At 46.7% G+C, this 139,368-nt stretch overlaps 6 protein-coding genes across 28 annotated transcripts; 4 read left to right on the plus strand and 2 right to left on the minus strand.

The window, feature by feature from the left end:
* Positions 1–6,255: 6,255 nt before the first annotated feature.
* RND2 (Rho family GTPase 2) lies at positions 6,256–21,700 on the plus strand. The gene is made up of 5 exons (XM_035568413.2): positions 6,256–6,424; positions 6,522–6,609; positions 18,517–18,626; positions 21,020–21,154; positions 21,429–21,700. The coding sequence occupies exons 1-5, from the start codon at positions 6,323–6,325 to the stop codon at positions 21,675–21,677; spliced, it is 684 nt and encodes a 227-aa protein (XP_035424306.1). The 5' UTR covers positions 6,256–6,322; the 3' UTR covers positions 21,678–21,700.
* A 22,426-nt stretch (positions 21,701–44,126) lies between these two features.
* BRCA1 (BRCA1 DNA repair associated) lies at positions 44,127–68,026 on the minus strand. Of its 10 annotated transcripts, none has more exons than XM_050715521.1 (23): positions 67,964–68,026; positions 67,412–67,510; positions 66,359–66,412; positions 65,994–66,074; positions 65,408–65,496; positions 64,457–64,599; positions 63,616–63,721; positions 62,985–63,030; positions 62,354–62,493; positions 58,597–61,968; positions 57,821–57,906; positions 56,038–56,173; positions 54,142–54,274; positions 53,820–53,977; positions 53,002–53,324; positions 51,429–51,516; positions 50,485–50,562; positions 49,900–49,940; positions 48,903–48,986; positions 48,427–48,481; positions 46,878–46,951; positions 46,308–46,368; positions 44,127–45,367 (listed from the first exon to the last, which is right to left on the minus strand). In XM_050715521.1, exons 2-23 carry the CDS (start codon positions 67,489–67,491, stop codon positions 45,264–45,266), a joined length of 5,532 nt encoding a protein of 1,843 aa, XP_050571478.1. In that variant the 5' UTR covers positions 67,492–67,510; positions 67,964–68,026; the 3' UTR covers positions 44,127–45,263. The 10 variants fall into 10 exon arrangements, with proteins under 10 accessions (XP_050571478.1, XP_050571477.1, XP_050571476.1 ...); XM_050715520.1 differs by having other exon boundaries at positions 63,616–63,724; positions 67,964–68,023; XM_050715519.1 differs by having other exon boundaries at positions 44,127–45,364; positions 67,968–68,013.
* A 475-nt stretch (positions 68,027–68,501) lies between these two features.
* On the plus strand, positions 68,502–88,045 carry NBR1 (NBR1 autophagy cargo receptor). Of its 3 annotated transcripts, none has more exons than XM_035568372.2 (21): positions 68,502–68,690; positions 71,108–71,170; positions 72,512–72,530; positions 72,916–72,938; positions 73,792–74,007; positions 74,514–74,582; positions 75,840–76,057; positions 77,107–77,271; positions 77,741–77,947; positions 79,180–79,339; positions 79,836–80,123; positions 80,571–80,723; positions 81,206–81,281; positions 81,727–81,837; positions 82,346–82,507; positions 82,631–82,765; positions 83,321–83,681; positions 83,979–84,073; positions 84,630–84,708; positions 85,123–85,228; positions 85,633–87,915. In XM_035568372.2, the coding sequence occupies exons 1-21, from the start codon at positions 68,589–68,591 to the stop codon at positions 85,804–85,806; spliced, it is 2,982 nt and encodes a 993-aa protein (XP_035424265.1). In that variant the 5' UTR covers positions 68,502–68,588; the 3' UTR covers positions 85,807–87,915. The 3 variants fall into 3 exon arrangements, with proteins under 3 accessions (XP_035424265.1, XP_035424264.1, XP_050571481.1); XM_035568371.2 differs by having other exon boundaries at positions 68,503–68,690; positions 74,508–74,582; positions 85,633–88,045; XM_050715524.1 differs by lacking the exons at positions 68,502–68,690; positions 71,108–71,170; positions 72,916–72,938 and having other exon boundaries at positions 72,510–72,530; positions 74,508–74,582.
* Positions 88,046–88,203: 158 nt separating this feature from the next.
* On the plus strand, positions 88,204–95,249 carry TMEM106A (transmembrane protein 106A). The gene is made up of 9 exons (XM_035568411.2): positions 88,204–88,276; positions 90,069–90,304; positions 90,704–90,767; positions 91,156–91,315; positions 91,811–91,951; positions 92,447–92,490; positions 93,124–93,177; positions 93,868–94,037; positions 94,194–95,249. Exons 2-8 carry the CDS (start codon positions 90,085–90,087, stop codon positions 93,986–93,988), a joined length of 804 nt encoding a protein of 267 aa, XP_035424304.1. The 5' UTR covers positions 88,204–88,276; positions 90,069–90,084; the 3' UTR covers positions 93,989–94,037; positions 94,194–95,249.
* A 1,163-nt stretch (positions 95,250–96,412) lies between these two features.
* DHX8 (DEAH-box helicase 8) lies at positions 96,413–111,989 on the plus strand. Of its 3 annotated transcripts, none has more exons than XM_035568368.2 (23): positions 96,413–96,708; positions 97,928–98,013; positions 98,440–98,512; positions 98,954–99,039; positions 99,200–99,309; positions 99,407–99,718; positions 100,017–100,161; positions 100,713–100,916; positions 101,417–101,504; positions 101,823–101,920; positions 102,473–102,620; positions 103,037–103,218; positions 103,636–103,830; positions 104,064–104,249; positions 104,793–105,003; positions 105,276–105,457; positions 105,969–106,109; positions 106,367–106,522; positions 107,249–107,386; positions 107,719–107,847; positions 108,786–108,982; positions 109,133–109,312; positions 109,849–111,989. In XM_035568368.2, the coding sequence occupies exons 1-23, from the start codon at positions 96,597–96,599 to the stop codon at positions 110,066–110,068; spliced, it is 3,579 nt and encodes a 1,192-aa protein (XP_035424261.1). In that variant the 5' UTR covers positions 96,413–96,596; the 3' UTR covers positions 110,069–111,989. The 3 variants fall into 3 exon arrangements, with proteins under 3 accessions (XP_035424261.1, XP_050571479.1, XP_050571480.1); XM_050715522.1 differs by having other exon boundaries at positions 96,592–96,659; XM_050715523.1 differs by lacking the exons at positions 96,413–96,708; positions 97,928–98,013; positions 98,440–98,512; ... (3 more) ...; positions 100,017–100,161; positions 100,713–100,916 and adding an exon at positions 101,235–101,330.
* A 5,596-nt stretch (positions 111,990–117,585) lies between these two features.
* On the minus strand, positions 117,586–135,588 carry ETV4 (ETS variant transcription factor 4). Of its 10 annotated transcripts, none has more exons than XM_035568381.2 (12): positions 135,460–135,588; positions 135,152–135,246; positions 134,952–135,045; positions 134,729–134,811; positions 129,524–129,577; positions 126,529–126,655; positions 126,080–126,238; positions 125,480–125,724; positions 121,632–121,700; positions 121,106–121,275; positions 119,948–120,049; positions 117,586–119,828 (listed from the first exon to the last, which is right to left on the minus strand). In XM_035568381.2, the coding sequence occupies exons 1-12, from the start codon at positions 135,546–135,548 to the stop codon at positions 119,607–119,609; spliced, it is 1,509 nt and encodes a 502-aa protein (XP_035424274.1). In that variant the 5' UTR covers positions 135,549–135,588; the 3' UTR covers positions 117,586–119,606. The 10 variants fall into 10 exon arrangements, with proteins under 10 accessions (XP_035424274.1, XP_035424273.1, XP_035424272.1 ...); XM_035568380.2 differs by having other exon boundaries at positions 121,106–121,278; XM_035568379.2 differs by having other exon boundaries at positions 134,952–135,048.
* Between the last annotated feature and the right edge of the window lie 3,780 nt (positions 135,589–139,368).

The raw sequence follows: 139,368 nt of genomic DNA on the forward strand, positions 1-139,368 counted from the left end.
CGGAGACGAGGCACGGGCTGGCTCCCGGACGAGGAGGAGGAGGAGGAGGAGGAGGAGGAGGAGAAGGAGGAGGAGGAGGAGGAGGAGGAGGAGGAGGAGGAGTGCAGCTCCAGTCCTGCGACTCCAGGCGGATAAATGAGGCCGGGAGCGAAGCTGGATCCATGGCTCCTGCCTCTCCTCCTGCTCATGGAGCAGCTGCCAGCAGGCAGCCACCCTCTGCATGAATTCGCTGCCTGGGTGTGCATGTCCAGCTCCTGGGGTTGCCATCGGTGGCTGCTGCAGTGCAGGGCTGCGTGTGCAGCGCGTGGCCAGACCCGGTCGGATGTGCCAGGCGAGCACGTCCTTGTCCCCCTGACCCGTCACCACTCTGGGGTGATGGTTTGAGCCTGCACAAAGAGGAACATCCACCCCCAAAAAGAAAACAAAGAGCATCTCGCGGGGGACTGAAACACGCACGTGGGAGGTTTCTGTGCTGCTCCAGAATTTCCCCAGCCAAGGCAATTTGGGCGCACCGCCCGCTTTGGGCAGGGCGCTCCCAGCACCGCTGACAGATTTGATGGAAGGCTTTGGCCTGGCGGCGGATGAGCAAACCCCGGTGCTTCCAGGGGCTTTGTTTGCGACAATAATCCCGCTCTTCGGCGGCTGAGGACAGAGGCCAGCGGTGGTTCTGCGTGGCCGTGGCCCCGTCCTGCAGCGCTGGGTGGCCGCGGGGCAGCGCGGGGCCGGGGGGTGGCTGGGACCCGGGACGGGGCTGCTCAGGAAGCCGAGCACAAAGGCAGGAAAAGAGCCAGAGGCCTGGAGCAGGCTGCAAATCATCTGGTCCTGCCGTGTGGCATATTTACTGGTATTTGGGCGGCCGCAGTGAGAGCGAGGAAGAGGCTCACGTCCCGTCGCATGACAAGAGCTCAGGGCAGCTTGGAAAGTTACTTTACTCTTTTATGCGCCCTGTCTTGGCTCGGAGAAATGCAGATGTGACCGAATTCATGATGTCTGGGCATCTCTCGGGCCCAAAGTTAGGAAGAAGCGGTCAAAGCCCAACCCTGTCTCCCACTGGGAGCTTTCCCAGCCTTTCTCCTGTCGGTGATTTATTTTCGCTGTTGTCAGGATGAGACCAGCTGGCCAGGAGGGAGTCCCTGCCAGGCCCTTCGGAGGCACGTGAGATGAGGGGATGACCCCCAAAAGCCCGGTGCTGGATGAAGTCAGTGGGATTTGGGAATCAGGTTCCCCTCCTGCTCAGCTGCTCCAGCTGCACGCAGCTGTAAAGCAGACAAAGAGATTTTTTGCAGATGGGCAAGTCTGCTCGGGCAGGCTGCTCTCATTGCCTTTGTCTCTTTTGTGCTCCCAGGCCAATCTTTCCTTATCAGCTCGGTTCAATCACATTTTCCCTGCAAATCTTACTTCATTCGGTAAACTTTGTGTTCTGCTGCGGCAGCCTTCCCCCTGCATGCAAGCTGCAGGCGTGGGGGGCACAGCTCTGGTTGCTCTGCGACTGCGACTGCAGCTGCAGAGCTCAAATCTTGCAGAGCTGTGGGACGGGACGCTTGCGTGGGCTGCTGAGGGGATGCATTAGCCAGAAAACCTACAAGTTTTCCCGGTGGAATTGGTGCTCCCTCCTCCTCCACCCCGTTTTCCAGCAAGCTCTCCACATGCAGGCCCTTCCGAACGGCGTCGGTTTGGGATTTACGGCCGGAGACAGGCACTGGGCACCTGGGAAGCTGCTCCCATCACCTCCCTCCCGAGTGCTGAGGGTTTCAGCAGCCCTGTGCCTCACCCTGAGCTTTCCAACAGCCCCCTGCTGCCTCCCCCAGCCCCTCTCAGCCAGCGAGGATCAGGATGCCCCTGCAGCCTGAGCCCGCCCGCCTGCCTCTTTGTTCCACCTCCCTTTCTTTTCACGCAGGGCTCTAACAATCCCTCTCCTTTGCTCTCAAGGACACAGGAACCACAGCGGGCAGGAGATAAGGCAGCCTGGCAGAGGGATGCTAGCGTGTAGGGCTCCCCACAGCCGTGGTCTTGGCACCAGAAAGGCCCCCAGTGGGGGCAGATCCCCCAAAACCATTCCTCTCCCAGCAAGGGTGCTGGAGACCCCGTGCGGGTCAGCTCCAAAGCCAGCCATAGGTGAAGGGCTCAGAGCAGAGCTGGAAATGGGGCTGGGGGCTGCAGCCAGACCCAAAAGGGCACTGGGGCCCGGAGGGATGCCTGCAGGGCCGTACGCTTTGGCACACCAGAGCTACAGCACGTGTTGACCCCACGCGCATTTCTCGGGGTGCGTAGGGCCCTCCAGAGGCTCCTCTTGCCTCTGCTCTGCCTTCTGCTCACCGGTGCCCGCCGTGGGTTGGGACGCACAAAGCAGCAGCCACAGAGGAGATCCCCTGGCTTCATCATCGGTGGCGGGAGCGCTGTGCCACGGCAGGCGGTGACACGGAGTGACACGGAGACGTGGCGGGCGGTGACACGGAGATGCGACAGGCAGCGCGGCAGGTGGAGCAGATCCGCCACAAGCCCCCAGACGAAGCTGCCACTCACCGGCGCCGCTCCCACGCTGCTGTTTTGATCACGGAGACAATGGAGGCAATTGTGGAGCGCTGAGCGACGCTGGGCGGGTGTCACTTCGCTCGGCAGTGACAGCAGGCTGAGGGAATCCTCCCAGCGCCGCGCCACCGCTCCCTTCGCTGGGGCTGCTCCAGCACCTTGCCATGCACCAGCAGAGGCCTGGGAAGCAGCAGGTTCCTCTCCCCTGGGGTGCGCAGAGCAATCTCCCCTCTTGTCCCCTTCTCCTACAGCCCCTGGAGACAGCCAGTGGCGTGAGGATCCTCCTGCAACCCCAACCTTCCGATACCTTACTGCCGATTACAGTCCTAAAAATTACAGGCTTCGAGCCTCCGGCACGCTGCGCACCCATCAGCGGGAGATTCCTTGGCCAGCACGCCCCACCTCGCTGCGAACGGGGCTGCTCACGTCCAGGGGGGCGTGCTGGGGGCTCCAGGTCACTTCCTTGATCCAGAAAAAAAAAAATCGCAGCAGTAATTGAGGTATTGTGTCTCCTCCGACTGCACCACACATGCTCCGACTGCAGTCTCTCCAGCGGCAGCCTTGTCGGTTGAATGGCTCCTTGCTTTAGTCCCTGAGATAGCTGAAGGATGCTGCTTTCATCTGATAGCATTTATGGACTGTTATAATGAGCTTTGGCTTGCTGAGATAAATTAAATTGCTCACCCAGAGGTGCAAACTTCATTAATGCCAGCCGTGAGTCAGATCAGCATTATTCTAGCACAGAACGTAAACAGGCTGGACACATGAAAGGGGATTTGGCTGGCACTTTTTTTTTTTCCTTTCTCTTAACCTCTCTAATTGCTGTTGATTTGTATCTTTTGCTGTGTGCGTTCAAACTCTTTGCTTCTCCACCTCTTCACCTTCCAGGGGAAGCCATCCAGTAACACACCATTCAGGACCGGCTGATTTAGCTGCCGAGCGCTAACAGTTAGCGGTAAGCTGCAGTTTTGCCTGGCAAGTTCCTCATTCTTTCACATATTTCACAGGACCAAAAAGACACTTAAGAATAGAGCTCATGAGAAATTAAAGCTCAAGCGTGTCCCTTGTTTCTGTCCCGGTTTAGAGTCTCACCAGGGAAAATTCCACCGTGGAAATAAGACGGCGCGGCATAAGAATGGCACAGAAGTGGTTATTTATGAAACCCCATAACAATGCAGAGAAAGCGTTAATGAATAATGTGACGGGCACGAGCTCTGCCTGTGCCCTCAGTGGTGACACTCATGCACCTCTCAGGTACGTGCGTGCATCCTCCAGGGGTCACGGCCATATGCCAGCGTACGGGGGATTCCTCGCTTGTTCCATTCACCTGCTACCCCACGGCTCAAATCAGGGGCAGAGTTTGGAGAGCTGCGTAACGCCAGGTTCTGAGGCAGGCACAAGGCCAAGCTGTCACAGGCTGCGGGTGAAGGATGGCTTCTCCCAGCGCCCTTTTCCAGTCCTGGTGCTGAGGAGGTCACTGGTTTCCTCGTCCAGGAAACAACACGAACACAACGCAATCGATTTAATTCGGAACAGCCATTCACCCCCCCCCCCCCCAAGAGCACGGAGCAGCAAGGCAGGATGCAGCCACTGGAGGAGCATTTTCAGGAGCAAATGTGTCGGAGCCATCTGTCGCCTCCCCAGCCGTGGTGACAGTCACAGCACGTCTCTCTTTCCGTAGCCTGCTCTGAAAGCTGACACCGGCACTGGAGGTTGCCCCAACAGATATTTTGCAAGCGTTTCCTGCCAAAAGGTGCATGGCACCAAATGGGACAGCAGTGACCCTGCCCCAAGGGGCTCCGAGCAAAAGGTGCTCTCAGCTGTTTGCCCTCCCCAGGGGAAGGCAAATGTGGCTGGGGGTTTGCAAAAGTCCGAATATTCAGGGCAGGGGAAGTTTTCCGGTTCCTCCGAAGCAGGGCCACAGTAATCTGTGGGCTGGAAGCAAAAAATGAATTCCTACTGAGAAATGTGGTGAAAAGCTTTCAGATGAAAGGGTATTGGCCTGGGGACTACACACACCTGCGGTCACAAGCACAGTGAACTTTTTATTTCCATTCCTCCAGGTAAAAGCTGAGCACCACGCACACACACAAAGACCAAAAAAGAAAAACAAAAACAAACAAACCTATACAGGGCTTACAAACCGTGACACAGACCCGCACGGTCTCCTCTCCCTGGGGAGGGTGGAAGGAAGCACGCATTTGACAGTCATCCATCACAGCGCCGAGGGCTCGGAGGCACCGAGATGCTGCAGGATGAGGAACGGAGGGCGAGCAATCCTGCAGGAGGCAGCACCGTGGGGAGCTGAACCAAGCGAGTCCGGGTCCAGGACGGACTCACCCAGCTCGCTCTGGGATGGGATGATACGGGGGGGGACCCACTGACCGCACTAAGACCCCATCTTCAGCCCCGCTCTGCTCTTGGCCCCTGTCCTGGGGGTGCACCCCAAGGCGCAGACCTGCGAAGGGGCGCAGGCAGCGGCTCTCCAAAGCACACAGCAACCCACGCTGACGTTTCCCTGGGCCTGGCAGGCCCAGCAGAGAGCAGAGCAGTGCTCAGAAGCACAGGGTACCTGCATGGCACGAAGCCCCGTACCACATCCCCCTCCTGTGCTCATCCCCACTTCGTGCACAGCATCACTATTTATACATGAAAAATGACTGCGATTTCCGCAAAAACAAACTGCCCCCTCAGTCCTTTCATCAACCCGGTTTCGCTGCCAAAACATTTTAATTTCCACTTCTCCAGACTTGCTTTGTCTTCATTGTCCCTATTTTTACTGCATTTTGTGACAGACGGCTCGTCTCTGACAAATGCAACTTTGCCATTGTGGTAAATCTTCCTGCAGTACGGCCAGCGAAATATTCGCAGGGAAGGAACCTTGCCTTTTTTTTCTTTTTTTTTTTTTTCAATCGTTCCGCTAATTCAAAACACTGCCTGCAATTTATAGATGGACTGGCCATACCCGGGGAGAAACGGAAAGCAGGACTGACCGCCTGCTTTGCAGGCAGCCTGGACAGACCTCCAGCCTCCTGTCCCGGCAGCCTTAAGACTCGTGCAGAGCTGGCTGACGTGCCGGGGGCTCCCATTTTTGCTGAAATTCCCCCCAAAAAAACAGGCATTATCGGTGCAAGGGGCTGTCGGTGGTGCTTGGAACCCCCCCCGGACTGAAGCGATGCCCACCCCTCGCTGCTCGGGAGCGTGATGGTCAAGGCTCGTGGCGTCCAGCACCAGCTTGGTGCAGGATATGTCCCCCCCCCACACTCCGAGCCCACCACCCCTTATGGGGAGCCCCCTTTTAAAATTTTTATTTTAATTTATTATTATTTTTTTTTTATTATTTAAATTTTTTGTTTTTTGGCTGGGGGAGGCGGGGGGGGGGGGAGAGCTGCGCAGCGGCAGGGAGGGGGCTCAGAGGAACCTCGGGGGAGGCGGTCCCGGGGTCCCGGGTTGGGGGGGGGGGGTCCCACCGGCAGCCCCGGAGGGAGGCACTGCTCCGGGGGAGGGGGGGGGGGGGGACACCGGGGCCGGTTCCCACGCTGCATCCCGGGGTAGCCGCATCCCGGCCAGGACCCGGCGGAGCGGGGGGGTGGGGGGGGGGGGCGGGGGGCGGGTGGGGGGGGCCGTTCCCGGGGCCGGCACCGACGGGAGGCGGCCGGGGGCGGCGGTGCCAGCTCGGGCCCTGCCCAGCTCCAGCTCCGGTTGGTGCCGTCGGGCCCGGGGGGGCGCGGCCACGGCGGGGCCGGTGCCGGTAAAGCGGCGGAGCGGCCGCGGGGGGGGGACACCCCGCACGATGGAGGGCCACCTGGCGCGTTGCAAGATCGTGGTGGTGGGGGACACGCAGTGCGGCAAGACGGCGCTGCTGCACGTCTTCGCCAAGGATTGCTACCCCGAGGTGCGCCGGGGGGCGGCGGGGGGCTGGGGGGGGGGGGGCGGCCGGGGCTCGGCACGGCACGGCTCGGCTCGGCTCACCCTCCCTTCTCCCCCCCTAGAGCTACGTGCCCACCGTTTTCGAGAACTACACGGCCAGCTTCGAGATCGACAAGCAGCGCACCGAGCTCAACATGTGGGACACCTCAGGTGGGTTGCCCCCCGGGGGAGGCCGGGGGGGGGGGGGTGTCTCCAGTTGGGGGGTGATGCCGCCGGGTCCTTGTGAAGGGTTTTTTGGGTGTCCTCTGTCCCCCTGCTCCGTGCTGGTGCAGCCCCCCCCCCCCGGGATGTTTCGGGGTTGGGTTCGCATCCGTGCATCCCCGGCAGCGGTTGTGTAGGGCCACCGGTGAGCAGCAGCGAAACCAGTTTTTGGGGTGGGAAGGAATGGGGAAGCCAAGCGAGGTGCAGCCGAGAGGGGAGACCTCGCCTCGGAGAGGAATGTGCTGCGGGAACGCGCCGGCCTTTCATCACTCGCTCCCCAACAGAGCTTCTGGGCTGCTTTTGTTTTTCTCCTCTTGTTTTGGCTTTGCCTCTTCGTCTGCATCCGCAGCTGCGATGCCGCGGGGAGCCCTAGGCACGGCTGTCCCAGCCCTCCGAGACCCTTCCCAAACTTCACGCTGCCTTTCTGGGGAGGCGTGAACTGCTTGGTGCAGAGCTAATAAAAATATTGGCCTTTTAATTTACCTCTGGCAACCTCCTCGGAGTGCTGTGTACACACGGCGCGGCTCAGTGCTGGGCTCTGCCAGCGTGGATACGTCGCAGGCTTGCTGATGCTCTTTCCCCATAATTTGTGAAGTCTTTATAACAAATGAAGTCTTCTCGGTGCTCAAGAGCAACAGTAAATTAAAGCCTGACCTCTGACTTTCTTTGCTCGTGTACACTCAAATTCCTCGCTATAATTTTGCATCCATCGAATTACAGCTGTAGGATCAGCAGAGGTCTACCTAGAGCAGTGGCTTTGCTGAGGCTTGGACTAGCTCTATCATGTAAAATGTGTTTATCGAGTCAGCTCTGGAGGCTTCCTGACCTGGGAGACCTCACTTTTGCTGCTTTTATGCCCCGAGACAAAAAGGGATCTTTTGCTTTGCCTGCTGTGCTGCGAGCCCTGGCGATGCTGCCTCTCGGGGCGGCTCAGGGTGCTGGAGCAGAGGATGCGCCTCGGCTCCTGGAGCTTGGCAGGGTGCTGTGCGTGGAGCTCAGGATGGTGGCTGTGCAGTCATTGCCTGCTGGATGGATCCTGCTGGGCTGGCGTGTCTGCGTCAAGCCCCTCGGGTGCGATACCCTCGATGCTGTCCTGCTCCGACCCGGAGCATCCGACTCCCAGCACAGCGGGAGTGACCGGGGTGCATCTGTGCCCAACCCCGGGGCTGGGACATCCTAGGGGGGTTCCAAACTGGGGGCTTCTGGGGCTGCTGGGAAGGGTCTGGGTGGGGTATCTTTGTTCGACGCTGGGCCGCTCTGCTCCGAGTGCCTGCCTTTCACGTGAGAAACTTCACCTTTGGAGAGTGCGGAAGCACACTTGAGGCATTGTGTGTTTTTTTAGGAATTCTCCGGAATATTTGGCTTTGATCTTACAAATCTTAAAAGAAAAGGACACGATAAAATGGCTTTAAAGCTGTGTATCAGCATCTGATGGTGTTGTGCATTCATTTTTACCCTTTTCAACAAAAGATACGAGTTTGGTGTTGATCTCTATAGCCAAGAGGACACGGACTATGATTCCTTCTCCCTTCCTCTCATGGAAAATGTAAGCCCTTTTTAAAAGCTTCGCTGTGGATAGAGCTCAGTAGATAGTTTTCCAGATCAATTCCTTTCTTTTGCAGCTTTAATTTGAAATACACAGGAACTGGTTCTTCAATAATCAGTCCTTCAAAGCAGTGCACAACAATTTTCTCCAGTAATCAAACTGACATTTTTAGCTGCAGACTGCAGTCTGCTGCTGAATTTCCTCCCTTCGGAGACGCTTGTAAACAGAAGCTTTTTGGTAAAAGAAGTTTTTGTGCAATAGCAAATTGAACCAGCTGAGCCGAAGGGATTCTGCGTGGCTTAATTGCCCTCCTCGTGCGGGATGACAGGCGCTGGGGTGCGCTTTCCCTTGTCTCCGTGCTACCTGCTGTCTCTTCTTAGCAGCTTCGCGGCCAGGGGCTTATTGTTTGTGCTAAATTCTACCCCAGCAGGAGCGGGAAGGGAGGCGCTGGGAATCCGCTCCCCTCCTTCTGTCAGGATCACCCTTTACATCTTAAACACTTGCCACCTCTTAGATAAGTAATTGGAACTGCAGGTCTCCAGGAATCAGCAGGCAGATCTGGACAGGGGAGCTGAGTGTTGATTCCTTGCCTCTGCAGCCTCTGTGGCAGCGATTAGCGGCTCTGGAAGCTGCACGGGGTGAGCTGAGCATTGCCCAGGCATGGGCATGGGGGCAAGGGCAGGTGCCCTGGAAAACTGCCGTGCTGCTCCCGGGTCCTCTTAGTACTCCACGCAAACTGGGATGTTGTCTCCTCCTGGGATGTGTAGTACTGGCTGGTGTTGGGAAATGCAGCCTTTCAGCCTGAATTTGCCCCTCCTGTGACGTTAGCAGATGGCAGGCGGGCTGGAAACCTAGTTAGAGAAACATTGCCATTGGGAGGGTAGGAGTGATGGGGAACCAAATGGCTCCCACGTAGTATTGGGACCCTGGATTTCCTCTAAGTGTCTTGTAACCATTTGCCTGTTGATTAGTTTTTCCAAGGCCGGAGGGTGACTCTGGAGACTTCCCAGCACTGGGACTCCTCCTTGATAAGGATGCCCTGCTCAGAGAGGGCAAGTGCAGGCTCTCTGTGCCTGCTGAAGTGCCTCGCATCCAGGTGCCTGTCAGGGAGAAAAGAGCCGAGCATGAGCCTGACCCCTCAGCCTTCCCCTGCAGGTGCTGCTTGCACTTTGGATTTCTCCCTCTGGAAGTCAGTCCCACCTCCAGGCCCAGTGGGAGAGTGCAATTGCTCCAAGTGCCATTTTCCAGTGGGGATGTCCCATCCATCCCCTCCTCCTGAAAGCCCGCTCTCCCTGCCATTTCCTAAAGCCTCAGTTAAAAAGCAATTTGACATCTCGGTGTGTGAGAGTGGGGTGCGGAGGAGACGGGGTTTGGGCTCTGATGGGCTCCTCTCATCGGCCACGCAGAGGACGCGGTGCTTCGCTGCCCTGCATATCCCCGTTCTGGCAAATTCTTTTCTGTTGACCCAAAAGCGCTTGGCAGAGAAACAACTTCTCTGCACGGCTCTCGTGGAGGTGTGGGGAAGCACCAGTCCAACCAGATGCCTGCTGGCTGGGGAGCGCTGCTCCCAGGGGGCCGGGTGCATGCTGGACGCTGGGTGCCGCTGCCTGGCACCTTGTAAGGAAGAGCTTCCAGCCCGTGCAGGCAGCTGGTGGGGGCACGGCTGGGTTTGTGACCACGGATAATGGTTCGTACAGAGCAGGCGAGCTGCATTGCTGTGCTTTGGCAGCGGGGAGGGCGTGCGGTCACCGCGAGGTGCGGGATGGGCAGGCTGGCTTCTCAGCGATGCACCAGCTAATTCCCCGTGTGAGCAGCACCTTTTGCTGGTGCACCTTTATTTAATTTTTTCCTTGGTGCACTTTTTGCTAGTGCACCGTTATTCATTTTTCTGCATGATGCACCTTTTGCTGATGCACCATTATTTATTTTTTTTGCATGGTGCACCTTTTGCTGGTGCAGGACCTGGCGCAGAGCAGAGGTGTCTGTGCCAGTGGCTTACGGGGCTGGCGCTGTGCGTGTGCTCATTGCCATCTTCCAAAGCTGTTGGAGAGGACTTTTCTCCCCTCTGAGCACTGCCATTCACCTCAGCCTGCCCCGGTTCAGCAGTGCCTCTCTGCCCACTCCGTGCTGCAGGTCACAGCAGGGGACGCACACGGCTGCCAGTCTTTCGCTGGGACTTGTCTCTTAAGCAGATGCGCTTTCAAGACAAGAATAACACTGGGAGTCTCTAATCCCTCCCCGCCTCCCTCTTTGCCTGCACTCAGCAAACAGTCTGCCTTGGTAGGGCTGTGTGGGAACCGCCAGGCTCTGATAACAGCCCCTTCGTTAGGGGAACTACCCAGGAATGTTGATGAGATTAGAGAGCTGAAAGGGGCTGACTTCAGCAATGGCATCTCCATGGATGCTGGGACCGGATTCCCAGCGCGCGGCTCCGGGATTGCCATGGCTGCCTCTTCCCAAGTGCAAGAGCAAGCTCGGCTTTGGGAAGAGTTCAATGCCACGGGCACTCTGAGGCAGAGAAAAATGTGGAGCTGCCCTTTCCCTACCAAAATAGCTCCTCCCATGCTCCCCGTTGAGGCTGGGAGCCTCAAACCGGCATACTTGTCTTCTGCCTCAGCACAAAGACATAGTTAAGCCTAAAAATATGTGCAGCTGGGTCACATTCTCAGGCAGGTCAGGAACCAGTCGGACAGAAGTTGAAAGAGTTGCAGCAGAAATGCTTACGCCGGAGTGGGTGGAGGCTGGAGCTGAGGAGACGTGACATGATGGGACAGGACAGGACAGGACAAGACATGAGAGTCCCTAGGGGACCGTTGGGCCGGGCTGGGCATGGTGTGGGTGCTGCGGTGCTGCGTGGCACAGAGATTAAGGCTGCTGCTCCTGTGTTTCCCTGCAGCGAGGCAGCATCTATCCCTTGTCCCCCAGACCATTTTGGGGTCCTGGGGGGATCCTGGGGCTGTTTTAACACCCATCAAGCAGCAGCTCCTTAGCCAGGTGGTCACATAACCCAATTTGCAGAAGATCCCCGGAGGAGGGACTCTTGCCCTGTCCTTGGCACATGGTGGCTTGCCTTTCCGATAGCTGTCACCCACCTGGCACCCGGGTGCCCCTCATTCAGCCTCGGGGAGGCTGCTGGGGACACTTCGTGGCAGGGAGAGCACCGGAGGAGCCGGTCGGTGCTGTGCCCCCGGCCCTGTGCCTGCGGTGGGGACCTGGGTGCAGCTTTCCTCCTGCCCCAGATCCCGAAGATAAGATCAACACCCGATTAAACGTCACAAGTGTACAGGCCCAGCCTTCCCTGTGGGGAGAAACCTTATCTGGTAGACGAGCAGCCGGGGAGGGATCTGCTGCTTGTGCACAGCAAACTGGAAATGTGCAGCATTGCATAAAGATAATTGTGCTCGCTCAACCCTCGGCTGCGTTCCCCAAAGCATGTGGTGGCTGGGCTGTGGGAATCAGTTGCCACTCCTAGTCCTTGTTGTATCCTGTAGAAGGGGTTACAGGCAGCCTGTGGCAATGCCAGCCACCCTTGTGACGTGGCAAAAGGGCCAGGAAGGAACTTCTGGTTCCCGTTTGCCTCTCGTGTTGGCTGCTGATTCCCAGCGTGATCCCCAGCAGCCTTGTGTGGAGCCAGGGCTGGGCACTGGGGCTGTGCTCCCATCCCAGGACTTGGTGGTGCTGCCCTGGAGAGGCCACCGGGGACTTCAACAGGGAGCCTCCACCGCAGCTTCCAGATCACCGGTGTGAGGGTCTGCAGAGGGGCCCAGAAATGCCACCTCAGCCCCTCCAAACACCGTTCCCTTCAACCTGACCACATCCATCCTGAAGAAACGCCAGCTGGGCTGCTTAGCAATCTACTATTGTTGTTTTTTTTGTGTGCGCGCATCACAAGAACGAGGTGCAGAGGTTAATTGTCCAAGCTGGTTAGCTGCTGCTGCAGTCATGCACTTTCCAGACGATTGCTTGCTCCATGTCATGGAACCGTTTCCTCCTCTCCTGGACTTAAGGGGTTTGCGGTCGCGTTGCACGAGCAAAGAAACATCGTGGTGCAGCCATCAGGAAAGCTTCCGTCAGAGTCCTGGGGTGATGGCCGTGCTGTCTGATCCGTGTCCCTCAGAGACCTGCACTGTGGGGCTCCCTCTGCTGCTTTTTGTCCCCCTCCAGCTTGGGTAGGATGCCCCATCTCCCCTTTTGGCCACCTCCCCTCTGGCAGGCAGGGCTTCGTTCCTCTGGCAAAGGGTAAATCCTTTCTGAACCCTTGCCGGTGAGGAGGGCAGAATCCCTTGTTGTGGCACAGCCCGCCCTTGGAGGGGCTTCTGAAGGGGCTGCACTGCTGAAAGCTCTTTGGATGTGATGGAAATGGCCCCTCCAGGTGAGAAACCACCTCTGGCTTTGCCTTGCTGTGCTGCTGCTGCAACACAAGAGACCTTGGTGCTGGCCAGGACACTTCATCAGCCTGGCACGTCACAGCTTCGCTGCGCAGGGGAGGCTGGCACGGTTGCAGGTGTTTGACTCTGTTTCACTCGGCCTCACGCTTCCTTCAGTCTCTAATGTCACTAATTACTTCTGCCTTTGGATCTGTGACCCCCGGGTTGTTGGGTCCTGGCTTCAGACCACTGTGCTGTCAGCGCCGCCGTTGTGTCTCAGAGTTTGTCACCAGGGCTTTAATTCCTGCCTCTTCACCTTGTCGCTGGGCTGGGCCGGACTCTAACAAGCACTGCCTTAGTGTCAGAAACGTGGGGTTTGTATCAGGGGGGTCGGCATTCCTCTCCCCTTCCTGTGGTCAGGCAGGGGCAGGAACCCTCAGGCTGTAAGCCCTGCTCGCAGGGACCTGTGGGGTGCTCAGGAGCGGTGCTGCAGCTTGCCAGGCCCCAAACAGGACCAGGCCTCAAACAGAACCAGTTGCTGGCTTGCTTGCAGGAGACAGGGTCTGGTTTCACCCTGGGAGGATGAAGCTGGCCTCTGAACTTGCCACGGTTTGGATATTGTCTCCTTGGTGTGCATCTAGTGCTGCAGCAGCTAATTTCCTGGCCGCCCGTTTATAAAGCCCATTAGCACTAACGATGTGGGGAACGAGAAGGACGTTTGCACGTTCTGGCCGGTTGTACAGCTGGCATGTGGAGCCACTGCTCTCTGAATGCTGCCCTTGTGAAGGTGCCGAGATGTTCAAGGCAAGAGCTGAGCCTGCAGAGCTCGCCGTGCTCATGGGTCCTTGGAAGCAAGTGGTGGTCCTCGAGAAACCCCTTGTTGGAGGGGCCGGGGGGGGGTCTGTGGTGGCTGAGGAGGGGGTTTTGGGGTCTGGCTGCCCTGCACAGGATCCGTGTTCTGACTTGGTCACCTCCTGAAGCTGCGTCATCCCAAATGGGTGTCCCGTCCTCTTCCGGGGAGCTCCTGCACCGAGCCCGTGACCCGCCTGGTTCTCAGCGGTGCTGGCTGGGCTTTTGTAGGGCCAGGCTGAGCTGAGTGACCATGGAATAACAATTTCTTTCATAGTCTGTCCCCAGGAGGATAAAGGGATGGGGCATGACCCTTGGGGCTGTTTAACTGTTGCTTTCAAGAGTTCCCTGAGGCTGAATTCCTCTTTTCCCCTCTACTGCAAACTCTGCCATTGTTTCCCTGGGCTTACTTCCCCTTTTCCAGCAGTGGGGAAATATTTTTGGGTGACTCCGTGCCCTCTCGTTGCATCTGCAGAGGAAATGGCAGCTCTGAAGCATCCCGGGTGTCTCGGAGAAGCAGCTGGGATTTTTGCAGGCTCACCATGGGGACTGGGCTCTTTCCTTGCCCAGGGTGTCTGGGACAGCTGCCACTTCTGTCTCTCCCATTCACTGTCAGGTTTTCAATCCAGCATTTTTATGCTTTTCCCCCGGGAGGAGACAATAGCTGGGCTGTTCCGTGGGACATGCGCCTTTCTCATGCAGATGCGCTGCCTGCACATGGGGTGGGGAGCCCAGGGATGTCCCCCCCAAGCTCAGCCTCCCTGGAGGGGCTGGGCAAGGGGCACGGGTGAGGGGCACCACTGCCCACCCGCTGCAGTCCCCATCACAGCTTCCTGCACCTGCTGCACTGGGGTTGTTCCTCCTGTGGGAATGGCGCAGATGTACCTCTTCTGTCTTAAAGGTGTGGTATAAAAAAAATATATTATTATTATTAACACCTTCATCGTCATCTGCCCTGGCAGAGGAGCAACTATTCGTGGAAGCCATCAAATTCACCTCATGTAATATTAACGTGCCTGGGGGAACTCCCATGGGGAGTGCCTGTGGGGATGGGTCGGGAGCTGCCCTGGTCCCACCCTGCCCAGCCTGAGGAGGTGGGAAAGGGGCTCGGAGCCATGCCCCTGCGTGCACAGCCCCTGCCTGCAGCAAGCAGTCACCCAGATAAATTTCCCTGCAACACAAGCCACGTGGAGATGCGAATTCCCAGCCAGAAAGCCCTGCAGAAGCTGCTGGGTTCCTGCGGATAAAGCTTTGGCTGAACCAGGGTTTGTTTCAGGGACTCCAGAAAGCCGGGCAGGATTTCTGCTTCCTTCTGCAAGGGACATTCTTGGCACTGCGGGTGGCACGGGGAGCGAGCCCTCTGAGACAAGTGAGATGCTGAAAAATTTGGCCTCGGCAGTGCCCTGGCGTGCTCAGCCCGAGCTGGCGGGGGGCTCCTTGCGGGTTTGCTCTCCTGGTTTGCGGCGTGCTATTGTGGGCTGGGGGGGTGCCCGTGTGGGGAGGCTCATTATCTCTCGGAGCAGCTAATAAGGAACAAATGAAGATTAACGCCGGGTTGGTATAGATGAAACAGCAAATTTCAGTCCTCTGCCCGAGAGCAGTGTCCCCGGGTCCCAGTGCCAGGCACTCGGAGGGGCTGCCAGCTGATAAGAAAGAGGAGCTATTCATGGCTGTACCCGCCTCTGAATTTCAGACAACAACCGTGTGGATTTTATTTTTAAGCTGTTTTTGGTGTCTGGCTCGCTCCAGTTTTCTCTCTTTAATCACGAACAGATGCACATAGGTCCTGTTTCTTGCAAACCTGGGTGCCAAGTGGGAGAATGAATCATGCAGTGCAGGAAGGCTGGATCTGCAGGCACATGAGCCTTGGGTGTCTGTGTGTTCGGAGGTGCCAGACTGCGGGGCTCTAGGGTGTCTTGCTGGAAGAGCTGAAAGGCATTGAGTGCTCGGAATCGATAAAGCCAGACACCTGGAGTTGTGGGAACTGAGGCTTTTGTGTTTGGGTTGTGTTTTTAATTGTTGTGCTTGATGACAAAGTAATAGATGCAAAAGCTAGAAAAATAATCGACCAGCGAGAATTCCCTGATTCAGCAGAGACATCTCCAAAGAAAGCTGAGGGCGGTGGGATTCTGGAGCTCAGCAGCTTCCCAGCAGTGCTGGACACACTGACCACGCTGAGCATCGGTCTCCTGGGGTGGGGAAGAGCCATGAGCACTGGTGTTTTTCAGCTCTCAGAGCTGGGTTGAGCTACCAGCGATGGTGCCGGGGCCATTCCTGCACCCCAGAGCTGGGAGCAGAAAGTTAAAGCACAGGGAGGCGATTTTGAGCTCATTAAGAAAACGATGCTCTCGAACGAGGGCAGCTTTTCCCTCCCCTCCTTCTACCAGCACCAACTGGGGGGTTTGCTTTTTGTTCCAGCAGCTGCTGGGTGATGGCCCTGCATGTCCTGGCACTGGTCTGGGGCTCATGGGACAAGTGGGGACCAGAGAGGGGCCGTGCTCCAGGCGCTGCAGGCTCTGCGAGCCAGTGACGTGCCGAAGGAAGCAGCAGGTTGCTACGATACAGTTTGCCGTAGCAATGTCTGCGCTGAAAGGAGCCAAAACCACCTCTACAAAAGGAGCATTCCTGGGCTGGGAGGGGGGGCGGATTTGTCTGCGGTGTTTATGTAAAGTGGAGGAGCCGCAGGGAGAGGATGCGCATGGGAACGCTTCCCTCCCGCCTGGGGCAGGGGCAGAGCCTGGGGCAGATACCCCGGTGTGCATGGGGAAAGGGCATGGCTCCGATAAAGGGTCCAGCAGATTTGAGCATGCAGATGCGTGCTGGATCTCGCATCCCACCCGGCAAATGTGCACTGTTAAGGAGACTGCAGGCTCGGTCTGAAGGGGAGCTCAGTCCTGCCTCGGAAAGCAGCCGCTGCTTCGCTGGGCACGGGGTCACCTCGCCCACGGGATGGGGCGGCTCACGGGTGCCAGCTCTGCCCGTCACGAGCTGAAGCATCCTGAGCCTGAAGCAAGGTCAGAGGTCTCCAGGGCCCCCCCTGCCCTAGCCTGCATCCTCCATCCCTGCTCTGGCCAAGACACTGCAGGCGCTGGCTCGTCCCCGTGCACGGAGCGTGACTTTCCCTCGAGGAAGAGGGCCGGGCTCTGCAGAGGTCACAGCCTGTTTCTGCTGTGCTGGATCCCGCTGCTTCTCCTCCCAGTGACTTTGCAGGGACAAGGAGCCAAGCTGTGGCTTCTCCCGCTGATGGGTGCCAGGGGTGCAGGCGCCCCTGCTGCAGCAGCACGGCTGGGTGCAGCTGGATGTCCCCGCAGCTGGATGTCCCCGCAGCTGGCTTTGCTGTGAATCCCAACACACATTGAGTGCTGGGTGCCTGCTCTGCGAGCAGCGTGGGGCTGCGTGGGCATGGCAGGATGGTGCTGGGGTCGTGCACCGCGGAGGTGCCATTGGTGGCTCTCCCCAGCATCCTGCTATGAGCTCGGCACAGGGAGGGCGAGCGGCCGGACCGCCCAGCAGGGAATCCACCCGTCCTCCTCTGATGCCACCCCCAGCAGATTCCCATCCTCCCCGCGACATCAGCCACCATCCCTCGTGGTTCTTCAGGTGCTGACCTCCAGCACGGGGCCGTGGGACGCGGGCTGGGTGCTGCACCCTGCGCCGGGCTGGGAAGCGCGGGGCCGGATCCTTCCCGTGGGGCCAGGGCAGGAAACGCCTCCGGTGCCCCCAGCCTGCTTCCGAGGAGGCCGATCCAACAAGGAGCCCGGTGTCTCTGCTTCCCCTTTTCATAAATAAGCAGCTGTTTCTCATCCCTGCAGGAAGTTTGAGCCATTGTAAAGCCAAATATAAAACCGAGAGAGTGTTTTTAAGCAGCGATGAGCTGATTGCTCCATTACTGTTTAGTGAGGCATTTACAATCACGCACAGAATGCGCTTCAAATAAAAACATTATGGGACAAAGGCTTTAATGCCTGAAATTCACATTGAAGGTGCGTGCGTGTGTGTGTGTGTGTGTGCATGGCAGCGCTGTGCAGGATTCAGCCCGGGCTCTCTGCCTGCTCACTGAGAAATCCTGTAGAATACAGAATCATCCCCTTCAATTTACAGCTTGTTCACCAAATCCTGGCACATCTTTTGTGCACAAAAAAAAAAAAAAGTATCTGCCTGATATTTTCCAGCATAAATCCAGAGCGAAAGGCAGTTTTTTTTTTTTTTTAACCTGTCTTAAACTCTCACAGTCTTTGTGAGCAAGCTCCCCTGTATAAAGACATCGAGAGAGGATAAAAAATAGCAGCAGCCTTCCTCGTGGCCTGCCTTCTCTCAGCTACACCTTCCTGCCGTTCCTAGAACAGCAACTGCATGACAAGTGATGGGATCGGTGTGCAAGCGGCAGAGGGAGGCATGTGCTGCTCTATGGCACCGCAGCCCTTCCAAGCTCCCTTTCCTTTCTCTTGCTTGCCAGATGCTCACACGTGCCGACGGCCCCGGTTCTAAGGGACCTGCGGGGAGCACTGGGGCTCCTCTCCTGCCCCGCCGGTGTGAGAAACAAAGTTGTGGTTTTGCAATAGAAGGTGTTTTTGCAGTGGAGAATCCCACTAACCTTGCATATTCAAAAGTGATTGTGCAGGCGTGACAGTGGCATAGCAGTGGGGAGTATGTTAAGAAGATAAGGGGAAGGTCCCGCTGTCCCAAAATAAGGAGGATAGCTAGGAAAAACAGGATGAGAAGTGCGAAATCAGTAAAAACAAAAATCATGGGCCCTCTAGGCACAAGAGAAGGAAAAAAAAAAAAAGGAAAAGGAGAAATTAACGGTTGGTCAAATAAAACTGTACGTGTATGGTATAGAAGGGCGTCGAGTAGGCTGTGAACCTGTGGTACTCAGCCAGTGAGGAAACAGGGGAGACATCAGATGTCGGGTACTAGGGGATATAAGGTTAGGATAAACTTTTACTGGGCGCTCCTGCTTGCAGGACGCCTGCCATTGCAATCGTGAATCAAACGGCTTCCCAGAAGGTCCCGTCTGAAGAAAATTACTGCGATTTTTCTCGCACCGAGCAGCCCGTGGATGGCACTTGCTGCTCACCGCTCTTCTCTCCGCAGGCTCAGCCTACTACGACAACGTCCGGCCCTTGGCGTACCCGGACTCGGACGCGGTGCTCATCTGCTTTGACATCAGCCGCCCCGAGACCCTGGACAGCGTGCTCAAGAAGGTGAGTGCCCGCTGGGTCTGGGCTGCTGGGACGGAGCCCCGGGTTTTTGCCACCAGGGCAAAAAGCTCCCTTGGCTGGAGTTCTCCTGTGGCTGCTGCCCGTGGGCTGTAGCAGAAAGCGAGGGATTTCCGTCTGCAAGGAGCCCCGTGAGCGATGCAGCCCATGGCAGCGCACTTGTGGGGTCTGCGTGCGTGCACACATGCAAATATGGGGGCAGGGAGAGATGTAGGGCATCGGTTCTGTTCCTCGTGAAGCCCCTGGGGAGCGGCGTGCATCCCTCGCCACCAGCCCACGTGCTGGGAGTGGGAAGTGGCCCCTGGTGCCAGCAGGGAGCTCGTTTTGCTGGCTGTCCCCTCAGTTCGGCCTCTGCCCGCCCAAAAAAAAGGCAGCAATCGGTTCCCTGCAGCTCGCCAACAGGAACAATGAGCTGTGGCACCGAACTTCAGGTTGTGCTGAAGCCTTGGGCTCCTACTCAGCTGCTGGCGGGGCTGGGAGATGGCTCTGGGGACCAGGGGACAAGGGGAAAGGACCCTTGGGGTGGCTCGCCCAAGGCACCCATCTCGGGGGCAGGAACCTTTCACGGGGCTGGAAGCTTTTGCTGCTCGACTTGGGAGCCAGCAGGACGAGAGCACAGGCAAATCGCCCGTCCCCTGATGAGATGCAAGCCCACCACTAATTAGCGGGGCTGGGGTTTATCGATGGCTCTTCATGCTCCTCGTGCGAGCCTGCTCTGCTCGCTGCAAGGTCTTCCCTGCGCAGCCTCGCAGCTGCTCCCAGCACTGTTAGCAATGCATTTTTGATACGGTGACTTAAATTAAGCCCTGAATCACAGGGGATTTCTTAAGTGTCTCTGAGCAGATGCCTTGTTTCCTTTGGTGCAGGCTCACAGCCTATGGAGGCGAGGTGAATTCCTAAGGCACCATGAAGTTGAAATGGGTTTTAGCTGCTGTTATCAGGCGAATAAGGAGAATAACACTCCCTATTCAAGCCGTGGGCAAACATGCTGGTTCAGCAGGGGAAATTTTTATTATTGCTGCCCTTCTGCTGCCTGGCTTGCCTGTACAGCTTGTGTGGTCGAAGGGAAGGAGCCACCCGAGAGCAAACAGCATCTCGTTTCACACAAAGCGGGTTTTCACAGGGGGGGCACCGCTGCTCTGACATGGCCGGGTGGTGCAGCAAACCTTGGCACGGCGTCAGTTGTGTGAGAAGAGGGTCACGGCTCTGTCCATAGCCTAGGGACCCCGTTACAGACAGCTTGCTGAGAACAGACCCTACAGCTCCCTACAGACCCTACAGAGCAGGGATTTTCATCCTTCTGGTGAATTAGGGTGTTTGAATTCCTGCTCCAAATGAACTGCAGCATCCTTTTCATGCGGCTCTTTTGGGGCATGCTGCTAGGCCAGTGGGGACACGTGGGATTCCTGGCAATGTCCCCAGCAGGGAAGGGGGCTGTGGGAAAGACTGGAGCCTGTCTCCTGTTGGAAAACATCATTTTTTATCATTTTGCAGTTGCTTTGGTCTGATATTGCTTGAGCGAAACCTGTCCTTCTTGGCCTTTCCTTTCCCCACCGGGTTCTGGATGCTTGCCTGTGGGTTGGGTTTTCTTCCCCTTCTAATTGCTTGGGGTATTTGCCCAGCGGTCAGGCAGCGTGGCAGGCATTGCTAGTTCCAAGTGACATCTTTAGCTGGTGACAGTCTCTATTTGACATCTGCCTGCTGCTGGAGCTCTAAAAGGTACCATCAACATGAAGGAAGTGGGTGTTTGCTCTGGCCTTCTCCTTCCCTCGCTTCAATCATTTATTCCCCTGGCTGGAGCTGTGCTCTGAATGTCTTAATGTCCTTAACATGTGGCTCCCAAGAACAAATAACGAGCGTGCTGTGCAGGCAGCTCCCCGCTGACTGGGACTCAGGAGGTCCCCCAGGGTGACCTGAGGAGTCCCAGACCTGTGCACCAGGCCGTGCAGTCGTTATTTTTCCATATTCCTACCCAGGAGGGGTCTTCAGTGGCTCAGCACAGGGGACTGCAGCTTGGATGCCACAGGTTTGCAGCAAGTGAGCACAAAGTTAGCTGAGAGCCACCCTGATGTTCCCATCCTTGCCTGGGGCAGTCATTAAGGTGCCCTGACGAGCTAATTAGCCTCTGAACAGCTGTGACCCCAGTTCGGAAAAGCCGTGCACAGCTCCAGCAAGCATTGGGGTGGCTACAGGGGGCAGCCCTGGTGAACCCCAACTGGCGGGACCCCAGGAGCTGTGCAGGGCATCAAAAGGGCTTTGGGAGCATTGAGCTGAGCCCCTGCCTTTGTCATTCCAACCTCGGCTCCTCTGCGGGCTGTCAGCACTAAGCGGAGCCCCTCGTACAGCCAAGCACCTTCTCTCTCTTGTCTCCGCTGCAGTGGCAAGGGGAGACTCAGGAGTTCTGTCCCAATGCCAAGATCGTGCTGGTGGGCTGCAAGCTGGACATGCGGACGGACCTGAACACGCTGCGGGAGCTTTCCAAGCAGCGCCTCATCCCCGTCACGCACGAGCAGGTGGGTTTCGGCGGCCACCCGTCCCCGCAGGGCTCTGCGGGTGGTGGGGACGTTCCCTGGGGACCTCCGAGGACAAGGAGGCTCAGCAGCAAAGGACCCGTTGTGGGTTTTGGGGACTGCTGTGGGGACACGGGCTCCGGAGCTGCGCCTTGGCTGTGCCAAGCAGGTGACAGTCCTGGAGAGGGGACTCCGGGAGGGAACAGAGGATGCTCCTCACAGGGTGCTGAGGTCCTTAACACCCCCTTCCGTTCCTCCCCGCCTCTCCGGGCTGCAGGGCAGCGCGCTGGCGCGGCAGATCGGGGCGGTGGCGTACGCCGAGTGCTCCTCCAAGGTGTCCGAGAACAGCGTGCGGGACGTCTTCCACGTGACCACGCTCGCCTCCGTCAACAGGGTGCACAAGAACTTGAAGCGCTCCAACTCCAAGCGGGGACTGAAGCGGGCGTCACAGATGCCCGGCAGGACGGACTTACTGAACGACACGGAGATCAGGAAAGACCGAGCCAAGAGCTGCTCCATCATGTGAAAAACAGGGCTGTAAATAACGTGTGTGTGTTGTCCATTTTGTACAGTAAGCGGCCAAGACCAGGGCACGGCGCTGGCTGCGGGAGCCAGCCTGCCTTTCCGAAGCCTTTCTCGGTCTCTGTAGGGCCAAGCAAAGGTCCCAGCTGCAAACCGGGGTGCGGGAGGCACCCCCCACCGCGGAGACCCCTGGGTCGGCTGCCACTGTGCTGATTGCTTGGGGTAAAGGAACCACTTGGCAGAGGAGCGTTCGGGTGCTGCGAGGTCCGCGGTTGGGTGGAACAGAGCAAAAGGGAGCGATGCTGCGTGCGTGCCGCCCTCCCGTCCCCACGGCCCAGCCTCCGGGTGATGATACACGGACGGCGCGGGGTGGGGGGCTCGGTGGGACCTGGGCTGGAGGCTGGGAGGGGGGAACCGTGAGCAGCAGGGGGATCAGGAGACGGTCCTCTTCCCATCTGCCTTTAGAAGAAGTGGTGTTTGAGCTGGTGCTGCCTGCAGCTGGGCTGGACGGGGAGCCCCCAAGGAAGGTGCAGGGCTGGGGGAGGCTCCTTAACCTGGCGAGGCACCACAGCAGGCCCCCTCCTGCGGAGAATGTAGGTAGGCATCTCTTCTCATGGTGCTTTAGATACTTGAACTCCCGTCAAACTGCAGCGGCATGGATCTGGCTGCAGGGTCTGTCCTCGTAGATGCATCCTGCAAATTGTGGTTCCCTTCAGCAAGCAAAAGCCGCTCGGGAGCTGGTGGCCCAGCTGCTACCAGCCTGGTTCCTCATCGGGCCGCTCCCTGCCGCGGGCAGGCGTGCCGCCAGGCACGTGGCTTCCCCAAAAGCAGACTGCAATAGCAGCCCATGTCCTGTTCCCCCGCCCGTTTCCAGCTGCAGATTGTGTTGCATGGTGCTGTGTTTGTCTGCTACAGGTACCCAAAAGGACTGTACGCGTCCCTGCACCCCGGCCCCGCCGTGGCAGCGGGAGGGCAGGTGCCCCCTGCCCCTCCTGTACAGCCTGCTGCTGCCAACACCTCTCATTGCTTCTGCTGCTGCCCTCTCTAAATGCCTTTGACTACAGTGTTAGCCTTGACCTAATGTCACATAGACACTTTATGGAAAAAAAAAAAAAAAACAAAAAAAATCTGCTCCATTGCCAGTTCCAGCTGTGTCAGTGGGCTACAGAAAACAAATAAACATCGTTGGAAAATGCACAGTGCTTGACTCTGTTCATTTTTAACAGTCAAATAGTTATCCTCTCCAAATGCCTTCCTGCCTAACTTCTGTTTGTATCCCCATGGCTCTCTCCAGCTCTTGAAATACACTTGTGCACACTTGAGCGGGAAATGCAGAGGCCTTAGCTGCATGTAGTCATTTGGGAGCGAAAACACCTGCCTCGAACAACCTCCATCTTGAATCCTCCGATACCAGGCAGCATCTGCAGCTTGTCTGTGCCTGATGCACCGATCTGAGCTGACGGGAGATGCCCCCATCCTCACTGTGTCACGAGTTGCAAGTGAAGACGGCTTTTGGCTTAATATTTTGTGTCTCTTCTCCCACCCAGGGCTCGGCCTTCAGCTGCACCACGGAGGCTGTTTGGGAAACTGGAGAGGCTGAGTTACCAGCACAAGAAAAGCTCAAGCGGTGACTGAATGCTCTTGTGCTGGGTGCGGGGTGCAGGAAAAGGGAAGGAACGGAGCAAGGCGCTACGCCAGGAACAGCCCTCAGCACCACGATTGCTTTCTCTTGCTCTGCAGTGTCCCCAGAGCCTTTGTAACCACCATCAGTGACCAAAACCGTGCCCCTGCTCCATCAGTAGCAACCGATGGCTCACAAGAGTCACCACTAAGTCCTTTACCTGCACACGTTTGTCCTCATCGTTCTCATGTGTTATAATTGCTGTCTTCCCTCTCTCCATGTAAGCACAGCTGTGTTTTGCAAGCACGTCTCCCCTTTCCTATCATCTAGCATCTTTTGGGCTCAGACCGCTTTTGAATTTAATCTGGCAGTCTCTACAAATGCGGTTTCTGCTCTGCTGATGAGTTTAAGCTCCCGGTGGCTCTGTATTAACTTGCTAGCTCACCCTATAAGCAAATCTCCGGCAGTGGGCAGCGGTCGTTGAAACCGAGCTGGGAAACTGAGGATGGAAGGAGGGCAGGATGGCAGGACGGAAGGACATCAGGACATCAGGATGGCAGGATGCTCACACCAGCCACTTGCCCTGCCTGTCCTGCTGTTGCCTGGTGGCTCCCCATCTGACCACAGCGCTCTCCCATGTTGCTGGGCCACTGGTGTGGGAACCCAGCTCAGCCCTGGTGGCCCTGCCTGTTTGTTCTGCTGCAGCCACAGCTCTGCTTCACCTGCTGCTGAAGGCAATTTTCTTTCTACGTTGAACTTCCCAGGCTCTTGCTGCTCAAAAGGCCCTCGGGGATGGATCGTGGCAGTGTAAAGACACGTCCCAACAGCAGCTCTGCAAGAACCGTCAGAATTAATGGCAGCCAAAGCCCCTCCAGAGACTAAGGCAAGTGAAGCAGCCTCCAAGACCATTTATCATCAAGTAGCTGAGTGGGATCCTTGGACGGGGTGAAGCACAGACGTTAAAACCCACAGGGGTAAGCCCCTACATCCTCACTTCCCATCAGCAGGCTCCTTTCTTGCAGGCACGTGAGCATCGCTGCTGCTGCAGGTGGCTCAGCTGCAGAACCCAGGGCAGCCAAAGGTATTTGGGGTTGCTGACCCCTAAAGGAGGTGGTTTCCAGGAGGATGGAGCTGTGTCAGTGCATTCACTACTCTGCACGATACCCAAGGGACCTCGAAGTGCTTGGGGCATTTGCCATGGTCTGCTTGGAGCATCGTGGTGTGGGACAAGGGCTTCCTTCATTCCTGCTGGAGGCTACGAGAAGAGAGCAGGCAGCACAGATATTGGGGCTGCTTTGGGGCACGAGTGGCCCCGTCCCACACCCGGCCAGCTGCCGTGTGTCCCCAGGGCTGCCCGCTTGCCCCACTGGGAGGGAGCTGAGGGCACCACGGGACCGATCCGGGCGGTGACAGATCCCAGCAGCTGGCTCCAGTTGCCGTGTCCCATGCTGGGGCTGGGGTCAGGGCACAGGACCAAAAGCAGAGCGGCATTCAGGATGGGCTCCCCAGGCGAGCTGGAGATGCACCGAGCGTGGTGGGGTCACCACGGGCAGGCAGGGCCAAAAAGCGGGAGGCGAAATGTCAGCGGCAGCAGAGCATCAGGCAAGGGAGCGTTTTGGGGGCTTTTTTCTGGGAGCCTGAGCCGCTTAACTCCCGCAGTGCTGCTGCTGACTGCAGGCACCTTGTTTCTAGAGCGCTGCAAGGGTTGGGTGGGCAAGTTAAACCTCTGGCTGTCCATACGGGGATTGGAGAGGGAGATTTATTCCCAGGTGATCTGCTGCACGATTCCTGCGATGCTTTAGCACGTGGACAGGCTGTTGGTTGGAGGCTGAGGTCGCACCCCAGGATGGGCTCCCAAATCCAGGGGGTCTCGGCTGGCAGGGGCAGAGCACCTGGTGCTGGGCAGCTGCCCTGTGCCTCCTGTCCCTAAGCCTGGAGCTGAGCCAGCAGTCAAGCAGTGCCTTCAATGAAGGATCCAAAACTTGACTTCTCTCCCTTGCCTCCTTTCACTGAGCGCACAGTGAAAAATCTGTGCCTTCGACCAGAGTGCCAGTGGTTGGAAGTGATCATAAAACCTTATTGTCACCAGTATAGATACAGTAAGTCACACGAAGGATTTTGGGGACCCAATGGCGCCCAACCCCACAACATCCTCCAAAGCGAGGGAAGGAGGACACAAACCTCGAGGTTTTTCCCTCTGCTTTCCACGAGGTTCAGCCAGGTGACGGCTCTCAGGCACGCTCAGCACCCAGCTGAAGCTGCAGCGCCTGGTTTGGGGTTACACGAAGGGGGCAGGACCTTTTGCTGAAAGCTTCTGGTTCTGTTTTTTTGGGTTTATATTCTGTACTGAAGGGAGATGCCGTTGCTGTCTCCCTGCTCTCCTCGGCGTAGCTCTAACTAGCTGGAAGCCAGTGGTATGAAAATAATGATATTGGAATGAAAGCGTTCTGTGCCCAGCTGCTTCTAGAACAGCCAAAAAAAGACTGAAATGAAAAAACGTGTAGCAGCCAAGAAATGTGCATTCTGCCAGAGTGAACGGGACCAGAGCTCGGCTGCAGATCTTGCCAGAGCTGAGCTAGACGTGGAAAAGCACAGCCTGCTGCAATCTAATGAAAACCAAAATGTAGCTGCTGCCACGGCTGAGCTGAACCCAAAACACGCATCTGCCACGCTCTCGCACAACCCAGACATCAAGTGTTTGAAGTCATCTTTGAAAGCTTGGGCTTCTGACTTCAGAGTGGGATCGATTCTGGGCAGCTGAGTGCCCCCGTCCCCTCCTGGTCCCCTCCTAAGAGGACCATGAGGGCTGCTCCGTGCGGTCCCCATTCAGCACGCAGCTTAATATTCTGGCAGTCGCTTCTCCACCGGCTCGCAGGGCTATAAAGGGTGGTTGGCCTCCCACAGTGGCTCATTTAAGCAGACAGCAGACTTTTCAAAGGAGCCTCTCTCCCTCTCTCTCCATCTCTAAAGAGGAATAAACAAGATAAAACAAGAAGCAAATTCAAAAGGAGCAGAGAAGAGGGAAAAAAAATAAGAAAGAAAAAATAAAGTGAAAGGAGGAAAGGAGATCTACAGACCCAGAAGAGACCAGATAAAGCCACAGTTGGGTTCCTACTCCACCAAACCCAACCAGCAGCCTGCCTGTGAACAGTCAGGGAGATTTCTCTTTTATATATATGGCAGTAGATGGAAAAATAGATGATGAAAGTGGTTTGTTTTTTTTTTTTTTTATTTTTTCCTTTTTAGCATGGGAACAGCTCCAAGAAAGCTGCTGGAGTTAATGGCAGGCGATTTGGGAATAAACAAAAGGCAACAATATGCCCGTGCACAGGATGTGAGCGGCACTCACCGCCTAAGGACCAGAGCTCCGAGCGCTGCGCTTCTCCTAAAAAGCACCGGCTAATTAGGTGCTGAGCACACGAGCAACGCCGTCTGCAGCGGGAGAAATCACCTCAGACCTGAGTGATGTGGCCTGTGGGGTGCAGCTTTGGGAGGCAGAGGAGCCGGAGGTGCTGCCCCCAGAGCTGGCAGCAGCCGGGCACGTTCCTGGGGGGCTGCGGATGGGCCAGCCCCAAAAAACAGAGCCGAGCAGCTGTGAGGAGTGGAACCGCCGCCTGAAAGCCAGAGCCAGCAAGCGATGGGGGACATGAGGCCTCTAATTAGTGCCTGCAGGAAAATGAATGAGCAGCGCTGCCAGTGCAGGTGTCCTGCCTGGAAAAGCGGTGCGGTAGGATGGGGAAGGGTGAGCAGGAGCTGCAGCATCTGGGGAAGGAGGCGGGTGTACCCGGCGGACTTAACTCTCTCTTTACTCATCTCATCAGGATCTTACCACAGGGAATGGGCACGTCACGGTAAGGCCAGTTAGGTCCGCTAGGGCGAGACCCTGCTTATAGGAAAGGAGAGGGTGTCTTCACCAACAAATGTCCCATGACAATTAATATCCAGTTATTAGGAACACCTGAGAGGTAAATGGATCCCTGGCTCCTCATTACGCACCGTCACCTTGTATTACTGAGCTCTAGTATTGATCACTGGGATTTGCACGGCCCCAAGCTTGTAAATAAATGACTGTCTGCTTCTGCACACGTGGCAACAGGTGCTTTCCCCACGAGCAGTCCTCTGTTATGGATGTACATATAGCTGGAGCCGTTTTAGGCGGCTTTAACTGAACCCTGAGGGTCTGCTCCTGCTTGGTGGCTGAATGTTCTCCTCTAATGAGTCCCCTTCTGCATCAGAGCAGGGACGGATTTGTTGACTTGCTCTTAGGGCTGTTGGAGTAGGGGTAAGGCACAGGTGCTAACACCCCCACGCGAAGGAGAGGCAAAGGAGGGGAGTTTCAGCACGAGCTGAGAAATGAAAATGCGGCTGCACATCTCCAGGAAGGAGGGTTGCTTCTCTCGTCTCATGGTGCAAAACCACGTAAATAAATGGTGAATAAACACCAGGTAAATAAATGGTGAACCAAGCGATGCCAAGCCTAGTGGGAAAGCTGCCAGCACGGAGCTGCTCTGCCCCCCCCCAGTATCCCTTGGTGCTGATAACGGGCTTCCAGCCAGGGAGGGGCACTCGGCTCTGGCTTTTAGAGGCTGCTGAGTTATCTCACACGCTGAGAAAAGCGCATTTGTGTGCGCTGGGCTCGTTCACAACAGCGCTTTGTCTGCAGCCGCTGAGCCCAGGCTGCCGTAGCTAATTAGCCCGGAGAAATGGGCATTCTTGCTGCAGCCCTGGTGTCACCCAGGGAAGAGGGACAGGCTGCAGAGCCACTTCCCAGAGCTGTGCCTGCCCCCCGCATGGAGCGGGGGGTCTCTTCTCTCTGCATTTGGGCAGGGTTTCGTGGATTTGCATCCCCAATACGACACAGGAGCTGCTGCTGCACACTAGCAGCAGGGTGATCAGCAAAAGTGGCTGCTGCATCCGGGCCACAAGCATCTGTCTTTCTTTCTCAGCCTAAATTCTGCTCATTTAGACCCTGCTGACCGTGAAGAGATCCCCAAAGCGTTGATAAACTGCCCATCACCTGCACAGGCTTCTTATTTGGTGCAGAAGCTGGCAAGGTCACAAGAAAAGCATATCTGTGTGTTCCCAGGGAATTTCTACTTCCCAGGCAAACTGAAAACAGGAAGGAAAGTTTTCTTTCTTGTTCAAAAGAGAGAAGCTCCTAAAACTCCACAAACCACTAAGAAGCTTGCAGCTCTCTTTAGGCTTTAGCCTTGTATTTTATCTAACTCCAGCCCTCTCCATGAACACGATATTCTTCATGTTCCCTTTACTAACCACCTCTTCCCACATGGGCCCCAAAAGAACTGGAAGAACACACACACACACACAAAAAAAAAAAAACACCAAAGGGGCTACTTAAGAGGTCAGAGCAACCGCAAGAGATTTTAATTGCAAAACTGGGCGATACTGATTTTCTTAGAAACTCAAACTGCAGTAGGGTGCCTATCAGTTCACAAACATCTCGATCATTGCCATCTGAATTCCAAACAAACCTGGGTTGAATTTTAATTTTTCTGTATAAAACTGAGTCCTTTCGGAGGAATTCCCAAATCCAGCAGCCTCCCTCTTCATTGGGAATCAATGGAAATTGTGCTTGTGCCTGTAAGGCTTCTGCATCAGCAGAGGCATCACACCCACAGGCCCTTTTCCAGGAGTACCTTTGCTGTTCACAAGCTCGCTCTCAAAATGCCTTTCCCCTACCGAAATCCCCAAGGGAATACAGACTACTACACAATTATTTTTATCTTACAGAAAAAAATAGCAAGATATTATGAACAATCACCGAAGAGGTGCCTAGACGCGTCTAGTTTGGACTAGAAATTAAAGGTCATAAGGACAATGAAAGGATATATTCCTGGCACATAAAACTACCAAACCTAATAGCTGATGTGGCAAAAAGAAACCTGTAATTCAGGCTGATATTCATAGCCCAACTGCTTATTAGGAAGCCTTAAATAAAAAATAATACATATTTTCTGCAGTACTGAAGAGCTATTATACACACTGCACATCTAAATCTGCTTCTAAGTTATAATGAAAATAGAGATTCCAAAGAGAAAGAGCTAAACCACTGGATTAAACACTAGAGATATAATTAAATTTGACACAATGTAGAAGTTGAAAACAATTATTAGATTATAAAGGCAGTGCATGAGTCACCAGGGAAGATACTATAGGAAAATGGTAATAAATGGCAGGGCGTCACTTTTTGCTGAACTACTAAAGCATTGGGAAGGAAAATACTGTATGAAATGCCATTCCATTGAAGTCCAGGAGAGAAATATCCCAATTAATCTTTTGGTTCCAGTTTTGAGTTGTGTTTTAGTGGTGCTATAAAATACGGAAGTGGTCCCAGCCTCACGGTGGCTGCATGCGGCGGTGGGAGCTGAGACAGAACATCCCCAGGCCAGGTATCGCTGCCATTAACTCTGCCTCTCGTGCTCCAGACTCTACAGCACAGGCCAAAATGCTGTATTCATTTTCAGGAATCTGCCTGAATTTGGCCATTAATGTCAGCCAGGTCTCGGACCGATCCCACGCGTCCAGGGGTGGCTTCCACCACCTCCACCCCTGCGGCAAAGGCCTGAGCTGCAGCCTGCCACCTCTTGCACACAGCTGCTTTAAAAGCTGAATATCACCGAATTAATATAGACGTATCTGCCATCGCCTGACAAGGATATGCAAAATCCAGCTTTAAAAATCATTCAGGACTGTGACTCACTAGAAATATTTGTCTCCCGTGAGTTTTTACTGTTTCTATAGACTTTGGGAAAGGCGCTATCGTCAAGACGCTGATTCAACAACTGCTGCTGGTTAAAGGAAGGGGCCTCTCCCTTTCCCAGTGGGGTCACCTATGCTTAGCACTGCTGCACACTTGTTGAAAGAAATAATAAATGTAACAGGCTCCTTGATGGAGGTTAAGCGCAGTTAATGGCTGATCGCATTCCCCAGCAGCACTGGACTTCGCGTGCAGGGCCCCAGTTGCTTGATAATTTCTTGTGCAGCCACATTTTTCTGGCTCCTGCCCGGAATGTGAAGTTCAACGCCCACCAGCTCGGGTTCGCTCCCCACCTGTGCCCCCGGTGCTCCCCCTGCGGCAGCCCCTCAGCAGCCTCAGTGACGAGGGGCATTAGTCAGGACACGTGAGGATGGCAGGAGCTCGGTTAAAACTCGATTAGGATTCCAAATTGTGTTTTAAGTGTTAATTAATGGGCACCTTCAAGGCAGGATGACACGTTACAGTGACAATTTCCTGTCACTGCAACCCCATCTTCACTAATTAATCTGGTACTCAGTGTAATAACGCTGACCGTGATGAACTTAAATTATTGAAAAGAAATATATAAACCCTTTAATAATCATTAACAGCATCTTCCTGGTGTACTACTTTATTAGAGATCTACAACCTGTAAAATTAACAATCAGGGGACCCAAGGGAAAAGGAAATCAAACAGATGATCATATAAGAATGGGTGCATGTATTGCTGTCAGTTTGCTTATTTATTAGTTCAGTTATCACAAAACCAGGACAAATCATACTCTTGTTACCTGTGGTACCATTTTTTCAATCGTGGCAGGGCAAAGGGCTATCGACGCCTCAGCAAAAGTGGAATTTGCATCAATTCCTGTACATCTGTTATAAAAGGACACTATCGTTATTTCCTTGGAACTGTATGGTCTCCAGATAAAAATAACAGCGCCTTCATCCCTCCCGCTTGGTGTGTTTAACATTTATGATTGCTGCTCTACCTCTGTTAGGCATTCTGCCTGCTTTGGAACAATAGCGCACTTTTGAATTCAACATTTTCAGTTTTTAAAGCTGCAAAGTCTCCAGGTCGCCTTAAGCTAAGACAGCTGAAAAACCAGCGCGTTCTTCCAACAGCCACTGGCCCCCTGCCTTGCAAAGCAGTTCAGCACTAATTCAGCATTAATTCAGCATTCCTCAGCGTGTGCTGCTTTACAAGGGGCTGGGAGCTGCCTTCTCTCGGGCACGTACTCTCTGCCCTGGAGACCCACCTGCATCCTCACCCACAAACCCTCCAGCACCGAAACCTCTGTGCAGCCACAGTGCCAACACAGCGCTGCTGCAGAAGCAGGAGTTAATTTGCTGCTGGTGCCATCAGTGCAGCATCCTGAGACAGGCTCATCTGCTGAGCAAAACCCACCTGGGAGCCAGCTCTCAGTCATCTCGGTGCTTTGCCCACCTACAGCATCCTTTGAAACACCCCCCTGGCCAGTGGACCATCCGTAGTACCCCATGGGGATCAATGGGGATTCCCCATCAGTGTCTGCAAGCCCGGGATGGGGATGGGGATGGGAAGGATGCTGAACTGGTCATCCCAAGCCGCAGGTGACACAGGGGTGCTGGATAGCTGGCTCTGTGCTTGATGCACCGGGATGCAAAGACAGCATCATGTGGTAAAGCCTGGTCCCTGCTGACTTCAGCAGCAGCTATCAGGTAAATCCCACAGCTCCTCAGACCATAGCTTAATAAATAGCTCATTCGTGCTCACCGAGTTCGCTGACCTCTTTCCAATAACACCCAGCGAGCGCCTGCTCTGATCCAGCCCAAACCGAGCATCCCGTTGTGCCCGTCCCCAGACTTCCCTGTGGATAAACTCCACGCAGTTCTGTTATTGAAAGCTCATGGGCAGTTAAAGTCCTGGCAGCGATATCAGGTGGAGCAGGACAGTGTGGAAGGGTGCAGAGGGGGGCACAGCCCTGCTGTTCGCTAGGAAAGGCTCTGATCACTGAGCCTGCAAGCCCTGGAAAACCCAACGACCCCGCTCTGTCTTTCATTGCAGGCACTGCTACAAGCTATTAGGCATTAAAGAGCTTTCTAGCAGCACACAAGTCCATGACCAGAATGCCACTAAAATCACAGTAAGTCTTAATAACTGCAGCAATATCCATCTACAAATTACTTTGAACATCTGAAAAAATCCTCACGACACAATTTCATAATGGCACTTTAGCAAAATTCATCTCAGGAAAACCAACAGCAGAGCATCCCATGCTGAAGAATATTTTTCGCTTCCTACTAAATCTTGTTTGGGGAGTCCAAAGGGCCAGGGAAAAGCCTGCTACATCATTTCCTCCAGATATTTTGATTTGAAATCCTAAGAAGTCACTATCCTGGCCCCAGTTTAATACAGTCAGGTATTAGCTGCCACTGTTTCTATTTAAAAATGAGATCATAAGAAGGAGAAAGGGAAAATCTGAAGCCTTCTTTCTTGCATATGCTAATTCCTGTTTCCACTGCTCTGACATAAAACCCCATTTGTAGCCTATCTGAGCCTTCTACAGGAGAACCATGATGGAAATGGCAATGCTGACCCTGCTTGAAGACATCTCATCTGCCTTTTCCTCCATTGCTAATGCTCTGTGCTGAAGGAGAAGCAACACCGCTTTGGAGATACTGCACAGAGAAGGTACCAGAAGCTGATGTAACGCAGAGCAAGCGGGAGCTCAGGGCACCCTTCCTGCACTGCTCTGCAGGCTTCTGAAAACATGTTATTGACTCCGAGGGGGAATATTTATGACTGCTCATTAACACAGCGAGGTACATGCAGCAGTGGTCAAACAGCAAAAGTCACAGATCAAGGACTCAGGATTATTTTCCTGTGATTTGTTTGCTTTCTTTCTTTGGTTTGTAACAGAGCAGCCTGCTTAGCAATTTCCAGGCATAGCACACGTCGATAGCGTGCCTTGCTGGAAATGCAAGAGAATAAAACTGCGGGCAGGCCTCCCTCTGGATCCCACTCGTACGGGCTCCTTGATACGCTTTAATTACTAATTTGACCTTGGTCTTTGCCTGAAGAAGGAATGTAAGTATGAGATGCTGTGTAATTGCTGTCAGAAGTGGTTTAACGCATTAAATGTTTACACGAGGAACCCTCTTCACTTCCCAGCATCGCCAAGCAGGCTTTAAGGAAATTAAAATCCTAGGTCTTTGTAATCAGCCTTATAGTCGGTTGGGGGATAATTAATGAGTGTATCTGACACCATTAAGCCAGCAGGTACTCCTCTGCACCACTGGTCAGCATTAACTAAAGGGGTGGCACAAAAAACAGCACTGGAGCATCGCAGGAGCTGCTGGAGCAAGGGGAGCGTGCTGAACACATCCAGATCGCAGAATTTATTCACAGGTCTCCTGTGGCCCCTGCCACTATCGCTAAACCAGGAATTTATCCTTACAAACCACCAAAAAGGTCAGGAAATGCTGTTTTCCGTGCCTTACAAGTGAGAGCAGATCCAGTATCTAGCAGGAATAACATGCTGCTTGTTTTTATACAGGAGCTTGGAACTGAGCTAAATCAAAGAGAATTCTGACATAGATTAGGTGATCCCAGAGATAATTACTGAGTATACTGAGCAGAGCAGTGTTTGCCTACATATTAATGTGTCTACCCATATATTTATCCGTGAGATTATCAGACACTCTCATGCCGCCCTCTGCTTCCTCCAGTTGTGTGCCTGGCTGTTAATGCGTGCTCATTATGCAGCTTCTCAAGCTGGGCTCTTACCTCTCCACCCCAGGACTTAATTCTGGGGTTAAGGTCTCTAATTAGCCAGCAGCAATTTAACATTTCTGTTACAAATGCCAAATTCTCTTTCGGAAGGAAAACGTTTCGATTCCATTGTGGTGGTGGCTCTCCGGGAAAAAAAAAAAAAAGCAAGCATCGTTGGGGCTCCTGCTCTTTGAGTTCACTTTGTGTGCCCTTCGGATGCTGGGGCAGTTTTCGCTGCCTGCATCCCTGACAGCCAGTGCTGTCCACTGGCAGAAAATGCCGAGAATGGAGAAAAAAAAAGCCAGCTGCCTTCCACAGGAACGCACAGGAGCTCTTGCTTTAGCCTTGCTGCCGTGATCACTGTTAGGATGGGAAGGGCAGATTGCGTCGAGTGGGCTTGGATCCTTCCCTGCTAAGGTGTTTTTGTGTGGTTGCCGGTTTTTCCCACGCTGGAGAGGTGTTTTCACTTTGGAGCTGGAACCACAGAAGAGTTTATTACCCCTGAGCAACGGAGGGAGCCAGAGACAAGAATGCAGCTGGTAAATAGGTCAAATCAATTTGTGGAAACCTCGGTGCCACCGTGGCTGGGTGAGCAGAGGGAGAGGAGCACAGTTGTGTGTTGAGTTTTGTAACATTCACTGGAAGCTCCCAGTGGGATATGGAAAAAGAAATGTGAATATTTCTATACTCATAGATTTCTGATCGGCTTGGGAATGCCTCCTTTTACCTAATGAGGTCCAGCTCCTCTGGGAGATGGAAAACATCAGATCCACAGGTTCCAGGCACTTCACCTGGACTCTTCCACTCCTTCCACCTCCGAAGCAGCCTCCTGGGTGTCTGTTCTCTTTGGTCTGGCCTTGGCTGTGCAGACTCGACCACATTGCCACACTCAGGTCGACTCTGGGCACGAAGCACCACTGCATATTGTCAGTACCGGCCATTGCAATGGGGCTGGTTGATGACATCTGGTACAGGGATAACCAAATTCTGCCTTTGAGTTTCGATGCAGTGATCTGGTCCCCTGAGATCTTCCACAAACACCCTCCCAAAGTCATCTTCTCCTCGTGCAAAGCCCTCTGAATGCAGCACACAGCCTCACAGAGGTAAGAGGTAGGAACAACTCTGTGTTTCTTGCATCCTGGCAGCACTTGGAGCCTTACCTGAAGGCTCAGCTCCTGTGAGGTTTTGTGCCTTCCCCGGGTGGGGTTTACCAGCTTCACTCACATCTCACGTGGCCCAGGCACTGTTTGGTATTTGCTAGCTCCTTGCAGCAACCCTGGTGTTCTGGCCAAAAGGCTGAGGGCAGGAAAGCAACCTGGAGCAATCCCACTTCTGGGCGTGCTGGAGAACAGGATCTTTTCCAGGAGGAACTTGACTCAAGTCCAGGATAGGTTTGCAAGTGCGTGGAGCGTTGCTTTTCTGAGATTTTTACAAACATCTTACAGAAAGGTCAGCCCCTCAGACGCCCCTGCTAGGCTGCGCATATTCTTCAGGCGATGCTGCCTCTTCCCCAGCAATGCTCTCCATCTCTTACTGGATCAGATGGTAAGCACAGGACCGGTTTCACCTATTCTGTGCTGGGAGGAAGAGGAGGGTTTGGAGAGGAGGTGCAGCGGGGAGAAAGGCAGCCTGCCAGCTGCCAACAGAAGCGCACAGGACCAGGCTGAGCACCGCTGCAGCCTGGGTGTCACAGCGTGGGGCTGCAATTTGGGTGTTTGCACAGATGGGAAGAGCTGATGTAAGAACCCAGCGTTGTTCCCAGCTCAGAGCAGACCCATTAACCTCTCACGGCTGTGGCTCACAGATCAGCTGAGAAAGAACTGCGTAGGCCAGGGTGTGCAGCTGAGGCCAAGAGGAGTGCACGGAGAAGATACCGGGGCTCCTGGCGCTGCTGCTGCTTTGCTTTTCACTGAAGAGCATCTGCCGCTCACAGATTTATGAGATTCTTACTCGTTTTAACAAAAAAACAGATCCAAGGAAGTGCTCAAAACCCCTATATCTAACACCCCTTGTTCTGAGGTGAAAATCGAATTGCAAGCGAACCACTTGTCTTTTCCATGTGTTTACTCTGACCCCAGCTGATTTCTACAACTGTCACTTAATTAATCATCCTATTTCATTTAATCAATCAGCCTATTGTAATTAATTGAAATGTATGTATGCAAAATGGCAAATGGTTCTCCCAGGAAGGGCCTTGGGGGAATGCGCTGTCAGCAGCAGTGCTCTGGGAAGCTTGTTTCATTTCTATAAATGCATAAATACAAATACTGATGACTTCATGGTCTGAATATTAATGCAGGTAATTAAAATTGCTTATTCTGGCAGGTAACAGCACGCCAGGGCCTGGCCCGGGGAGGCTCCACAAACCAAGCCCCGTGACGCTGCCTGTGCTGCACGAAGACGTTCTTGGCCTTTGATTTATCTCTGAGGAAAGGAAGGGAGGAGAGGCACAGAGGTGGTCAGATAGGAAAGATAACGTGAGAGACAGGTGAGATTTCCTCCTCTTCGAGGTATTTAATATCTAGGTAGTGGGACAGGACACAGACCAGACTGTCGTAGTGCTTTGAGATGGCGGCTGAGGCTGAAGGGGGGCTCCTGCTGCGTGGCACTGAAATATTTAAGAAGTTTACCACCTATATGAGATCTGCTCACCCACATATGCTTTTCCCACAAGTTCTCAGCTTCTCTGCTGCTCAGCTTTGGTTTACAGCAGCAGAAAGCATTGGACTTGCTGTGGGACCGGGACAGGAGAGAAACCACAGCCCCTGTCCGGTTGCCAGAATCAAATTAAGATCAAGAAGGGGTCGGCAGCTTTTAGGAAGCTGCGTGGCCATCAGCAAAGTAATGGGCTGCTACAATACACCAGAGGGTTTGCTGGGCAGGGCTGTGCCAGCAGCCCTTTGATTAGTATTGCCAGCACACACTTGCACAGATGCACGTCTGGTTGCCTGGCTAAGGGGAGAGACAGTTCAGCTTTCCTTCCCCCACCCTGTCAGCGCCCAAGAGCAGTATTAACCGCAGGACACACCACACAGACCTCCGTGTAATTCAGGGTCCACACGGAAAAGAAAAGAAGCCTTAATATGTCTGTGCTCAGCAGCTCTCAAGGACTAGGTACAGAGCTCTGTACTGAGCAGTTTGAAGTCTGGATCCTTTATAAGGTATCAGGACTGAGTTTTCTTCCTGGGATGGGGAAAAAGAGGTTTATTTCACCTGTTAAACTAAAATAAAAGCCTGGTGAGGAAAAATAGCATGGTAATAGGCTCTAGGATTTGGTGCATGGGACATAAGGACTTCATTCCTCCAGACCAGCATCCAGGATGCTGCATGGAACAGAGGGACAAGAACACCTCTAGCCTCTGGAGTTCCCTGCATGTCACAGCCCTCCGAGGAAAGGCTTTAGCTCCCTGCCACAACAAACAACCACAAGCACCAGGTGAGAAACAGGTTGTGGAAAACTCTGAAGATTTCCCCCATGCACACTCAGTTCTAGCCACAGTGACAGTCCATCGGTACTGGGCTGATGGTGAGGCTTTGGGCATTGACTCCTTTTCCCCTAAAGAATAAGATTTTGACTCATGTGTGTCTGATCCTGACCAGGTCTGAGGCTTTTCCTTCGCTACTGATGATTTTCAGAAGTCCTCCACGTGAGAAGTGTGCGACAGCACAAGCAGAGGAGGAAGCCTCCACACACCTCCTAAAAACTTTCTGGAGAGGTTCTTATGAACAAGAGAAAATGAACAAAGGAATTAAGAGCTCGTGGGAAATGGTTGACCCAGCATCCCCACAGGAGAAGTATAAATAGCTGCCCTGATTCCCTGCATTCACATCAGATCAGTCTGCCCTTTGTCCAATCCTGCCTGCTCAACGCCTCAAAGCATCACGGCAGCAGCTCTGCCAGCTTCGGGGGAAGGATCAGCCTTCCTTCAGGGTTTCTTGCTGTTCTGCACCCCTCCACCTAACGGGCTCCCACAGGCTGGCCAGGCTGGAAGAGCTAAGCCAGACCGTAATACAGCTCATGTTCTTGGCAATCCCGTCCTGTGCGAAGGAGCTAACTTCAAGCAGTAAGTGTACGTGTGCGCAGTACAGCATGGTGCACTGCCAGCAGCTGGGGCTGCACTGGCGTTTTGAGCTGGGTACAAACCTCATTGCAGCAGGATTTGTTAGCAGGATGCAGCCACACACTGATAGCTGTTCTCCCTCCGGCTCACCATGCAATTCCTCGAGGGTTTTCTGCTCAGCAAAACCTTGCATAACATGACACATCCAGCTTCCCAGCCTCACACAGAGGCACTGCAGCGTAGCAGAAAAAAAAAAATAATTAAAAAATCCAACAACTTTTTGACTTCAGTATTGGAATTGTTCCTCTGCAGGCTGCATGTCACCTTAACATTAAAAGTTTATGTCAAGCCAAACACCTATCTTGAACTGCACCCAGATTTCCTACACATCTAGGAGCTAAGTGCTAGAGTCGTTCAGCAGGCATAGCAGCAAACTATGTAGAAGGGAGAGCCTGGCTGCTGCTATTTGACCACCTTAAAGGTGTGATAGCTCTGCATCCTGCTTTAGGGGAGAAGACCTTGTATTCTGCTAAGAAAAAAAAAAAAAAACAACAAAAAAAAACCGAGCTTTGCAGTAAGTCATCTCCTGAAAGCTTTTTTTGGAATTAGATCCTGCAGCAGCAGCAAACACATAACACATGAGTAAGTCACAGCCTGCAGAATCTGCCCTCCCTCGTGTGCTGGGGGAGATAAGTACCTGTTGCTTGCCAACTGCTATCGTGCCTGCATTCTCAACATTAAAGGCTCGGAGCCCAGTGAGCTATGTCCTGCTCCACGGCAGAACAAGGAACTGCTTTGCAGAAGTGCTCTTTACATCAGAGAAAGAAGCAAACAGGAATCGATGCTTTTCAAGCCTAAGCTGAGGCTTGTAAGCTGCTGGTAGGCACATCCTGAATAGAAATTCCTTTCAAATAGAGAGGAACTTACAGAGACAAGGGTGAGTTCGGGCTCTGAAAAGTGTGTACAACTAAAAAGCAGCTGTTCCACCCTCTTCTGCTCCGTGACCTGCTGGTAATGCTCTGGTTCAAGACTGAAGCTGCTTGTCTCAGATCTCGGCGTCGGAACAGCTGAGGCTGAAGGACTGTCACTGTGCCTTGAGCAAAAGGCAAAGCAAACTTACTGCTACCCAGCACCGGGTGAAGAGAGGTGTTCACACACGTGCCTGGAAGGACTGCCAGCACCAGCCACCTCTCTGCGTTCCTGAAGTCACTCCTAAACTCAGACCATCGATCTGGGAGAGGGGCTCAGTGTCCGTCAGGCTGCCCTGAGCATTTTGCCTGCTCCCTTGCAGCAGCCCCAGGATCAGACACACAAAAAAATCTGCACGAGTGAGAAAAAAGCTTGCCTTTGCTCTGGCAGCTTTTACAGGTTACAGTCAGGCTGCCACCGCAGAAATCAACATTTCCTGACCTTTGGAAATCTTACTGCTGTGCTTCACAAGCGAATGACTCTGCAGAGCAAAGGCCTGATGTGTAGGTATATAGAAAATAAATAAAACGTCTGCACGGTGTCTTATGAGCTCACCTCCGCACTGCAGAGCAGTTTCCTGCTGCCTCCACCACCCCAGCAGAGCAGAGCCTGTTTTCTACTGTGGCCTCACCTGAAATATCCTGAGAAAAGCCCTTCTCACGTCTTTTCTTGGAAGGTGCCTGTTCTTCCTGCCTGTTCCAGACAAGCTATTACCTAGGCCCCGAACAAATGACTCATCTTCTTCAACAGATCCCACTTCAAGCCAAATACTTGCCACACATCTTAAGCTAAGCAAGGCGTGTTGGGCAACTCGCACGGAAGAGTTTTGCTGCACAAACTCTGGAGAGCGTGAAGAGCCTGTTTGCAGTCTCAGGACCAGAGCTGGATTCCAAAGAAAAGGCAGCAAATACCCAGTACAACACGAGGAGAGCACACACAAAGCCCTGACCTTCGCTGCTTGGCCTCAGCTCCCATCACCTGTCCTGTGAGCCAGGTGAATGAATCCGTGGGCATTCTCCACCAAGCTGGATCCTTGCGATTATGCAAGATTTTTTTATGCAGAATATCAGCAAAAGAAAACCGAGACCAGATCCAAGAGGAAAACAATCCAACAAATCACCAAGAATAATTATAGGAACACACTGAATATTTCTTTGATTTACCATCAACCCTAGTAATGAGTCAGACAAGTGTTCTAATTGCATCCGTGAATAAGCTGCTCTCTTATGAATGGCTTCAGATCTGCAAGGAAATAATCCTTTGTGTATGGGGCCTAATGCAGAGGGAGGGTTTTTAAGAGTAAACTAGTTCAGCAAAAAGCTCGGCGTGCAGTCATTGCTGCTCATCAGCAGTATTAGTAGGTCAGGTACTGAAATCTGGGCAACTTTACAGAATTGTGAATACGAGGCACCCACAGAAAAGCCTGTCTGGTGCAGAACAGAGGTGGTGCAGAGAAAAACCAAACATCTCAAGGCACAGTCACATCCCTGCCCATCTCCATTTGCAGGGCAGCAGCAGCTGGTCTGGCAAAGAGGCACTGTCTGGGGCTGGGATGCCTCCAGCCCCTACGCAGCAATGCTCCTCCTGATGTACCTACAGCCAGAAAAAAACTCAGAAAGCAAGTACAGTAAGATCTAGCCTCAAGGAACCAAGGAGTAGGAGAGAAGGATCAAATGTATCTGGAAAGCAGCTGCAGTATGAGCAAGCCTTGCAGGCTGGGCCGTGCCAGCACAGCGTGCCTGCCAGAGCCCACAGCCCTTGAGTCAGCTCACGCTAGCCCCAGCGTAGGAAATGCTCAGGCACTCTCTGAATTGCTGAAATCTCCTGAATTTTAGCTCCTCTATGGGGCTGTGCAGAGAAGGATCCTGGCCAGACAGCGCTGCAGCCCTAGGGAAGAGATAAGTCAATTCCAATAAATTAAAGACACGCTCTGGCATCAAAACCCCTTTCCAAGAAATCACGACAAAGTGAAACTGCAAGGCAGGGAGTGCAGGCCGAAGAGCTCCCCCTTCTTTAAAACTCCAAGCAGGGAAGAAAGGGCGAGATCTCCATAAAGCCCAGCCAGGGCTGAGCCTGCTGTGGAAATCCCAACAGAGGGCTTCTCCTTCTTTTGCTTCCTCCATACAGTAAATGGATTTGCCACTTCAATATTCTTTTAGAGCAAGCCTTAAAGCAGCTCATTTCCAATGCACAGGGACTGCAAGGCTCTGCTGGTAGAAGTATTTAAAAATCTCTGTTGTAGCAGGGAGAGCAAGTCACTCCTTCATCTCCTTTTTGGCTCCTTCACCTCCTTTTTGAGCAGAAGCTGTTGCCTGTAACCTATCGGGAGCGCAAAGAGTGGTCCCCAGCAAACAGCCACCCAACCTGCGTGCCAAGTCTACAAACCAGGCTGTGCAGAGGTAGAAAAAGCAGTAACCTGCCCTCATCCCGCACGCTGAAGTTGGAGTACAAACTGCCACAATTTGGCAGCTGGATTGAAGGGGATTCTCAGTTATATTCCCCACCCCCTGCTGCTTTAGCCTTCTCCAGGCTAAACAAACCCAGCTGGCGTTGGTGGCACTGGGACCCCCCCAGCATCTCAGCCTGCAGCAGCCACGCAGGTGCTTCCCGGGGCAGCAGCAGCTGCGGTGGCTTCTGACACGTTAAAGAGTTCTGAGCAAGAAGGAGGAAAAAAAAAAAAGTGACAATATGGCTTGGTCTCACCTCCTTACGTGCAAAACGCCTGGTACGGCGAGGAGAAAGGCATCAGAGGCACTGCACAAACATTTTAGATCTAAATGTGCTGCACCATATCGCAGGGGGAAGTCTGCTGCTTTGTTCTCTTAACGGCCAGAAACTCCCTTTGCGAAGCAGAAGAATCCTCCATCAAAATTCGATATTGCCAAATGCAAAGAGCTCCCAACTATTGAGCAATATTTTCACTTTGATGCTTAATTACCCCCTACAGTCCACAAACCTCTCCCCGTTGCTTCAGTCTGCAGCCTCGACAAAAGCTACGAAGCAAATAGCAATTACACATTTATTCCAGCAACATTAATGTAACCTGACTGGGCTCTGGCAGTGCATAACTTCGTGCTGCCTAGCAGCAAAACATAAAGGACGGTCTGAATTAGTAATAGGCTCCTTACTCTCTGCTGCTCGCCACATAAGCATGGCTGATAAGGATGCAAGACAAAGCTACACCTAATTAACATACATGAATTTTAACCATGAAGCCATTCCCATATATAAGAAAATAAGCCCTGGACGGCTTCTGCCCCCCCATGGCTTGCTAACAGTTTCTCTAGTAAGATGAGGCAACACAGCAACAACACTTGGACTCATTTGTTCCAGGGAAGAGGCAGGAACAGAGCCCCAAAACACCCTGCAGGGCCTGAGGCTTTGGGCTCTGCCCCATCCCAGGTGCTTCAGTGGACAAGATCCAGGGTAAATGTTTTTGATGAGCCCACCTGGTGCTACAGCTGTGATCCCTACTCCACGCAGCTGAAGGCTGGCTGAAGTTAACAAGAGAAACTCTGCACGGCATGGCAGAGCAGGAGGCAGAAAGCATTGCTCAGGATCAGGTGCTAAGGATTCGCAACAACACCTGAAGGGAGAAAAGGGATGGGCCACAAGAGTGCTAGCGCAGTGGTTGTGTGGTAAAGCCAGCCCATTCCTGTCCCAGGGCAAGCTCTCATTAGCACTTTGCTCTCCTGAAGTAGCAGTAGCTTCTCCTTTACATTAGGAATTAGAATTTAACAGCCAAGGGAAAAGGGGAATAAGTCAGTTTTTGCACCCCCCCCCCGTGTAGCTTTGAAAACTGCCTGCAGTAAAGCTTCCCGCTGATGCTTTCCTGGGCTCCTACTGATCCATAGAAAGCACAGCCTGAACATGATGCCACAAAGTACTGACCAGCTGGAGCAGCCCAAAGCTCAGTGCCCAAAGATACCTCTTCTGCAGGAGGAAAAACAGCACTGAACGAGAGCAGAGCTGTTCCGTGGAAGCAGACCCTAACGCAGCAGCAGCAAGCTCCTGTTAAGTTACAAGAGGTGAGCAATCTCAGTTACAGACGCAGCACTTAGGGGAAGGCAAAGCCTCAGGCAAATCTACAGACTGCACCAGCCGCTGATTTCAGTCTTCCCTCCCTCTAGTGAATAGCATTCAAGGCTCGTGCAGCCCCTTTCAGGAGGTATCCAGTCCTTTAATGACACATATTTGACTCTGTTACTAACCAGCCTCAGGTCGTGTCTGTATCAGGCACAGCAGAGCCGAGCCCTGGCTGTAAAATGCACTCACCCGAGGTTTCCTACCCCGAGAAGAGCGATAAAGCAGGCTGCTCTTCCCCGTGAGCAAACAGGGAGGAAATGCAGCTTGGTCCTGATGTACAGAAGGGCATTTCCAGCCCAGGGGGTAGCTGTGGAACTGAGTGCCAGGGCTTTAGCTCTGAAGCTGGAAGTGAGACCAGAGAAGTCAAGGTGGATGCCATGACAGGGGCCACAACAGCTGCCCCCAGCTGTCTTCTCTGGATGCAGGTGCTTCCTCACCTCTGGATGCTTCCCTCACCAGGCTGTCCACTTCAGACTGTTTCTTTGATTCGAATCTTAAATTGAGATGCAGGTTACTACAAAAGTTCACAGATGCTGTTTCTAATAAAGTAAGCGTTATTTCTAGAGATCTAGTCACCTGCAAGGAGGAAGGCCACCATCACAGGCATCATTCCCACTGAGAATTATCTATCTGGGGCTAGTACCTTACCTGCTAGAAAGGACAAGCCTCGTGTCGAGACCTGAGGGACCATTTTATAACAGCAGGAGCAAGCCGGTCCTGCTTGGCCTTTTCCTCTCAGATGAGAGGCAGCATTTAGTCCCCCAGAGCTATAATCTTTTGAGAGGTAGATTAAAAAAAAGCCAATGTGGGCTCTAGAGATAAGAGGAGTGTCAGTCTGAAGGTGAGGCGGTGTTGAACAGCCTTGGCAGTTACGAAATACCGTCACATATAGAAGAAAACAGTAATGTATGGCAGCTGAGCAAACGCTTCCAGCACTTACCCTACCAATAGCAGCGCCTAGTCAGACTATATTTGCCTCCACTTGGCAACTGCACTACACTTGATAACGCATTTGCTTCTCACATTGATGGAAATTACAATTGTGTCTCCAGCTCTGAAATTCTCATTTACATTTATGACCTCCTCCAGTACATCTCCACACACACCCCCACTGCAGGAGGCTAGACTTCAGGCATATTTTCATGTGTGCCTCGATGCAGAGGCTAAATGACTGATTCACATAAGAACGGAACAATTACATGAAATACTTGCCAGAATCAGTTTATTTACTTTAAGCATCACAGTATTTATAAATATATTTTATACGTTTCCAAGACAATCTAGCATCATCCAAACAATTCTCTGAACATTGCTACAGTTTATTACTTTTTTTTAAACAACTTATGAAAACAGGTTCACTTTCTGCTCTGAAAGTACAAAATTATTTATGAAGTTGCATTGCTTGGCAACAGAAAGAAGCAATATATTTTCTTCCATAAAAAGCAACATGTTTTCTTTGCAGTCTCATTCTGCAGGCAGGGACTATTTGAAGCAGATTCTTACAGGGCTTATTGTAGGTCACTGGGATACTAAAGTGCATCTATTTATTATTTCTTCATAGGTGTCGCATACACTTCTCAGAAATAAAAACGAAAACATAGGCTTGCTGTTTTAGGGATTGGTTTATGTTGGAAATCAAGTGCTGGCTTTTCAGGGAACGTGCTTGTACTAACCAGGAAAACCACGTACAAGTTGTGTAGGCCACTTGTATAGTCACATAGTTGGATGTGTTATATACAGGTGTCCTAACAACACAACTGCTGTTCAAATAGTTTTCAAAACAGATGTAGTCCACAGCCTAAGAGCAGCCACGTTGATACATTAGTAATCACAAAATAGTATTTCTTTGTATTGATATGCATACATCCTTATTTGGGGTATGTATTTATGCAAAATACAAATATGGAAGTTACTCAGGAGTGCAAGTACATTTTAATTCAAGCCCTGAGCCCAGTATTACTGTTGTAAACAAGTATTCCTTGAAAAAGACCTTAAACATACAGGCAGGCACTGGCTGGGATGGTAAATAATGCATCGCCATTTCTCTAAGGAAGCCATGTTCTAAATTCTAGTTAGGATTTAACTTCAATTTGTTTTACATGAGTTTTAAGGGACTATTTTAAAATTAGAAATTTTAATCTTTACAGAACCACAGGCAACTCCATCTTTATACAGTATTTGACCATTAATAAAAATATAGTTATTTTACCCTGAAAAAAACAAACCACTATTTGCACAAATTCTCTGCATAAGTTACTTACAAATCCATAGCCCTTAAAACAATTACTAAAGTATCAGCACTGATGAGAATTAAAGCAACAGGAAGAGAAGTGCAGACACCTTTAGGACACAAGGTAAGCATCAAGCTCCTGGCACTCGTAGCAAGCAACGCTGTCTAGCACCCACTCTCGAGTCACCACGGCAACATTGTTCTTTTGCTGGACTGCTGCAAGACAAAGACACACTTGATAAAACTATTATCAGTGAGGCAAAGCAGGTTAACAGCGAGCTTCCTGATACCTTTCTGGTTAAACTACTTGTTTTACCTTTGACATCTTAAAGGCTTTGATAAAAAGCAAGTTTCTAAAAACAGCGGTGTGACACTACTATTCCTTTTAAAAATGCGGGTAATATTGCTGCTCCGTAAAGAACAGCTGCTTGGCAAATGGTCCAGCAGGAAGTTTGGAACACCACAGAATAAACACTAAAATCAGAGCGCAGTCCCTGTTATCTTTTAACTTAATAACTCAGTGACATGTTGTATTTGCAACATCATCTTCCTGGTCTATTGTTTTGTTGAACTCCACCATAGCCTAACTCGCTTCAATTCATCCCAATATCTCATTTAAAAGCAAGTTAAGTCTGGAACACTTGTACTTTCCAGGTCTCGTGGTTTCTCTGGAGGCTTTTGACACCACAAAAAAAATATTTATAAATATAGAGAGAGATTGATATAAATTAATGCATGGTAGCTTGATATTCTTTCCAGACCAAGAGAATCTTGTCCCATCTGAGGCTTTCTGCTAGATTTTTACTAGTCAGAGAATGCTTCTACCCCTTTAGCAAACATTTTGCAGTACAGAAGGTTTCTGTAAAGCTGATGATATGCAGGACAACTGAGCCAACAGCAAACAAACACCACCAGTATCACGTTTACAAGTTATACTGTCTGACAGACCACCTTTTGAAATTCCATTTCTGATTCTTGAAATAATATAGTCTGTCCTTTCAGACTTCAAGACATACCTCCCCATTCAAAAGTAATAGTATTTTATTCCCATTCCTCTACCTCTACAAATCTCTGATATTTAACTATTAAAACCACTCATATGATAGAGACACTCAACATGTACCATAAGGCAATCCATGACACTAAGCAGTTTTACCTTTATAGCTTGTGCCTTCCATCCAAGCATCTGGCTGCACAACCACAACAGCAGTAGAATTCTAGGATTCCAAGATAAGAAAATAAAAATGTTATCTGTCATTAAACGACTCTCACACCTATCTGCAGAGGGTGATAACCGGGCTCACTCTGCTTCAAAGAGGATTTCACAGAGAATGTTAAGTGGTGGTGGAAGAAGAAACACATTGGTTGCTAATTTTTTTCTGTTATTTCTTTCCAGGAATGCTGTGACTAAGTTAAGGCACTAAAGGCTTTTTGCACTGTAAGGTGAGGCTCAGTACTGATTTCAATAAATATTATCTAGCTGGCTGGCATAGAGTACTCGGATCAGTTTTCTCGGATCAGCTTTCAGCTCAGTGTAAGCTTGACTCCTAGTCCAGAGTATGGCAGCCATGCAGTTTCATACCATTGCTGCGCAGACAGTTCTCTCTAACATTCCTGTATGCACCAGTCTTTGAGGAGTCCAGGAAGGCCAGGTAATCTTTCAACATGCATATTATATAATGCAGTGAATGATCTATAGCTAAGTGCAACACTCATTAACACTTACCGTTTTGTGGGTGAACAGATGAAGTTGCTTCACTACAGAGGCACCACAAAGCTCCACCATCCATTCAAGATGCCCTGAAGAAGTCAGATAAAAAGATAAATCAGATAATCAGACAACAGATAAAACAGATGTTTAGATGTAGAGCTTAGTGATATGGTTTAGTGGAGGACTTGTTAGTGTTAGGTCAGAGGTTGGACTGGGTGATCTTGGAGGTCTCTTCCAACCTAAATGATTCTGTGATTCTGTAAGTCTATTACTACTGTGCTTTATATCGCTTTGAAACTGACGCTAGTCCCTGTATTTCGTTCCAAAGCAAACTGTCACTGCAAAAAGGATGTTGGCTTTAGTACAGAGTAAGTTCTTTCACTTTCTAGCCTGCTGAAGACATCATCTCCTTTTAACTTCTTAGCAAGGGTAACAATATCATGAAAGGGATCATCAAGTACAGCAGCCAAAGGATGGAATTCCAAGTCCCAGACGCTTTTGCCAAGTGCTTCCCTCACACTAATCAGAACAGCAACAAAAATCCAAAACAACACGTGCCCAAAAGTTAAAGAGAAAACCACCAACAATTTATTTCCTTTTACCATAAGGATGTAAGGCACGAAATTCAAATTGAAATCAGAAGTTAGAACTGTGATTATCTCTCATTAACAGAAGTAGCTAAAGTATTTAATTTCCAGCAATTTGTTGAACTCATAGTGAAGAAAGTAAATAAGTCTCACAAGTATAAGAGCCATAATTGATCATCACTGCAGCAGGTGAAAGCACTGCATCCTCTGTAGTAATTATCGTAAATGTCAAGAGGTGTAAGGATAATTCACCCAAAGTTATATTGGACAAATTGAAAGTACCTACTGTAAAAAAAGGACCAAACCACAAAAATATGAAGAACTATATAAATATTTTAAGTAGAAAAATTCTAGTTTAAATTTAAGACATCTGCTACACTTCATTCAGTTTTAAACAAAAAGAAGCTATCCTCCCCAGCTTTTCTTTCCTATATGAACTGCTAGTTTTGTTGTGTGTTTCACTTTTAACATCTGCTAATAGAGAGAGAAGATTACACTGATGATCTGTCAACCACTAGAAAAACAAATACCTTAGAAACTGTTTATTAGGACAGCGACATGCTTATTAGGACAGAAAAAAGCACTCCAAATGTAAGCTTTCAGTAGCATTTAAAACAGTTACCTGACAACATGATACTAATGCTTTTCCTTCATTTCTAGAGAAGCAGAGATAAATTAGATAAAACATCTGTTTTGAAATACACTAAAACTGCCAGAGCATTTTCCTGAGGACATCCAAATAGAAGAGAACACTTTCTGTTCTATCTGGAGATAGAATTGGATTAAATCCTCCACCTACACAATACCTCACATAAATATTTTGAAAGTTTCAAAGTAAAAGATGTACAAAAGCAACCAAAAAGAGCTCAAACGTAAAATTCTGGTGAATGCATACAACCCCTCTTCAGATATACACGTGTGTGCGCATACATATTTTTAATGCTGGGAGTTTGTTCAGGTCCACCAAAATGACATACCTGTAGTCATATCAGTGAAAGGACCATAGCAGCAGATCTCAAAGTCTTTAAAGATCTGAAAAGCAAGGAACATGTTAACAGAGTACACATACGGTATCTTTACAGGATAAGATTTAGCACACTGGTTTCACTGCAATTCTAGGACTGGTTATTAAGCTAATGCTGTTTCACAAAGCATAACTGAAACTCTTTTGTTTTGCAGGTTACAAATCAAAAAAACAACAACCAACCTTGTACTGCTCTATACCGATGTTATAAAGAGATAACATCCACTCTAAGCACTGAGAGTCACTTAAGCATTTTTATACATGAAAGGTGAGCTCCATCAGCAGCACTGAAAATATGCTCAATTTGCACAATTCTGTATGTACAGAGCAGCAGAGAAAACAGAAGAAGTAACAAATAGTCAGCTGCTCTCACCACATATCTGAAACAGTCATGCCAGGACAGGATTTTCCTCCCCGATATGCTTGTACCTTTTCAGTCAGAGACTGTCTTGCTCTCTTAGGACCTTGGTGGTTTCTCCCATTGATTACATCTCCTCTAACTTCAAAGTTCTCCTGGAAAATAAACAAGAAGCCTGAAGTTAGAGATTGAGAACACTTTCCTAGTCAGAGGTCCAGATCAAGACAGGAAGATAACAGATTTCAGAACTGGAAACTTAATTTTCTGCCCACATTTAATTCTACAGGTTTTTCAAGAAAGAATGGTAAGAGAGCAGAAATGAAATCCCTGCAGTATCCTACAATTTTTAAAGAAACACATTATAGTCAAACGATATTGAAGTGTAGCAAACAGTATAGGAGTACTCCAACAATAAAATTAATTTATCTGTAAAGTCTCATTTAATAGAAGTTAGCTATCAGTATATTCAACATCTTTTGTTTTATTTCAAGGCATTCATTTGGCAGATAGATTTACAACAAATATAGTGCTGCATAAACACTTCGTTCTCCGCTACTCTCACTAATACAACACTCCCCAGAAATCTGTAGTTGAGAAAAAAATCCTAATACTATCCAGAAATACAAAAAAAAAATCCACTGAAATTAAGGTCATATCAAAAACTATTTCTTCTAGGAAAGGTACTGGAACAATATGCTTTCAGTAGTTGTCTACTGCAAAGTTTAACAACAACAAAAACAAGGCATCAGTATTGCTGTGTTCCAACACTATTACCTTATGCAGACTATAGATCTCTTCCTCTATGCTGTAATCCATCAACATCAACAGGAACACTTATAAAAAATATGTCTATAAGCTGCTCCAAAAATAATAAGGATCCATTATGAATTCAATAACACTCAATACCTATAGTCTAATCGTGGCTTTTGGTAAAACTAGGGTCCCATTTTTCACAGCTGGATTTGCACTTATTTCATGCTTAGACAATATCTGCGACTACTAGTAGTTCATCAATGTAACAGCATTGTTTACACATTTGATATTTTAGTCTAAACAAAAAAAACCTACCTCTTCCAGTATCATTCCTTCTTTAAAAGACTGAATTACCCCTAAATAAAAAGATAGGACAGGACAAGTCATTTTATGCAGCAAAGTTGTTCTTCCACTGCCAATAGTTTGATTTCACCACTGTATTAAAATGAAGGTATTTGTACTAAGGGAAATTAAATACTGTGTTGCTTGAAAGTACTTAATGAATGTTGTCAGGTTTTTTTAAATACTAATTTTGCACTAACTGATACCATGCAGCTCAAAGACTTAAAGTAAGAGGGGAAAGGCACGTGACAGGGAAGGGAGCAATCCAATGCAGTTATTGGAAAGCAGAAAAAGTATTCAGAAGATAAAGCAGCTTGATGTTACTTTATTTTTTTAAAGCTATTTAGAAGAAACTGCAAAACACCAGATGCTAACATATTCAAGACGGGAAAAGATATATATATATATATATATATATATATATATATATATATATATTATGTATGTATGTATGTATGTATGTATGTATGTATGTATGTATTTTTATCTGGAACAAGAGAAGAGTACATTTGTTGTAGAGGTGCAGAGACTACTTTTCTCAAAAAAAAGTTCACTTACACTGATAACTAACTACCCATTTTCTTCCTGCAATACCCAGAAAGTACTTCAACGTCCGTTCACACACCAGCTCCTTATCTGCAGAACAAACAATAACAGAGAACTTTTAGTTTTGTTATTAATGAAAAACAGCTCAGATAATTTGTACTGAAAACTAAAAGATTTTGCTAAGTGAGGCAGTGAAGTATCAAGACCAGAAAGGTTCAGAAATTCCCGTGTCCTAAAATTTCCCTCTCAAATCCACTCAGCTGAAGGAAATGAGCAGAAATTAATCACATGCAGAACTTCTGGACACTTTTTTTTATTTAGTTATTAAAGATAACAGGCAAGGAAAGGCATGAATACATATCACTATAGTAATGTTAGCATAAACTTTTACGTGACTAGCCATCTAAGCTCCTCTTCTGCTCTACAAGGACAGGCACAACTTTCAGAAGACAGTTCATCCTCTTTGAATGAAGGCAGAGGAATCTCTGTCTCCAAAACCACATGGCCATCCTCCTAGTGATATACTGCTCAAAGAAAAAAAGCGAGTCCATAGATTTGGACTAGCAGGATTTTCTGGATCCCTTTCTATGTAGGTTTTCAAAAGCAATGAAGGCTCATGCCGTGGATTCTATCCAAACATGAGCCATCCAGAAGTGCTTCTATGACAGTATATAGCATGCCCACACAACCAGATTTGTCTGAAAATATTTTGCTTTTTAACATTTTTTTTTAATTAAACACACAAGGAAACAAAGCACTCCCACGCTGATTCTGTGAAATCAAATCAGAGAGATTTGTATTCCCAAACTTAAATACCAAAAATTATGAATACCTTTTCCTCTAAATTATTTAAATTTATTGCTGAACCATCTGCTTGTTGGTTAGTTGTTAGTCTAGAGTCAACTATTTTACTTGTTGTGTAAATACGGGGTTTGTTCACATGGCTCCCAACAAACCTGTTTTCATTATGACGTGTGTTGTTCCATCAGTAATGTGATTAGAGAAAGTGCTTTGAGTTTTTCTGGCAAACTTCTGGACCACCATCTGAAAAGCAGTTAGAAAAAGTTAATAACGAGCAAAACATTATGAAAACAAGTTTATAGGAGCAAAACATACAGTAGTTACTTTAAATTAGTGGTTTTATTCGTGTTGGCAGAGTATATGCTTCCATTAAAGACACAATAAAAGTCACTAATTTTGGCACCACCCAACAGGCTAAAGAGCTCCCAGTCAGTAGTTTATGAACCAAAAAAAATATTTCCTCCTGGAAATGCATTGTAGAAACAGTTTCGAGCTAGTTACTGATGGTCACAAAAGAAGGATCTATTAAGGATCAGTAACTAGCACTAATGTTTTACAAGACTATAATTAAAGAATTCCTTTCTTATGCTGCTTTATTCAGAAGGCCACGAGATTCAAAAAATGCTAAGCAACAAAGACTAATGATATACAATACCTCTGCCAGGATTATTAGCAATTCAGAATTGATTAATTATAGAAATCCTCACTATGGAGCAGAATTTGGATAATGAAGCAACAGCTGAGAACAACCCAATGTGAGTTTCGGAGTTTATTATGTATGATAAACTTGTCAGCAGCTTTCATAACAAAACTTAACAAGTTTAAACACATTCTAACAAACAAAAAAAGCATTCAAATTATTTCCTCCTTAGTTAAAGCTGTCACACATGCCATTAGTGCAACTGAAACCTAGCAAAAGCAGCTTTTTTTTAAGATTACAGTGTTTCCAAACAGCCAACCACTAAAGCATCAAACAAAAAAAAAAAAAAGCAGTGTAGCTGAATTTTTAGTAGTTATTAACAGTGATTTTAGCTCTCACTAAAAGACTGGTGAGAAATGTGAAAGATGTAGGAAGGCATTTCTCCCCAGTGTTCTCCACAACAGTGACTATCAGACTACCAAATGCTGTAAGCAAATTCTGAGAAGGCAGATTTTCAATCCCTTGTGATTACATTCTTAAACCAGGTAAACATTGGAAAAAAAACGTGTGCCTCTTTTACCAATAAGAGGTAATTCCAAAAGCTGACCAAATCGTTTGCCATAAATTTAAGCAGCAGTGCTCTGCACCACTGGTATGAACTGAACAATAAACACGAAGGCACCAGAACAACATGGGAGTTCAGAAGCTGCCATATACATTTTTTATGATCTCTGCACATATCTCGCTTTAGAAAATTTTACAAGAGCAGGCACTGCAGCATTTGTTTGCCAAGGCTTTCTTTTAGAAAAGTCCTCTCACTCTGGAATAATGTGATTTTCCCCCTAGACAGTAGGAAGTCATTTTAAAAGTTCAGACTTCAGTAAGCTTTATAGTGCTGTTCACAGGCCACATTCTTCATATTTTTAGGAGTGAAGTCTGCCTTGAGCTGCTATAGTATGATCTGTAGATTATGCTAAGATTACCTCCAAGATTAGTTTCCAATGTAGTTAGATCTCTGTGTTGAGGACTATAGTGGTCAAGTGGCACGATTTAAAAACAGATCTCTAAACATTCTGAAAGATACTTACATGTTCAGTTTGATTCAGACCCGATGCCACAATTGACATTTTTTTCCTGTTAGTCACAACTGGACTTGTAGCATTTTCTTTCCCAGCTGCATTGTGCAGGACAGATGTAGGAAAACACACGCTTCTCTTCAGTTTACATCCTTGGGAACGGCTTTTATTATCATTCTGAGCTACAGTAGAACTATTTGTTGCTTCTGCAGTTTTAAGGTGAGGAGGCTTTACAAAGGAGGAAGAGGCATTTGGACTCCTGGTCACATTTCCACAGAGATCATTTAAGACAGATGCCTTGTTTAATTTAGTCCCAGACTTCTCATCTTCATTTTCTAAAGGAAAACAAATTAATTCTTATTAATTCTTGAAATAATTTCATGCTTCTTTTTAGTCATGGTGGAAAGCTGTTGCATCACTTTTTAAGTTTACATGCTGCAATCATTTCTTGTGCTTGTTTGTTTACCATTTCACCTTTACCTGTCATTACTTTTTCCTGACAGATAGCTGAGACACCAGAATACCTGTAAAATTCTTAGCAACATGTCCTGCAAGAAGCACTGATCTGCATGTGAGACAGATAATGACTCCCATCACTTTAAAAATGTTGCTCAACTCCATCCTGATGGACAGCCATACATTTAGACAGTTGGACTGCCAAACAAGCCCAGCCAAACAAGAAGTAACGTCTTTTAAAATCAGGAATACAAGAGTTAAATTTCTCAATTTACTTGCCAGCAAATAGCAACTTTTGAGCGTGTGTGAAAAAACATGGACCACATCTGGAAAAAGTAGAAATAAAACCATGTTGTATCCCTCTTCAACATTACCTTCTTCACTCTGACTATATTCTTGCACTGCTTCCTGCACAGGCTTTGTCTCTTGAGGAGCTTTGTTCTCCATGACACCATCATGCTGAAGGTCTTCCTCCAAATCTGGTCTCTTTGACCAAAAGGATTTCAGAGAGGCATACGGCGGTTCAGGAGACCTTGAGAGGAAGAATTGTCATCTTTTTTCACTCCCAGTATCACAAGCATGTAGCAACAACTATGCTACTGCAATTGCTCAAAAGCTGAGAGGAATTTACTTCAAGATTCTTTTCATCTTTTTATAATACAAGGCTATAAATAAAAGCAAAAAGAAAAAGTTTACCGTTCAATTCCTAACTCTTTTACTTCACTGTTAGAAGAATCACTTGGTATAACGTGGACATCATCAGCTGAAAATCCCGTTGAAGTGCTGCATTTGTGATTTGCAAAATTTCCTTCCGAGGTTGACTCTGCTCCTTTAAAAAAGAGAGCAATTCTTAAGCAAAGTAAGCAACTGTTCTTAATTGTTTCTTCAGATGCGAAGTCAAGCATTCTCCAAAAGCTCTATCTAGATACGTTTCAGAGTGGCGAGTGTCCCCAAACAGGAATCTACACAAAATGCTACGCCCTGAGAAGCACAGCTAATAACTACATTTGATTTCAGATACTGCCATCTACAAAACTGAGATGTCAGCTGATATATTAGGTGGAAAAAAGAAGAAATATTAAATAGGTCAAAGACAAAGTTACACTGCTTAGTGCAGTTTATTTACAAATCCCCTCAACACGTTAATGCATCTGTAGATGTAGATACAAGCAGTAGAAAGGCATTTATCTGGCAGCTGGAAGATGCCTGCAGTTTTTAACAAGCCATCAATAACGCTAATCAGTTTAAGCTTTTACGAGACAGAAATCCATATTCTAGAATAAGAACGTAAACATGCACCGAATTAATTCAATTAATTTTCCAGCCTGAAGGAAACTAATCGTTAATTTGCTGACTTAATCCTCAAACGTTCTATTTATAGGTATCTGTAATAGTTTGACTTACTGCCTTTAGAAATGTCACATCTCAAAACCTGTTTTATGAAGTGACAGTATTCTCAAACTGCAGTAAACTCGATGCCATGCAATTTAAGAAGTCTCCTTAACTAAGCACAGATTAGAGACTAACCAGTCTTTTAGTGTTAAATATACCGTTAATATTTTAACGGCTGAAGAGATCCGAAAAGATTGCTGTACTGTAAAAACCATACACAGTAAAGGCATAATAAGACACTAAATGGCTTTGAATTCCAGAATGCTAAATTATCCTAATTGCCTTCAGAAAACAAAGGTAACTTACTGAAGTAAGGCCATAGAACTAGAAATATATACATATATATTTAGCAGCAAGTGGTATAATAAAACACTGGTGCCATTTATCTAAGAGTTCAACAAGAACTACATCTTTGGAAGTCTTTAAATCAGCACTGGGTGCCTTTCTAGCACTGTGAGAAGTTCAACAACGAACATCTGGACTTACTCTAGGCTTTGGTCAAAGACTGCTCTATGTTCTGTTGCAGACAGCTTGTCAAAATACTAATCTCAATACCTCCCTCTCCCTAACAAAGAAAAACTTGATATAAAGCCCTCTCACACAGACAGCAGCATGTGATTATTAAAGAATTCTTCAGCATTTATTTACTGGCAAGGACATTTGTGTTCATGTACTGTTGAGGGGATTTATGATCTACACACCACTACGGGTATTCCCCCCCCCCCCAACCCTGGCCCCAAACAGCAACCTGACCCACATTCTATTACTTTTAACTGCCAATACCTACCTAAACTCGTTTCTGTCTCATTCTTTGATATGTTAGAGGGAAGTTTCTACCACAGCAATAGAGGCCAAGTCCTTTGGGTATTCAGCCACCCTCCCAGCCCCTTACCCATCCCAGTGAAAGAAAACAGGAGAAATGACAAAACAGGAACAGGGATTAGTACTGCCAAGCCACAAGGCCGCTTATACCACTGTGTCATCCAACACAGATCTGGAACAGGAGTGTTTTTAGACTGCATAGTACCTAAGTTATAAATAAAACAGGTTTGTCTCACCGAACAGCTGAATTTAAACAAATTTTAAATTGATACACGAGCAGAATTTAACACTGTAATTTGTGGTAGAGGAGAAAAAGAGCTAATAATAGCCACACAACTGTTCACAGGATAGCTAGGAAAGGTTTTGTTTGCTATTTACCTCTTTGCCTCATTTGTTCCACTGCAAACGAGGGTAAGAGCTCGGAGTCCTGACTTCCATGTTGCTGTAGCACTGCTTCAAGCGCAGCCATTTCTTGTTGTAGCTTTTTTAGGTTGTTCTGCATAGCATTCTTCTGCTGCAAGCGATGCATGATTGTACCAACATTAGCAAACTCAGTTTTAAACAATACTATCAATTTTACAAAGACTTGAAAATTAGCAAAGCAATTATGATTTACTTTTTATTATGTGTTGAAGAGGCAACTATGATGATTTTACTGTAATAACAAACACGTGCTATGTCAAAGGAAAGAAAAAGTCATAGTCTTTTCACTGTTCAAATTATTTCAGGTTTAAAGGCTCACCATAGTTTAATTAGTCAGGGAAAAAACATCTTTTGCAGAAATGTCTTTAAAAATTATTTTGCTCCAGTTGCATTAGCTTATATTAGCCACTTAATTTAAAAATTATTAATGAACATGAGGTACTGAGCCTCTGCACCTTTCTTCTTTATGAAAGCCTCAAAGACTGCTTACAAAAGGAATAAAATATTTCATCCTACTCTTTCCTACTTTGTCTCTTAATACTACAGTACCCACTACTAAACACACGTCATGTACCTTCTCATAACAAGAGCTTCAAAGGATTCTTTTAAAAACCTAAAAGCTTCACCATACAGGATAAAGTGCTTTCCACAGTCCTGAACACTACCATTTGTAGCTCTAGCACTGACACCATGTGGAGATTCCTTGTTACTGAATCAATGAAAACAAACAAAAAACAACCCCCCTCCCACCACACAACAAACAAAACAAAAGCAACAAATAAAAACGTACACCCACCAAACAAAACCCACTGAAAATCCCCAAACAAAAGCTACCATGCTTCCATTATTCCATTCAAGCCAGACAAATCCTTTCTGTCCCCCGATGTAGCTTCGTTAATAATATCCTACAAGTTGACCATGTTTTGCACTGATGCAGTATATGGAACAACCACCCATACAGCACAAAACTGCAGCTCAACCTTCTTTGAAATACATTAAAACCCATAGTAATCTTAATGCTCAAGAGGGAGATTTGGCATGAGACTTCCCTTGAAGTTATCAAATACAAAAACCTCACACCAATAACCTAATACATAAATTCAATTAAACAGTAATCAAAAAACAGTAATCAAAAAATTAATATCGGAGAAAAGATGCTGTGCTAGACAGATCTTTCACTGAACACTGCTCTTACTCTTATTTACATTTATAATATTCTAACACTGATTTTTTTTTTTTTTTAATCTTTACCCTTTAAAAGGTAAGGCTTCATTCCTCTAAATATAAGGACTGGATTTTTTGTAGCCCTTATTATCACCAATCATTATAAATTCCACAGCAATGAAGCCTTTAAATATAGGGAGCTGAGGCTTCCAACATTGGTCAAGAATAGAGATTTATTAACTATCAACTTCCACAACTAAGCACCATAATCAACCACGTTGATTAATAAATATGAATGAAAATGAATATGAATGAAAAATGAATAAACCACGTAACAAGCTACAGCCATTAAAATGTACCATTACCATGGAAGACAAAGTCAGACACACAATGGCATAGAAGCCATTCGACAGTTTTTGATTAATTAGGCCCTTGAATGTAACCTGTTATGCTGAAAGCAGTTTCCCATTGCACAGACTTCACAGATTTGCTTATATCCTAGAATGCATACTAGGCAGTGATACTGGAAATGTACATAAACTACATTTATAATTCAGTGTGTAAACTCACTCACCTGTGTAGAAAGGATTTCACCCTGAGAGAATGGTCCACATGAATCCCCTACATGACTTGTTTCACTGTCATATCCAGATGCTTCACCTTGAAGGAGATTGAAGATAATCCAAGTTAGTTATAGAAAAAAAACACAATAACAAACCAAGCTATTCACAATTTTTATCACATAGTCTCTTTTAGCCAAATTTTAACTATAATGATAAAATGACAAGGTTTGGAAAGACTTAAGTTAGAAGCCCAGGGCTACTTCAAGTGAACCTTTCAAAGAACATCATGCCACTTGTACGGCACAGTAAACAGAACACAAGGGAAGCGTTTTAACAGTGATGAAAGAGTCCTAAATATTTAGGAAAGCCATAAAAAGGTCAAAATAAGTACTACAGAATTCTATGGCCAGTTTCAACAAACGTTTCATCTGCAGAAACAGCTTAGGAAGGCTCTATGAAGCTTTACTGATAGATCCAAGTATAACATTATAACAAATCTAGTATTTCACTCAAAAATTAATTCCCATCAGACAGACTCAGGCTGGCTGCTGGTGCCCAGTCAAGTCAATCCATCTTTGCTCTGAACAAAGAACACTAGGAAGCTTAATTTCTTAATTTCCAGGAAATAAACCACTAAGTTTTTTTGTTTGATTGCTTTGAGCTGATACGTTCCTTTCCAAGAGCCAGCACCATGTAAACACAGGGCAAAGTTCCCATGCAACCTTCAAGAACTTACAGGCAATGACATTACAAACACAGCTGAGGAAATAAAAATCTTGGTTTGTACCTAGGTTTGTCCCCTGGTTTGGGTCTTCTTGGCATTCATCTTTGGAGTTTGTTTTTCTTCTCTTCAGCCCTCCAGTGCAACTTTGAAGGGTTTCTTTGCTCTCGCTCACATTGCTCGGTTGTTTGGACGCGTGACCTTGTAATAAAGGTTTCTTCAGCTCCTGCGCTCCATCAACTGACTCTTCAGACACGTTGGACTGGGAAGAAAACAAGTTCACAGAGCATTCTGACTCCTGGCTTGGTGAAGCACAGCCATTGCTTTGGGCAGCGTCAGGTGTTTTCTGCACGTTGTTGTCCTCACGACTTCCACCCCGAGGCAACGCGCTGGGATTTCCTGAAGACCCCACCGCAGACGTCGTCTGCTTATTGGTCTGCAAAGGTGTGCTTACTGACTTGCCAAATATTAATGCCTGAAAACATGGCAAGTCTTCATCCTCACTAGATTCTTCAGATGAAGACTGCAGTTTCTGTGCCCTTCTCCGAGGCCTCTGAATCCCTTTAGGTCGTGGCTTGGAACTACCACCTCCGTTGTTTCGTTCTTTCACCAAGTCACTTTTTACAAACACGGCAGAACTGTCTTTCCTACGAGCTTCACAAAAGCTGACGTTCTCTTCACTATCATCATCGGAGCACATTAAGCCATCGGGGGTTTCAGACATATCTGTACAATCACCGCTGCCTTTGAAAGGTTCTTCTAGAGTCTCTGCAACTAAACACTCCGGCACCCCTATGCTGGCAGTTTGGGTTGATTCCTCTTCATTGCCCTTTACTCGTCTTCTTTTGCTACCTCTTTTTTCAGTGTCTTTGCAGTTGAACTCTGCAGACCTTTGCTGACAAGCTGTAGGACAAGCCATTGATCCGGGCTGAAAACATAGCACTGGTCCTTCGCTGTCAACAAATTTGGCCTTTTCTGCTTGATCGCTTTCTGAACTGAAGCACGTTTCACTGACTGTGTTAAGATCTGTCCTCTGGAAAATGTGCTCTTCTGTATTACTCTGATCACTTTGACTTCTACTGCTTTTGTCTGGATTCTGTCTCAACGCACTTTCTGCCCCTACATCAGTTGACGCTGTCTTTTCACTTCCCCGCTCTCCCTTTTGTGGTCTGTTTTGTGGTCTGTTTTTGCCTTCACTCCTCGCAGCACCCATTCTTACCGGTGTCATCAAATTCCCTCGATTAGCAACCTGTGAAACATCTTGACAGTCCCCAGAGCGCGCACATTCAGCATTGCTGACAGTGCACGACACCGGACTAGCACAAGCAGATTCATAGCTCTTCATCTTCTCTCTCTCACAAACATCACTCAAGTTCTCGGCAGTTTTCTCTTTGTGCAAGTTTTCTGTATTTAAATATTTATCATGCCTTTTTTCTACCTGAGCAGCACGTGAAATTTTTAGCTTCTCAGATGCAACGCCATCTACTTCACATGCTTTCCTGGGAGTAGGATAAAGGCTAAACGATAGACGCTTTGAATTCCTAAATATATTTCGCAGATATTGCGTGTCTAGCTCACTGTCTTCAGATTCCTTGGTCAGTTCTGAAACATTTTTAGCCATCGGTGACTTTTCAGTTCTGAGGCCCTCTGGAACATTTTGTGCACAGCGCTCTTTGTCCTGGGGTAAAGTAGTACACGATTCAGCCCTCTTCCCTTCAGGCAGGTGGGAAGCAGTTTGCACAACAGTCTTTGAAGGAGACTGTAGGCGGAAGGGGTTACCTAGCACCTCACCTTCTTGCGAACCTGCTTTGGGTGAAGAGGAATTCAAATTTGAATGCTGGTGTAAAGGTGCAGGATTGAACAGCCTTTTTCCAGTTTCTGCAGTCTCGGATGAATTTTTTGGACTAATCTGTACTGCATTTGCTTCCAAATCAGCACTCTCCAGATTGGTGAGTGGCTTGCAACTCAATATACCCTGCTGCTCACACAGGTCTTTGCATTCAGAATCGTGAACTAACGCAGTCTTTTCAACTCCAAAGACAGACCCTTCCTGGTCACTGTCACATTTGCTTGCTTCCTTAATTACTACCCTTTTTGCTGTCTCTTTTGTCATTTCTTCAGAAAGTAACTGGAGCCTCCTACTGCGCCTGACTTGCCGTTGCTCAGAATCAACATTCCTTGGTTCTTCACTGCTTGGGTAGCTCTCAATCAGTGTCTCAGCTGGATCAGGAGAACCAGAGTTTTTATCCACTACTAACTGTAAAGCGCGCATAGTTCTAGTTGAACGCCTGCATCTTTTTGCTGCAGAACTTGTATTTTTAGTGCTCTTCTGATCAGAGTTATTCGGTTCTAGCTCTCCATCGGAGTGCTCGCACGTCACCTTTTCAGTAGCATTTTTCGACATGGATCCTCCTTCCTCAAATTCTGCTAGCATACTACCCTTTCTTTTCTCAGGCGGGGGATTCTCCTTAACAGCAGAACTTTCATTGCATTTTTTCTTTTCAGCATCTCCAAGGCACGAGTTAACACTTTGAGGGCATCCACCTGCCTCCTCTAGATCTTTTTTCTTGATGAAGTCCTCAGGCTGTAGGTGACGGGCAGCCTTCCTTTTTCGTTTTAGGCTGTCTTTTCTGGAATTATTCAAGCACTCTTGAACAGCAGGCACATCCTCCTTTTTTGCAGTAGGTAAGATCTCTTTCATGATAATAGGGGGATTCGACTTCCTCTCTCTCTCATATGTTTTACCAAATATTTTGTCTTTGATGCTGTCTTTTTTTTGTTTGGACCATCTCCTGTTTCCTTCAGACACTGTAGTTTCCATGAAACCTACCACAGGGCTAGTCTTCTCTGAAATACATGAATCTTTATCTGATAAAGCATCTCCTTCACCTGAAACATCACTTGCCTCAGCAGGATCATCATGGGATGAATTGGAAGATAGAATCTCATTGCTTTTTGAAAACCATTCATTGACTTTCTGAATGCTTCGTTTCAATCTCTTCCTAGAAACCTGATGCAGTGTAGGACAGTGTGGTGTCTCTGGCTGAAGGAGCTTCTCTAGGGGAGATTCTTTTTCAGAATCATTCTCAGATTCACACATTTCCACATCTTCCACACTTTGCACAACAGCATCTATTTCCTTGCTTTTATCCAGTCTGTTCTCAGAGCTGTCTTCTAAGTCAAACTCTTGACTTTTATAACTGCACTGAGTTTGCTGTGCATCCATTTCTTCTGCATTCTTAGAAAAAGACTTGTCCCCGTTCTTTAAGGGACTGGCATTATCTATTCTGTCACACCTCTCTGTGAGCAGGTCTGTGGCAAGAATGTTTAAAGGAGAACTCTGGCATTCCACCTCATTCACTTGGTCAGGATTGGCATGTTCAGCGACGTTTTGCGTGCTTTTCTTGCTCAAGGCTTCCTTTGAGAAGTCACTTTCACCTGAAGATAAGCATTATGAATTATTAAGTCCTATTTTAAATGCACAGGAACAATGACAAGCTTAATGGCTTCTATTTGGTTTACCAGACAGTGCTCTCAACTTGTGTTACGAGGGACAATATAATGGCTTATATAGACCAAAGGAGCTTTGCACTATGATCAAGTTAATTTTCTCTTCCGTTTCTGTGCACAGAATGTGCACATTAAGTGCCTAGTCTACAGGCAGTCTTCTATTATACTGTCACTAGCTGTAGGCATCAACAAAAGTACAGAACACAAGATTACAAGAATATATATTTAACAGCATGAAATCAGAATGTTAACTCGTGGTCTTTCTTCCAAGCTTTCCTCTCAACCATTTTTGTCACTAAATTAATGAACGCACCTATGACATTTGGTAGAATTATTTCTTTAGCTCTCGGCTCCGTAGGTCGTGTATTGCAAGAATATTCATTCCCCTTCTCAGGGCTCTTAGGTTCTTCTAGCTTTTCTTGAGATGAAATCTGAACCACTTTGTTTCCTACCCTGTTGGGAAGGAAAAAAAAATATCTACTTTCATTACAGAGCTAACCACGATTTGACATAATAGGAGACTTAATTTAATTTTCCCCTTATTGCTGTTAGAAATACCTTTCACATAAATTAGCCTGCTGAGTAAAGACAACTATGCATGACTGACACTTCCCACAACTAGATCCCTTCAGCATTTTAAATACTTTAACAGCCTCCCCCCCCAGTCCTGAACTCGATTTTATTTTCTAAGGCATACTACAAGCTTTCCTTCAGAAGCATTAATGTCCATGTAAAAGACAAAATATTTAGGAAACAGCTTGACAGCATACCATATGACAAGCTACCAGGAATCAACTAGCCATTTCACCGATGCCTCAAAGCTGAAAATCACTTGAGAGCTTGAGGACTCCTATCAGTCCTATGCTAAGTAACTAAACCAGAGTAATGGGAATACTGAACTGTCATCTTCAGAAAACACGAATTCCTTAATAACCTTTACTTACCCAGTATTGCCTGCCTGTTTGCAAAGCTCTTCAGATGAATCAGTGCCTAAAAACAAATCAGCTGTTATTCTGCGTGAAAGGATTCAGAGAAAGGCGACTTGTCAGCCTCAGTGTTTATTATCACAGAGGCATGTGCGCTTAGTTCTTTGCAGAGGCAGATGCTTTCAACTTTCATCAGATCAGATCAAGTTCAACTGACATAATTATCACAATTTCAGTGTACAAATATCTACACAGCTCCAGCATAAAGGTTTGCTTCCTGTTCCAGGGGATGAGGTTTTTAAAAACAGTGACTGGTAAGAGTTAGTAAGAGATAATTTCTAATTTCCAAATTTATGTAGGAAACAGTTGCCTGCATTTAGAACTGGAAGTCAGAGCATTATGTTTGAATTTCTGTCTCAGATCCTTTGCTCAACATTGGTAGAAGCAATAGTAATCCTTACAAAACAGCAGTTATCGTTTAGTTACACATAACTTTAGATTTGTCAGTCTGTTTTATATTTCACTCTGTTCTCACTTCAGGCGTTGAGAATAAACCAGTGCTTTTAAAGACATTGAATTTTTTCACCTTTCATTACTTTGCAAGCATCATATTTGAACTTAGCCAATATAGATCTACAACAGCTCTTACCAAGCTCTATAAATACTCCTTTTTCAAAGTCACATTTCTGTTTTCGGTTTCTTAGGGAACACCTTTTCACACTGGTGTCTGTACGCTGTGCATCCACATTAGCTCCCTGCTGACAGAAGAATAGAAAGGAATAGTTATTAATAACAGTAGGTTATTTAACAACAAATAAATGAAACAAAACAACCCCAAAGTAATTACTACACAGGGGGGCTGATATGAATGAACTAAGGGAAAGTATTTAAATCAGCAGCCTCTATGTAAAATGCCAATATAAGTAACTTATTACCATTACTTGTACTTTATTATCCATTCTGGTATCAGGAATAGGATGCATTAATAAAAACAATTGTCATGCATTTAACAACTTAAATCAATAAGAGTTTTATCATACTTAATATTCTATTCAGTACAAGTAGCAAAGAACAATTAATAATGCACTGTGAACAGACTCATACATGTAGCGGTCACCCTAAGTCAGGTTAATTCATGGTCTTACCCATAAAAAAGTAAAAAGCCTCTACAAATAGTTATTTGACAGCCTCACTAAACAAGCTGTAAAGGAAAAGCTTTCAACCCTAGTATCAATAACAGAATACATATTAAGGCAGTATTATCTTTTCATGACTTCTCTTCTTTTTTAAGTTCAAGTAAATTTATGCAAGCAACTTTTTAACAACACAGAAATATTCAGATATTCTTGTCTGAAATAATATTCAAACAGGAATCCGAAAGCAAAATGAAATCTCGTATTCCATTCACCTATGTACATGCATATACACATATTCCAAATAAAACCCTAACCAATCCAAAAAATACATTGCGTCAAAAAAAAAAATATTACCAAGGTGCAGTTTTCTTGTTCATTTTCTTTAGCACTTTTCCTGTTTCTGAAACCCTTACTCTGGATGACAGAACTTTCATTACATGGAAGCTTTGCAGTAGTGGCTTCTGTGGATGATTTAGGAAGGTGATGGCTGTTTAAAACTAGAAAGTGTCAACAGAAATAAATTACAAAAATATTTTCTTACATTGAGCACGACAGCAGGTATCTACTCATAAAATAGCCTAGTACTGACCCTATTACCTGAAATAAGTACTGAAATGTTAAGTTAAATCTTGGTAACTAATTTTCCCCCAAAATTTTACTTTTATGGATAATCTAGGAAGAAAGCGGTCCAGCAGTAGTGATTTTAGAATGACTGAACAAGTTAAGAACTTGAAAAGAAAGTCTGGTTTTTAATAGCACAATGTACTCCTTACTAAGAAAAAAAATAGATAAATCTCAACAGAACAACCAACACATGTTATTCAAAATAGAAACAAACTTCTTTGAGTAGCCAATACCTTTTACAAGGCACTGAGTGCTAGAAAGGATCAATTTGGAGTCCAAAAGGATAGCGCTGAATGGAACAAGTTAACATATACTGTTAGGGTACTTACTAATTCATGCCCCAAGATTTTCAAAGAAGTTAAAGCTGCAAAACCGGGTGTAATGACAAATCGAGAACAAGTCTTCGCCACAGAGTTATAAGTTAAAGATTATTTAATACTCATTCAGCCATACTTTGGGAGCTGAAAGTTAGAGTACAGCTTGGAATCATGGAACATACAGTAAAAACCCTTAAGAAAGTTTAAGATACTATTGTAGGAAAATTAGGGGAACTTTCAAGGGAACTTGTGCTTCTATATCCAAGAAAACACTTTCAAAAATTCTTCCCATATTGAGTACCACACAGTAAATGAAACACCCAGTAAATAACTATGACAAAAATGTCAAATTCATAACACTTACATTTTACTCCAGTGTCAAGCTCAAATGCGTGGATAGCTTCCAACAGTCCTTCGATCAGCTGCTTAAATCTGGAATTTTCTGTAAGACCTCTGAAATAACACCACCACATGAGATGTTTTTAAGGCAAACATATGGATAAGCCATTAACAGTTCTCTTAGAATATAGACTGAATAAAAAAAAGGAGGAGTAAAGCTGCAAAGCGGAACATGAGACAATAGAAAACTGCGACCAAGGAGTATCAACACAGGAGTATCCCAAAACAGCCTACTATTGTAATTAAAACATTATCACAAAGGGAAAATGTCTAATACTTTTCCTCATGTAGGTTTAGCACAGAGAAACTAGCTGTAATGACTGAACAACAATACAGTCTATAATTGATAGCACAAACATTTGCTAAGAACAGCGTCTGTGACCTGTGATCACAGGTCACTGTACTGAGGTAAAGCGTTACTCCTTTGGAAGCTGACAGTTCCCTCAATCATTTTTCCTTTCACTTTTCTGCTAAGACATTTATGAAACGATTCATTTTCTCCTCAGAGTTCAAACCTTTCATCCCCAAGCCCACTTGCAAAGATGCATTACCTCTTCGTAACTTCAGTCTTACACAGAGGACACTGTACCACACCTTTTTTCTTTTTGCTGAGGAGTTTATACATACAAAACCTAGAAAAAAAGAATAATCACAATGCAGCACTTAGTAGAAATCCTTCATTATCAAGCTGAATACCTGGATTCTTATTCACACGTTACTATGAATTCATCAATCCAACGTGGTAAATTTGTGCAACTGCAGTTATTGGTTATTCAGAATGTATGTTCTCCCCTTAAAATAGCCACATATTACGTTATCAAAACACAGTATGCATCTTTAGTAGTAAAGTAGTATAATACTTCTGTGAATAAGAACAGAGTGACTAAGCGTTGCAATTATAAGTTCGTAAACCTACCTGCAGAATATGTGATCACATTTTGTTGAAACTGGCTCTTTCACTACATCCAAGCTGCAGAAAAAAAATAGAAAATGAAAACATAACTTCTGTGTTCTTGTTTAAAAATAGCAGCAAGAAAACGAGCTTCAAAAATACAGTCACTTTCCTGAATTTAAACTTGGTGTTGGAACACTAACAGCTTCTCTTTCAATTCTGACCTCCCACGCAAAGGGCAAAGGCCTTTGTAAAGGAAAGGTACAGGAGCCCATGTAGTAGAAAACAAAAAAATATACACCTTTATGTCTTAAAAACAGCAGATACAGGAAAGAGTTTCCATTCTTGCTCTTGTGACATTAAGTCCGTGAATAACCAAGCCACCCATCCAGCAGTCACACCTCAGCAAGAAGCATGCTGCCTTTTCAGAAGAATTAGGATTCAAGTCTTTTTTCTCCCCCTCCTGCGTAGCTCTATAGACATCCTATATTTTCTACTCTGTGCTTTTGCAGTAAATGATGTCATCGACACAGAAATTATTTTGGTTCTCCAAAGGCAGTAATGTAACATATTAAATACACATATGGAAGATTTAAGGGTTTAAAAACATTTGCCACAATAGACAAAAAAAAAAAATCTGCAACACAGTTCACCAGCAGCAAGTCCTTTAACAACTGATCAGACATGGTAAATATCTAGGCATTAGACAGAAATTATGCTATTTTTGCATTTGTTTACATTGCAGAAGTACAAACCACACTTACCTTTCAGTGACAAAGATCCACACTGCTTTACAAACAATGCTCTAATCAGATAAGTTGTGTGGTTTTTTTTTTTTTAACTTCAATTGGATAGAGCACCGAGTCATTGAGGTGGCAACACGAAAACAATGCTTGCCAGAATATACGAGCAAAATGCACTTCCTGTCTTGCGTTTGCTCTTAGACGACACCAACGTCAACTCATTTTAAAACGTTACTCTTTGTATTTCCTTATGACCACGCCACTCACAAAACGCTTCACCAGAAGAGAAAAAGTAAATACAAAACCCAAACGTCGTGCGATTCCCCGGCCGTACCAAATGGGGCACTCCAAGTTCTTCTGCATAGCCGAGAGCACGTTCTGCACCTCTCCAACGGCAACCACGGCCAGGTCCATGCTTCGCAGCCCGAAATACCTGCAAACAGTGAAAAAACACGAACAATCGGTTGCGTTCCTGGACCGCCCCGCCCTGTGATAACGTTTTCCCCCCACGGCTTCCCCCGACACGCCACGAGGGTCACGGAATCGCGGAATACCCCGAGCTGGGAGAGACCCACAGGGATCACCGAGCCCAACCCCCGGCTCCACACGGGGCTACCCCAAAAATTCAGCCCTGAAGATTCAGCCCCGGGCCCGAACCTCAGCCCCTGGCTCCGGGGCGAGGCTTCCCGAGCCTCCCGCACCCAGGGAGGACCCGTAAAGCGCCACGGGACGGCTCCGGGCCCCGCCGCGCGGCCTGAAGGGCGCAGGGGGGAGCCCCGAGGCCGTTCCCTGGGCTGCGGCTCGGGAGGAGGCCGGGGCGAGGCCGGTTGGAGGCTGCCCGGAGGAGGCCGCCCGGAGGCCGCAGCGCTCCCTCCCCGCTCCTCACCCGCCCGCCGCCGCCCTGTCGCATTTCGCGCCCTTTCCGCCAGCCAGAAAAACAACACACCCGAACAGCCAATCGCACTCGCCGACTGCGTCACGCGGTCCAGGCAACGCCATCTTATTCGCTGCTTTTTTGGCGAAGGGCCCTCCCTCTGTTGCCACGGCGGGGAACGAGGCGTCTGATTGGCTGCGGTGTTCCCTCGTGACCTCCAGCTCCTCAGCGGGCGTTGCGCCCGCCGGCACGCTGTATTGTGGGAGCGCCGGAAGTGCGCGGCCGTTGGCTCGCCGCCCGTCCTCCCGCTTCCGGCTTCCCCGGGCTGTGTTATTGTTGTGCTTCCACCGCGCGCGGCCCCGCCTCCCGACCAACCAGCGTGGCGGGACGGCTGAGCGACAGGCCGGGCTACCAATAGCATCGCGCGGAGGGCGGGGGAGGGCTGGCTGGGGTCTGTCCGCCATGTTAGGGCCGGCAGGGCGCTGAGGGGGCGGCGGGGCTCGGCTCGGCCGGGCCGGGGGCGAGCTGAGGGGGGCGGCGGGGGCTGAGGTGGCGGAGCCGAGGGGCCCTGGCTGCAGGGCCGTCCTCGGTGGGGCCAGCGGCTGTCTGAGGGGCCTCCCGCTGCGAGGAGCGGGCCATGGAGCCGCAGGTGAACCTCTGGGTCAGCTGCCGCGGGGAGACCCAGAGCTTCCTCGTCTCCGACTCGGCGCACACGACGTGGGCCGACGTGGAGGCCATGGTGAGCCCGGGGCCCTGGGGGTTAAAGGTGTGTTGGGGGGGTTGCTGTGCGGAGTGCTGTGCAGCTCTGCCGCCTCGGGGGGTGTTGGAGCCTTTTGGGGTCGTTTTATGCTTGGAGTGGGGTGAAAAGCCTGTTTTGGAGAACGTTTCTGGTGGGTTGGTTGTGGGGTTGGTGTTTGGTTTGGTTTGGTTTTGGGTGGGGGCAGGCGGCCCGAGCTGTGTGCTCTGCTCTGTTCCAGTTGGTGATGTTTGGTTTTGCTCGTTTCCCGTTCTTTTGCCCATCTGAGTAGATGTGGTTGGATAACAGAATCATCTAGGTTGGAAGAGACCTCCAAGATCACCCAGTCCAACCTCTGACCTAACACTACCAAGTCCTCCACTAAACCACATCACTCAGCTCTACATCTAAATGTCTTTTAAAGACCTCCAGGGATGGTGACTGAACCACTTCCCTGGGCAGCCCGTTCCAATCCTTAACAACCCTTTCAGTAAAGAAGTTCTTCCTAATATCCTACCTAAACCTCCCCTGGCACAACTTTAGCCCTTCTCTGTTACTTACAGAGGATTTCTCTCTTTCTCTCTCTCTCTTCTCTCTTTTTTTTTTTAAATCTTTTGGGATGCTTAGTCGCTAATATATGCTTTTAGTTTCCTGGTACCTTGTGTACCCGTGTGACTATAACTGTTCTTGCCAGCAGGCCTTACATACCTAGGCAGGCGTTTGTGAAGATCTGCATATCAGATACTTGACATACCGACGAGATTTTGTCTAGGTTTTCCAGTGCTATTTAGTGAAGACTCTTCTGTTGGATGTGGTTTATGTTGTGCAGTTAGAATTCCCAGAGTTACGATGAAGCAGCAGTGATTATTGATTTAATTTTCTAGTAGCTCTTCTGGTTTGTGGGGGCGCATTGTTCTAAAAGTTGTATCTTAAGAGATCTTACCCATATTTTAATTTTTCTTTTTTTTTTTTTTGGCTAACATAGCCTACCTTGTGGAAGGTTCTTGCGTGGTAACTGCCTCAATTTCAAAGCGTGAGCTGCATCATCTGCTCTCCTGCTTGTGTTTGAGTCTCGTAGAAGAGGTGCTAGGTCAGCCTTAGAACAGCTGGTAGCACGTAGCCCCTGCAAGAACGCCTGAACGGGTCGGAGTCCTGCTTGTATCAAAGCTGGAAGCAGGTCGCTGTGTGAGCACGGTGTTGCTCTTAAGCACTCGGAGTGAAGGTGGGCTTGTTCCACGCGTGGACCTCTCTTAACGTTGCTTCCTTAACCCAGGACGTACCGCTGGCTGTCTGCACTGTGCTGCGCGGTTTGCTGCTTTGAGGCAGTGCCGGCTAAACTGTTCCTTGGGTTTTTTACTGTCAAAGTGTCTAGTGTTCGTAAAGGATAGCCGCATCTCTGGTTCTAGCTGGAGTTTGGGGGAACAATCTGGGGGTGGTGTAGAGAGAGAGACTTATAATTGGAGTTTATTCTCAACCGAGTTGGTTCTCGTGCTGCACTCCCCAAATTAATTGGGGCTGTATCACTGGAACGCCCTGACAGGCACATTCGGTAATTAAAGTAGCATCTTGTGAGGCCAGGTAAATCCCAGCCATCTGCTGTCTTCCAAGGCTGCCAGTCATCTTCTGTTAGATCCAGGCTGACAGCACGTGCCTCAGCTAAAGCAATCTTTGGGGGGAAAAATGCAGTTTGTGTCGGTAAAGAATACCGAAGTGTGCTTGAGACTTACTCAGTGTAGGGTTTTGCTGCTTTTGTTTATGGCTCCTGTGCTATTGGTGATTCTGCCCTGGTAATACAAAGTAGCTGTTCAGCTTTGTTCTTCTTATTCCGGTAGGTATAATGGATTTATGTCTTCAGATGCGCAGTGCATCTGCCAGGGAGTAGCAGAATGCAATACTTTGCTTTTCTTAGCGCTTGAATTAATCCTGGTTTCTCAAAACACAGATGGGTTTACTGGGGGCAGGGGAGGGAGGAGGCTGCCCACCTCCCTGAACTATCTCCCAGGTGCTTTTTAATGTGAAAGGTGGTGTTCAAAGATCATTGGCTTCAGCCTCTGTAAATGGGAGTGTTTACCATGTCCGAGTTTGTTAACTGACAACAAGTCCTCTTTCCATGGAAAGGCTGTTCAGTGATCTTGATTTTAGGGTAAACATTAACTAGAGCAGGTGAAACACAAAATAAGTTAAATTCATCTCTTCATTATAAAAAGTTGGTAAAGGTCGGAAGCAAGGCACTGGGGAGCGTAGTTCAACTCCAGGAGAACGGATTTGGTAAAAGTGTGTTTATTTCAACCGAGGAACTGGAAGGGAGGGGTGGAAGGGTTAAACCTTTGTTGTTTTTTTTCCCTATTAGAAATCATGATTAACTGAGAACTGCTACAGCTCTGTCTCGTTTTTTCCTCATTTTTTTCTTTTACATACAGGTTAAAGTTTCATTTGACCTGGACAACATTCAGATCAAATACGTTGATGAGGATAAGGATGAGGTAATAATACCTTTTTCTCTCCATTCCTCCTTCCCCCCTGCTTCCAAAATGTAACGGTTTGAACCTTTCTGCCTCTTGTAGTTGGTCCTTCAGGAGTGTTTGTTCTGCAGGTCAGAGGTGATGTTTTTGTCCTTTAGAGAAGAAAATAGCTATTAGTCTTTTGGTTTCAACCTTAATGTAATATAGCATTCTCAATTTAAACATTTTTTGAAGCTATTGCCTTTCTTTTTTCCTACCGGTATAACAGAATAGAAACAGCCAGTGGTTCTTTGTGCTCAGAGGAAGGGATGTGTGTGTTGAGGGATTTCTAATTTTACATTTTTATTTATTTTATCAGAGTAAGTTATAACTGCTTATGTTTGCAGCCATGGTAAAGCCCTGTCTCTTCAATCTGCATTCCCTCCTCTGAAAAATGTAGGTCCCCTGTCATTAGCATATGTGTTTACTTCAGAGATCTGGCGTACTGAAATCCTCCGCTTGTTTCATGCAAATGCTATAATCTCCAAGCAGATTACTGACTCAGAAAGCAAATTGGTTACTTCTAGTTGTCCTTGTTGAGTAACTTCCTGCTTGGCACAACCTCACCCTCATATTCTGTTTATCTAGAGATTTAGATCGGAATGTGAACATAACTGCCATGCTCCAGTGATTGATTTGCAGCTCTGCTAAATTGCGGAGATGGGGATTTTTGTTTTTATTTTCTTAACCCAATGGGAAATGTCAGGATGCTTCCAGAAACGTTTCAGGGAAAGATTCTGCTCTTATTTTCCAGCCTCTCTCTCTCTCTATATATATAAATATGTACGTGTATGTATTTTTTGATATTTAAGTATAAATATCTGTTTAAGATCTTTCACATACTGATAAATACTGATCAAATCATGTAATGCTGTAGTGATTAAATAACTTCCTGTGTTAATAACTTCTGTGTGCAAATTTGATAAACGAGCACCTGAAGTAGATGGTGTTAACTGTCCTTTTGATTAGAAGCAAGCGTTGCATCTGGCCATGAACAGCAAATGGTCCAATTTCTGTTTACTTGTCTAGAAAGCCCGGTGATATCAGCGCTGGCTTCCTTCCACTGGATGAGACCATGCTTGTTCTGGATGCCAGCAGGGCGAGAGGCCTCACTTACTATGCAAACCTGATGAAGAACATGGTCTACTTTAAACAACCACGTCATTAGTTAATAATTAAGCATGGCAGCAATAACAAATACCAGAAGGAATGATACTTTAGAAACTCTGAATAAAAGTACATTTATTTTGAAAGCGTGTTAATTTTCAGGGAATCACAGAAATATTTAATTGGCTGCTAATCACTTTTTTTTTCTCTTTGCAGGTGTCTGTGAATACCAAAGGTGAGCTATTACTTTATTAAAATGAAATCAGGTTTATAAATAGACCCCAGCTGTTGCTTATATTTATGGAGAAGCAGATGAGAGAGCTTACATGTTGATTTGGGGATCTATGTATGATTTGGCATCAAATCCTTCCAAAAGGGAAATACTCTTTATCTACAGAAAGTTAATTTTTCAAAATGAGTAAATTAATGGAATGGGAAGTCTCCAGGCTGCAAGCATGTTTCCTTGTTGCCATATGTACAACTGTTTCTTTAGAAGCACTATTTTAAGATAATTTACAGAAGGTATGGAGGACATTCTTAGGTTCTTAACTACAGTGTGCTAAGTTTACATGTATTATTGGAGATAGGGAAAATTCACATTTCTTTTCTTTTTTCTTCAGAGGAATATGAAGAAGCTCTGAAGGTAATTGGTCTCTGACTTTTCCAATATATTCAGCTTTCTCCGATGAGAATTGATGTAGCTGAGGGGGGGAAAACACCACCAATATCTGCTTTGTAGAAATCAGAATAGCTCAGTTTTCTTGCTTTGGGCATTAGCTTGAATATTTTGCTATACTATTGTCCAAGCAGGCTAATTTTGCATTGTATAATTAGTTGAACATGCAGTTGTGATTCAGGGCCCAGAGCAGACAGTCAAATTACTGGCTTTCTGAAATACCCAAATGCCACGTTTGGAGGTACTGTCCCTTTATTGGATCCCTTTAAAAATCTTGCCATGCAGGCTCCAACATTGTACTCTCTGGTAATAAAACTTTCAGTGATGTCAGTGCTTAATTACTTCTTAAACGATTGCATATTTTTCTAGACAAAATAAGGATTGCATTCCTTTAAATTGTACAGTACTAATGCTTTCAGAACTTTTTTTGCTTATGGTTTGAATTTCTAATCTGGAAATCACTTGAAAATAATCATAAACGAAAATTTACTGTAAGTTCCTGGGCAGAATCTTTATTGTTTACTGGCTTTCTATGAACAGCTTCATTGTAGATTGAAAAACTCCTGTAGAATATCTGCGTGGTAATTTTTTTGCTTATAGTGAACTTCCCAGTAAGCATATCGGTAACTTTTAGGAAAGGCAGAATTAAAAAAAGTCAGCTGACTGTAGCTTGGCATGTGACTCAATTCTTCTTGGTTTTTGTGTGTTGTTTTTTTTTTCTCACGACCTTTCTAGTGCAGTATAATGCTGTATTTTTATAGGATATTTAGTGTTGGTTTGAAGAGAAGTGAATAGGGTATATCATGTAATCTTTATTTAGATTGCAGTTAAACAAGGAAATCAACTCCAGATGAATGTGTATGAAGAAGGCTCTTTTCTGAAAGATGCTCCATCTTGTTCTTCACAACCGCGTGAAAGAACCGTGCCAGAAAAGTTGGCAGCTCTTAAAGATGAGAAAATACCTCTTTCACACTACTCTGTGGTAGCTCAGGGGTTGGAGGAAGACTTGAAAAATGAAAAGGAGCTGGCAGTTCAGGTAGGATGCAGAGTTGGACTATATATTCATTAAAACAAAATTCATAAGTGTAATTCACCTTATAGACTGATTATTGTCTTTATTCGTACTTAAAAACTGATTCAATTAGAAGTTGGTCTTTATAGCTACCTGTATGCTCCCATTACAGGTCATGAAATCGTTTGAATGTCTTCAAGAGGAGGTTTTGATGTTGCATTTAGAAATAAAGGCTCTTTAATGTTGACCTGAAGCTCTGATTTGACATCTAGTAACTTCTGGTTGACTTGATTTCTTTAGCTTTGATGTGTAATTACATTCAAATGCTAATAAGGCGGAAATCTTTCAGAAAACTTCAGTGGCTTTCTTGTGTAACTTTTCTGCTGTTTTCCAAAGAACATGAAATCTTTTTTTTGGTAAAACAGTTGAGGGGAGTACCATTTGAAAGTTGTTAATCTGCTGTATTGAGATTTGTTTTACAGCTTCACGTGCTTATTGTGTTTGACTCTTTCCTTTTTCACCAGCAAAAGTTAAATCACAATGAAACAGGGGGAACAAATGAAAATCCTCCAGAATGGTTTACTAGCTACTTGGAAACAGTAAGTGTCTTTTCTTCTGAATTTTGGTATTTATAAAGGACTACATAAGAGGTTATGGGAAGAAGATATCTGTAATGCCTAGCAATATATCTGATCGCGGGTATATAGTTATATATATATGTCTGGTACTTGTGACCAGAGCTTTAAATGGCATTTAGGCATCTAATCGCTCTATCATAGTGAAATTACTTGTCCTGCAATGATGATCTAGATGCTGCTATACTTTTACAGTTTTGATGTTACCTTTTTTTTTTTTTTAAAAAAAAAAAAAAGCTTGATACATGCCACTTGTCAAAACTAGGTTGTTTGGTTTATGCGTTTAATTGGTTTGAGTATAGTTTTAACTGTCAAAATTACTACAGTCTTTGGGGAGGAAAAAAAAAAGTTTAGACACTAGTCGATTTAGTGCTTTAGAACTTTTATGATAGAATCCTTGTTGCACTCCACAGTCATAGGAACTTCAGGGTAATCATCATGACGCAGAGCATGAAATACGGTGTTACTGGTGGAGAGTCTTGTTCAACCAGTTTCAGTGGGGTAACGCTTAGGGTTTCCTGAGATCCGAAGCAGAGTGTTTGGCCTTACTTTTCTTGATAGTTCAGCTTAAGAAAACACTTTCAAGAGACCAAGGAGCGTAACCTATAGATTAGTAAGATGTAGCCATCAGATTGATTATTGCTTATTACCTGCTCAAAACAACGAGAAGCAGCTAGCTGGGAATGATAAGAATTAATCAGCCAGTGACTTCATGGAACTTAAAGATATGGTGATGTAACAGTATATGCATTGATGTTTAAGCTTTCTTCGAGTTTACTCTTCCTTTGTTACCTCCTTATATAATCTAAAGATCTTTCGTGTATTGAAATACTAAACGGTTTTATTTAAAGCTCATCTGGTGGAGAAAATCAGGAGTTAAAGATGGACAGACTCTAGAAGGGTGTGTTAGGAGTCACACTAATTGTCTTAGATTCATTTCCTTCCCGTTATGCAAGGCTATGGAATAACCCCACAACTTATATTGTAAGCATGAGTATATGATTTTTAGTTTGCCTTGTTTAAAACCAGTGGGCTGGTATTTTCAAAAGTAAATCCTCTTTGAGGAGTGTGATACTTCTTCAAATTCAACTGGAATGTGTTGTTGCAGAGGTGAGTGAATTCGGAGCTGCTTTATGACTTGTGGGTTGGGAGATTTGGGGCAGTGTAATCCAACTTTTTGAAGCTGCTTAGGTTGCTCCAATTCATGACTTTCTTCTTCAGTTCAGGGAGCAAGTGGTGAAGGAAACTGTTGAGCAACTGGAACAGAAGCTATATGAGAAGCTTGTTCATCACAATCAGGCTCCAGACTTTCCTGAGAGCTCTATTACAGCAGCGCCTCCAGCTTCAGAGACCCAACCAGGGAATGGTAACCAGTGTGACTGGCTAATCTCCTGCTGCAACTGTCAGGCCCGAATCGTTGGAGTTCGCTACCAGTGCAGGTAGGATATGAGTAATGGGTGTGTGGGAAACTTAATGTGTTACGTGTGTGAGTGAGAGTTTGAAAAGACATCTTAGCGTCACAGATTGCCATTTTGCTAATCTTCAGCATGGTGTATGCTTCAGGACCTTTAGTATGTCTCTCATAAACAGCTTATGTTCTCTGTTCTTGCGAACAGTCCTTATCTGCATAAGAGCAAGATTAATACTGTTTTGAAAAAAACACAATCATTAAAACAATATAAAAGAACTTTTGTTATTCACAAGCACTTTTAAACTTTCTTTGCATATGGCATGTAGTAACTGTAAAGGAAAATGTTTGGCTAGGTTAGTTAAACAAAAATGCAAAACTTACAACCACTGTCTATTTAAAAAAAAGTTTTTTCATTCTGACACAATCAATGAGTTTAAATGAAGTCATCCTTTTTTGGTTTTTTAAAATGAGCTCTCTGTCAGTTTGTTAATAATATATTGCACGTTTTGATGCAATGGTGTCTTAAGTGAGGTTTTAATTTGAATGAGGCAGTTACTTTTGTAGGTAAGTATTTTAGGACTGAGCAGCAGCAGTGAATGGAATGCCAGTAGGGGTTTTCCTGTAGATATTTTTCTCATTGGCATGAGCTGGCAATCTGTTTTTACCAGTCCTTGTTCCTGCAAGAGCAATCTCTTTTGCATCCTGAAAACTTCAGCTGTCTTATCCTTTGTATTTTCACAAGTAGAATGCTGTTTCTGGCATTTGAGTTCAGTATAAAGTTTTGTTCTTTATAGCAACAATTGTCCATAGCTCATGCTAAAGGAAGTGTCAGGTTTTTCAATGCTTATTCAAGAAGGAAGTGGGAACTGTCTTACAGCTCTTTAAAGAAGAGATATTGATCTAGATGTTCCTGATATTGATGTGTAAGTGTATAAGCCGTTTCGCTTAGATACTGCTTAAAATGATAGTTGGATACTGAGTTTGTTTCTCAGGAGAAATGTAAGGATTAATTACCCTTCAATGTCTTTTTCTATTGTGTTCTTTGCCTCTCAGTAACCTACTTTTACTGCTTTGCAGCCTTTGTCCAGCCTACAATATTTGTGAACAGTGTGAAGCAGGAACATATGCACACGATCCTAATCACGTCTTGTTAAAGCTACGAAGACCTATACTGTGTATTGCTGAGAACTACAACCTTGCACAGTTTTCACCTCGCCTGCCTGCTACTCTGGAGCAAGTTAGGTAAATGGTGGCACCTGTCAACACCTGATAAGGCTATCTCGGTAGCAAAGTGGAAAAACCTGTCTTGGGGTTGGTGTTCAGCTTTTATGGATTTAGATTCAGACATAACAGGAAATGGAAATAATACTCTGGAACTGCAGTGCAAGTAGCTAAAAATAGCTCTTTACTTACAAATGGCCTCAGATAAATATTTTCCTGGACCTTTGATAACTAAGTAGAAAAGATAGGATTTTGTTTCATAGGTGGGTAGTAGACATGGAGAGCTTGCTTTTTCTTTGAGCATGTTCTAATCTGTCTTTACCCTCTCACTGAAGCAGTTCTAAATGTCTTCACCAGCAACTGTGAAGTTGTTCTTTTAAAGTCATCTGGTATTCAGTCTAGAAATGTGAGACATTCCTTTGAGACTAGGACTGTGTTGGCTAAAGCTGTGTTCTAATCAGTTTAATAAGGTAGTTTTCTCTCTCTGCAGGCTCCAGAAACAGATGGACAAAAGATTTCTGAAGGCAGAAAAGCAGAGATTACGAGCAGAGAAGAAACAGCGAAAGGCAGAGGTCCGAGAGCTCAAAAAGCAGCTAAAATTGCACAGGAAAATTCATCTGTGGAACTCTGTCCATGTGTTGGAAACTAGTGGCTCACCTACTCTGAAGTCTGAGTCTCTCCAACCCAGTACCTTACTGTAAGGGATGTTGTTAGCTGAGCATTTCTTAGTTGCAGTGTCTGGCCTTCTGTGGTGAGACCAAATTTTAAAGTAACAGGAGGAAGATTATGAAATCAGTTGCTCATTTAAAGTATTATTTGTGATTGGACCTGTGAGGATTTTGTCTAAACTGAATTTGCAAAGTGGAGTGTTTTCTTTTTGAAGAGAATATCAGAAGAAAAAAAAAAAGGCAACCGATTATTGTTACCAGAAACTTGAACAGATTTGAGGCAGAAAAATACCTACCGTTATATATACATGCATGCACATGCAGTATGAATTAATGTTGCAGCCAGTTTTAAAAAGTCTATCTTCCTGTTGTCTTCATTGCCTCGTTATAGTTAAGTAAATTCTGTGTGCTTGTATTCAGTGCCCTTTTTTATGTAAACTTAGGATGAGGCTCATTAGACAACGGCTGTTCAGGGAAAGCAAATGACTTTGCATTTTTGAGTCTCTTCAGTTTTATAAATGTGCAGGTATAAAACGTAAAGTTTTAGTTTCTTTAATTCGTCCCTTCCATTTAGGGCATTTGAGAGTCAATTAGTTACTTCCATTTGTGGGGAGCTTAAAATAGCTATTACTGCTTCCTTCTGGCTGAACAGAAATATTACAGGAACAAAACCACTGCTAATTTAGGTCTGAATTTCTTTCTTTATCTTTTACAGTTGACATTAATATGAGCTGCATCACCAATCCCCTCTCAGCGCACCTAACTAGCAGTAGAGCTCTTGATCTTGTTTTTGAGGCCCTTTTAGGCAAAAACTGGTATCTTGCTGAAAAGGTAATGTTGCTTGTAAGGCCAAATAAAAGACACCAGCACTGGACTGTAACAGAGTCCTTAATTCAACATCAGAAAGATGGTGACTATCTTCTTTAACAGAGTAGCGTTGCCCAAAGTGCTGTAATACTAAATCAAATCAGCTGAAGAACAGTGAACCTTTCTCTTTAAACATGGGTGCTATAATTATAATAGATATTTTTTTCTAAACTAGCAAATCTTGTTTTGTTACGTTTCCTTTTTCATTAAGCTAAGGAAAGCAAACTGTGTTGTTTAGACTTTAAGATGAGCCCGGTACTAAAATGTTAGAGTTTTGAAAAACTTACAGGAAAAAAAACTTTAAGTAGCCTCTTCCATTTTAGCCAGTGAAATAGCAGCTGAGTGACTTCCTCAGTTCTGTTTTTTGTTTTTTTTTTTTTTCCCTGAATCCCAGGAGCCCTAGTCAACCCGTCCAAGCGATTGTCCCAACACTAAGTGCAGTGTTTGTGGATGAGAATTTGCCAGATGGGACTCGCTTGCAGCCGGGAACAAAGTTTATCAAACACTGGCGAATGAAAAATACTGGCAATGTGGAATGGGGCTCAGACACAAAGGTATCTTTCCTTTGCTGTTACTTTTACGCATTAAAATAGTTCTAGAAGACTAAGTACTTATATGCATTAGGAATTTGAATTCTCTCTCAGAACCTGTTTAGGGTTTATTTTGGCCAGTTAATTTATTAACTGCGAATTCCAGGGCGTTAATCTATCTAGGTACTCCTTGAAACTACAGAGGATAGGAGGAAAGCAATCAACATAAAGATCAGTGATACTGTCTTCTAGTGCTGTTGTAATGTAATAATAGTTCAACCTCGTTACAGCAGGTATATTGCACTTCTGACATGTAAAAGCTTTTCTTTGAGTGCTGACTGAGCTCCTGTTTAAACGTAAATATTTTTCTGGTGATAGACTGAAAACCTTGACCAGCAGCCCCTTTTCTCTGCCTTGCATCTGTGCAAGGCCTTTCAGCAGAGGAACTCGAAATGATCTCCGTACAGATCACAAAGAAACAAGTGAAGTTAACTTTTGCTTTTTCTGTTGTATATTTCAGCTGAAACTTATGTGGGGAAATTTGACCTTGGCATCTTCTGAAAAAAAGGATGTGTTGGTGCCATCCCTTCCATCGGGACAAGTAGGAACTGTTTCAGTTGAGTTTGTGGCTCCTAATATAGAAGGAACGTACACGTCTCACTGGAGACTGTCACACAGAGGGGAACAGTTTGGGCCTAGGATCTGGTGCAGTATTGTTGTGGATCCCTCCCCAGCTACTGACTCTTTAGAAAGCAATTGGAAGGACTCCGATTCCAACCAAACAGATAAATCTTCCAGTAACAAACAGGCAAGTAAATCATACAGTTATGAGGGCAGCTGTGAATTGCTTAGTAGATTGAGCAATGCATATTGTTCTCTGCAGTGACATAGTGTTCCTAACTGTATTGATCTCTTGGGGATTCCTTTAATTGTTTTTTCTTCTGATTTTATTCTTAGTAGGGAAGAGGAACAACTTCTCTTGCATTTATAGGCTCTGAAATAGTAGTTCTTTTTGACAGACATGGGATATGTTAAAAGCCTGTTTCAGCTACTTGTATAGTTCTTTGATCAAAATTAAATGTTACAGGATTTCTGTGTGTTAAGTCTTGTCCTTTTGGCTCTAAAATGAGCTGAATTAAGTATTTTTCAAGTTGCTTTTGGTGTTCTTATACACAGTACTTAGGCTTTGCATTTTATGGAACTTTTATTTGCTGCCTGCCTAAGATGTTTTCGGGACTTCTTTTGGCTTTTTCAGGATGCTTCCTTGAAGACAGAAGGCAGTGCTCAAGTGATGGGTGAAATTGTGGAACAGGCTGAGATACCTCTGCCAAATCTTCCTTTGAAGATGAAAAATCTGCCAAGCGAGAGAGAATTTTATATCCCATCTGTGGATCTCCTCACTGCACAGGTAAAAATGTTAACAAGTCAGGTAGACATCAGACAAACCACCTTGGATTTCATATCTAGGTACATAGACATCCATAAGAAAAAAATAGCTTCTGAGCTCTAAAACAGCCACTGTATTTTCAGGAAGAATATACTGCATTTTATATAGCAGAGCTATTTCCCTGAATTAGGATGGGGGACTGTCGCTGGAAGGTTATGTGCAGGACAGAGTAAGATTCTCTGTAGTCACAGGATTGGGTCTTTCTCTGACCTCTAACAAGGGAGTACTTAGGTTTCCCTCTTGCTGCCTTAATTTGTGTACTGCATTCTATAACGTGGGGATGGCCTTTGTGGGAAAACGTCCCCTGCCTGAGATCATGCCAAGTAACTAACAAGATGGAGTAGACCTCTTTGTAAGATATTGGGACCTAAGGCTGGGGAGTACCATGTAGGATTCCAGTTCAGGGTTCGTTGATGAAAACTGTGTGGGGTTTCTTTCTGTAGGATTTACTGTCCTTTGAACTATTGGATATCAATATTGTGCAGGAACTGGAGCGAGTGCCACACAACACTCCTGTTGGTAAGGATTTTTGATACTCTGGTGTGCTACCTCTAGCTTTCTAAGCTACTGTTTACCCAATGGAAAGGTTTTCTGTGCAAAAAGTTCTTGCTCTTCCGGCTAGAGAGTCTTCCCAGCTCCCATGTCTTTCCATTTTAATTCTTTCTGCAGCCCTAGAGGAGATACCTGATAGTCCTTTGTAATTTCCAGTCTTGACTTCTTTCCATCTTCACACACTGAAGGCCATAAGATTCCAGGCATTGCAGAAGGCTGTCACTTTCTTTGCTCAACTAGTGCCAGTGTAATGCAAAGCTAATTCTTTTTCACCAAAGTATCTTGTAAGATACCTGGGCTTCAGTCTTGGAAGAACATCCTTTAAGGAAAAGATAACTTCTTAAAAGGCTGCCTCTTGGAGGAAGGAAGGTTCTTATTTTAATGCTAATTCTTTGCTACTTTTGTTTTTCAGACATGACTCCATGCATGTCCCCTTTGCCACATGATAGCCCCTTGGTGGAGAAACCTGGCTTAGGTCAGATAGAGGAGGAGAACGAGGGAAGTGGATTTAAACCAGTGTCTGGTAAGCAGTAATCACTGGGAGCTTGGGGAGCTGGGAGGAGGGTGTCATCAAGTCTGACTGGGCAGAAGTGATGTTTTATTTACTTGAAGAATTCTAACTCCTGTTGTTCCCTTTCTGTGGAAGAACAAACAGTATTTGGCTTATAAACCTATAGTATGGCACTACTCTGATTGTGGATGTTGGAGCGTAATATATCTGAAATTCAGAAATGGAAAACTTCTGATTTTTTTTTCTGCCTATTAGAATTGTTGGGAGAATTAAGAATTTGCCCTTTATAGACCAGATTATACTGAAACGTTCTAGGTGTTTTCCCCATACTTCTCAATCATTTTCACATTCAACATAAGTGAAAGATTTTGGAATTCATTTTTTTAAGGAGGAATCAACACACAAAATCAGCATTGACCTTGGATAGCTTACAAATTCTTCTCATACTCGCGTTTCCTTGTGGTCATGTTAAAATAATGTCTCCCTTTCAAAGGAATAACTGAGGTCTGCTTTCCTACAGATGCTTGCATGGTGAAAATGAAAGGTGAACATCCACTGAACCAGGAGGAAGGGGAAGAAGACATGAGTGGGACTCAGTTTGTCTGCGAAACTGTAATTCGCTCTCTTACCCTGGATGCCGAACCTGACCATAAGCCCCCACAAAAAAAGAAAGTGATGAAGAGTGAGTACTGCCCTTGCTGGCTTCTGTGGCTTTACTTTCTTTGCACTCAGACATCGGCCACAAATTGCTTTGCACTGCAGGTGGTGATATCTTTCTAATTGTTTTTCTTGATTGTTGTATTAGATTCTTTGCAAATGCTGCAAGACACCTTCACTTGTAATGTGCTAAGTGAAGAATCTCCTAGGATAAAAACTAATGCCGCTTCTAAAAAGGAATCAAAGATCTGTCAGTCAGAGGCGATCACAGAAAATGGCAGTGGTAAGTAAAGTCTGAATTTAAAGTAAAACTGCAACAGGCTACAAAAAAGCTGTAAAAAGATCTCTGGTATTCTAAGAAATTGAATACTGCAACAATGATTCTCTTGATGTATCAGAAAATTGGTGTCGATACACTGAACAAGCAGCTATTTTAAGAGTTTTTTTTAAAGAAGTGATATTGAGACATAATGGTTCCAGTCAAGTATTCAGATAAGTGCTCAAACACTAAGCATGGCTGGTGCTTCCAGATTTTGTGCATGTAGCTTAAAGGCTGTGCTTTGAACTGTATCCAACGCATATAATTTAGGAACTGTTCTCAGTGTAGCTGTTTTTCCTGTTGAATTATGCATAAGCTTACGGGTAAAATCTGTTGCTCTTTCACACTATACCCCAACCTATACCAAGAGATCAAGAAAACCAGACAGTTAACATTGACAGCAAAGGTTTACAGTTGTTTCTGAGTAGTTGCATTTTATATCTGGGACAGCACTGCTTTTGCTGTTATCCAGGCAAATTGGGCAAATTTAATATGCTTTATTCTTTCTTTTTCTGTTAGGGGAACTTCTGTTTTCCGAGAAAGTAAACCCTTGTAGCAACACTGGCGATTCTGGTGATGAAGATGAAGGTGATGATAAAGATGATGTGCAAAGTCAAGGCTCTTCTGCTTCATCAGAGGATTATATTATTATTCTCCCTGAATGCTTTGATACCAGTCGTCCTTTAGGGGAGTCCATGTATAGTTCGGCTCTTTCTCAGCCCAGTCTGGAAAAGACAGGAGAACCTGAAACAGGAGCAGGGCCAGATGGGGGAAGTCAGCCAGAGATACACAGCATCAGTGATACTTCGACAACATCACAAACGCTGCCTGTAGTACCATTGACCACAGAGACCACAGACACCTTAGCCCAGACAGAAAGGTATGCTTCTCAGAACAAAGCCATTATGCTAATTGCTGCAGGCTTAGCAGGGTGTTGCACTCGAGTTCAATGTTCAGATAGAACTGGTTGCAACAAAATCAGTGTTGTATGTGATGGAGTGAATGTCCTATATCCTATAACTCTTTATAAAACCTTATGTGCTTAGCTAATCAATGAGTAGGGAAGGGAAGAAGGGAACCTGTGAAGATTTTCCTTTTGCCTGTAGATTTTGACTTGCCTGCATGTGTATGTGTAGAATGAAAGTGGTAAAAGTAACTTTTTGCTTTATGTTCTCAGGAATCTTGCATCTCTTCAGAATTGTATCTTCCAAGAACCAAACATACCAGCTCCAGAGAATGTCTGTTCCACTCCTCACAATCAAATAAGAGAAGGTATTGACAGTACTGACTGAAGGGTGCATACGTAGTTATCTCCTATTGCTTACACCTGCGGTTGGATTTGGTGTCTTGTTATTCTAGAGGAGAGCAGAAACCTAGCCAACTAATAATGTTTAGTTCTCTCTGGGTGTTTAAAATTTTACTATACAGAAGATTTGTAGAAAGCAATACAGCTTTCTGAATCCAGGTGAGAAGAGCACTTATTAGAAATGGTAGGAGGGTACTCAGAAGTGTTTGCATAAATGTGGAAGATTACTTTGCTCTGGAATTAGAGCCTTGTGTATAAGCTATTGTTACAGTTATTTCGAGCTCAGCAGTTCATCTCATGGTCAAGTAGATAACCACTGACTAATCAGCCAAATGATTCCTGGAATTCTTTTGATAGTCAGGAATGTGATGAGAATCTTGCATACCTAGTTTGCATCTGGATCACTAAACTTGAAAGTATTAACTTGGACTGAATCCTGCTCCTTTCCGTTTACGTACATGTTGCAGCTCTTCAGCTTTTCATTTACTGTCCACATTGATACCGTGTCTTTTCTTATTCCAGAACCTAGTGGTGAAGACAGCTATGGACAGGGATCTTCTGGATTTCTAACAAGAAACCAGAATTTCTCAGAATACCCAAGGTAATGAAACAGAAGCTGTGACTTCACAAATGCCATTTATTCTGTGGCTCTTCTTTTAAGATTAAGTGACTAGGAATCAATGGAAACTAGTTGCTGTAGCCTGGATGGATGTGTCACAACTTCCACATACAGACGCATTCTTCTGGGTGACAGTACTTAATTCCTTTCAAACAGTCATGTTATGGAAAATAGGCTAACACAACTTTAACATAAAAAGTTTGTCAGAAAGTCAGGAAAGAAGCAGTGACTTTCCCAGATGGCTTGATTCCTGGATGGGGGGGATTCCTTTGGATAATGGGTTGTTCTCTGACAAGAATTAAGCCTCAGCCAACTAATGGGGAGAGACACTTGCATTTCAAAATGAAACAAACACACGTGGCTTTGCTGACACCTAAAGTAATATCTTCTCTGCAGACACCCACAAGGAAGCAGTATTGCAGGAGAACTAGTTAAAGGAGCTTTATCAGTTGCTGCCTCGGCCTACAAAGCATTATTTGCTGGACCACCCATTACAGAACAGGTAAGTGTCTTTTTCCTGTATACTGTGTGAATTTTATACCTACACTACTAGTTTTAAGGTTTGGAATTTTGTATTTTTTATGAATGTGTCAACATTCTGCATAGGACATTTTGCAGTGCACTGCAGGAATAGTAAAACATTAAGCTTAATGGCATCCCTTTGAAGTATGCTGCTTCACCAGCTGATAGGGAAATCCATGCTGTGGGGATGAAGTATCTCTTAAAGCATCATGCAAAAGCAGTAATTCACCTTTGTAAGCGAACAATGGAAGTGAATACCAACAGCTTAATTGCAGGCAAAGGGCCTCAGTGCCTTAATTATATTTTGGTTTAATGCAGGACCGCTGATTGAAATGGCAAAAATAAGATAATAAATGATCTCTTCATATCTTTTGGTTTTGGCAGCCTGCAGCTACAGAAGAGCACACTGCCACTCTTCTATCCAGTCTGTGCGAGATGGGATTCTGTGACAGGCAGTTAAACCTGCGACTGCTGAAGAAACACAACAATAATATGGTTCAAGTGGTAACTGAATTGCTTCAGATCAGTAACAGTGACTGGTACAGCAGTAGGTGCTGAACCTTCCTGGCGGAGCAATGAATCACCTTAATTGAGCAAACTCTCATTAAACACTGCATCAGTAGCGTGCTGTTCCTCAGCTGTGTTCTGTTTGGAGGCGTAGATAAAACTTTAGCTTTTCTTTGAGCTTTTGACCTTTTTTCTTTCATGGAAATGTCAAACTGCTTGTCACAGCATTTTATGAATTGGAGACCAGAATTCCAACTGTACTTTGGACATCCTGGTGAAATGAGTGGTCTTGAAGTCTATCATTTTATACTGAATCCTTTTTATCTGGGAATTCTAGACAATGACTTAAACTTGCACCCAGATTAGAACTTCCCCTTTTACTGTATGTAAAATATTTTAGGCAGCTGGGGCTCTTGTTTTGTTGACTTTTAACAAACTTTGGAATAGGAAACAATGTAAAATGCTTCTGTAAAATGTAGTCTTGCCTGATTTACAAGAGGTGCCCACAAATAGGAAGCTGTTTCTTCTTATATAACTTAGTAATCGACCTTTTTTGTCCAATGCATGATAGTAATGTAACAGATTTAAATCTTACAAGTCATTCTTAGAAAAAAAAAATTGCTTATATATTGAAATGAGTCTTGAACCATCAAACAATTTTCAAACAGTCTGAGATCACAACCACTGTAATTTAAACTGACGTTTACCAGGAAAGTCATCGTTTCTTATAGCAGAATAAAGCATGAGAGTGATCTTACCATTGAACCATCTCTAGTAATAATGCAAAGCATATCTCTAACAGAAAATATAGCCTATGTAAAAATATGTGGTTAAAGATGGATTTGTAAATGTGGGAAGGGGCTTTCTAAGAACGTTTAGAGGTTCCTCATAAAAACATTAAACTTGACCCCTATCTTCTTTTCAACATAGTCCAAACCTCTTAACCTGTTAATACCACATAGAAGAATTGAAGAATGTGTAAAAAGTCAGATCTGAATTGAAGTACAAATTCTGGTAATGTTTGAGGATGGGAAGAATGCTCGAGGTAGGGATTGTGTGACTTTTTATACTTTGAGAAATGTAGTAACTTAAGCAGCGTGAAGTGTACGGTCTCCTGTGATGGTTCTAGCTGTGTTTCCATAGACACATCTGTAGGACTCGCTTTCTCACAAGATTTTGGTTTACATACCCATATTTAATTTGAAATTTAAGAATTCCCTTCTAAACATGCCGAGAGGAGATTTGATTCTGAAGAATCACAAGAAACCAGCAACATACACTGCTGTGCAGTGGTGTATCCTTAAGTAACTGTTCAGAGTTCGGTCCTCTGAAAGTGACAGCAGTGTTGGCTATGTTCTTTTTGAGCAAACTTTCTTGCTGCAGGAAGAGACCATTGATAGTAAAATATTTATATTATTGCTGCTTCAAAATAAGGTGTTTCTGTTTTGACACAATGTAGCTGAAGCAGTTATCAGTATTGTGACTGACCAGGTGATCAGTAGTAAAGTTTTTTTTTTTTCAAAAGACATAATACCCTCAGAGATAAGATACCATTAAAATAAATGAAGAAAAAAATGTATCATACTGTTCCTGTTTTAAACCTATTTTTATAGATTGTGGAAGATATACTCCTAAATGTTTATTTTGAAATACAGTAGGACTATTTTGCAGTGTTTCTCATCTGTCTGTACCCCAGTGCAACTGTCTGCTGTGGACCAGATAAAGATCTTTCTGTAACTTGAAACTACTGGATTTTCCAACCGTAACTTACACGTACTGTTTTGAGTACCTTTGGCTTATGCTTACTATAGAATGAGGAGGAGGGAAGGACATGGATGAAGTGCAGTAGCTGGTGAAATTCCTAAGCCTGGTGTGGTTGTCTGCTTTGATCTGGAATGCCCAGCAGGATGTTTGTTATTTCTGTGTGTACCTTTATACTTAGGATTTTAATGTATTCTGTAAATTAACAAAACACTAAAATGTATGAGGAAAAAACACTTCATTGCAGATTGAAATGTGAAGTGTGAAATGCTGTTTTCCTTAGGTTACTTTTTACTAGGGTTTAGATAATGTATGCTCAGGCTTAAGATGTATTTCCGTTGGCTTTGTATATTTTGTTAATGGATGCATGGTATAATTTATAATATATTCTATAGTGCAAAATGTGACCTCTGTGTCTTATTTAGGATAAGCATTTTAAAGTCAACTGTCGGGGGCGGGGGGAGGAAAGGGAAGGAGGGTGGAAGACCCCCTCTTTCCTGTCTCCTTACAATAAAGCTCTTTATCTGGCTGGCTCTCATCGGGCTTTTCACAAGCAGCAGCTCCGGATGGAGCTCTGGGTCTCGGCTGTGGCCATACAGGGTCGTTCCCCTCTGTCCCAGCTGCTCACTCCCCCGTGGCAGCACCAGGGCCCCAGCTGGGCGGCCGCCCCCGCTTCCCTTCCGGGGAGGAACGCAGCCTGCCCCGCGGTGCTTTCAGTTCCGCTTCTCTGGGCTCAGCAGCCACCCGTGGTGGGCGACCGGTAAGCGGGGTGGCTGGAGGGGACCCCAGGCAGCTCCAGCCCCCAGTGGTGGCCCCTGGCAGGACTTGGGGGCTTGGGGCTGCTGGGGGAGTGTGGGGCCGGGCCCAGAGAAGCTCACTCGGAACAGTGGGGCTGGGGCTGGCCATGGCAGGGGCAGTCGGGCCTGCACGAGCTCGTCGTGCCCCTGTGGTGGTTCAAGGTGAGGGGGCCTGGTCCTTCTCAAAGCTTGCCTCAGTTGGTTACCTTCCACTTCCCCTGACAGACCTCAGGACCGTCCCTGGGGGTACTGGTGTGTGGGGCAGGGTGTGTGGGTTAGAGCAGACCTGAAGGACTGCCTGGGGGGGCAGTACCTGACAGAGGTGAACTTCTCCACCTGCTGCAGCTTGCACTTGGTCTCTCTGAATCACACAAGTGAGTCTCTTCCCAGCTTCCATGGTTGTTTGTCCCAGCTCTGTGAAGAATCTGTCGCTCCTCCTCACTGCTTGTTCTTGAAAAGCTGGTAAACATTAACTGAGAGTTCAGAGAAGCTGCAGCTTTGCTTTTGCTTCCTGGGTCGTTCAAGAGACTGCTGAGATAGGGACTGCGTTACACTGGTAACAGGGCCCTTTTTCTTTCCGTGCTAGGGAAGCCCAAATCCTTCAGGCGTCCTCATCCTTCTCTTTTACTTAGTGTTCCCCACCCCCTTGCAGCACACAGAGTTACCTGTCTTGCAGAACCTCCTCAAGTTGAGGGGGTACAAGGCTGCGGAAGGTTTCTCTGTGGCTCTGCTGGGCTGCAGCCGTGTCCTGCTCCTGCTCCTGGTTAAATGAGATGCTGATTCTTCCTTTGTCAGCTATGAAAGGAACAGCTGCCCCTGGAATCAGCTCTTAATAGAATCAGCTCTCAGATATGCTCTGGTTTCTGGGCTGAGCGATAAACCCCCTGTGATTCTATGCACTTTGACGCTGGTGGTGGTTCTCCACTGGCAGGTGGTGATATTTCCTCCCTGGTATGTTTTGTAATAGAACCTGCGGGGTTATTCACTCAAAGCCTCTCTATCATCTGAGCAAATGTAGAGGCTGCTGCTATCAAAGCTAAGCATCCTACCTCTGAGTCACTGAAACCAGACTGCCTGCAGCGAAGACCGTCACCAGTAGAAAACTGGGTTCAAGTGATGCCTTTTGTGATGAAGATGCATCTTTTTCTCTGCTTGGTATCGTTAATGCTGTTGAGAGGCTTATTACTAGGAGCTGATAGAGAATTTAATTATCGGAAGCCTGGGAAAATGAGTTCAGCTGCCACTTTAACTTTTAAAGATAACATAAAGGTGCAGAATCTAAAGATAGTTTATGTTTTTACATTGTTTGAGTACTATTTGATTTTACTCAGGCTAGATTAGGACTACCAAGGCCTCAGTGTTCAGGTGAGTTCCCTGTTGGACACAGGTGAGTAAAGACTAGGCAAGAACTTGAGAGTTCTACTTCTGAGCTATGTTGTTATCTTAAAATGTTCAGGTGCTTTGAGCCAGCATTCCACTCTTTTTACCAAATACCATGAGATGAAGAATCTGGCATGTCTATAAGTGGCTTCCTCAGACTTTTTCCTGCAACTAGAGTGTCTAGAAGATTGAATATTTAAAAGATAGAGTAACTCATCTTTTAAAGCAACTTCAGAGCTGTGCTTTAGGAAACTTACCAAATGTTGTAAATGGCATGATACTCATGATCTCCTACTATAAACACTAACAGAGTTGCTCTTGTAGATCGATTTACCCAGACAATATTCTTAATGCGTTTTTTTGTGTTGGACACAGAATTCTTCCTTCAGCCATGGGTGGAAAACTTTCACAGTTCTGGAAAACATCTGACCAAAAGCAGAGTGAAGGGAAGCTGATCTTACCTGGGCAACTGGATGCTGAAGATGAAATCTCCAATTATGCAAGCATCAACGGAGGAGATTCTGCTACACCCTGCATGCCCGGTGCAGGCATCTTACGTCGAAGCTGCGTCAATTGCCCAACGTGTCAGGGAACAGGAAGGATCCCCAGGGGTATGTAATTCTGCATGCTGCCTCTGTGTTTTTAGAGACTTCTGAGGTAGGTATGTGTCTCTTTGCCAAAAGACCTCGGCTGAACCATTTTGTCTTTATTGTATCCAGTCCAGTAGGAGCATGGTATCTCTGGTTCACCAGTGACTTCCATGGGTGCCCCTACTGGGGGAGAATGGGGTGGGAAAGCAGATGGTGCTGCTTTTAGATAATTATTTGAAGCCTGTTAAGGAGCACCCGAGGAGTTGTTTCAGATTCCAAGCTGGGAATACCCAAACTTAACTCTTAATTACATCACGCTTGCCTTCTAAATTGGACCTGTAAGCATGGACAGATGTTAAGCTGCAATGCAGTTTGCTTTATTCACTTGTGTGGTCTCTGATCTGCTGCTGCCTCTTTCAGAGCAAGAGGAGCAGCTGGTGGCACTGATTCCATATGGTGACCAGAGGCTGAAGCCCAGACGAACGTAAGTCCTACCAAATGAATCCTTTTTCTCATGTTTTGAATGTTTGTTCTGTGTGCAGAGGGAAGCATCAGTCTTCTGGGGGTTTTGCTGTTTGTGCTCTGACTTGCAGTAAGTTTAGTGTTCACAATGTCTTCGGTAATAGGTGTTGGACAGCCTTCTGTGTGGGAGGAAATGCCCGGTTGTTGGGGATCTCCAGTAATTTCTGCTCTAATTCAGCATGCCACTGTGTGGGACTCTATCCTGCTTCTGCTGTGGTTTGGGAGCTGGCAAATCGTTCTGTTTTCTGGTATTCCTCTTGTTGCCTGGCTTTCAGCTGGAGCAGGGCTGCAGGTGCTTGTGACAAGGGTGACAAACCATGAGTGACTGTGGCCTTGGTGGTATTTTGCAGGAAACTCTACGTATGTCTTGCTGTGACAATCTGCCTGCTGATGACATCTCTCAGTATCTTCTTCCTGTTTCCTCGCTCCATTACTGTGCTGCCTGCAGGGCTGAATGCCTCCTCCATTGGTTTTGATGTCAATACCACCAGTATATACCTCAACATGACAGTAAGTGCTCACTCGGCTCTCAATCAAACAGATTTGAAGGGCTCCCTGCTTATCTCGTGTGCCACTCCATGTAGGCTGGCTAACCGACGGCTGGCCGATGTCAGTCTTGTCATTCCTGCCATCTCAGTTTAATCTCAGGCTGCTTGGAAGCAACATCAGGAGTATGTTTCAGCATCAGAGGTGTGGCTGCATGCGAGCAGGTCACAAAAAGTGGCCAAAGTGGGCTGCATAGAAGCAGCACTGTGATTAATTCTGGGAATCCTTTTTCTTTTGCATCCTTGAGCTTTTTGGCTGTACCCCTTCGGCTATCATGGGAGACACTGCAGCATATACACCTTTGTGGCCAGGCTGAGTGTATTTCTGGTGTCTTGAGAAGGGACCGTGTGGTCCTGCGCTGCTGCTGTAAGACCGTAACAGGAATACATTTGAAGCTACTTTGCAACAATAGTGTATGGCCCTGCTACAGGGTGTTTTTTGTCGTCTTTCTCTCCTCAGAATGTGCTGAACATAAGTAATAACAACTTCTACCTGGTCACTGCTGTGCAAATAGACATAGAGGTTTTGCACCAGTCCCTGGTAGTAGGGAAGACCACTGTGAAAACCCTGCTGAACATCAGCCCTTTGCAGAGCGGCCAGGTAAGCTCTGGTGTTTCTTGCATTTCCTTCTAAACTAATCTGGATGCCCTAGACAGGGAGGTGCTTTTTGCATACTTAACCCACTCCTTTGTCGTATACCTCCCAAATGCTCAAAGTCCCTCCGACATGTAGCTTCCTACATCCCACTTCCAGAAGGTGTGATCTAAGAATTTACCTGTTGCTGGGTTTGAAGCCATACCAACTTCTGGCAAGGCATATCTGTCTTGTTAGACAAGACACTGGAGGGAACACTGAGCGCAGCTGATCCATCCTTACCGTGAAGGTCACGCGTATGGCCTAGACGGCCTTTTTAAGGTCTTTTTGGTCTGAATTTCTGATTCATTTTTTTTTACATACTGTTAAGAATAATTGCATTGAACTAGGCCTTGAAATGCAGTTTAAGACACCTAATGACAGTCCAACTCTGGCTATTTTCAGGTTTTTTTTCAGTTGTATGCAAATGTAACTCTAGTTCTTGTTTCTTGCTCTTTTCAGATCTATTATATGGTGGCCAGTATTATATCGGATGACAACACTTAGTGAGTAATTCGTAAAGACTTCTTCCTTTGATTACTAAGTAACCCTACTGCTTGTAGGCTTTTCATGACTAGATTTCCTGTGCTGGTCCTGTCTGCACAGTGAAGTAAAGTGAGTACGTTCTTTTCAGTTTACTGCATGGAGTCGATCCGGATAAAAGTTTGGCACATTCATTTTAAACTTGTTTTCTATTCTCTGCTTAGTGTTGGCTCAACAATGTTGTTTTCCATATGTTCTGATGAGGAAGCGATGATGTCGGTTCAATGTCTAGATTGTAAACTTCTAATCTCTCATTTGTGAGAAGCTAAATGTACCTTATGCAAACTACAGTTCTCTGCAAGTAACCAGCAAATTATGCAGAGTTCATGGTAACCAAAGCTTCTGTGCAGGCAGGCTGTGCATTAAGGCCATATTTAGAAGGCCTATGCTTACTAAATCTGCAGTTGTGTTATACTGGCAAAAACATCTTTTACTGGTGTAGAAAGAGCTGTGCTTGAAGAATTTTGCCTGAGTAGCTGTTAGAATAATGTGCAGAGATGTTTTTAGAGAAGCAGAGAAACAGTGGAATAACTGAGGACAGGAGAGACGCATGGTGCAGGCAGCTCCTGTGAAATTAATTCTCTTTTCTCTTGCAGTAACATTTGCACCTGGACAAAAGTCAGAGTTCACAATGTTCTGCTGCATATACAGTAAGTGTTGCCTGGTTCAGAGCTGTAACTAACATGCATGTGAACTGCATTTTTTTCTTGGACACCCTTCAAAAGAAGGTCAGCCTGTCAGTGCTCTTTAAGACCAGAACTACCTTCAGTGCAAATATGCTGTTACCTAGATAGGTGTGCTGGGGTGTGGGGGGAGATAATTCTCCAAAGCCATTGCTGCTGTGAGAAGTCCCTGGGATTCAGGCTTAATGTAAGCAACAGTGACAGCTTGAGCTTCTGTTCTACGACAAGCAGGCCTGGCAGACTTCTTTCCATAATACTGATTGTAGCTGTGAGGTAGCTCTTTGGCCCAGAGCTGGAAGTGATGACTAGTTTGATTATGCCCGCCTTCCTGGTGCTGTTGGGGATCAGCCTGGATTCTGTCCGGGTGTCCGACTCCAAATGTTCCAGCAGCAGGTGCTGAGAGCAGGACAGGAGAAAGCAGGCTCTTCTGTGTGTTCTGGTGCCTGAGGCAGCTCTTTAAACGAATGCAGTCTGAAAGATGCTTTCCCACTCCACCGCGTGAAATTGAGCTGAGGCTATCTCAACTGCTGTGTTCTGGGGCTGCGTCATTGGGACAAAAGAGGACAGCAGTGGAAGCTCACCGCAGGACCTTTGCATTACGAGAAGTCTTATCTGGGACAATCACAAGCGCAGCTCTGCCCTGCTTTTGCCTTGCAGGGGTACCCTGACCTGCACGTACCTGTGTCACTCGGAGCAGGTGGCTTTTGAAGACTACCAGTACGTGGACTGCCGGGGGAACGCTACGTTACCTCACCCGCTGTACCGCCGCCCACCGTGACAGGGCCAGGCTGGCAGAGCTTTTGGGTGCTGGGTATTCCGTCACAAAGGCAAGTTGTAGGGAGACGAACTTGCGGGGCTTCTTCTCAATCCATGCCTTAAGCCAGGAGGCTTGGTGTTTGCTGGGCAAGGTTACCATCTCCCTTGTGAAGATGGTAACGTACTGGGACTGTACTGCCCCTCGACTGCAGCTTTTTTTCTTTCAGATCCTTATCGTGGCTGACTTCAGCTGAGTGGCCAGAGCATGGGGTGTCACACTCTGCAATGTTTCACTGCTCCATCAGAGGTGGTGTCCTATTAGTCTAACTCTACCTGTTTCTTCCTTGCACAATTTTATACTTATGTCCTGAATTTAATAGTTCATAACTTGCAAAGGGACTGGGGTGAGACCTGGCTGGATCACATCTATATCACTAGTGTCTGACACTTGCACAACCTGTTCCATGAGACCAAGAAACAGGACTGATGTCTGTCTCTCTTCGTTTTTTGGTTTTTTTGCTCTTAAAAAAATCACAACCTACTGCATACTGCATATCATGCCAAAACACCATGTGAGAGTGACTCTGATACCTGCTGTTGGAGCTCTCTGGTGTAGGAGGCAAGAATGCAATGTCTTGATTTGTCTTTTTATATATAAATAGATATTTTAAAATAAGATCATCCACTAGGTGTTCTGTAATGGGATCTGTTTCAGTGAGGAGAAAATGTGAAAGACTTGCTGTTTTCCAGCCAGTGGTATGTGTTAGCTGGTACCTGCTGTTTGTTGAATTGCTTTCCTATATGCTTTGCCATTTGATGCTCTGAACATGAGCAAGCATGAGTGAGAAAAGCATAGTTTGCTTAAATGTCAGGAAACAGACCTTTTTTTGTGTTTTAGTTTGTGTAAAGCTGCAAGACAACCCAACAGCCTTTTACAAGAACAGCCCTGGCAGCCTTCTGTGTGCTGACACTAGTATTCCCTACGTCATGGATGAGTTAAATGTATACCTTGGGTTCTAGTTTAGGTGCTGCCTGATCAAATAATAGCCTGGGAATTGCGGGACTAAAATTTTAACTCCACTGCTGAGCGCTTTCTCTGCCCAGTGGAGGGCAGAGCAGGGTGTCAAGCCCAGTCAGAAGAAAACCTCTGCTCCTTTCTTCAAAACATGCTTCCCAAACACCTAACTCTTACAGAGCTGTTGCAGTGTTGCTCCTCACTGTCTCATCACACTGAACTGGTAACCAGTCAACTTCCTCCCTCGAGCAGCTAAGTAATCCTGGAGTAATCAGCCAGTAATCCTGGAGTCTGGTGCTGCTGGAAACAGCACTTCTGCGGGCAAGAAACAGGACTTTGGCTGCGGGAAAGTGCTCTAAGGAGAGAAGGACAGACAGGACATGATAGAACCAGCGTGAATCAGGATCCCTTTGAGATGTGATGTTTTACTTAGGCATTAGCTTTTTACTGCTGAAGTTGGTGAAACTGCCCCTTCGTGTTGTACACTTGCAGTGCTGGATTCACGAAGCTTGTCCACTTCTGATGGAGATCCTGGCTGTTAACTTCTGGCCTGCAGGCTCGTCGTGTCTTACCATTGCTGCAAGTACTGCAGAGCCTAAAAGTGAAACAACAGTGTTATTAGCCCTTCTGTATCGCAGCACTACGTGAAAAACCACTTTTGTTTCCTCTGGGTGTGAAGGAGCTCAGGGCTAACTTCGTGTTACCCCCGCTGAGCTTCCACAAAGGACTCACCAACCGCCTCCTTACCGCTCTAAGCCGCGAGCCCTGCTGTAACCAAACCAGAAGTTACCACAACAAAACCCAAAGCTTAGCCCAGAAGGAGTTGTAACAATAAAACCGCCAGCTTCGCTCCGAGCCTTAACGTCCGTTCCGCGGGACTCCGCTGCGTGCCCCGGGGCCTTACCGTGAAGCGGTTGGGCAGCCTGGCGCTGGTGCCGGCGGCTTGGTGACACGGGCAGCAGCAGCGGGAGGGCCGAGGCTCTGCGGCAGGACCGGAGCAGCCGTGAGCCGGAGCCCCCCGCTCCTCTCCCCCTCCCTTCCCCGGCCCCCGTTCCCCTCACCGGGCGGCGGGCCCTGGGTCACGGCGGTCCCGGGGCCGTGCTTGGGGTCCCCCTCGAGGCTCGCCATGGCCTGGAGGCGGGGAGGGGGCGGTGAGCGCGGTCCCGGGGCCGCTCTCCGCGTCCCCCCCCCCCCTCCCCCCCCCGGCCCCGTCCGCACCCGCAGCACCGCCGCCCGCCGCCGCTCCAGCGCCGCCTGCCTGCGCCGCGCCTCCCAGTGGAAGGCCGACATGGCGGCGGCGGGGAGCGCCTAGCAACAGACGCGTCACGAGCCCCGCTCGCTCATTCGGCTGCGCTGATTGGTTCCCCCCCCCACCTCCCCACGCCCGCGGCTCAACGGAGGGTGGGCGGGGCTTAGGTTGGCCGTGGGGGTGTGGTCAGCCGCGGGAGCGCAGCGCGGAGGACCCTGTCTCTATGGTCAGTGTGGGCGCGAGGCGTTCTAGCACGCCCGCCTCTCTCTCTATGGTCAGTGTGGGCACGCCCAACGCGGCGCCGCCTCGCGGCTTCCGGCGCGGCCCGGATGCGGAAGTGGTGGCGGCGGCGGTGAGGGGGCAGCAATGGCGGACCTGGCGGCGCTGGAGGAGCTCGCCAAGCTCGAGTACCTGTCGCTGGTCTCCAAGGTGTGCACGGAGCTGGACAACCACCTGGGCATCAACGACAAGGACTTGGGTGAGCGGGGCCGAGGCGGCTGCGGGAAGGGCGCCGCGGCCGGGCCTGGCGCCGCCATGTAAACAAATGTCCGGGAACTCCAGCGTCAGGGGCTGGAAGGGGCCTGAGAGAGCGCCTGGTCCAGGCCCCCTGCCGGAGCAGGAACGCCTGGGTCAGGTCCCGCAGGCGGGTTTTGGATGTCTCCAGAGAAGGAGACCCCACAACCCCCCCGAGCGGCCTGTTCCAGGGCTCTGCCACCCTCACCGGCAAAAAGCTTTGTCTCTCATTTAAGCGGAACCTCCTCTGTCCAGCCTGCACCCGCTGCCCCTTGTCCTATCATTGGGTGTGTTGTGGTTCAACCCGGCCGGCAGCTCAGCACCACACAGCCGGTGGCTCACCCTCCCCCCTGCCTCTGTGGGATGGGGGAGAGAAACAGGAAAATGAAGCCTGTGGGTTGAGATAGAGTCAGTTTATTAAGACAGGAAATAAATAATAATAACGATAATAGTACTGCTGCTAATAATGTGTACAAAACAAGTGATGCACAATGCAATTGCTCACTACCTGCTGACCCATGCCCAGCCTATCCCCGAGCAGCCGGCCCCCCCACCCCAGCTAGCCACCCCTATATATTGTTCAGCATGACGTCAGATGGTATGGAATACCCCTTTGGCCAGTTTGGGTCAGCTGTCCTGGGTCTGTCCCCTCCCAGCTCCTGCTGCGCCCCCAGCCTGCCCGCTGGCAGGACAGAGCGAGAAGCTGGAAAGCCCTTGGCTTGGTGTAAGCACTGCTCTGTAACAATTAAAACATCAGCATGTTACCAACGCTCTTCTCATCCTAATCTAAAACGTAGCACCCTACCAGCTACTCGGAGGAAAATTAACTCTGTCCTAGCTGAAACCAGGATAGAGTGTCACCGAGAAGAGCCTGGCTCCGTCCTCCTGACACTCATCCTTTACGTATTTGTAAATATTAATGAAGTCACCCCTCAGTCTCCTCCAGGCTAAAGAGCCCCAGCTCCCTCAGCTTTTCCTTGTACTGGAGACGCTCCGCTCCCTTAATCATTCCCGTGGCTCTGTGCTGCGCTCTCTCAAGCAGTTCCCTGTCCTTCTTGAACTGAGGGGCCCAGAACCGGATACAATATTCCAGGTGCCACAGAACAATTTTTGCCCTGCTGTTTGTACTCTTACGCCGCCTTCCAATCCTGTGCTCTGATTTACTTTCTGCTTCTTCTCTGCAGCCGAGTTTGTCATAAGCCTTGCTGAGAAAAACACTTCGTTTGACGCGTTTAAAGCTGTTCTTCTGAAGAATGGTGCTGAGTTCACAGTAAGTGAGATCTGGAAACTCGTAGTCTTTGTGAAGCCTCCTGTTGAGGACTTGAACTGTTTACTGTCTTGTTTAGCATATAAAATATGGAAGAAACAAGTTTTCACGGAGTTAAAAGTTAGCTTAAAGCATTTTGTGGTACTTAGATGCGGGGTTAATGAGCTTCTCAGAAGCTACTGTAGTTGGCTTAAATAAGTAACCTAAAGAATAAGTAGAACAATCACTTATATTGATTTATCTTGATCACTTTCAGATTCATGTTATATCATTTTTGGGTGTAAGTAAAGTCTAGCAACGCTTTTCTCTTTTAAAATGAACATCTTAAGAGTTGAGCCTTTTTGGCCCTGTTTACCCCTGTTTTGTGCTTTGTAAGAATGACCAAAAGTAACGCAGACACTTCTTAAACTATTGTGTTAAATTTTGCAGGATTCCCTTATTAGTAATTTGCTCCGTCTCATACAGACAATGCGGCCTCCATCAAAACCATCTACAAGTAAAGGTGTGTGTAATCTTGTCTCTTTCATCACTTAGCTGTTTTTTCTTTTCTACACCTACAAAAACCAACATAATTCCTAGTCTTTCGTATTTTTTAGCCATATTGCGTGAGCTCGATGTAGTACATATTCTAATCTTATGAGGCAAAAGCTTCATGTGCTTCTGTTGCATGTGGAAGACTCTGTTAGTAGTGGTGGGTTAGCAAAGCTGTTCAGATACAAAAAAACATACTGAGCACACTGCTCAGACTGTTTAGTATTTCACAGATTCATGCGTAACTGTATTTGTAGGAAAATACCATCATCTTTGAAGAGAATCTCTGTAAAATCTGTATCTAACTTTGCATTCAGATGAAAGTTAAACTGATTATAGAAAAGCTGGTGATAGATCATTTTGGACCTTCTAATTTTTTTTTGCTTGTTTGTTTTGTTAACCTCAAAATCAGAGGCCGTTGTCAAACCCAAATCAGAAAAGGAAAGGCTGAAGGAGTTGTTTCCGGCTCTTTGCAGGCCAGACAATCCCAACATCAGGGTAAGACCATAATTCCATTTTTCTTTCGTGTCTCATCTTTTTTTTTTTTAACTTGCATTCTTTCTGAATAGAAACGCGTGAGATTGTCCGTTCTGTAGATTAATTCTCTGCGACAGACTTTTTATCAGCCTTCGTACAGAATGATTCTCTGTTCTTGCAGAATATGCTGGATGAGGATGATGTGAAAGTGGCAGCTGATGCGCTTAAAGAACTTGAAGCTCTAATGCCTAGCGCAGACAGGCAAGGCAAACAAAGGAACAGTGACCACCGGTATGGTTCTAGAATATCTTTGAGGGATGGATATTGGCAGTTAATATTGCCTGCTTGCTCTGTTCTTACGTGCAAATATGTAATGTTGGTTCGTTAGGACAAAGAAGAAGAGGAGGAGCCGAAGCCGTAGCAGGGACAGGAGACGAAGGCACAGATCTCGCTCTAGGTCTCGTTCTAGGACTCGGGATAGGAACAGGGGAAAATCCAGATACCGCTCACGGAGCAGGAGTCGGAGCCCTAGTAGGGACCGTAGGGATCGAGAGAAGTATCTCGAGAAGGGCAATGAGAGATGGAGGGACAAGCACGTAGACCGTCCACCGCCTGAGGAGCCTTCCATCGGAGACATTTATAATGGGAAAGTCACGAGTATAATGCAGTTTGGATGCTTTGTGCAGCTGGAAGGACTAAGGTATGTTGTGATGTTCACAGCAAATCCGGTACTACTCCATCGGTGTTCTGTTTTCCGCTAGTGTCTTAAAAAGATGATGCTATAATAAAGTCTGCTGAGTTTTGAGGCCAGAATGAAGATCTGTTTCAGCAAAATAAGTCTGACAGCCGGTAATGTTCTCCTTAGGAAAAAAAAAAAACAGTTTATGAATGTACACAATTAGTTGACAACAAAATACTTTAATCTAGACTTTGAATGATCTAAAGGACTGCATGAGTAATAATGTTCAATGTCATACGTTCCTCTGTTTCATCTACAGGAAGCGTTGGGAGGGCTTGGTCCACATCTCAGAGCTTCGAAGAGAAGGACGGGTTGCCAATGTTGCCGATGTTGTGAGCAAAGGACAAAGAGTAAAAGTCAAAGTGTTATCCTTTACTGGGTCCAAAACCAGCCTGAGCATGAAGGTATAGATTGTGTTCTGTGGTACTTGGCATCACGTAATCTCTATTCTAATTTTATTTTAAGATTATACACTGATTATCTTATATTACTGAAAACTAATATGTAACCGTTCAAGTCAGAGTTAAAAATCTGAGTTACAGTTCTAAGTGATCTATTACTTTTTACTCATTTTCCTTAGGTTCTTTTTGCGTGTTTCCGGTGTAATAGTACTAACAGGATTTTGTGACTTGTCACTTAGCGAAGTGACAGGTCAAACCTCAGGCAGTTGCTATGCTTGGCTTCCTTTTTCCGTAGGAGAGAAGCATTTCATTTTGAACGAAATCACTGCAGTTGCCAAGGCAGAGTGTCCCAGGCTTTGGGACGTACTCGCCTTGTAATACTAGAAAAAAAACCACGCAAAATAACATTTTTTTCATGTATTGGCTGTCATTGGTAGTATTCTCTCTGAGAAACACACTCTGTGTTTTCGTTTGTGTTAGAGGAATTGTTGGTGTTAATAGAGAACGAAAAGTGAAACTTAGGTAGAGCTGATTGATTAATCGATCTGATGTAGGATGTTGATCAAGATACTGGGGAAGACTTGAATCCAAACCGGAGGAGGAACCTGGTTGGAGAAACCAATGAAGAAACTTCTATGAGAAACCCAGACAGACCCAGCCACCTGTCCCTGGTGAATGCCCCGGAGGTGGAGGATGATACCCTGGAACGGAAACGCCTCACCCGAATTTCAGACCCAGAGAAATGGGAAATAAAACAGGTGTGTTTTGTATTGAGGGGAAATAGGGTGCCACTCAGTAAAATTGTTAGGGAGTTTTGTGGACTAGAATACAGCTCCTTGCTTGTTTCTTTAACTTAGTCCTTATCTAAACTGCTGCCTTCTTGTGAACTGGGACTTTTAGCTTAGTTCTGACTCTGAAGTTAGCTCTGCTTTGACCAGGAGGCTGGACCAAGTTGTCTCCAGAGATCACAGCGAGTTGAGGCATCCCTGTCTGGTGATACTTGGTTATCAGTGCAGTCCTGTAAGCCAACTATCTCATGCTGATGGTATTTAGAATAACAAAAAGACTATTTGTTCAGAGACTAGATGACTTGGGGAGATGTGTGCCAGAATGCAGGGCCGTTCCTTTCTCTCGAAATCAGAACGTTCCTTTGTTCCTGATATACAAGTCTGGTAACATCGTTAGAACTGAGACATCACGGGCGTAAGCTGTGTTCATTCTTTGGTATAAATTCATGTTTTATTTATTCTGTTCTCAGATGATTGCAGCTAATGTGCTTTCTAAGGAAGAGTTTCCTGACTTTGATGAGGAGACTGGGATTCTTCCTAAAGTTGATGATGAAGAAGGTAGTATTTCCGAGTAGTCTTATGGTTGTAAATGCTTTCTGTTTCTGGACATGTTTTGGTTCAGAAAGAGAGTGGATGTGAAACAAGTCACAATTTCTTAAATATTTGGAACTGGGATTGCTCCAGCCTTATTGTTAGTGACCTTTGGATATGCGTCAAATATCTGCGTTATTTTTATATGTTGTTTTCATTTTTAACACTGGCTAATTATGTGATAATTGAGAATACACAGGAAGCACTATTTGAAGAGGTACTGTTATTGTGTAGCTGAAAGAAGGTGCCTAACTTTCTATTAAAGTTGTCACTTCTGGATTTTAGATGAGGATCTTGAGATTGAGTTAGTTGAAGAAGAGCCACCATTCCTTCGAGGTCATACTAAACAAAGCATGGATATGAGTCCCATCAAAATAGTAAAGGTAAGAGATGTCCAAGACTAAAGACAGTATACTTGATTTAATCAAATAAATGTTTGGGAATTTAATAACCAGTTTTCCACTTAGACATTTTCTTAGAGCCCTGAAAAATGTTATCACTGAACTCCAAGATCCTTTCTTTACTTACAAAGTCGTGTTCTTACTTAGCTGGTGACAGTGAAATAGAGCAATAGAACCAAAATGTGCATATGCCTGCAGCGGCAACCATTTAACGTGTTAGAACACACCTTTTCTGTTCTGCTTATTCTTACCTTTTGGAAGTACGAGGTGGTAGAGAAATAATTGGTTTTTGTTGGTAGTGTCCATTATCCTTTTGACTGGACAGGGTAAGGAAGCTCTGTATTAGCCATGACTAATTGAGGTTCATGAGATTGGGCCAGTGGAAATATTCTAGAATTCAAATACATAAAATATTAACAAATCTCTCAAAGCTTTTTCAGCAGAGACTTCAAAAGGACAGTGGTGACAGAAAGATAATTTAATCTGAAACGTTGGGAGTACTTGAGATCTTAACTTTTTTTTCTTGTTTTTCAGAATCCGGATGGTTCCTTGTCCCAGGCTGCAATGATGCAGAGTGCTTTAGCTAAAGAAAGACGAGAACTTAAACAAGCACAAAGAGAAGCAGAGATGGATTCTATTCCCATGGGTCTCAACACACACTGGGTGGATCCTCTCCCTGATGGTATGCCTGAACACATCTAAATATGAACTGTGCATTTTTTGTGGTAATTGAGCAACTCAGGAGAAATACCATAATGCCTAGCTCATGGTAATGTGTTTTTCTTCCTCACTTCAAAAAGTGAGACAAAGAAGAAAGTTGTCTTTGCTGATGCGAAATAGAAGTGTCAGGGAACATGCAGGTATATCCTGGTATCCATCAAGATACATTACCAAAAAGCAAGACAGATGGCAAAGCAGTTTTTTTTTACACGGAAATTAGTGTAATAGAGGTAACGTATGTGTAGGAACTTACAAAATATATAAACTTAAATGCACAAGGAAAGTGTAAAAGGCAAGGATAATGGAGTGTTAGGAGCAGGATCGCTGGGATCTGTGCTGCACGAACCTAATGTGACGATGAAATTGTTTCTTTTCTAGTGGATGGAAGACAAATAGCTGCAAACATGCGAGGTATTGGGATGATGCCCAATGATATCCCAGAGTGGAAGAAACATGCATTTGGTGGTAACAAAGCCTCTTATGGTAAGAAGACACAGCTTTCTATCATTGAGCAGAGAGAGAGTCTCCCAATCTTCAGACTGAAGGAGCAGCTGATACAAGTAAGACTCTTGAAATGTCATGTTTGTTTGAACAAGCAGTAATTTAATATAAATACTGTTTCAGCCTGTTAACAGATGAATAGCCACTTGATAATTTTAAGTGTGGAACTGTAGCTTAGAATAATTATTTTAAAGGACTACGTGTGTGTTTGTATATTTTAGTAAAGCTCCAGGTATTTATTAATGTAAATCAAAATTGAAACTGGGATCACGTGGGCAAAGGAGTGAGTCAGCTAAGTGATTGAGCGGTTTGCTGGCTTGGTCAGTCGGAACGCTTGTATCAATTTTGGTATGGGTCAGCTGGAGGAAGAGCAGTAGGTATTCTGTCTAGTCTGAACTATACTGTGTTGATTCTTGTTTGTTCTCATTTTTTTTACACTTAATTTTAATAAGTGTATCTGTTATGACCTTTTGTAGGCTGTGCATGACAACCAGATCCTGATTGTTATTGGAGAGACGGGGTCTGGGAAGACAACCCAGATTACCCAATACCTGGCTGAGGCGGGATATACGTCAAGAGGAAAGATCGGATGTACTCAGCCTCGCAGAGTGGCTGCGATGTCTGTTGCAAAGAGGGTGTCAGAGGAGTTCGGTTGCTGTTTGGGACAAGAGGTGAGTTGTTGTCCATGTAGAAGAATGTGCTAGAATAAGCATGGAGAAAAGCAGGAAAAATCAGTGCTGGAGCTAGTTTATTTGTTCATGTCCACACGTCTGTTCCCAGGTAGGCTGTAAAAATGATCTGTCAGAATAATCAAACTGGGAATTAATGGTGCTAAACTTAATTCTGTAGATTCAGTTGTGATGTGAAAAGAGAACGTTGTTTTCTATTCAACTCTTCTTTCTAGGTTGGCTACACCATTCGATTTGAAGACTGCACTAGCCCTGAAACTGTCATCAAATACATGACAGATGGTATGTTACTGAGGGAGTGCTTGATAGATCCTGATCTGACCCAGTATGCCATTATCATGCTGGATGAAGCCCATGAGAGGACAATTCATACAGATGTGCTCTTTGGGCTCCTGAAGAAGGTAATATAGCATTTGATTTTTATTGCTTTGGTGTCCTCTGTATGCTTTGTATGGGTTGCCCCTCAGGAGAGGCAAGGTCACACGAGTCAAGTTCATTCATGTTTTCTAAGAGTCTCTTCAGGAACAAAGCGAATATTCCTAAGGATTTGTAGTACAGATTTTCATAAAATGAGCCTCTGTGTGAAGATAAATCAAGCAAAATTCACAGAAACAATGAGCTTTGGCACTCCAGAATGCTCATAATGATGGATGAGCAGAGGAGTGTTCTTGCTTTGCTCTTCCTTCTCTGACAAAGGCTTTCTTTGATAGGTGCTGCCGAGAAAGGTTTGAAATGTGACCTTAATGGTTGATTGTTTGAAATGATGGATGCTGGAATGAGCTACCTGTTGTACTTGTAGAGGTTTTGGAATCTGTCAAAATGCCTGATGTAGCTGGTCATAATTCTTTTTGTAATGTGAAGTATTGCTTTGACTGAAGTCAAATGCTATATATTAATAGTCCCAAAGACAGTAAATGACCAGAGAACTTTATTTCCTGCTATAGACGGTGCAGAAACGGCAGGATATGAAGTTGATAGTGACGTCAGCAACACTGGATGCTGTGAAATTCTCTCAATATTTCTACGAAGCTCCAATCTTCACAATTCCTGGCAGAACATACCCAGTAGAAATCCTGTACACAAAAGAGCCAGAGACAGATTATTTGGATGCTAGTCTGATTACAGTAATGCAGATCCACTTAACAGAGCCACCAGGTGAGTGGAGAATAGTGAATCAGGGATGGTGAATCTAGGGTGATTGGTAATTCAGGGACTCTAATACCTAAGAGTGAGGTCTTCTTGAGTCACTGATCGTGTGTCAGAAGCAGGAGTAAAATAGCGCTTTTGGCACTTGCTGCTGGCTAGAAGTTGTTGCCCAGGTGCTAGCGAAAGTGGGGATCTCTGTTTTAAATGGAAAAGGTGAGGGCTGGTTATGCAGGAGCTGTACTGAGCAGAATTGATTCTGTGTGTGTTTTACTTCTGTGTAGGTGACATTTTGGTGTTTCTAACTGGTCAGGAAGAGATTGACACTGCCTGTGAGATCCTTTATGAGAGGATGAAATCTCTTGGACCTGATGTTCCAGAGTTAATTATCCTGCCAGTATATTCAGCCTTACCAAGTGAAATGCAAACCAGGATCTTTGACCCAGCCCCACCAGGAAGCAGAAAGGTAACTTCAGCTAAGTGTGGCTTCATCTTGTGCTGATTTTTTTTTCTTAGTACTTCTCATTCTGTTAGTTACCACTTCAGACAAAGTGGGGTAGTTCTGAAGAAAAAGACAGCTAATGAATACCTAGAGATACAGTCTGAGGAAGTGTCCTCTATACATATGGACTGTGTTTGAATGATAGGCAGAAATTTTCCCTGAAATCTTTGCAGTCTGTGTACAAACTTACAATGATCTTTCGCCTGCTTTTAATTGCAAATTTTATTATGCTCTCTTCTCATACTGTCCAAATCTAGAACAAAGGTAGATGTTTAACACCTGTCCATTCTTGACTGTAGATAACTTTTCGCTGTTCCTCAGTTCCTGAGTACATTTCTCCTTTTAATGTTACATGATTGGAGTTGCATCTACAGCAAACTGATTATATCACGTAGGATGGATTATTCAAGTTGAGCAGCCTGGTTGGCTTGCCAGCCAAACACAGCACTGGTTACTGAATCACTGTTGCTTGCAGGTTGTCATTGCCACCAACATTGCTGAGACATCGCTTACTATTGATGGAATATATTATGTGGTCGATCCTGGCTTTGTGAAGCAGAAAGTTTACAACTCCAAGACTGGAATCGACCAGCTGGTTGTTACACCAATTTCACAGGTAAGCATTCTGTATTTGACGCTTTTTTTTCCTGCTCCTAGCATGTATCTTGATGATGTCCAAGCAAATGGAAACAAAGTAAGGCAGTTGAGATTCCTTGAGGCCATATGAAGGAACACGTACTTTCCTTGGTTGGATTGGAAATCTATTTTTCTATTAATACAAATAAAATCGTGAATAATTAATCATTTGATTTGACTGGTTTTCAACTGTACTTGTTTACACCTGTTCACTGAGACGCTTTTCTTTATCTTTAGGCTCAAGCAAAGCAGCGAGCAGGAAGAGCTGGGAGAACAGGGCCAGGAAAATGCTATAGGCTATATACAGAGCGTGCCTATCGAGATGAAATGCTAACCACCAATGTGCCTGAAATCCAGAGAACAAATTTGGCCAGTACAGTACTCTCCCTGAAGGTGGGCATTTCTCTGACTTTTGGAAAGCCAGCCTGATCATAAGCCTTTCAATAAATTTGTCTTTATAAGCCTCAGATCCTTCTAGTGAACAGAGGTATTTTGAAAGGGAGACTGCATCACATGCAGTTCTTAGGCACTGAGCTTGCTCCTGCATTTTTCTGTTGAGGGTTTTAGTGTTGGATATCCACCTAAATTACAAGTCTTAGCTGCGCAGAACAGTTAGTTGCAAGGGACTTGAAATACAGGAAACCTATCAGCAGTATGCATTTCCCGTGTAAGGTATGTTTATGTTAAACATGAACAGATCAAATACATTGTTTTAGAGTGGGTTTTGATCCCCAAAGATACACATCTTCTAAGCGTATATCATCCTTCTGACTGCCCACAAACCAGACCTTAACTCAATACACAGAAGTTGGGGAAGTTGCTCTCTTTCCCCTCTTCTGGGAAAGGGGAAAGCTGGAGACATACTTAATGTCCTTTGAGGCTGTCATGTCACACTTATTTAAAAGGCAGGAAGTCCTCAAAACCATCATTGAACCTATATGTTGCCTAGATGGAATTATTTTGCTTGGAAGGGGTATGGAACAGTACCGAAGAAACAAACCAGAAAACTGAATGATAGGTGAAAGCCACGGGCCAATGCAGGTTATCTGAAGTGTTGAGTTCAGTGTCTTCTTTCTCCTCAGTGTTGTAACTTGGTTGTTCTCCCTTTCCTCCGTTCAGGCCATGGGCATCAATGATTTGCTCTCTTTTGACTTTATGGATGCTCCCCCAATGGAAACTCTCATAACTGCCATGGAGCAGCTGTACACTCTGGGAGCTCTGGATGATGAAGGACTTCTCACTCGACTTGGGCGCAGGGTATGCTAAATAGAATGCTTCATAGTGCTGGCTGGGTTGCAAGTGTTTAGAGGATGACAGGGGAGTAGTTACGTATCTTCTGCTTTTTAAAGAGCAGGTATTACTTCTCTAATAAAAACAAACTTATTTGTAAAATGTCTAAAATAATCCCTTGTAAGTATTGGGATATCCTTGTGAGTGTATGTAATTTGTTTCATGTAGAATAAAGTTATTCTGGGTGAAGCACACAGTTTTGATAAGCAAGCACGGAAGAAAGGGCTTTCCTCTCTTGCAGAGGGAACTCGCGATTTTTCTGAGACTTTGCAGGGTACCCTGAAACAGCTTTCTTGCAGATGGCAGAATTCCCCTTGGAGCCCATGTTGTGCAAGATGTTGATCATGTCCGTACATCTGGGATGCAGCGAGGAAATGCTGACAATAGTCTCCATGCTGTCTGTACAGAATGTGTTCTACAGGCCAAAGGTAAGGAGTGCAGCCAAGAATTGTTACAGTTTGTGTGTGATTTCTGTTGCCTGCCTCAGGTCTTAAGGAGTGAGCATATTTACCCAAATAAACCTGTAGCTTGGTTAGACCGTTGGTTCATACATTACATATCTGATGTACCTTTCAGATAAACACGTTGTAGCTGTGGATGTTGGTAGTTTCTTTGCAGATGGGAAGGTGAAAGTTAGAAGTCTGGCATTCTCTTTCTTCTTTCTTACTTTTAAGTCAACAAGCAGCAGATTGTGCTGTGGTAGTATTCTTTCACAGCAGACTCTTCTTGAAACCATTATTTCTTCATTATGATGGCCTGCTGCAACTTAGACCAAAATTGAAATTAACAGACTATGTAATTGCAGTGTCTGATTAACATTTTATGAGCGGATTGGACAAGCGAGGAGGGATGGAGGGGTCAAAGCTACTGCTTCAGTACCTTTGATGGTTAGTCATTGAGGTTGCTTCAAAAGCAATAAAACTGCCTAGTTTGATTCACGCTTGCATTGCCTACAGTATAAGTGATTAGTTTCCTTTGAAGTGCTCTTTCAAAATGAGGGGCAGAAATTGAATAAAATGGGGGGGGGGGGGGAAGAATTCATCTTTCCTGATCAGGTCCTTGTCACCTGTGAGAGTCTTCAGGGGAGCCTACAGCAAGTCTGTCTTCAGCAAGGGCAGTTCTAGGCTTTCCTGTCATACAAGCGTAGGTTTGGCTTATTGAGAGCTGTCCCAGTGACACTTAGATGCTCCCCAGTAATCCTTAGTAATTCACCACTCAATTTTGTGTCTTCCCCATTTTATATCATCTGTTTCTTGGTTGCCTTAAAATAGCATGGCATGGGTGATGAGGCGTCAGTGTCCTTCATGTTGCACAAGGATTGCCTCTAAGACGTTGGTGTCTGATGGATGCATACTTTATGTGTTAGGATAAACAAGCACTTGCTGATCAAAAGAAAGCCAAGTTCCATCAGACAGAAGGAGACCACCTCACTCTGCTGGCTGTCTACAATTCCTGGAAGAACAATAAGTTTTCAAATCCCTGGTGCTATGAAAATTTTATCCAAGCCCGGTCCTTACGCAGGGCACAGGACATCCGCAAGCAGATGTTGGGCATTATGGACAGGTGAGCACATCCGAAAGGATGAGTACTGACTGTTTTCTTAGTATTCTTACACCATAGTAGCTAAACAAAATTTGTTAGTCTGATGTTAGTAGCTCTACCTGAATATGGAGAACTCAATTTTTTTTTTTCTCCCTAACTCTTCTCTGGCAGACACAAGCTGGATGTGGTGTCCTGTGGCAAGGCAACGGTTCGAGTCCAGAAGGCCATCTGCAGCGGCTTCTTCCGAAATGCTGCAAAGAAGGATCCCCAGGAGGGTTATCGGACACTCATTGATCAACAGGTGGTCTATATCCACCCATCCAGTGCTCTCTTCAACAGACAGCCGGAATGGTAAGGGAGGGCTTGTTACGTAATTTTCTGTTTCAGTTCAGACTTGATAACTGAAAAGCCGATGGTGTGCACTATCTGTAGAATACAGACTGAAGTATAGGCTGCTGACTTCTCAGCAATGAGCAGAGTGAGGAAAGTTTCAAGTCTGCTTTTGGCTCTTTCTACTGCTAAAATCTGTGCCTGTGCAGATGTGAGACTCACTTTTAAAACCAAGGCTGGGACTGAAGCCTTATGATTGTGTTCCTGTCTTGTGGAATTGAGTTTCAGTGTTGAAATGTTGAATGTTGAGAGAGAGAATGAATTGTTTTAAACAGAGGAGAGCAGCTTTATGCTGAAGAGTAGGTGTGAGGTAGGAGAGGAAAAAGATGACGACTCTTCTGGATAGTTCTTTTATAGCCTGCATTAGAGCTCATAAGGAGTCTTACGCTGAATGAGGGAAGAATCAGAGATAGAAGGGGGAGCTTAGATACTGCAGCCCTTGCCATGCCTCTTCTTGTTTGGAAATATTAATATCCCAAGTTGCTCTCTTTTCACAGGGTGGTGTATCATGAGCTAGTGCTGACCACCAAGGAGTACATGCGTGAAGTGACAACTATTGATCCACGCTGGCTGGTGGAATTTGCACCAGCATTCTTCAAGGTTTCTGATCCAACCAAACTGAGCAAACAGAAAAAGCAGCAGCGGCTTGAACCCCTCTACAATCGCTATGAGGAGCCCAACGCTTGGAGGATATCACGTGCATTCAGACGGCGATGAGCCTAGTTCCCCCCCAGACTGTTACTGGTTTTATATTTGTGGGGCTGTCATTTCGCGGTGTCGAATGTCCTTTCTTTTGGGACTCTTGCAGTTGAAGCTTACCTACAAAATGAGAAGTATTTTCAGAGCAGAAGCACAAGGGGGCGATGCTTGCTTATGTCAGTTGCCCCTCAGATTCTACAGCTGCATGACAAATGTCCTGGGACTCCTCAGTGTATTGCATCATTTCAGGAATGGTTCTTGAAACACTTTTTTAGTCATTCTCCTTTTTTAGAGAGAAAATCTTAAGACTCGGAAATCTGGGCACTGAGCAGAACAACAACAAAAAGACAGTGATTAAGAAATAGTGGTTCACCAACCTAACAGCTCTGAATGACCAAATAAAAATTTGTTTCTTTACCCTGCTAAAAGGGATTTATTTCAATTTATGCTCTTGGACAGTGGCTGTTTTCTGGGAGGTGCTTATCCTCATTTTTTCCTATTTTATGCATTTTTCTGGTCACTGTAACTATTTGTCTGTTACGCAAGCCATCTGCAGTGAGATATTTAGTATCTGTGGCTTTGGAATAATACAGGAAAGATCCCTTGAAACCCGGCTAGAGTGTCTGTTATACTTGGACAATGGCACAGGTCAGACTGCAAGCCTTATCCTTCATCACCATCTCCTGTGTGCTGAAGGCTAGTATATCAAATGGTAATTAACCACATCCACTCTGCAGCACGGCTCTGTCTATGAACATAAGTGGTAACAGATGTTTAGACTTTCTCTACAATGTGTCATGTGTTTTATTTCCACTTACAGTGCTTGGTGACATCACAACTGTTGTGTTTTTGTTTTTTTTTTTATAGAATGTTCTCTTACAGCTGAAATGTCTGTAAAACATGGTGTAACAGTTCCCTCTTGAAAAACAGATTTGACGATCAGTGTGTTTTATCTGATGCTGAAGCTATGCATAAATTATTTTTTTCTGTTGCAAACAGATCAAAATTATTTGACACAATAGCTGGAGATACCCAAATCTTTTTTTTTTCTTTTTTTTTTTCCCCAGTCTGGGACATTGTTAAAGTTATGGTTGAAATGAGTAGAATGAACTTGGCAGGTCGTCTTCTACTCTACTTTGAAGAATGTTTCTCACTGAAAAGTAGATATATTGGAATTCTGTATCTATGTACAAAGGTGGGCAGGGATGCTGTATATAGCGTTTTATTATGTTGTATAAATACCCTGAGCTTTTCCTCGGTGTTACATCTTTATAAAGTTAAATAGAATTAGAAACTTTGTAGGGTTGGAGACTCTTTAATTATGCCACTGTGCACATATAGTTGTCCTATGGAACATTCTTCCAAGCATGTTTTCCTTCTAAGAGCTCTGTAGCTGCTTCTGTTACTGTTTCTATGAAACTTTGCACTTAATTTTCAAAAACCAAATGAAGCATGTAAAAGAGAAAATGCAAATAGTGAGAGTCCCAGTTGGACAGCATATTTTGAGGTATTTCTGTTCCAAATTCATTTTGTATTTGCTTTTCTTGTGTAGCCTCTTTCTCAGCTCGTGGTATGGCAAAATGCATCAGCAGTTCCTTTGTTTTTGACAATTAGTTTGTCAATAACATCTTTAAATTCATTTGCGGAAACTTTTCTGTGTGGATCTCAGCTGCTTCCTCGGGGAACACCCCACATCCAAAACTGAGCAGCTTTTTTAAAACACGTTTTATCCACCTATTACGTTCTGAAGCTTTTAAGCTTAACATGCTAATTACTGTTGATGTGATTCTTTCTGGTTGGTTTATCTTGTATAATGGGAAAAAGATTCTGAAAACCTCAAAATACACTGTGTCATCCCAGCATAAAACCACAGGCATAATGCTTTCTTCTGGCAGTACTTGCATCAGCTGAATGGGTGTTTTAGCCCCTTGCTGGGAGAAAGTGTTTCTTGAGCAATGCTGGATGAGATGCTTGTATAAGCGCTTGCCAGTCTGCCCATCTAAATGAACTGGATTATCTTAAATAGTGTGAGCTGTAGATTTTCTGGCTCGTTTTCACTGTCCTGAGTTAGCACACGAGAACTGATAACAAAAGTTTCTTATCTCAAGCCAAAAATTTGCCAGCAGAGGCCATAAGTCTAGCTTGGAATGTTTTTTTGGAGGTGTTATGTCAGCATAAGTGCTAAAAATTTCCTGGGTAATAGAAGTATGTATGTGCATGCAATTTCTGCACGTGTCCCTTTGTCAACACTAAGTAGCCTCCTTGCCATTAGCAGCTCTTGTGCTGCAGCTTGTGCTGGGGGGGGTGGAAATTTCTCTAAATGTGGCGGGAGGGGATGTGCTTGCCCTGTCTCCAGTTTTATTTCTGCCAGCAACAGCAGCAGCTACAGCCCCTGCAAGGTCCTCCAGCTCCTGGTAATATTTGGTTAAGGTGCTGAAAAGAGGCTTGAGCTGCAGTTCTGGGGGAAAGCTTTGGCTGCCCAAGCACTAGGGTTTCTCTTATACCTGCTGGCAGAGAACAAGCTAGCAGGAAATTAGCTACAAGTAAACAGAGGGGGGAAAGGGATATAGAAAGGGAGTAGCTAAGCAAGAAATTAAGGATCATAACGAGTGCCCTTCCTACAAGAGGTAGGCAGACTGGCACCAGCCTTCGGGGGGAGGTAGAAGGAGGCTCTCACTTTGTGCTGATGAGCTGCCTCAAACTGTGGGTGCTTTTAGTTTACTTCAAATGATACACATAGATAACATATAATTTTTAAAGCGTAGTTTTGCCTGGAAGACCAAGGAGATGTGTGAGCTGCTGAGTGGGTCCTCTGAGGAATTCTAAGCCACCCATGAACCTCGCCACCCCGAACAACACGGGCTGGTGTAACACTTAATGCAAAGCGCACGGATGGAACGCGGTTGGTTCCTGTCCCCTTCTGGTCCCCCGGGGTTTGGTGTGGTGTTCCTTGCCTAGACAGGGACCCCATTCTGCTTGTGGGGCTGTGAATCTCTCTGAAGAGACAGAGCAAACAATACTTGGTTTTAAACTCCAGCGGCATGAGCTGTAGGCCAATTTCCACGTGTTAGCTGCTTGTCACAAAGGATTCAGAGCAACAGAATGACTTAATCATCCATATGTACACGCACACACGCTCATACACATCCAAAACCAACCTTTTGCCCTTAATGCATGAAATATAAATATGATTTTTACAGCCACCCCCCACGTGCTCCATCTGTTGGAGTAACTACCTTAACGTCATTAACGGGCTCGTTACCAGAGCCGGTGTGACAGCAACGTGCTGCTTGGACAAAGGGGGGTTTGTTTTGGGGTAGTTCGCTTTTCATGACATTTCTGTGACAATCGCAGAAGGCTGCGGTACTCGCCCGTTAGCAGTTCTGTGGAATTTTTCATTTATGAATGCATTGTTCCTTCAATCCAGCGGGGAATATAGCGAGCGAGGATCTGTTTTTAGCCAGTGTGTTTTGTATGCGCGTGTTCTGCAGCCTCCATAAATCCTCGGGCCGGTCCGTCGGTGCCCGTGAGGTGCTGAAGCGGGGTGGTGCCGCTTTATTTGGATTGAAGAGGATGGGGGAGTTCTCGTAGCTGGTAGGCCAGTGGGTCCATCAAACACAGATCCGTTCTGCACACTGCATGGAAAGGAGAGTTTAGCGGAATGGAGAAAAATCTCCTGTCTGCGTTCAATAATAGTCCCCTTTTACCAGAAAAAGGTCAAGGAGGTGAGAGTGAATTGGCTCGTGATCGGTGGCAGATCCCGGCTATTTCGGAATGGGACCGTTAATTTCCACCACCTGGGGCTGTCGCAGTGACAGTGTCTGAAAAACCTGGTGGAAATCCAGCGTTAGACTTTCTTCAAGTTTAGGAAACAAAATCTATCGGGTGTCGAGAGAAGCCTGATAAATTCTTGTGCCTCTCTTGCCTTTGATCGGTTCTCTACCACGTCCATTTAAGACTTAAACGTGTACGTGCTGGAAGCTCCTGCTGTGCTCTACCCCTCACATAGAAACCTCGCTCCCTGAAAAGCTGAGGTGCGCTCACAGCCACCCGGGGTGGTGGTGGAGGGGGTTGGTTTTCACCTGAAGCACTTTGGACACCGAGTTTCTCTCCCTTCCCCTCTGGGCTGGGCTCATCTGCAAGCTCTGGGGCTCGGTGAGGGTTATCCTTGGCCACTTCTGCAGCCAGGATTTAGGGTTTGAGGGGAAACCACCCGGCCGCCACCACCCACAGGACTGCAGGTAGCCTGCTCGGCCCCACGCTGGCTTGCAAACGAGAGGGGGAAGGCTGCTTTCTGCACGTCTCATCTGGGGGCTGCTGGATCTCCAGGATCTTCTCTGCAGGAAGTTAGCCTTGGGATTCAAGGGCATATGACCTGCCTCAGGGTACCTCGAATAGCCCGGGTGACTGTGGTTGATCAGGGCTGGATTTGTTGCACGCAGGTGGCTGGGAAGCGGGGGTGACGCTCGTGGAGAAGCGCTGGCCTTGAGCTGGGGCAGCCGAAGCCACCTCGCTGCCACTCTTCCTGCAGCCCAGGGCCAAGCCGGGGTGCTGGGTGGCATCAGGGCAGGCTGGGGGGGGGTGAAGCAGCCTCCTGCTGGTGCAGCCCCCGAGCCTGGCACAGGCAGGGGTCTGCCCTTCCCCAGAACAGCCCCTGAGGGACCCTCTCAAGGAGCAGAACCTGGGAGACCTCCCAGTAGCTCTGCAGGCACCAGTGGTCGGCGCAGGCACTCCTTGTCTCCGCTGAGATGCTCATGAGGTTTGCTGTGCTGATTTCTTGCTGTTTTTCTCTTAACAGAAGTGGGAGGATTTCATAATTCCTCTGTTTCTGTTACACATTCTTGCAAATGGGCTGAAAACGCTGTATCTGCCGGGCTGTTTTATAACCATTTTTCCCTTTAATAACTCAAGATTTTTAATTTATTTGTGCTGGGATTTATTTTTTTTTAACTATGTCAAAATCTTCAAATAGATAGAAGTCAGTTCAGTAGGTGCCGTGTCAGCCAGTGGGACGTGCCTGGGTAACCCTGGCTGAGGGGAATCGGTCTGTCTGTCTGTCCTACAGGATCAAAGCAAAACGGGCAGCAGTGGCACTGCTTCCGAAGCAGGCACGAAGGAACGGAGGGAAGTGGAAACAGGTGGCACCAGGCAGCAGCACAGCAGCCAACCTCCGAGGCACGTCAGGTGCCAGGAGCTATTGCGGCTAACGAGCTCCCCCGTGATCCCTCCCTTCCTGCTGCTTTGCTTTCTCACCTGCTACCTGCCCCTATTTCCAGGAGGGCCAAGAGAACAGTTATTAATCCCCCGAGCAGAGCAAGCAGTGATCTCCCTGAGGTGCGTGGATGTCCCTTGGTTCAGCCACTCTCTTTTGGGAGAGTGCAGCTCTGGAGGCTGGGCTCTGCTAAGGATTTTTTTGGGAGAGGAGCAGGCTGCGTGTGGCTGTCCCTGGGAGCAGGGGATGAAGGGGATTTTTTCCCCAAGTGAGGGGCATGCGGTGCTCTGGGGCAGCAAATTTTGAGGGGGAGGACCGAGGGGCAGCCTCCTGTTGAGGCTGGTTCCTCCGCTCTCCTCCACCCCCATGTTTAGCATGCTGGCGGGCGCTTCGTCTCCTCGGTCTCTCAGCCATCAAGGCGCTGAGAGATCAATATTAATTGTGCAAAATGGGCTCCAGCGTCCTGGCAGATTACACCGCTACCGTGATTCCAATGCAGGGGAGGATGGGGAGATGTGCATAGGTGTCATTAGGGCCGATTCATTTATCAGAGCTAATCTCTCGAGCATATTGGCAAAACTAATGCCAGTGTCTTTTTCAGGAGTGTTATACATCCATAAAACATTACAAGGAGTCAAATGTCCTGGTGTTATTGCCCCTGGAGTCATCTGTGCTTGTCCGTGGCTGGTGTGATGGTGTGAAATGCGTCTGTCCAGCGTGGTGCTTGATGCTCCGTGCTGGGGGACAGGACCAGCACCAAAGCAGCAAAAGAATATCTGCTGCAGCTGCCTCTGCCTTCAGCTTTTTCTGCAAAAAACACTTTCAGCTGACTCTATTGCCTTCCTGGTCAGTGCTCAGCCTGTAAGGGGAGAATTGCTGCTGCCCTTGCCCTTAATTATCGCCACTCGTACTTATTTCAGGGCATGAAGGCTGTCAATAGAAATATTTCCTGGGTCAGCCTCAACAAATTGCATCAGAAAATCCTGTCGATGTGGTTCTCAAGACGACTCAGCTCTGCTTGCAACCTGTTAGGGCTAATTCCTTTGCCCTAGACAGCACACGCTGAGCGTACATCTGGGACATGCTGTAATGTTACATGTTAATTATTTACTATGGCCAGAAAGGAACTTTGCATCGTGTTCTGGGTAAGGGATTTATGGTTCGTCCTGCTGGGCTCTGTGCTGTGGCTATCGGCGGAGTAACAGCAAGGCCACAGTTACAACAGCAAGCACGTTGGGAGGAGGGGGAAAAAAAATAAAGCTAGAAAAAATGACATTAGAAAGAAAGGACTGCTGAGGATTTATTTCCAGCTGGTCCCAAAGCATCAGAGAGAAATAAGCCACTCAGAGAAATCTTGAATATGATCAGTGAACTATAGTAAAAAGTGTGAGAATATTCGGTATATTTGCATCCAAGTGTCAGTGTTGTTAGGAGCAGAACCCCATCGTTAGAGGGTTTTCTGTGAAGAGTGCCGTCTTTCTCACCTCTCCCACCTGTCTGATGTGGGGCAAAGTTGTGCTGTGAGTTTCTACGGGGAAGGGACACCGACGTGCGTGCTGTGCTGGCACCGCCACGTGCGCCTCTCCCCACTGATGTGCCAAACGCATGCGGCGCAGGGAAGGGCAGCGCTGCCGCCTGCAGCAGAAGTTTTAGCAACTTTGGCACGTGAATATGAGTAACTGGGGGGGCGATGTTAAAAAATCCCATGTGATGGGATGGGGCCGGCACTTCCGGCAGCAGCACAAGACCTGGTGACACTTGGCTGTCACCCCCAGCACCTTTTCCGCAGCAGCAGCCTCTTCCGTCGTGCTGAACGGGGAGCAGAGTGCGTTCAGAGGCTCCCTGCTCTCCGAGCTGCTGTTATAAATCTCTGCCCTTCGGAGGTCACCGCCCTTCAGTTCTGAGAACCTGATCTCGCCGATTCCCAGAACTGCTCCGCGCGGTATCGATCTGAGCGCTGACTTGACAAATCCGAGCGAAACGTGGGGCTCCAATTTCAGGCAGAGGGGGATCAGCCCCCCGAATTCCCTTTCTGGAAGGAAGGTTGGCTGGGTGAGAGGGTAGCCCGAAGAATAGCAGACAACAAACACAAAACGCTTTGGGAGTCCTGAAGAAGGAGCTATCAAATCAAAGCAAGCTACCAGCTGCATTTGTTGGGAAATAACAGTAACACAGCAGGGTCCATCCCACACCTACAGTTTAGCTTTTCATTACCATGAACACTTCCCTCGGAAACATCTGTCTGCCTTGAGGAAGGAGGCAGATGCAGCAGGACAGGGCCCCTCCACGCCTGTATAACCGTGTGCTCAAGACAGAGACAAGGTGCAAGGAGAAATTGCTTTAATTAAAACCACGGAGCTCATCTCAGCGGCTGGTGCGTGGTCAGGGTGGGAGCGTGGGCAGCGTTCGCTGCAGCCAGAGGTTGGGTGTTAGGGGGAGCGTTGAGGCTGGGTTGTGAGTGCGACTGCCTGTGTCCCAGTTTCAGCTAGGATGGAGTTAATCCTGGGAGGACATCCAGGGAGGGAAGCGTTTGTTTCTGGAACACCACCAAAATCCAGAAGTGAGTCCCCTTCCCTATACTCTCGCTTAGCTGCCCAGGGCTGCAAGCTGGGCAAACCCAGCGCGGAGGGGAAGAGAGGACCAGCCAGGGGCTGAATGAAGGGCCGCTGGCCAAAGACATAGACCAATTTATTAATTATAGTATTTTTACACTCATAAATAGTAAAGGCAGATTATACCAATGGCAGGGTTCCTTTCCCCCTCACTTCTGGGACACCAGAGGCACCTGGTGGGAGCAGGGCAAGGCAGGAGGGCCAGGAGCTGCCCAGGGCTCTGGGCACAAGGAGGCAGCAGCAGAGGAGGCTGCCCCACATCCCTGGCCTCGCCTGGGGCAGGGAGAGCTGCTTTCCCTGGCCTTGGGCCCAGGAGCAAGGCTGGCAGGGCTGGTATTAGCCATGCAGGGGTGAGGCAGTGGGGGAAATCGGGCTTTCACTCAACACACAGTTTCCTCTCTCTCCAGGCATTGGCAAGGCTCCGTATTCAGCAACGAGGACGTCAATCCAAAGCTGAGGGAAAAAGGCTTTTTTTTTTTTTTTTTTTTTTGTATGGGTTCACTGTACTCCTCCTTGTCTAGCTGGGCGCACGGCCGGAGCACCTAATTAAAAAGCATGGCACATCTCACTGGGGATGTGGTGCCCGTTGTAAATTTTCACTATTGTGGAAAAACAAGCAAAGAGTGGTTCAACTGCACACGCTGCGTTTGGCTGCAGAGATATCTGCCCTCCCAACGCAGCAGAATTTCCTTCAAACAGGCAAACGCCTGCAGTGGTTAAGTCTAAACTGAAATTTTAAGAACTCTGGTTTAGGTCACTTTGTACAGCTCTTTCTTAACTTGCCCCACCAGGTTCTTTTCTTGCCTCAGCTGCTTTTCCAGCCAAGCCCGGGAGCCTGCCAGCTCTTCACAGATCCTGAGGACTGCTGTAGAAATCGTTCACGCTGGAATAACCACGCCACTCAGAGGGACTGGTGGCCCAGGGCTGGCTGCCTCCTGCAATCCCCCCACCTGACGGTGACGTTGGCTTTGACCTGCACCCCAGAAACATGCCATGAGGCAGCTCTGCAGTTCCCCTGCGCTGGAGCAGGGCTGTGTGCTCCAGGCCCGCTCTCGTCCTGGTCCCCGTCTCCAGCTGCCTTGCTCAGACAGAGCGCCAACATACCAGACAGCCCTGGCAGGGAATATTATGGGCAGGGAGGTGACGAGGCAGGAGCATGCACAAACAGGACGAGCGTTCCCCATTCCCACAGAGCAGTCCACAGGGAAGGCGCCTGATTCGTGGCACAGCCCTCTGGGGTGAAGGCAAGGCTGGCCTTGCAGAGGTGAGTCCGTGCAGGTCCGAACCATCCCTTGCTGAGGACAGGGCATCCAGAGGCTCAGGACCAGAGGAGCAGAACCAGCAGCAGCACCGTAGCATCCTCATAGCTGAGAAAAAGCTGAGCAGGAGAACATCTCGCCAAAGAGAGGGGCTCAGCAGGCGAGTTTGGCCAGAGGCAGCAACCACCCGAGGTGCTGCTGAAGCTGCAGCTGCCCTGCTCGGAAGACGGTTGCATCGCTGAGACCCGGTCCCATCCTGCCAAACACGAGGGTGGCACTGCAAGCACCCAGGATCCCTGTCAGCTGCCAGCTGGTTATCCACACATCTACCCCAACCCTTTTCCTGACCATGGCAGGTATTCGCCGTTCAGTGCGGCCTCAGGCTGGCCTGGGAAAATGCCTATATGGGTTGAATACTAACCAGACATCTCCTTATATACACAAGCAGGGGTGGCAGCCGGCTCCCAGCAGCACTAATAGGTGTAGCCTTTGCCATAAAGCTGTGGGGGGAGGCTCCCAAGGTCCGGCAGGTAAGGGGCGTTCTCATCCAGGTGAGACAGAGGCACCGTGTCCTCCTCGCTGATCTGCCGGTCAAACTCGGCCTTCAGAGTCGGCCGCTGGTTATCGGGGAAGGCCAGAGAGAACAGGGCTTCGGGCTCACACACGAACTTGTACACGTAGCGCTCCCCAGCCACCTGCAGGGAAGAGAGGAGAATCCTGCAGGCACACGGGTGGCACCAGAGCGATGCTCTCGGCACCAGAGCAGTCTTGCAAAACCATCAGAGCCTCACAAGAGGCTGCTTTGCAAACTGACCTTCTGCATGATGCCCTTCTCGTAATAGTAGCGAAGGGAGCGGCTCAGCTTGTCGTAGTTCATGGCTGGCCGGTTCTTTTGGATCCCCCACAGCCTGGCTACCTGCAGGATAAAGCCACAAAGCACGTGGATGTCTGTGAGCCCAGCCCAAGGGCAAAAGGCCATTACCCAGCTGTTTCTGTTTTGAGGACTAGGACCACGCCAAAGCACATATCAACCCTTATAACATTTAAGTAATAGGCTCGATATTTATTTAGCAGCTCTTCAAGAGGGAGAGCAGAACTCAGACTGAAGCAGAGACGTTTTTCCTGCCATTGCAGAGCTCGGTTTTGCTGCCCCCACTTCTCATCCTCAAGTACTCTGACATGCGAAAGGACTGCTTCATCCTGTGCTACACTTGATCTGCAAGAATCAGACAAGTTTACCGGGAGCCCTCCTCCACTGGAAGAGCAATGCATCTCTTACTCCTACTACGTGGAGCTCAGCTTTGTCCACGAGGCCGAGGAATCTCTTGTAAGCAGGTCAGCCCACTGAAACAACTCACCCGCACTGGAAAGTGCCCAAAAAGGTGGTATGCAGCAAGAACAAGGCTACAAGCAGCTCTAATCAGACACGAACACATTCCAAAAGTCTCCTGAACATCGTCAGGTGGAATTGGTTTTTTGGTTGGTTGGCTTCTGTTTTTTTTTTTGAAACATGGTGACATTAGAAATGACACCTTAGTTAATATTATTTTTGATACTGAAATACCTTTAGACTAGGCCATGGTTTCTTTCAGATTTTCATGAAAGCTTCCGTGATCAGTAGGGTACAAAACCCCAAACCTCAATGCCAGCCTCAGGCACGGAGCATGAGGAGACAGCACAGATCACTGCGAGCTGGGGACTGAAGTGTGTCGTGCGTTGGGAAGTGGAGACAGGGTGATTTGGCTCGCTGCATTGCCGAGACCCTAAACCTACAGCCAGCCTTTGTTCAAGCTAACACGGGTGTCACCCAGGTGCTTGGACCTCTTCTGAAAACCTGGGCTTGCTGCAGGGTTTAGCCAGTACCCCTGGGAGGCAGGAGCCTTTGCAGGGCAGAGGAAAACCACCTGGGAATTTGCATGCTCAGAACCAGCAGCTGCTCCCCTGAGCCTGCGGAGAAGCTAGATGGTTTCACCTCCTCTGGCTCAATCAGCTTGAACTCCATGCCTCTTCCAGTCCAGGCGATGAAGTGGGAATTGGTCGGATCGTCCAACAAAGCCACAAGAAATTGCCAGAGCTGGAGAGATCCCCGTCGCTGGTAGGGAGGTCCTTCCCGGTACCCTCCGACCTCCTGTTTAATGTCTCCTGCTGAGAAGGAGAAACAAGCTGTTTCTAAGGGTAACAGTGGAAAAAAAAAAAAAAAAAGAAAAAGACAGTTGCAAAGAAAGCGATTTCACAAAAATGCACCCAGAATATTTCAGTTCATATAAACCAGAGCAGCAAATTCACCAGTAGCTCTTCTAGGAGGAGCTCTGATGCACCTCACAATTAAGCTATGGACGCCAGAAGGCCTTTTCTGCTACAAAGGCACAAAATGCCAAAATGGCAGTATGAACCACAGCTAAACAGCGCAATGAACCACGCAGACAGCAGTCAAGCGGCTAGCAAAGATGCTGAATAACCCTGTCTCACAGCAAAACTAGAAGTTAGTTTTCTCTGACCTTCAAATTTTTCTGGAACCACACAGACGTCATCAGAGAAGGATCTCATCTGCTTGTCGTAGCTGCAGCCTGAAAGAGAAAAACCACGCAGCCCGTCAGGGGCAGGGGAGAAGCAGAGCGCAATGCGGCGCAGGGAAGGAATGACAGTCGCTGAGTTCCTCACATATTCAGATAGTTTGGATAACTCTCAATATTTACATACACGGAAAGGCATCAAGGAACAGCAACAGAACAATTAAACTGATTTCAGTGCAAAGCACAGGAGGCAGAACAATCCTGCTCTCCGGAGGTGGGCACCTAAGTGCAGCCGTCAAACCAACACCCGCTTAGGGCCCTCCTAAAGGGCAGCGACAGACCGGTCCCTTTTACGCCGCAGCCATGCCATGACAAACTTCAGCTTCTCCATGCTTTTGATCACAATTAGCCGGGTAAATCTTTGGGATGGTACCACACGATTTCCTGCAGAACAGCCAGTCACTTGCATGCCACCCTAAACGCAAATTCTCGGACACTCTGGGACAACAGGCTGGGTTTGCATGATTCCTCTCCCTCAGTTACCTCAAACTAAGCTTGAGCTCTGTGCCCTGTTACTGTTCTCACAGGTTCTCACCTGTGAAAGGCATTACATTTTTCCAGGGGGCATTATAAAGGTGTTAATAGAGAGCAGCAGCATCTGAATGTTTTCTACAGGCAGCATCTCAGAAATCTCCTATCTTACGTCTCCCTGCCTTCTTCCCATCAAGATAGGGAGTTCTCCCAGAGAGATTATTTTTGCCTTTACATTTTCTCAGCTAAGTTTGCAAACGAGCGGGTCTTTTTAAGATCTCTGTGCAGCATGTATCATTGCCTGGGCATGGTAATTTATATCCGCTATATCTTGTCTCCAAATCCCACATTTTCTCAAACAAACCTATTTTCTGTCCACAGCCAAAATGGAAGCTGTAACAGGGAGCTTTGGAAAGATTTACCTCGTATCCTTCATGCTCCTGTGTAAAGCCACTGTCTTCAGCAGACATTTTGCTGATGCTAAGGGCGGAAGGGTACTCTGAGCTGACAGACTGTGCGTTATTACAATCATAAACTACGCTCAAAAAGGCATTCTTCGGGGTTTGCACATTTTCTTCCCCTGTCTGGACAGAAGGACCCAGTGAAAGTGTAGTATCAGCAGAGATGCGTTCCCTGCTCTCGGGGGAGCTTTTTCTTTACGTATTTATTTCTTCTAAAGTGACCAAACTCAAAGTGTCCATTAAAACACCAGGACACCAGAGGCAACACTCCCTCTAGAACAGCGTATCGGGCAAGTGATGTCAGGGCAGCAAGTCTTTGGACAGGTCTGCAGAAAAAAAAATAAGATTTACCCCTCGTGGAATATAAGAGAATTACCTGATTGCTCTGGTGTCTAGAGAGCTATTTTTGGAACTATAAACTTTATTTCTATTGTGATCCTCTGAAGTCTCTGCTATTTGCTCTGTGTGCCCTGTTTCTATGGGAAGCAGCAGGTGGAGGTTGGCTCGGCCCGAGGCAGCTCAGCACACGTAGCTCAGACAGCTCAGACCCAGCTCCATGCTCACACGCCCTTGGAAAGGGCCAGGCTGTTGTTAGCCACCCGAGTCTCTTCAGCCTCTTTTGGTTTTAGACTTCAGGATCTGTTTGTCAGAACAGAGCAGGTTTATCTCGCACGGGGCACCAGCTCTCTCGGGGAGCTGCTGCGGGGAGCAGCACTCGGGTTTCCAGCAGCAGCCGCTGTCAGCGGTGAAAGCTGATCCCCGGGCAGCCGGGCTGGGAGCGCTGCATCTCCCGACGCCTCCATTTTGTGAATGAAATTCCTCTGCCTCCATTCAGGGATTCAGGGAAGAGGCACGGGGCCAGGCAGCGCCGTGAGCCGCAGCTCGAGGTCGCGCAGCACAACCCCTGCACCCAGCGCCCCTCTCCTCTGCCAGGGCTCGAAGGTCACCTCCTGCTGCGGGGATCCGAGATGGGTTTTCTGTACGGGCTCCAAGATATTTGATTCCTTCCTTTCTGCTGTCATTTACAGAAGGTTTTTGGTGTAAATCCATTAAAGCTGACCTCACTTTTCTCCCTTTCTGCTACCTAGCGGCCCACACAACCCCCTGAAGGCCAAAACTCCCTGTGAAACCAGAACATCCTCTCCTCCAGTTCTAGTGTCATGAGTGGGAAACTTCAGTGGCTGGTGGTGGAGCTCACTGCACAGAGCTCTCCAGCATATCAATTCGTCTGGTTTAGGGACTTTTACCTAGTCACTGCTACGGTTTCTGAATGACATCCATATGAAGTGAGTAGAAATAGTGTTGAGATTCATCTCTGTGTTCCTCTGTTTGTGAGGTCTCTTATGACACATGAACAGGGGGATAAAGGTAAATTTAAAGTGAGAAAAAAGACCTCTTTACACACTGCATATTATCCTGTGAAGCCTATTCCCCTGGGGGGGTGTTTTTACTGAATCCAAGTCCTTCATAAGCTTTTGACATTTACGTGAACAGTGAGACCACCCCATAACATTAAATACAAAGACATAAGGGAGTTTCAAGCTCCTAAGTTACATGGCATAAACCGTCCTCTAACTGCCTTGAGCTAGGAGAAAGTTTCTCTGCTTATGTCCATCCCTGTGTGTTTGTTTGCACATCTGTAACGTGCACCAGGCATAATCCAAATCGTGGAACTGAGCAGCACAAATCTGGAGCAGAGGCTCACAGGATTTCTTGTTAATGGGGCAAACTGTTTCCTTTGCTGTACATTTTCACGTGCATCATTGCCTGTTCTGCGGCAGCAGCTATACATTGCTAGGGAGATGTCAGAGAACCTTAGGATACTCCTAGGGCAGAAAGTGAACGTGAGGCAGAAGCCCTGATTCCACTTTCTCTGCCAGTCCTTCAGTGAGTTCAGCCAACCCCCATGAGCAAGCTCCTTTCCTTTAAGGGCTCATCTTTGGAATCCAACCAGAACGATCAGCATTATCTGACCAGATAAAAATATATCTAAGAATGTAAGATTTCTGTCCAAACCTCCCAAATGCATTGGGCTGGCCAGGTGCCAAAGTGTTTTTAGAGATTGCAGGAGTCAGGGCTCCAGCCAAGAAGCCGGGGCTGGTTCCATTAATGGAAATGGAATTGCCATTATTTATTAACGCAGTGATCCAGCCTGGCTGAGACGAGGCATGGCGTTGCGTGATCATTTTCCATGTTCGTTATCTACAAACACAGTGCACCTTTATCAAGCTTTACAGATTTAGCTTTTGATGAAGGTGATCTTGCATGCCAGTGCTGCTCTGATATCCAGCCTCGCAGGGCTATGGGCAGGACAAAAATGGTTCAGACTTCACCAGACAGACTGGGACATCATGATGAGCACTGTCTGGCAGTTCCTGAGCTTCACTGGAAAGCAGTGGGCCAGGAGATCATTATTTAATTTAAAAGCTGCTTAACATCACACTGTCAAAAGCAGCTTTTGTCCGAAGACCTTCACCTTCACCACAAGACAAGGAAAAAAGTTTGATTTCCAGAGCTATTAAAATACCCTTAAGAATAACCCGAGTTGTTCTGGGTTGATTAAAAATTTGCAAAGTCTCCCCTAAAGGCTGCTTATTCCCTTGAGGAAAAAAAAATAAAATAAAAACATGCCTTAAATCTACTGAGTAGGTTTAACGTCACCTTCGAGCTCCTGTATCTCGTTTCCACTCTACCAGAAATGTCTTCCCAGAACATTGTATGGGAAGTGAACGTCCCGAGCTTCTCTTGGGCACACTAAGCAGTCCAAATTAATTGCATTTCCTACTCCACAGCCAGTTTGCCAGACCACACACCCCCCTGAAGATAAAACCCGGTTTATACCTGAGTCGTACATGTAGTCCACCTGCTCCTGCTTGATCACCACGGCTGCTGGGTACTGGCAGCTGCTGCCCGCCTGGCTTGCCTGCTCGTACCGCGGGTCGTGGTACTCCTGCTTGAAGCCCTGCGGAGGGTACTGGAGGCAGGGCTCGGACAGCTGGCGCTGGTAGCCAACGGGGGCTTCTCGGGCCATGCCCTGCGAGGAAGGGAAGGAGCGGCACATCTCCACGGGCGGCTGGTAGGCAGAGCTGGAAGAGGGGAGAGGCTGTGGGATGGCTGCTTGCCTGGCTCTCCGAGCTGCAGGAGGGCTGCTCAGGGGGCAAGCTGCCTTGTTTTGCTTGTTACGTGGGCTGGAGGAGCTGCATGGGGCAAGGAAGGGACCCAGCAGCAGGCATCTGCCATGGTGGGCTCAGTGCTGTAGGCTTCCTCTTCAAACCCCAGGCGGCAGCAGCAGCTGTGGGTCCCAGGTGCTTTAGCAATTTTTTTTTTTCCTGGGATCCTGAGGTTGTTGGAAGCTGAGCACTTGGATCCAGATGCTACAGCCCCTCCTGTTCTGAACCACCAAAGCCTGGCCAGCAGCTGCTCCTCCTAGCAGGAACTCACCTGTTTTCGATGAGGTATCCACAGCTGGATGTGGGGTGGGGTGGCCCCGCAGGGGTCAGGAAGCTCCGGTCCTGTCTAGGGAACTGTTGGAGCGGTGACTGTATCGGGGTTCCTGGGTCAGGGGACTTGATTCCGACTTGTCTGGGCTGATCATAGGCACTGGGACAGTCAAACGGATATCGCAGCGTTACAGTTCTGCAGTCAACATTGCTCTCAGCAACAGGACAGCAATAGGGAAACGAGAAGGTGTTGGCCCAGATCCCCTCCCCATGGCTCTGAGCTACCCCACGCACTGGAGATACCAACCCCGGGGTGATCTGTACTGCAGCACCCCCCCCCCCTCACCCAGCAGCCAGGCCAGATGGTGGTGACACCACCCCATCAGATAACGTGGTAGCTCTTTGTTTTAGGAAACAGTTCCCCGTAGGCGCCTGGCGAAGCGGCGTTACCTGGCATAAAGGCACTGCTCGCCATTGCGGTACTGGAATGGCTGCTTGTGGTTGCAGGACAGCGTGGGGTCCGAGGAGGGACTCTGCGGCTCCTTTTTAATCTTAGCAGGAGGACTGTGAAAAGCTACTGTGGGGGAGATGTGAAAAATCCAGCTGAAGTTTTTCTTGGTTACGGAGAGAGTCCCATAAACAAGTCCCCTGCCTCAAAAATCCTATTTTTGAGCACACAAAAGCAAAGCACAAAAAGTGCTCCTTTGCTAACACACCTGGTAATCAAGTCTTGTGGGCAGCATTACCATGCAACACCACATCAAATTCTAACATACTTCTATGATGTTGTGCTGCAGATTTCCTGATAGCGTAGCTTGTCTTGTAGGACAAAAAATGAAGGTTTTTGCAGACAAAGCTAATGAGCTGAAAGCCTTCCGTGGGAAAATACCATTATAGACATTGCATCCTATTACAGGCTGTCACCAGACTACCTTGCACACAGACACCTCACAGAAGTAGCATTTCCAGAAGCACTAACCAATTTATACAGATATATTATTATATGTTATTTTGTATTAGCTATTCCAGACGAGCTACATCAGTGCTAAAGCAGAGTACAAAGCAGAAACCTGACTTCCAAGCCCCCACTTTCACTATAAGCCACCTCCAAGCTGGAAGAGCAGCTTGCAAGTCCTCTCCGCAGCCTCCCTCCATCCCTGGTGCATACAAGGAGGAATATTTCTGGGCTGGTTAGAATTTCATGAATAACAAACGTGGGCTGCAGTTTACAGCACCAGGATGTGGGTATTGTTACTTCTTGTGCTTAATTAAATCCAGCAGGGAGAAAAACTTCCTTCACTAGTTCATCAGAAAACCTCATCCTGGCTGCAGGGCACAGTAATCATCTTCTGCCTTTGCCTCTGGGCTCTGCTACTGCTGTTAGGAGGCTGCTGACACTTGGGAAGGAAAGAAGAGTAACCCCAGAAAGGTACAAAGGTCTAGCCTTGTTTTTCAAACAAGGGAGAGGTCTGTCCTCCAAATCAAAACCGTAAGCTCTTCCTAAGGCTCGCTGCGGTCCCCGTTTGCCAGTTTACTCCCACCTCTCGAGCTGCCACAACACTGCTTACGAGGAGTGGGATGCTCAGAGCTGTGATTACAGTTCCAAGGGTGGAAGGTCACATCCTGAGCTGCAAATACCTCATACAGCTCATACTTTCGCTGGGTTTCTTTCAGCACTAACCCAAGCCATATGAGCAGCAACCACCCTCAGGACAGCTCTTGCTCCCTGCAAATCCTCTCTGCGCCTTCAGAAGCACTGTAGCAGGCTGCTAGCAAAAATGCTGCTGCCTCTCTCAGCACAGGAGGTTCTGGCCACTTCAGTTTGCCAACACACCTCCCAAAAATAGTTTTTCTCAGCAAGAAAGGAAAAAAAACAAACCACAAGTCTGACTCCTTTTGCCTGCCTTGGGATTCAGCCTACCCCAGGAAAGCCCGTCTTCACCCTCTGCATCACACCAGGACCCAAACGGCTCCAAACAGCCCGGCACAATCAGTAGGAATAAATCCATCCATAAGAGACCAGAGCCTCGTATTGCTTCTGGCTCCTGCTCCTCCTCAGGGACAAGGGGCTCCCACAGCCAGCCCTGAGCAGCTCTTTTCAGCGTGCAGAGTAAAGGGATGGACAGAACCCATCTAAAAATGCTGATGTTTTGGCTGAGGCTTCGGAAAGAAAAAAAAAAAAAAAGCAAAAAAAAAAAAAAGCTCTGTCCAGTACACTGAGCTCCATTGAAGCCTCGAGAAGCTAAATGTGCTAGGAGCAGCCAATTCTTTCCGGCCCCTAATAGCTGGAACAGGCTATCGCATTACAACCGGCTCATTCATTCGGAGTGAAACATGGGAGCAGCCCTCTCCTCAGTTCTAGGTCAAAGAGAGGAAGAAACAAGCTGCATGACTCAGAGAGCACGCCAGAGCCAAGGCGGGGAAGGAGGTAGGCGAGAACACCGCGTCAAAGCGCTTCATTTTGGTTTTCACAGGGAAAAGTGCCCCAGGCAGAGAGGGGCATTGGCGAGCAAAATCGACTGCAGCAGCTTTAAAGGAGCACCTCTGCTCCCTGAGCTGCCAGGCGTGCGTGCCCAGAGGACGGGGAGGCATCTTCTCGCAGCCCTGACACGCCGCTGAAATTGAGGCTCCGGGTTCCCGCAGCTATTCCGAACGGTCTGGATTAATTTCAAGTGCGTAGGCTTGGTCAGCACCAAGCACTAGGCTCAGCACCGGGCTCCATCTGAGCTGGCAGCACGCTGTGAGGACCGGCTGAAGCAGGCCCAGCGTGAGAAGAGCAGGAATTGTTGTACAGCACCAGTGGGGAAGGTTCCTAGACCCACGCCTGGACCTGCGCAACGCTCAGCTCCTCTGCAAGGTGAACACTCTGCCCAGGTCTCAGAGCAAATGTTTGCGGTGCGCTTCACACGCCCCTGTGCAAACATGTGCCATGTTTTCAACAGATGGCTCCTCGGGGCAGGGAGAGCCCGTGCTGGCAGCACGAGCTCAGCCAGAGGCCACGCAGGTGAGCCCCAGAGCAGCACCCGGGGGCACGCAGCACCTGGAATTCCACGTACAGCACCTGGAATTCCATGTACAGCCCCCTTCCTTTTGTTCTGGGGGGAAATTGCTCAAATTCTGCCTTTGAATATCATACAAATGCACTTTCTAAGCTCTTCAGGGATAGCTAATTATTCACATACACACCAACCAAGACATCTGCTGGAAGCAGTCAGCGCAAGGGACTGGTAGCTCCCACCACCCACATACCTTTACATTGTCTAGATGGGGAGAGTTAGTTTTTTTGTCTCTTGTCTTTGTCACAACAAGGCAGGGACGAGCACTGCAGCCTCAATGCCTGCGTGTTGCATTTACATATTCGTTTGGGTGAAGTGTCTCCCGCCCTTCTCCCCCGAGATGCACCGTCTGAGATGCACCGTCCGTCCGTCGCCCCTGCGCTACTTACGGTTCTCTGAATGGAAGTCAGGCACAAATTGCTCATCGCTGTCTGGAACCTGAGCTGCCGGGGGAGGGAGAGAGAGAGGAGAATTAGATTTGGCACTTTGCGCGGTGTAATTAACAGTAAGGTAGAAATAAGTCTATGCAGGAAAGATCTGAGCTTTCCGCAGGGATGCACTTTAGTGACTAAGGCTACTTTCCCTCTGGGATTAATGAATCCCATTCCTCTGCCTGCAGTTGTGCTGCATCAGCCTGCCACTTTCTTGCTCTCTTACCTTGGAGAGAAAAAGGACACCAAGTTTATTAGCTCAAGGCTCACATTTTTCCTTAGCAACATCATATGCAGAGATTTTTAAGCATTTAGCAGGGGGAAAATAATTACCAGCTGATAGATTTGGCAGGGTTACGCCAGAGCGCTGAGAATGGGGAACATCTATGCCTTCAACAGAAACAACCCTTTCAGTAGCTCCAGAAGCAGTGGGTAGCTTGGCACTAGCAGAATAGGCTACAGTATGTAGATCAGCAGAAAGAGAATATTTCAGAAGAAAAAAAAAATTAATATAACCTAGTAGCAGGAGAGAGAAATTATAAATAACGCCGTGCATGTATGTATGATTTTGTAAGTGGGAAATGTAAGAGCAAGCCTGACTACAAAGCACTGCTCTTTCCCCAGTGATCAATGCTGTAAAGCTTATTTCTAAGCCTCTGCCCTGTGGACAGCACTGTTAGCACCACTCCAAGAATACTGCGGTTTCTTAAACCTCGCTGGTATTTCCAAGACTGTCTAAAAGACATCTGAAAGCCTGCAGAGGCCCCATTTACCTGGCAGCAGCACACCCCCTACAAGATGTTGCTGAAGGTGGTAAGTCGTTAGCAACATTAGCATCTCAATGATGTTGAGAAGCTTCATGCCTAAAGCCTCCTGTAGCCAAACTGGAGAGGCTCGTGGCATGCACAGACACAAGCACGCTGTCTGTAGTTTGTTGCCACTGGATGACCCAGGGGTTCACATTCAGTAATTCTGATTTCCATGACTAGACTTTGCTAAAGCTGTAAAAAAAAAAAAAGCTGGTGAGAGATTCCCGGAGCATCGACATCGAAGACACGAGGAAAGCCTTCCCCTGTGTACTTCATCACTCTTTGGACTAAATACTTATTTTAAATTAAAATACTTATTTTAAATTAAAATATTGGAATTCCATATTCCATTGGAACATGGAATTGCTCACCTGCCTGTAGGCAGCTGCCTGCCTTTTCTCATCTCCACCTTTGATCAGCCCGTTCATGGATCACCTACCTCGATGTGGCCTTAGCCCATGCCCGGGTTGCCTTGAAGCCATTTCAGAATAGGGAATTAAAACATACTGAAACTGCCCAGAAGAGGGAAAAGTTTTATTGCAAGATGCACAGGTGCCCTTGACAGATTATTCTAACACAAAATCAAATGTTATAATAGGAATTAAGTCATTTTGGTACATGCAGCTAGTACTGGTCTGTTTGTTTTGGTTACTAGCTCTTCTGATTTCACAGAAGCCAGCTACGCATGTTCTCCAGTTTCTGCTTCCCTCATTTGCCAAGTGAAGCATTAATCAGCTCTGCCCTTGCACATTTGCAGAGGAAACAATTCCTTCAGATTTTTCAACCATAAATACAACCGAGCTCGCTTACGCCCTCCTACAGAATGGTTTGCTCCTCTCTTTCCTTAGCTCACATGGCTTCAGTCCACCCCCAGAGCAGCCCTCCACTACCCAGAGACAGCGGCTGACGTGGTGAATTCAGACCTGACAAAGAACTGAGCACCTAGGTAGGCTCTAGGAGAAATTGCCATGGAGAGAACCCTTAACCATGGCACGTGTCGCATTACAATAATATTTTATTACTTCCAACAATTACTTTTATGTCCCTTTAATTGCAGGGAAGGGAGAACTCGCAGAAGATGCTTATTTCACAAAACCTCTCGGAAACTATTGCTGAAAATAGCATCGCTGTTAGTTCACAACAGAGCCAGTTTGGGATATTGCAAAGCGAACAAAAATACTGCACTTAGCTCTAAAGCAAAGGTGAGGTAGTCAAAGTAAAGGGAGATGAGGAATGGAAGCCCAGTAATCTCAGTCACGTGAAGCTGAGCTAGACAAGACAAGCCAAAAATAAACCTCAGGGAATAATACTGCACTAACGACAGGCTGCGGATTAGAATGGAAGGAGCCAAGCTCTTCTCATTGCTCCTTAAAATAACCTATATGACAACTAATGGGAACCATAAGTGGTAAAAGAAGGGGAACAGAAGCAAACCTACATAATTCCTTTTATGAACTACCTTGAAAAAGTGACATCAAAATAGGAGAAATAACAGGGATCACACCACAGGAGCTGAGTTTGGATTTCTCAGCTTACTGCCCATTGCATTGCTGACAACCTCACTCAAAGAATCACTTCTGTGCAGCTGTCAGCTCCATGTCACATTCTAACAGATTCTGGTTAAAACAGTGTAGACGAGGACTTCAGAATTTTAGTAACAAGGCCTAGGGTTTTTCAAGCATCTGTTTCTTTTAAGAGCCACCTATATGGAGATAGTATTTTACGCAAAAGTGAAATCAGGTGTTAATTGCTACTGTTAAAAATACTCTTAAGAAGCTAACAAAGATACCCCTATGAATGAAATCACACACACACATAAAAAAAAATATTCATACATATATACTCAAGTATATGTGTGGTTGAAGTTTTATTAACACTTCGCATATGGCTGAATGCTTGTTGTAAATTTGTATCTAATATTTGCTTCCTTCCTATCTAACATTTGCTTCCTTCCTATTTTTTCCCCTTAATTTAAAAGTAACCATAAGATAGAATAAAATAAAATAGCCAAAATAGCTAAATACCCTGCTTCAAAAGCATTTTTTTTGTTAAAATCCTGCGAGTCGGAATCACCATGGGAGAAAATAGGTCCCTATGCCTATGTCTAAAGTCATAAGCCAGATGATTAAAACACACACTGAATTTCCTCAAAATCTCACTTTGACTGTGACCAGATGTGATGAGCTGTATAAGAAACCCACCTCCTATTTTCTGAAAGCATGCAATAGACATTATCACTGGGCATTTCTTGCACTGCAACTGCCAGTTACTAGAAAGTCAAGTGTTTCTCTTGCAGCCACCCTGGAATTTTAATCTAATAAAGACAAAAAGATACGGGAATGGAAATTCTACTTGCCAAAACAGAAAAAGAACAATAGCCTTCAACAAGTTTTTATCCTCCAGATTCTATTGTGACCTTTCCAAACTAGGTCCTGCTACGAAACCATCTCTGAAGTCTTTTGTATCTACCATAGTTTAACGATTGTTACTTCTGGACTCTACCCTCATTTAATTTTGTCCCTATTGAAATCTTGTCTTCTCAGCTCTGAAGATTCATTAGTAATTTCAAGAAATCTCTCTGCATTTCCATCAAAAAATCTCATTAAGTTTTATGAAGCACTGACTGCTGTGGGAAGGGTATTGCTCTTCATGTTTATGGCACAAAAGCAGGTAATGGGAAACCTGGAGCTCATTCGGAGCCGTGTGGTTTTGACAAGCTGTTGGGATGCTCTGTGACTCAGCTGTCCCCATCAGAAAATCAAGACTGCAATGCATAATTGCCGGATGTATTGCAAAGAAAAAAGTCATAGGAAGTGGCAAAGTTCCTGAAATTCCTTGCACAAAAGATGCTACAGAGCATTAATACTTCTAAAGATCAAGTGAGAAGGTAGGAACTCAGGGAAACAAAGTCCATTCACTGACAGGAAGCAAAGGGCAGAGCTGTTCGGAGAATCCAGAGTTTCTTCCACTCTAGTAGCCACTAAAGATTTCTTACCAGAAGCGGAAGGTATTCATTAGGAAATACAGTTTCGTGCTGCTACTTTTCTTCTAAGGTTTGCATTACGATTTATCAACCACATGACAGCAGGTTCCCTTTCTCCGTTCAGTGCTACAAAACCCTGCGATGACCTTCTCTTCACCCAGGGTGCTGGTGAATTCATTCTACAAGCACTCTGCTACTGACAGACGTATCGTAGTGATCGTGCGCAAATTCTTTGGATTAAGGAGCTATTTTAAAATATTAGAAAGCCTAAAATTGAAAGTCTACCACGATCCAACTCTGAGGCAAACAAATCTCATCGGCAGCTCAAGGTTTTTGAAGATTTAAGAGAAACCAGTCTCAAGCAAGCACGCACACTCAGCAGATCAGATGACCAGCAATTAATACCTATTTTTCCGCTCCAAATTAGCGAATTGTTTCGATCCCAGATGAGCCTCCAGATAATTCCTTTTGCATCCTTACAGTCCTCACACCCTTGAATGCTGCCTGATCAATGACATTTCATTTTAATTTGAAAAAAAACATAAAACACTTTTTTTTTTCTTACTAACCTTACTGAGGTTACTACCTTTTTGAGGGTTTTTAGAAAAAAATAGAGAGAACTGTTTGACAGGTTTGTCCTTCACTTGTTGAAGGATTCAAGGAAAGAACCCTGCTCAAAATACCATGCATATTTTTATATTATTGTTAAATATTTCTTAAGTACCTAAATGTATTAAGTGCTCTTATGTTTATCAAAAGTCTGTACTTGAGGATACATTTTGAGTTCTTCTGAAAAGGGGATCATTTGTAGGACTGGAATTAGAACAAATTCATTATGCCGTTTAGAACCACTTTCACTTTGAATTAACGGCACTCCCTGGACCTTGAAGTTTCCTCTGCCTTGAAGTCAAAAGGCAAAACAATTTAGACTTCAAACTGAGCAGCATGTAGAAAGACAAACTCCAGGAAGGTCCTTTCAGAGAATTATCTTTAAAAAATCCTAAGAAAAGCACCTTGTTCCCCGAATTAAAATAACAGATTATTGTTTGTTTAAGAAAATATCAATGTTTTGGCAACTAACAAAGATAAGCAACACATTAGCATAAAATCAAACCAGTTACAAGTAGAGGCTGAAACGAAAATTGTAACCAGGAAAACGGGCTAACAGCCAAGTTCCATTCATAAGCAAATACCCAGCACAATAGTGTGATTCATGCTTCTTCATTTACACAGCCCAGAGGTTGGCAAGTCTGAAAAAAAAACACTCAGCGTTTGGAGCTAGGCAAACGAAGCACAGGAGCAGAACAAACACCGAAAGACGAACGAGCGAGAGCCGAACAAACCGAAACAGAGCGAGGGGAAGGAGCCTACCTTCTGTCAGCCAAGTCTCCTGGAACTGGCTCAAGTCCTGGAAGAGGTCTGCACGAAAAGCGAGAGGGTTCCTCAGTGGAGCGCTGGGGAGGGACAGCAGGATGCTCCAGCGGCGGAGATGCCGGGCGGGACGGGGAGGTGGGGGCGGAGGCGCAGGGGGAGGACCTGCTCCCTGCCCAGAAGCCTTCACCACCCCCAGCCTCCCCTCCACCTCCACCCTTACCTTCCGAATCCTGCACCGGCGGCAAGCCCGGCTCCACGGGGCTCTTCCCAGCGCCCTCCGGAGCCCCGCACCCGGGCCCCGCATGGCCGGGCGGCTGCTGCGGGAGGAGAGGATCAGTGCGGGGGCTCTGAGCGGGGGCTCTCCCGGCCCAGACCCCCCAAACCCTTCCCAACCCCCCGCCCTGCGGAGCCGCCACTCACCTGCGGGAAGGTGAACGGCACCTGCTGGTCCAGGTACCCCTTCATCCTGCCGCCCGTGCGCTACCTCCGCGGAGCTGCCGGCTCTCGGCGGGCACCTGAGAGGGGGTAGAGGCACAAGGGGGGGGGAAACTAACAACGAGCTGAGCCTCCCGCACCTGCCGAGGCCAGCCCACCGGGCGGGGGGAACCGTATACCCGGTGGGGGACTCCTCACCGCTCCCCAAACTTGAATCAACGGGCGGCAGCGAGGCCGCCTGACCGGGACGAGCCCCCCGCCTGGCCGGGACGAGTCCCCGGGCCGAGCCTCACCCGGTAGCGGCGGCTCCCGGCCCATGCGGAGTCCGGGGCAGCCCCGCCCGCCCGCTCAGGCCGCCGTGAGCCCGGGGCCGGGCTCCCATTGGCGCATCGCCGCCCGCCCGGCCCGGCTCCCCGCTCCTTTGTTTCATTGACTCCCTGAATGAAGCCCTGCGCCGGGCACGCCCGCCAATCCCAGCTCGCGCTGGGCCTCGGCCAGGGGGGAGTGGGCGTGGCTTTAGCCGCCTGGACCAATCAGCGCGCGGCGCTCGGGTGTTCATTCAAGGACGGAGCGCCCATTCATAAAAAAACTCCCGAAGTTCATTCATGAAAGGCAGCGGAGGAGCTCGGGCTGCGCCTGGCAGCGTGCTCAGCCTGCGCTCTGACTCCCACCCAGCGGGGCACACGACCAGGCCTGCCAATTCTCACCCACGCAGCAGTCGTTTTAAAACAGTCTTGAGGTTGTTTCTCTTCAGACGCTGTTCTGTTCAGGAATTCCTTCAAGTTTCGACAAGATTTGGACAAATCTCACTCATCTATCTGGAGTTAAAATAATTAAAGCCTTAGCTAACGAAAACAGTTTGACTCTTGCAAATGTTAAAGGGGCAAGAGGCCCAAGTTATCCCTAACGCTTAATGGAAACTGCATTTTTGACAAGTTTTCTCTACAGTTAACCTATACTGATGTGCCTGTGGTGAAGGGAGTATCTGTTATAGAAAACAGTACGTTTAAGCATCTAGTCAACACATATCTTAATCTTTCTGCTATCAAGATGCAGTTCTGCTGTTACCAGGAACCCACTCTGTCAGGGAACCTGACCAAAATGCCATTTTACCCTGTTCATTGGAGCAGAATGAAAATGTGTTAACTGCTCCCACATCCCCACACATTGCAAATATGTGGTTAAATACAGCACTAGAAATTTAACGTACTCTGACCTGAGAAGGCCACTAAAGCATACAAGGTAATCTTTTGACTTTTGAGTTTTACTGACTTTGTTTCTGTTTATATAATTTGTAACAACCTATTCAGGCTGTTAATTTTAATTTAATTTAATTGGAGAGCCACAAGAGAATATTTCTCCCAGTTAGATTGTTGTTAGGCAATTTATACTTTAAGTGTTCTGCAAAGTCATCAGATACTCATGCTCTGCACTTTTTCCTATACAGATCATTGCAAAAGAACAGTTTGACTCCTGCCTATTTCTGCTGCATTTCCTGGTTAACAGATAATGGAACCTTTGTTATTTCAGGTCTGATTTCAACATACGGCTGTGCTTTGAAGCGGATGGGATTTTCTACTGTAATATTTGTTTACTTTATGATGTTCTAATTTCCCATTCAACAGGCAGCAACAGAAATGCTGCTGTAGGAGAGGCCTTATGTCCCAGCATGGTTCTTTTCACCCCCCTGTCTCTGTAACATGAAAACAACCTTTCCAGCGTTCTTTATTGCTGTCAAGTGCAGAGACACACTTAGAACAAGAGGCTGTATAGACACACTGGAACTTGACTCTGTTAATGTCAGATAATCTAAGGATCTAAGAATGCCGTATCAAGCAGACTCAGCCTTTCACCTTAGAATACATAAAATTTCTGTCTCAGTTCAGCCCTTGTTAACAGAGAACTCATAGATGCACATAGTACCTCACCTTAAAAGGAAAAAGCAAACAAACAAAAAACAAAAACACAGCACCACAACAACAAAAACCAACCAACCAACCAACCAACCAACAATCCAACAAACAATCAAACAAAAACATTAATCAACAATACAAGAGGTGTAGTACTAGAATGGGGCTGTCATTATCCTGTACAGCTGGTCCTGATGGTGAGTTAAGTGAGGTCAACACGAACCTGAAGCTCCTCACCATGAGCAAGGCCAGTCTTTCATTTAGCCATGATGACAACAACAGCTTTGGGGATCAAGTCATGCTTTAAATCTGCTCACCTGTCCACCTACTGCCTTCTGTGCTCTGTACTCTCCTCAGTAGATCCATCTTTTTGTTTTCACATTATTAAAATAGTAAAAGTGTTGTTGATTAGTAGCATGGAGGATGCAGGGTTTATAAGCAACAGGAGAGAAAGGTGTGGGTTCCTAAAAAGACTGCTGACTTCACACTGGGAAGCACTCAGAATAAGCAAGAGGTTAGTAGAAGTTATAGGTACCAGATTGTGTAGTTTCCTTGCTTGATGATTTGTCTCTCGTTTTTACGTGTTTGTTGCATATATATGTTATATGTTTGCTTTCAGATGTTAGCTGATCGTATAGGGCTCTGGAATTACTGTTTATAGGTTCAAAAACTAGTACTCAGGATCATTAATTACCTTCTGAAGTTTTCTCTTTGTGTGGTGGAGTGTGTGAAGAGTTCAGAAGTGATATACAAACCAGAGGGAAGCTGTCTCTTTCTTGCTAAGTATTAGCAATAGATTTACTCTAGCAACGTAATTCATGCTGCCTGGGATGTTTCGTCCCTGGACTTACAGCTTTTTTTTCTTTAAGTGCTAACTAGTGCTGGGTTTAATCCTTCTGTGTCAATCCCCATGATTTAACTATTTCCACCTATTGTATAGGCTTGAGAAAACCCATTCCTGAGTTTCAGATACATTCCCTGTGGTCCATACCAGCTATGGTTAGTGCAACGTAAAGTTCCCAATCATAGATCCTGACACCAACAGAAACAAATAATACATCTTAGAACATGGTAAATTGCAAGATGAGAAGGAAAAAAAAAAAAAAGAAAAAAAAAACCAACAAAACTCTGTGCTGTAGAAAAGAGCATGAACAGACCCGTACCTTTATAAAAAAATAAAGAAACAGCTGGATGAAGAGCTCAGGTTTCTTCCCATCAGGAGTGAAATCAGCCCAGCCACTCTCCAATAGCCTATTGTTCCCTGGGTAGGAGGATTGTGAATAAGGTGCTGAGTCTACTCATTGCCTGTTGATGTTAGCCATCTTTCTCTAGTGAGCTTTTGTAATATCTGAGAAAATACAGAAATCCTGACACAGGAAACACTTGCTAAATATTTGTGGGCAATTCTAACTTAGCCTCATGAATGACAGTGCTCAGGAAAGAGCCTGGAGAGAAGGAGCATGCTCCCTGAGCTATGCTCAGCCCCTGCTTCTGCCTCTTGCTGTCAGGTGGGTGGCAGGAACGCCAAGCTGGCTTCTTACACTGCAGAGAAGCAGTGAGGGGCAGCTAACCAGAGGGAGCATCAGTTACAGAGTATTCCTAGAGGGATTCACTCTGCTTGTGCTTTAATGGAGAGTCCAAAAGGCATTACACGTGTGGGTTCTGATGCTGTTTCTTTTACCAGGGGGAAATACCTTGTCTGCTTTGCTAGCTAGCCTACTTTTCTCCTGTAGCATGCATGGTCATGGTCTGTGCCTTGACAAGAAAGGCTTGGGGGTTGAGCTCTTGGAGCCTGTCACAGCTCCCTTGCATTCTACTCTCCCTGCAGCAGCCTCTTGGTAACACCCTTCAGGCTATGGAAGCTTTTGCCTATGGAGCTGAAGAATATGTGGGCAAAGATATTTGCCTTGGAGTACTTGCAGTCTTCCTCCCAGGCTGACAGAGTGACTCAGGCAAGAATCCTAATAGGGGTTTACCAAATCCACATAGTCAGGAAGGGACCATTAAAAGTGTGGGGCTTAGCAGCTAGCCATCTGACCACATCTGTACCGAAATGGAGCTGGAGAGCTTTGACTCTGTAACGTGCAGGCTGCTCTGCAGTACACTTCCTAATGCATTCATCAATGGGCATTTTGGGGTGCTATTGCTGTTCTTGATCTATTTTAGTAATGGGAATGGCTGTTTTTATCCTTGAACTGCTATTTTTGGCAAACTAAGATGAAAAAAAAGTGGTAAGGCTCTTTGTTAGAGTGAGTCTCCCTCCATCAGCATAACTTTGTTTTAACAATGTTA

This window comes from Cygnus atratus, chromosome 25 (assembly GCF_013377495.2).
Source record: "Cygnus atratus isolate AKBS03 ecotype Queensland, Australia chromosome 25, CAtr_DNAZoo_HiC_assembly, whole genome shotgun sequence".
In the NCBI taxonomy this organism is placed as follows: Eukaryota; Metazoa; Chordata; class Aves; order Anseriformes; family Anatidae; genus Cygnus; species Cygnus atratus.

Bases quoted from the DNA above. Each gene is read 5' to 3' on its own strand.
- RND2 (XM_035568413.2), top strand. From the start codon at position 6,323: ATGGAGGGCCACCTGGCGCGTTGCAAGATCGTGGTGGTGGGGGACACG. The intron at 6,425-6,521 runs GTGCGCCGGGGG...CTCCCCCCCTAG, and splicing joins CCAAGGATTGCTACCCCGAG to AGCTACGTGCCCACCGTTTT. The intron at 21,155-21,428 runs GTGGGTTTCGGC...TCCGGGCTGCAG, and splicing joins TCCCCGTCACGCACGAGCAG to GGCAGCGCGCTGGCGCGGCA.
- BRCA1 (XM_050715515.1), bottom strand. From the start codon at position 67,987: ATGCGACAGGGCGGCGGCGG. The intron at 64,600-65,407 runs GTAAGTGTTATG...GACACTTTCTAG, and splicing joins GCTTGACACTGGAGTAAAAT to TTTTAAACAGCCATCACCTT. The intron at 48,987-49,899 runs GTAGGTTTTTTT...TTTATTTTCCAG, and splicing joins AAGGAATGATACTGGAAGAG to GAGAACTTTGAAGTTAGAGG.
- NBR1 (XM_035568371.2), top strand. From the start codon at position 68,589: ATGGAGCCGCAGGTGAACCTCTGGGTCAGCTGCCGCGGGGAGACCCAG. The intron at 74,008-74,507 runs GTAGGATGCAGA...CTTTTTCACCAG, and splicing joins AAAAGGAGCTGGCAGTTCAG to CAAAAGTTAAATCACAATGA. The intron at 80,724-81,205 runs GTAAAAATGTTA...TTCTTTCTGTAG, and splicing joins TGGATCTCCTCACTGCACAG to GATTTACTGTCCTTTGAACT.
- TMEM106A (XM_035568411.2), top strand. From the start codon at position 90,085: ATGGGTGGAAAACTTTCACAGTTCTGGAAAACATCTGACCAAAAGCAG. The intron at 91,316-91,810 runs GTAAGTGCTCAC...TTCTCTCCTCAG, and splicing joins GTATATACCTCAACATGACA to AATGTGCTGAACATAAGTAA. The intron at 92,491-93,123 runs GTGAGTAATTCG...TTTCTCTTGCAG, and splicing joins ATATCGGATGACAACACTTA to TAACATTTGCACCTGGACAA.
- DHX8 (XM_035568368.2), top strand. From the start codon at position 96,597: ATGGCGGACCTGGCGGCGCTGGAGGAGCTCGCCAAGCTCGAGTACCTG. The intron at 106,110-106,366 runs GTAAGCATTCTG...CTTTATCTTTAG, and splicing joins TTGTTACACCAATTTCACAG to GCTCAAGCAAAGCAGCGAGC. The intron at 108,983-109,132 runs GTGAGCACATCC...CTTCTCTGGCAG, and splicing joins ATGTTGGGCATTATGGACAG to ACACAAGCTGGATGTGGTGT.
- ETV4 (XM_035568378.2), bottom strand. From the start codon at position 135,548: ATGGGAGCCCGGCCCCGGGCTCACGGCGGCCTGAGCGGGCGGGCGGGG. The intron at 134,812-134,951 runs GTAAGGGTGGAG...GTCCCTCCCCAG, and splicing joins GCCGGTGCAGGATTCGGAAG to CGCTCCACTGAGGAACCCTC. The intron at 129,578-134,728 runs GTAGGCTCCTTC...CTCCCCCGGCAG, and splicing joins GGAGACTTGGCTGACAGAAG to CTCAGGTTCCAGACAGCGAT.